At 44.0% G+C, this 142,909-nt stretch overlaps 8 protein-coding genes and 1 long non-coding RNA gene across 24 annotated transcripts in view; 7 read left to right on the forward strand and 2 right to left on the reverse strand.

The window, feature by feature from the left end:
* Positions 1-14,144: 14,144 nt before the first annotated feature.
* LOC112266808 (smoothelin-like protein 2) lies at positions 14,145-35,404 on the forward strand. 5 transcript variants are annotated; one of them, XM_024444638.2, is made up of 10 exons: positions 14,145-14,296; positions 15,049-15,829; positions 30,685-30,766; positions 30,882-31,124; positions 31,205-31,267; positions 31,379-31,445; positions 31,575-31,718; positions 32,070-32,190; positions 33,300-33,451; positions 34,393-35,404. In XM_024444638.2, the coding sequence occupies exons 2-10, from the start codon at positions 15,305-15,307 to the stop codon at positions 34,517-34,519; spliced, it is 1,524 nt and encodes a 507-aa protein (XP_024300406.2). In that variant the 5' UTR covers positions 14,145-14,296; positions 15,049-15,304; the 3' UTR covers positions 34,520-35,404. The 5 variants fall into 5 exon arrangements, with proteins under 5 accessions (XP_024300406.2, XP_042153110.1, XP_042153111.1 ...); XM_042297176.1 differs by having other exon boundaries at positions 14,146-14,296; positions 32,067-32,190; XM_042297177.1 differs by having other exon boundaries at positions 14,167-14,306; positions 32,067-32,190.
* Positions 35,405-36,944: 1,540 nt separating this feature from the next.
* Positions 36,945-38,553, forward strand: LOC112267368 (homeobox protein SEBOX-like). Its single transcript, XM_024445649.1, has 3 exons — positions 36,945-36,975; positions 37,445-37,647; positions 37,755-38,553. The coding sequence occupies exons 1-3, from the start codon at positions 36,945-36,947 to the stop codon at positions 38,379-38,381; spliced, it is 861 nt and encodes a 286-aa protein (XP_024301417.1). The 3' UTR covers positions 38,382-38,553.
* Positions 38,554-42,115: 3,562 nt separating this feature from the next.
* On the reverse strand, positions 42,116-44,503 carry LOC112266809 (transmembrane protein 199). The gene is made up of 6 exons (XM_024444639.2): positions 43,921-44,503; positions 43,754-43,827; positions 43,587-43,676; positions 43,409-43,451; positions 43,168-43,280; positions 42,116-42,923 (listed from the first exon to the last, which is right to left on the reverse strand). Exons 1-6 carry the CDS (start codon positions 44,102-44,104, stop codon positions 42,828-42,830), a joined length of 600 nt encoding a protein of 199 aa, XP_024300407.2. The 5' UTR covers positions 44,105-44,503; the 3' UTR covers positions 42,116-42,827.
* Positions 44,504-50,632: 6,129 nt separating this feature from the next.
* On the reverse strand, positions 50,633-52,715 carry LOC112267556. 2 transcript variants are annotated; one of them, XR_006078804.1, is made up of 4 exons: positions 52,390-52,715; positions 51,984-52,065; positions 51,477-51,541; positions 50,633-51,232 (listed from the first exon to the last, which is right to left on the reverse strand). It is a non-coding gene; the product is annotated as an uncharacterized LOC112267556 (long non-coding RNA). The 2 variants fall into 2 exon arrangements; XR_002956106.2 differs by lacking the exon at positions 52,390-52,715 and having other exon boundaries at positions 51,984-52,317.
* A 259-nt stretch (positions 52,716-52,974) lies between these two features.
* Positions 52,975-65,674, forward strand: poldip2 (polymerase (DNA-directed), delta interacting protein 2). 2 transcript variants are annotated; one of them, XM_024444640.2, is made up of 11 exons: positions 52,975-53,158; positions 60,412-60,493; positions 60,630-60,727; positions 60,978-61,077; positions 61,193-61,268; positions 61,532-61,639; positions 62,395-62,540; positions 63,367-63,393; positions 63,556-63,681; positions 63,911-63,990; positions 64,359-65,674. In XM_024444640.2, exons 1-11 carry the CDS (start codon positions 52,977-52,979, stop codon positions 64,471-64,473), a joined length of 1,140 nt encoding a protein of 379 aa, XP_024300408.1. In that variant the 5' UTR covers positions 52,975-52,976; the 3' UTR covers positions 64,474-65,674. The 2 variants fall into 2 exon arrangements, with proteins under 2 accessions (XP_024300408.1, XP_024300409.1); XM_024444641.2 differs by having other exon boundaries at positions 60,418-60,493.
* A 1,138-nt stretch (positions 65,675-66,812) lies between these two features.
* On the forward strand, positions 66,813-98,616 carry LOC112266811 (leucine-rich repeat-containing protein 75A). Of its 3 annotated transcripts, none has more exons than XM_042297180.1 (5): positions 66,813-67,187; positions 67,285-68,443; positions 75,126-75,263; positions 85,029-85,141; positions 97,387-98,616. In XM_042297180.1, exons 2-5 carry the CDS (start codon positions 68,189-68,191, stop codon positions 98,216-98,218), a joined length of 1,338 nt encoding a protein of 445 aa, XP_042153114.1. In that variant the 5' UTR covers positions 66,813-67,187; positions 67,285-68,188; the 3' UTR covers positions 98,219-98,616. The 3 variants fall into 3 exon arrangements, with proteins under 3 accessions (XP_042153114.1, XP_024300410.1, XP_024300411.1); XM_024444643.2 differs by having other exon boundaries at positions 66,815-67,187; positions 68,204-68,443; XM_024444642.2 differs by having other exon boundaries at positions 66,813-68,443.
* Positions 98,617-106,593: 7,977 nt separating this feature from the next.
* LOC112266812 (adapter molecule crk) lies at positions 106,594-112,843 on the forward strand. The gene is made up of 3 exons (XM_024444644.2): positions 106,594-107,125; positions 107,454-108,016; positions 109,533-112,843. Exons 1-3 carry the CDS (start codon positions 106,906-106,908, stop codon positions 109,668-109,670), a joined length of 921 nt encoding a protein of 306 aa, XP_024300412.1. The 5' UTR covers positions 106,594-106,905; the 3' UTR covers positions 109,671-112,843.
* Positions 112,844-115,364: 2,521 nt separating this feature from the next.
* LOC112266813 (14-3-3 protein epsilon) lies at positions 115,365-122,305 on the forward strand. 4 transcript variants are annotated; one of them, XM_042297183.1, is made up of 7 exons: positions 115,366-115,584; positions 116,752-116,951; positions 117,213-117,319; positions 117,605-117,811; positions 117,956-118,092; positions 118,565-118,612; positions 121,297-122,305. In XM_042297183.1, the coding sequence occupies exons 1-6, from the start codon at positions 115,521-115,523 to the stop codon at positions 118,570-118,572; spliced, it is 723 nt and encodes a 240-aa protein (XP_042153117.1). In that variant the 5' UTR covers positions 115,366-115,520; the 3' UTR covers positions 118,573-118,612; positions 121,297-122,305. The 4 variants fall into 4 exon arrangements, with proteins under 4 accessions (XP_042153116.1, XP_042153117.1, XP_042153118.1 ...); XM_042297184.1 differs by having other exon boundaries at positions 121,300-122,305; XM_042297182.1 differs by lacking the exon at positions 118,565-118,612 and having other exon boundaries at positions 115,365-115,584; positions 121,300-122,305.
* Positions 122,306-133,232: 10,927 nt separating this feature from the next.
* LOC112266817 (unconventional myosin-Ic-like) overlaps positions 133,233-142,909 on the forward strand; it is a 74,731-nt gene continuing 65,054 nt past the window's right edge. Inside the window, exon 1 of one of the 5 annotated variants that reach the window (XM_042297190.1) lies at positions 133,233-133,660. In XM_042297190.1, coding sequence (XP_042153124.1) covers positions 133,571-133,660 — 90 coding nt within the window. In that variant the 5' untranslated portion in view covers positions 133,233-133,570. Of the gene's footprint in view, positions 133,661-136,674; positions 137,119-141,067; positions 141,095-142,909 lie in introns of those variants that run through there. The other 4 variants (XM_042297186.1, XM_042297185.1, XM_042297189.1 and 1 more) reach the window with 4 other exon arrangements.

Raw genomic sequence — 142,909 nt, forward strand, 5'->3', positions numbered from 1 at the left:
ACAGAGGCTGAACCAGAGGCTGGTTCAGGCTGCTCGGAGGCTGGCTGGGTTTCTTCCCCATCCCAAAGCCGGTATAGCTCCACTATTGTTGCCCGTTTCTATTGACACTTTCTAGCACAATCAGAACCAAAATCCTGCTCAATCCACTAAAAAGTAGTCACATTTTAACAGCTTGGTCTGTGAGCTGGGTGGGCTGGGTTTGTTTTATTGCATCCCATTTTTTTTTGGGGGTTTAAAAACAAGCCAATCTGGCAACACTGAGCTCTACCTCCAGGACCACCAGTGGTAGTGAGGGTCTGGGGGAGGGGATAGTAGGATAGTAGAGAGGGGCCAGAGGTGGACATGGAGGGGAGGAAGCAGAGGTCGTTGTGGTTACTGGTGCTTCTTCATTTGAACAGAGGTGTGGTGTCCTTGATGGCTTTCTCACACTCCTCTCTCTGGACTGTTGAAGCACATTAGGCCCTGATCTCTCCCCCTGCCTTTCTTTTCACTCCTCCTCTCAGACCAACAGCCCTTCACGTCTGTGTTGGTCTTCAGCTGTGGCAGACACACAGAAGGGTGTCTCCCCTCTTCTAAAAGCTCAGACACACCGGTAGGATTGCCAAACGTTTGGCTGCCAACAGTACTTAGCACCTCTAAACGGAATGTAGGCAGTCAATCTCTTATGTTTCCACACAGCAAAGACCTTGGAAGTTGTCAGCCACTCAGCCTTGTTAAAATACTCCCAACCAGAAGGTGGCAGTAGCGTTGTTTAGAAATGCATATATGTACATATTGCTTATGGTCTAGATTCCAAGCTATCTGCACTTAATGTTGCTATTTTGTAGAAAGCCCTTGTTGATAGTAGCCAGATGGCCACAACTAGATGACTACCAAGCAAGATGACGAAGAAACAATATAATTCACTCTCCATAATCCCATATTGCCAGTGCCAGCCCATAGCCAAATGTTTAGCTAGCTAGTTAATGTTAGCATATTCACTAGCTAGCACAACATAGCTAGCTAGCTATGGACACTGCACTGCACAACTCGGCAGCTAACACAGGCAGCTGTTTCATGGAAACTAGCTAATCCATTGTGATTTAATTATAATGTCAATACTAACTACAGTGGTTAGCAGGCTTGAAGGAAGTATTTAGTGTTGTGTGCATTGCATCTGTCCACTTAGCGAGCTGCCATCCCTTAGCCTACATTGGATATGAAGTGTGACAGGCTCATCTGTGGATGTATGCAGAAAATGCTCTCTTTTGAAAAATACCAAATTAATTGTTAGCTCCCCCACATGGGGGTGTGTGCTCTCAAGTTGTTGGCCACTGACAAGCGTTGCTATTCTACAAGTAGAATCAGTAAGTTTGTTGCTACTGGGTTGGCACGAAGCAGGTACCGTTTTTGTTCTAGCAAGAGATGGAACGGCCTCCCACTGTCATGGCCCAGTCCTAAATGACTTTGTAGAGAGGTGTGATGAATCACACTTGGTCCTCAATACCAACAAGACCAAAGAGATGTGCACAGACTTCAGGAAGCAAACAACACCCACCTCTGCAACAGCTATCAGAGGTCAGAACATTGTAGAGGAATACAAATGTTGTAGAGGAATACAAATATCTGAGTGTCCTCTTGTATGTACAGACCAGATCTACAAAAATAGTCAGCAGGGACTGTACTTTCTCAAAAAGATGGGACCTTTTGATGTTGACTGTACTATACTGACTCTGTTTTACTCTGTTTTCATTGAGAGTATTACAACTTTTTGCGTTGTTTGTTGGTTTGGCAATGCCACTGTCAGCCAGAACAATATGCTGAGAAGGATTATCACCACAGCAAACAAGGTGATGAGATCTTTAAAGTCAGAGCCCTCAGCAAGACTCACAAAATAATTTTAGACCAAAGCCACCCCCTGTACCTGAACTTTGAACTACTCCCCTCTGGGTGCAGGTAGGAAAGCTGCCGTCAGGAAAGCTGCCGTTACCGTCAATATTACTCGCCAACGTGCAATCATTGGACAATAAACTAGACGAGGTAAGATCACGAACATCCTACCAACGGGACATCAAAAACTGTAATATCCTATGCTTCACGCAATCGTGGCTGAATGACGACATGGATATTCAGCTAGCAGGATACACTCTGCACCGGCAGGATAGAACAGCACACTCCGATAAGACGAGGGGGGGTGGTCTGTGCATATTTGTAAACAACAGCTGGTGCACAAAATCTAAGGAAGTCTCTAGATTTTGCTCGCCTGAAGTTGAGTATATTGTGATAAACTGCAGGCCACACTACTTGCCTAGAGAGTTCTCAGCTATACTTTTCGTGGCTGTTTATTTACCACCACAGACAGATGCTGGCAATAAGACCACACTCAGTCAGCTGTATAAGGAAATAAGCAAACAGGAAACCACTCACCCAGAGGCGGTGCTCCTAGTGGCCAGAGACTTTAATGCAGGGAAACTTAAATCAGTTCTACCAAATCTCTATCAACATGTTAAATGTGCAACCAGAGGGTAAAAAATTCTAGATCACCTGTACTCCACACACAGAGACGTGTACTAAGCTCTCCCTTGCCCTCCATTTGGTAAATCCGACCACAACTCTATCCTCCTGCTTACAAGCAAAAATTAAAGCAGGAAGCACCAGTGACTGGGTCTATTAAAAAAATGGTCAGATGAAGCAGATGCTAAACTACAGGACTGCTTTGCTATCACAGACTGGAACATGTTCTGGGATTCTTCCAATGACATTGAGGAATACACCACATCAGTCACTGACTTTATCAATAAGTGCATTGAGGACGTCGTCCTCACAGTGACTGTACGTACATACCCCAACCAGAAGCCATGGATTACAGGCAACATTCTCACTGAGCTAAAGGGTATAGCTGCCGCTTTCAAGGTGCGGGACTCTAACCCGGAAGCTTACAAGAAATCCCGCTATGCCCTGTGACGAACCAAACAGGCAAAGCGTCAATACGGGGCTAAGATTGAATCATACTACACCGGCTCCGACGCTCATCGGATGTGGCAGGGCTTGCAAACTATTACAGACTACAAAGGGAAGCACAGCCGTGAGCTGCCCAGTGACACGAGCCTACCAGACGAGCTAAATCACTTCTATGCTCGCTTCGAGGCAAGCAATCCTGAGGCATGCATGAGAGCATCAGCTGTTCCAGATGACTGTGTGATCACGCGCTCCATAGCCGACGTGAGTAAGACCTTTAAGGTCAACATACACAAGGCTGCGGGGCCAGACAGATTACCAGAACGTATGCTCCAAGCATGTGCTGACCAACTGGCAGGTGTCTTCACTGACATTTTCAACATGTCCCTGATTGAGTCTGTAATACCAACATGTTTCAAGCAGACCACCATAGTCCCTGTGCTCAAGATCACTAAGGCAACCCACCTAAATGTCTACAGACCTGTAGCACTCACGTCCATAGCCATGAAGTGCTTTGAAAGGCTGGTCATGGCTCACATCAACACCATTATCCCAGAAACCCTAGACCCATTCCAATTTGCATAATGCCCAAACAGATGCACAGATGATGCAATCTCTATTGCCCTCCACACTGCCCTTTTTCACCAGAACAAAAGGAACACCTACGTGAGAATGCTATTCATTGACTACAGCTCAGCGTTCAACACCATAGTACCCTCTAAGGTCATCACTAAGCTGAGGATCGTGGGACTAAACACCTCCCTCTGCAACTGGATCCTGGACTTCCTGACAGGCCGCCCCCAGGTGGCGAGGATAGGTAGCAACACATCTGCCACGCCGATCCTCAACACTGGAGCTCCCCAGGGGTGCGTGCTCAGTCCCCTCCTGTACTCCCTGTTCACCACTACTGCATGGCCAGGCACGACTCCAACACCATCATTAAGTTTGCTGACGACACAACAGTGGTAGGCCTGATCACCGACAACGACGAGACAGCCTAAAGGGAGGAGGTCAGAGACCTGGCCGGGTGGTGCCAGAATAACAACTTATCCCTCAATGTCACCAAGACTAAGGAGATGATTGTGGACTACAGGAAAAGGAGCACTAAGCACGTCCCCATTCTCATCGACGGGGCTGTAGTGGAGCAGGTTGAGAGCTTCAAATTCCTTGGTGTCCACATCAACAACAAACTAGAATGCTCCAAACACACCAAGACTGTCGTGAAGAGGGCACGACAAAGCCTTTTCCCCCTCAGGAAACTAAAAAGATTTGTCATGTGTCCTGAGATCCTCAAAAGGTTCTACAGCTGCAACATCGAGAGCATCCTGACAGGTTGCATCACTGCCTGGTACGCAATTGCTCGGCCTCCGACCGCAAGGCACTTCAGAGGGTAGTGCGTTCGGCCCAGTACATCACTGGGACAAAGCTGCCTGCCACCCAGGACCTCTACACCAGGCAGTGTCAGAGGAAGGCCGTAAAAATTGTCAAAGACCCCAGGCACAGACTGTTCTCTCTACTACCGCATGGCAAGCGGTATCGGAGTGCCAAATCTGGGTCAAAAAGGCTTCTCAACAGTTTTTACCCCCAAGCCATAAGACTCCTGAACAGGTAACCAAATGGTTACCCGGACAATTTGCAATGTGTGCCCAATGTGTGCCACCCCCCAACCCCTCTTTTACGCTGCTGCTACTCTCTGTTTATCTTATATGCATAGTCACTAACTATACATTCATGTACATACTACCTAAATTAGCCCGACCAACCAGTGCTCCCGCACATTGGCTAACCGGGCTATCTGCATTGTGTCCCACCACCCGCCAACCCCTCTTTTACGCTTCTGCTACTCACTGTTCATCATATATGCACAGTCACATTAACGATACCTACATGTACATACTACCTCTATAAGCCTGACTAACAGGTGTCTGTATATAGCATTGCTACTCTTTTTTTCAAATGTCTTTCTACTGTTGTTTTATTTCTTTACTTACCTACACACACGCACACACACATACCTTTTTTGGCACCATTGGTTAGAGTCTGTAAGTAAGCATTTCACATTTCACATAAAAAAATCTATACAAACGGACCAAATAAACTCACACTGAGTTTTGTTCCATGATTGGTTAAGAGATATACATAAAACATGACATACACACACAATCAAATTGTGTGGTTTACACCTAAACTTTGATTTGATTTGAGGTATAGAACACTCCCTGGCAGGTAAAACAGAATTAGATAATCATTTCTGCCCGGTGTGATATCCCTCCTAAACAGTTCGGGCTAATATTCCTATCCACCAGTAACGCCAGCAGGCTAGTCTCTTTCATTGGTATATACTGTATGTAACATTATCAATTTTGTATTGTCCATTTTTCTGTCTTTAAAAATGTACGATGGGCCCCCCGAGAGGCGCAGCGGTCTATGGCACTGCATCGCGGAGCTTGAGGCGTCACAACAGACCCAGGTTCGATCCCAGGCTGTGCCGCGACCAGGAGACCCGTAAGGCGGCACACAATTGGCCCAGCGTCATCCGGGTTAGAGGAGGGTTTGGCTGGCCCGGGTGTCCTAGTCCCATCTCGCTTTAGCGACTCCTTGTGGCGGACCGGGCACATGCATGCTGACTTCGGGCGCCAGTTGTACGGTGTTTCCTCAGACACATTGGTGGGTTAAGCAAACAGTGTTTCAAGAAGCAGTGCGGCTTGGCATGGTCGTGTTTCGGAGGACGCACGTACGGGAGTTGCAGCGATGGGACAAAGCTGTAACTACCAATTTGGATATCACGAAAGGGGTAAAAAGTACCAAAAAATGTAATGATAATGGGGACAATAAAGACAGTGAGATTCTCAGTGTGTTTCATGCTTAACAGACCCACCATAGACACAGTGTCAACACCGCTGTCTGACCACTCAGCTTCATCTCTGTAGAAACATCTCATTCAGACCTAAGACATGGGCTGTGTTCATATACTCATACTAACCGTACTACTTGTGACGTAAATTGAGTATATAGTATGCTTATTGGTCATAGTATGGATATAGTTAGTATGCCAACAGTTCCCGGATATCTCCCCACATTCGACTAAATATGAAGTATACAAACAGTGGACATTATTTTCGTGGTTTTAGGGCCCATCATGCAATACTTCAGAAAATTGCCGTTGCTTCACATTTTCAGATTTGAAGAAAATGGCGGAAAATATGCAGCCGAAGTCCAACGAGAGCGGATACAAATTCATTGCTTTAACTAATTATGACTAATGTTAAGAAAATGTTGAGCAATGTAATAAAGTAATTACTTTTCAAATAACTTGCCTTACACATTATGCTGGCTGACAATTTGTTAGCTATGCTAATCCTTACAAACCACACAGCATATCATTACAGCAGTTTGTACAGGTTTGTTAGCTAACTATCTAACGTTAGTTGGCTACTAATACATCAAACTTGCCAGTATATTAGCTATATGCTATCTAACTAACCCCCCAACGTTTATTGACTTGATTATTCCTGTCATTCTTAGCTAAGTGGTATAGTTGTTGTGCGTTCTCAATGGGCATTGTTTATTCTGGCTATCTACTCCGATTTCAGAGCACTCTGGTCTCGTCTGTCTGCCGGAGCGCAGAATAACTGATACATTTATGCTCAAAACCAACAAAATATCTGCGTAATTAAATTGTTGCGCACTCCAGATTGAAATTATGAACCCACCCAAAATCGTAAAATGTCTAGCTAGTCATTTGTTATGCTAACAAACTAGCGAGAGGTTGCATATAGCAACAGCATCAACTGTAGACAGGTGAAGCGCTAGTATGCTCAACTGAAATGTTCATTTACAGTATACTAAAATGAACTAATAGTATGTAGATTGTGGTATATACTCATTAAGTATGTCGTATACAGTATGTTAGTATGGTTATTCAAACAAACACAGCTATGTAGAAAGCTCAGTGATGTGGCAGTAACCGGTTAAAAACACATTCCTGTATGTCATTACAAACTGTAGTTTATTGTAAAATTTCAGCAGGAGCTCTCACCTGTGCCACAGACATATGTCATATGTTCACCATACCCCCTCCCCCACCACACACACACAAGCACACAGGTAAGCTGAGGCACATCTGTCTTACAGTAATCAATCTCCTCCTCAGCAACACTCATTAGGAGTTGGCAGAGGCAGTCTGCCTCATGTGCGAACACACACACACACACACACACACACAAACCGCTGGATTCACAGCAAATCAAAAGCCTTTTTTGGGGGTGTGAGTGAGGAGGGATCTTTGGGTTCTTTGCCTCTCCTAGCAGCCTGTCATTCATCACTCAAGCTGTTTCCTGACTCTGCCTCATGCATTGCCAAAAGAAGTAGCTATGTTTGTGCTCAGACAATCCTACATTACACACACACACACACACACACACACACACACACACACACACACACACACACACACACACACACACACACACACACCATTCACCTGCACTGCACAGGCCCCAGAAGCACTGAGAATACTGAGCCTCAATGGGCTCTGAGTCACTGCAGCAAATAGCTAACGCCATAATGAAAGGTTTTTAATTTGAGTAGCTGTTTCCCCCTGATGTAGCTTTGTCAAACTGTGGAAGTTTATTTAGTGGTGAAAGTCGCACTCAATCATTTTAAGGTTCAACTGCCTCGGTAACGAACCAGCTTCGCTACGGTGAAGGGGTGTTTTGGAATGACACCATCCGTTATACGGTGTGCAAGGACTGAACGCACATTGGTGCACTTCAGAAATGGACCGAGATAAAAAAGAGAGATTGTGGGTGTCTTTATGCCAACAAGGGTGTGATTCCAGAGTTTCTACAGGGGTAAGTAGCCTTAGATGCGTTCTTTTAAGGACCTATCTTGTGCATCCTTGCCACAGCGCTACTGTGTCCTCAAGCAACTCCGAGAGAGGGAGAAGCCAAAGGGTTTTTAAAGTGGACAACTTCAACGAAAAACCATTCTCCTTTTTTTCCCCCCGTGAATGCTCCAGTAGACAGACCTTCATTGCCAGGACAAATAGTGATGTTGTTTCCAAACCTCACTTCAGGGTCTTTAAGTGAAAAAAGTTAGTCTTTGACAAACGGACAACCTTTATTGTCCTGCTCATCTTCTCTCTATGTCCGTGTGTGTGTGTATATGTGTGTGTTCTTAAGGGCCCTGTGGGCACAGAAAGGAGAGGGTGATGTCATGCTGAATCAGGGCCTGTCTGGCTGCCAGAGAGAGGCCTGGGAGAAGGTTGTGAGGTTTCGATATAGGAGAGGAGATTGTGGGGAACAATTGATGGATATGACAGAGATGTGTTTTGGCTCGGCCTGGGAGTATGACATCAGCACTGCTCACTTCCTTGACAATCCATCATCACTGAAGTATCCGTTTTTGTTGAAGCTGCACACAGACTGATAGCGTTTCAGCATGTGTGTTCCTGTGCGTGTGTTCCCTTGTGTGTATCATGGTCTCTCATATGCACTCCAGCTCTCACAATTGCATCCAGCCTCGTGGAGACAGTACACTGTGTGTTGATAGTAGGGTTTAGTCTGTTTCCCCTTGTGCAGGCCCAAGGAGGTGACATTCATGATTTTCCACTGAGCCTGTGTGTCTGGTCATTGTCTTTTCCTGTCTCTGAGGATGTCTTAAACGTTATGTGTATTTGTATTAATTGTGCGTATGACAGAGCGACGTGTGTGTGTGTGTGTGTGTGTGTGTGTGTGTGTGTGTGTGTGTGTGTGTGTAATGGACGTCGCGCTGACTGCTTAGCGAGTACCACTTCCTCCTGATTCAGCTCACATCAAGGCTTGAACTCCCAGACCTCTGCCTTGCAATCCGGAAGCATTTTACCAGTCAGCCCCACCGAAAACGTAACAATTCAGCTGTGCAAGTGGCGACACTTCAAGCTGAGGAGTACGTTTTACACATCCCCATGCGCTACACGTGCATGTGTGCAATCTTGTGTTTTTGCTAGCATGTCAAATCAAATGAAATTTGTATTTGTCACCTGTGCCGAATACAAGTGTAGACATTTTCTTGCGTGTGTGTTTGCGAGCATGTGTTTGCGTCAATGTGTGTGTCTGCATGTGTGTGGATACGGGCTCAGTCCATCCTGACTCTGGGAGCAGGGGGGGGGGGCTGTAATTATCCGGAGTCAGTGATCTCAGGAGGTTGGCTGGGGTTTGTGCCCCCCCCACTTCTTTCTCTCCTCCACACCTCCTCCACTTCTCATAGCATTTCTCTATGCTCAAGTTCTCCCAGACCACCGGTATCTCTCTGCTAGCATATAAGACAGTGCTTGCCCACTTATCTGTAGGCTATGTATGGTGGATATGTGACAATATTAGCTATTTCAGATTAAGTTAAACTCCCCTATAGGGATCTGATTCTATTTGTCACCTTCTCATGCATTGCATAGGGGCATGTTCAGTGTAGAGGTGTTTCCAAGGTTGGAGTTATGCATCCCCTGCCGTATAATGGTAATCAGCCAACCTCTCAATCCAACTCATCACGGGATGTCTCTGCACCTAGCTCAGAAACCGTGCAAAAAACATTCAACGCTGGTAACATGAAATACATTTTATTAGCATACTTCTCCCTCTCTCTTTCTCACTCTTTCTATCTCTTTCTCTCTCTCTTAGAAAAAAGGGTTCCAAATGTGTTTTTTTTTTGCTGTCCCCATAGGAGAACCCTTTTTGGTTCCTGGTAGAACTACATGGTACCCAAAAGAGTTCTACCTGGAATCAAAAAGGGTTATTCAAAGGGTTATCCTATGGGAACAGCAAAATAACCCTTTAAGGTTCTAGATAGCACCTTTTTCTGAGTGCATCTTTCTCTCTCTCTTTCTCTCTCTCGCTCTCTGTCTTGGCTCCATGTGCACTTAATTACATTTACTTTGATGTGACGATGACATCATCAGCTGCCTGTTATTCTTTTTGGGCTGCAGGGTTCCCATGGAAACTCTGATGTCATCACATCCATGCAGGCTTGTTTTCGGGGAAACCACAGCACAGCCGACATGGTAAAGAGAGAGGGCTTTTGTTTTGGAAGGATCAGCAGGATCAACGGGGCCGTCTCTGTGGTCAAAATGCCAGCAGGTATTTTATCTTTTCCCAGGAGACAGGAGAGGCAGCCGGGACATTCCTTCAGTCTCTTCCTCCCTACCTAGTGAGATTGCTCTGTCCATCCCTCAGTCAGACGTCTGGGGCACGTTCAGTAGGCAAATGTTATGGAACATTGCCGATGTAGAAATATCATGAATAGAGCTGACGTGATCCCTTACGTATCAGAGAGGCATGTTTGTTCATATACAGTATTTCGGTCCGAATGTTCCACAATGTTGTGCCGTGCTGAGTGCATGCACCTCTGGGCCTGTATTCACAAAGCATCTCAGAGTAGGAATGCTGATCTAGCATCTGTTTTGCTTTGTAAATCATAATGAATAAAGGCTCTTGAGTGGCGCAGCGGTTTAAGGCACTGCATCTCAGTGCTAGAGGTCACTACAGACACCCTGGTTCGAATCCAGGCTGTATCACAACCGGCTGTGATTGGGAGTCCCATAGGGAGGCGCACAATTGGCCCGGGTTTGGCCGGGGTGGGCCGTCATTGTAAATAAGAACTGACTTGCATAGTTAAATAAAGGTTACATTTATTTTTTTTAAATAAGAGGGGGACCTGATTCTAGATCAGCACTCCTACCCTGCGACACTTCGTAAATACATGAAGACAAAGGGGTGCTTGCATGGCATTTTCTCTGGCTGAGGAGGGCTTGTCTAGTTCAGAGACTAGTGCTAGCCTCCATGTGGGCACTGGGAGTTTTAACGGGAGGTTGAGTGGAGGAAGAAGGAGAGAGAGAGTGGACAGACATGTTTGTGTACAGTTTTAATAGCGTAGTGACGTAGCCCTGCTCTGTGGGCAAGCTTCAGCGGTCCTCGTTAATGTTTACAGCTCAAAACCATCACTTAGAGGGGTGGGGGGAGGAGAAGGGAGGAGAAGTTACAGGGGACATAGGAATGGGGTTTAGCCTGGCACCCTGTGAAGAGATTAATAATGTTGACACTACACGCCAATTACTATACTTACTAACCTCATCTTAATGGTCAGACTACGTAATCATAAATGGTGCTGTAGATCTATCTTTATACTATGGCCACTGATAGCTAACGAGCAGCAATAGTTCCGGTGCTTGGGTTTTTCTGTCACTGGTTATTTGATTTCGCTGGTGCTAACTTCTTTCGAATTTCAGAAGGGGAGGGGACAGTCGGCCCATAGACTTTCCCGCAAAGAGAGAGGGTGGAGATCCTCGTTCCGCTCCTCGTTCTAGCATCTCTTCATCTCTTCTTTTAACACGACTGGATCCAGGACTTAATTGATCAGCTGCCGAATCACCTGAGACTTTAGTTATGGGTTAACCCGAGGTTATTACTAACTTAATGAATCGACCGTTGTGATATGTTGACTGATACATTGACGTGGTGATGTCAAGAATGAATAGAATAAACAAAGGTACTGTAGAAACTGACCTGCTTCCAGTACTCTGAGGTCAGAGATCATCATACTTTACCCCTCAAAACTCACAACATCTTTCCTCTGTCCTCTCTCACGGATCCCCAGACTGACATGGAAATCGAAATCTTGACTGTTTCCGCTCATGCTACTGAATCCATGTTACGTTTCACTATTGTTACCTTAATAGTGTGGACTCGGTTAGGATTCCAAGGCTAACAGAAACTCTGTATAAGACAGCGTGCAGCACAGACACTATCTCTGGATCCCACTGTCTGGATAGCATCACCAGGAGTTGGTCATGAATGACACACGTTATACAGCAAGTGTCATCATGTCATATGGGGCCCAACACGATTCCCTGAAATGAAGCCAGTGCAGACTGTAGGAACAGGCGTGTGACTATGCATGCGTCACATTTTTTTTTTTGTCTCTCTGACTTCCTGCTTTTGTCTCACTACTACTGGATTGCGCAGTACTGCTGGTTATCGCTATCGGGGATCTCGGTTTTACATCAAAGAGCCCTTTCTTCAGCAGCCCGGTGAGGTCCAGAGCTGAACCACAAACATCCGTGAGTTCATTTCGTCAAGCGCCATGCACCACTCGCAATGACTTCATTGGGCCCCTCTCTCTCCATACTACACTGATATGGCTGAAAGCAAGCAGAAGCACAGCAGACTAGAGGGTTAGGGGGATTCAGGTACGATAACAAACACTTGTCGTGGATAAGCAGAGCACAACAAAGTTTGGGAACTCACCTGGTTCGTCCCACTAGTCCCGTCTGACATTTACGACCTGAGCAGAGCCGAGCGGCGCTGCAACAGGGCTGACGTCCCCCCCAGGAGCTCAATCATATTTAGTAATGATGAAAACACCGTAAGAAACAGCTGCTCTTGGCCCAGCGACTCAGGGAATGAGACACATTGTTTGGAGAATGGCAAGTGGATTTTGCTCATTAAATCAAATCAAATGTTATTTGTCAAATGCGTCAAATACAACAGGTTTGTACCTTAAAGTGAAATGCTTACTTTACAAGCCCTTAACCAACAGTGCTTTAAGAAGTTAAGAAAAATAATAATAAGTGTTAAGTTAAAAATAGATAAGAAGAAAATAGAAAATAAAAGTAACAAATAATTAAACAGCAGCAGTAAAATAATAAGTGAGGCAATATACAGTGGGTACCAGTACACATTCAATGTGGGGGGGGCACTGGTTGGTCGAGGTAATTGAGGTAATATGTACATGTAGGTAGAGTTAAAGTGACTATGCATAAATTATAAACAGAGAGTAGCAGCAGTGTAAAAGAGGGGTCTGGGTAGCCCTTTGATTAGCTGTTCAGGAGTCTTATGGCAGGAAGCTGTTAAGAAGCCTTTTTCGACCTCGACTTGGCGCTCTGGTAACGCTTGCCGTGCAAAGCAGCCCACTAATTCATTTTAAAGGATCGGTGAAGTAAATGTATTTGCCATGATTTATCCAGATATTCAATTAACACACATTGACAGAACAGGAGTTGTTGGGAGTTCTCTTCTTTCTCACCCCTGCAGATCTGGCCTGGTTAAAGCACCCTGAATGTTTCATTTGAGTGCTGCAATGGTGAGCACCGCATTTAGTCGTCTGGTTTAACCAGGCTACAGTAGACTGTGGTCCCTGTGGTGGCTGGCTGTTGTGTCTCAGCCAAGCAGACTTACATACGACTTTGGGTATGAAGGAGGGATGGAATTAGGGATGGAGGGATGTCCAGGGTGGACAGTCAGTCTGCCATCGTAAATCACCCCCCTCCCAAGCCACCTCTCCAACCCCCCTGTGTTTACGGTAAACAGTGGGGTGGAATGTAAAGTTATTTGTCTCTGTTCGTCTGTTCTCTTTATGATGGTGGTGCAGGGCAGTGTTCGTCCCAGCCACCCATCCAGCCAGACCCCCACTCACTCACTCACTCACTCACTCACTCACTCACTCACTCACTCACTCTCCAATCTGATATGGAATGTTTGCTCTGCTAGGGTCCTGTTACGTGGGGGAGGGGAAGAATGAGGGGTGCAGCCCTTCACCCTTCACTCACCAGGCTCAAACCCAGTTACCCACTGTGACAATACAATTTTAGCAATAATTGTTCTACACCACAATACAACTATACAATGGAATACTGACAGAGACAGGCATTTTCCACTACTTGGATGTTCTGTTTCACAGATTACCTGAAGTCAATCATTATCTTGCCCGTCAATCTCTCTCTCATTAAAGGTAATCTCACAAGTTTACTTGTCCTGTCTTATCTCTCTTATTTTGTCCACCCACCTATAATGATACAATTAGAGAGAGAGAGAGAGAGAGGAAGGGAAGACAGAGGCATGGGGGGGGGGGTCAGTTTCCCCCCTGATGTATGACAGCACTGCTAAAAGGGGGAGACAGCCGGCGTGATTGACAAGACTTGGAACCGAAAGAAATCAGGACAGAGAGAAAGATTGCTGCTTGAACGTCCTGCTGTTAAAAGTTCACTCGGTGAGAGAATGACACAAATACACTAGGAGGAGGAGGAGGAGGAGGAGAGGTGGGAAAGGCAACATCAACACAGATGATTCCTTCCAACAGTTCACCGAGTGCTGGGAGGGATAAAGAGGAATTCTAGCCCGCCTCCGTCTCGCTCTCTCCCTCCCTCCCTCTCACTTTCCCTCCCTCCTCTCTCCTCTGTGTGCCTGCTCCCTCCCCCTGACCAGTGGAGAAGAGGGAGATTAACCTGAGTGAGTGTGTGAGAGAGAGGAGTGTTTAAAGCCGGGCAGAGCAGAGCAGACACTCATAGTTGGCCAGCGCTGAGGGGGAATACTATATTGGAGCTCGAGAGGTGAACTTACGTATGGGTTACTACTATCTCTGTCTCTGTCTGTCTCTGTCTGTCTGTCTCTCTCTCTGTCTCTGTTTCTCTGTTTCTCTGTCTCTGTCTGTCTCTGTCTCTGTCTCTCTCTCTGTTTCTCTGTGTCTCTGTTTCTCTGTCTCTGTTTCTCTGTCTGTCTCTCTCTCTGTCTCTGTTTCTCTGTCTGTCTCTCTCTCTGTCTCTCTCTGTCTGTCTGTCTGTCTGTCTGTCTGTCTGTCTGTCTGTCTGTCTGTCTGTCTGTCTGTCTGTCTGTCTGTCTGTCTGTCTGTCTGTCTGTCTGTCTGTCTGTCTGTCTGTCTGTCTGTCTGTCTGTCTGTCTGTCTGTCTGTCTGTCTGTCTGTCTGTCTGTGTCTACTGTCTCTCTTACTACTATCTCTCTCTGTCTGTCTCTGCCTGTCTCTGTGTCTGTCTCTCTCTCTGTCTCTCTGTCTCTCTGTGTCTCTCGCTCTCTGTGTCTCTCGCTCTCAGACACACACACACACACACACACACACACACTGTACACTCACGGAAACTATGTTACAATTACCTCACTGGTTTAATTCTCAACAGCCTTGTCACATGCCTGGCTTCAATACAGATTGTGTCTTTTTACTTTTCTACTGATTCACTTCACATCTTTCAGTCTGTCATGTTTGAGTAGTGTTTGCTTTTCGAGAGACCTCCGTATGGTCATCCAGTGTGTCGGAGCAGGCTGATGAATGTGAGCTTTGACTCGGCAGGATAGAGGACACCCTGAGGGACCTCCTGGTGCGCATGGGACCTGACGGTTCAACTGCAGCTCACAAGACTGACTCCTCCCCAATCGCCATTCAAAGTGCGTGTGTCTGGGACACTCAGACAGGAGGAGGGAGCAGCCCCAGAGAGAGCAGAGAAGACCCAGTGAGAGCAGAGAAGACCCAGTGAGAGCAGAGAAGACCCAGTGAGAGCAGAGAAGACCCAGTGAGGAACACAGGGACTGGAGGCAGTGGAGCAGAGATGGACGCAGGTCCTCTGACAGCCGAGGGAGAGGGCTCCTCTCCGGAGGGCGAGACGGTGTGCTCCGCGCTCGCCCGCTACGAGGCCACACTGAGGGATGCCGTGCGTGAGATCCATGTGGACGTAAGCGCCTTCAAGCAGGGCATGGAGCGCCGTCTGGTGGAGGCGACGGCCCACGCCAGCGAGGGCCCCCTAGGCCTGGCTGTGGCCCAGCTGCAGCAGGAGAACCGACAGCTCCGGAGCCAGCTGGAGGCCCTTAAACATCAGGTGGAGCTCCTCACTGGGATAGTGTGCGACAGAGGCGCCCTGAGGACCAACAACAACCAGCACCAGCCAGCGTCCTTCCAGACACACAGCAGCAGCCAGGAGAGGGTGAGCCCCCAGTCCCCCTCCACATCCCCCACCTGCCCTGCTGGTGGCCCCAGTATGGGAGCCCTGACTGGGTCAGCCTTGGGCTCGGCCTCCAGCCCCACTGCCACCCGCTTCTCCAGCCGAGCTACCTTCGCTGTGTCCAGCAAGACTAACGTGAGTTTTTTTTTAATGATTTTTTATTTCACCTTTATTTAACCAGGTAGGCCAGTTGAGAACAAGTTCTCATTTACAACTGTGACCTGGCCAAGATAAAGCAAAGCAGTGTGACAAATACAACACAGTTGCACATGGGCTCAACAAACGTACAGTCAATAACACAATATAAAAACCTGTATACAGTGTGGGCAAATGAAGTAAGGAGGTAAGGCAATAAATAGGCCAATAATGGTGAAGTAATTACCATTTAGTAATTTACACTGGAGTGATATGTGCAGATGAGGATGTGCAAGTAGAAATACTGGTGTGCAAAAGAGCAGACAAACAAAAACAAATATGGGGATGAGGTAGGTAGGTAGTTGGTTGGATGGGCTATTTACAGATGGGCTGTGTACAGCTGCAGCGATCAGTAAACTGATCTGACAGCTGACGCTTAAAGTTAGTGAGGGAGATTTAAATCTCCAACTTCAGTGATTTTTACAATTCGTTCCAGTCATTGGCAGCAGAGAGCTGGAAGGAAAGGCGGCCAAAGAGGTGTTGGCTTTGGGGATGACCAGTGAAATATACCTGTTGGAGCGCATGCTACGGGTGGGTGCTGCTATGGTGAACAGTGAGGCGGAGCTTTACCTAGCAAAGGCTTATAGATGACCTGGAGCCAGTGGGTTTGGCGATGAATATGTAGCGAGGACGAGCCAACAAGAGCATATAGGTCGCAGTGTTGTGTAGTATATGGGGTAGTATATGTAGACTGTATCCAATTGGCTGAGTAGTGTTGGAGGGTATTTTGTAAATGACATCGCCGAAAGTCAAGGATCGGTAGGATAGTCAGTTTATGAGGGTATGTTTGGCAGCATGAGTGAAGGAGGCTTTGTTGCGAAATAGGAAGCTGATTCTAGATGTAACTTTTGGATTGGAGGTGTTTAATATGAGTCTGGAAGGTGAGTTTACAGTCTAGCCAGACAGCTAGGTACTTACAGTTGTCCATATATTCTAAGTCAGAATCGTCCAGTGTAGTGATGCTAGTCGGGCGGGCGGGTACGGGCAGCGATCGGTTGAAGACCGTGCATTTAGTTTTACGATCATTTAAGAGCAGTTGCAGGCAACGGAAGGAGTGTTGTATGTTGTTGAAGCTCGTTTGGAGGTTTGCTAACACAGTGTCCAAAGAAGGGCCAGAAGTATACAGAATGGTGTCGTCTGCGTAGAGGTGGATCAGAGACTCACCAGCAGCAAGAGCGACATCATTGATATATACAGAGAAGAGAGTCGGCCCGAGAATTGAACCCTGTGGCACCAGCATAGAGACTGCCAGAGGTCCGGAAACAACAGGCCCTCCGATTTGACACACTGAACTCTCTCTGAAAAGTGGTCATTCAGCTTTATACACTGGGGAGACTGGGTTGGGGTTATGGCGAACATAGAGATACATTAGAGCAGTAGATTATGTTGTGAACCTCCAGAAATCTAGCATGGGCTGATAATGGCAGCCATCTTGGCAGGGATAAATGAAAGGGTTGTATTTAATTATGTGGTGGTGACAGTATGTGGTTCTGAGAGACTGTCAAGATTGTGCAATGATTCATCCAGACTCCAGAGTGTGTTTATACTAAATCATGATATTGGGGGTTGAACAGACTTTTTTGGCCACTTCACTGAGATGATGTCAGAGCTTTGACAGCAGTGGGGAAACTCGGGTCATATTCAACTTAATATTTAAACACGCAAGCGGAGTAGATACCAGATGAAAGCAATCAGGATCATTTCCCATCGCTGAACATTTTTGGTAGAAGTAATTGCTTATTTTAATGTCCGTCCAGCCTCTGCAGTCTGAGAAAGAAGCTGTTCTTGTAGCGTTAGATCTTCTCTTTCCTGGGAGTGATAGATCATCGGAAGAATCTCTCTTTCCCTTTCTTTCTCTCTCTCTCTCTCTCTCTCTCTCTCTCTCTCTCTCTCTCTCTCTGTGATGAATGGTTCTTTTGCGCTCATATACTGCTATCATGCTGCTGACAACATGTCGCTGGAGAATCTTCTCCGGCTATTCTCTTTGTTGAGCTTGCGCAACCTTTTTGAATGGACTCCATGGTGTCCTTCAGCTTTATGAGCAACAATAAACACAGTACATTGTTTCTCACTTACACGTATCCAGACGTTCATTGGGACATTTGAGGGATTGAAAGAAAAAACAGGTGTACTTTGGTACAGTTGATGAAAAGCTAACGCTGTGGTAGTTGGTCAGTTCTAAGGTCCAGTACAGTTTGACACTTGTTGATGAGGTTTGGGTGGGAACTCAGTGATAAGTCTGGGAAAGTTACCGTCTTAGTCCTTGGTGTATTGTAAACCACAGTAGTGTCTGTTTGAAAAGTTTGAGGTTTCTCTTGACTGTATCCCAACACAAGGCCCTAAGGCTATGCTGCTTTGGAAACTACAAAGGTAACATTCACCCTTTTATAAGGTCAATATTCAGATTTTCTCTTTTATTTGATTCCAAATCTTTCCTCTTGGCTCAGAGGTTCTTTGTTGTCTCTTGGTTGTAAACTCACAGCTGCTTTCTGCAAACTAACCCTTGACTGTCTGGCACGGAGGTTGACTGCTAACTGTGACTGCTCACCCACGCAACAAACACACACAAGTACACAGCGTGTATGCAAATGACTGATGTCATGCACCTCATCTTAACAAAGCATGTTGTAAAGCATCGGAGGATTCTTATCTGATGTAAATATGTCGGTTAGTATGAAACAGAGGTTCTTTGTTTCTCATAACAGATTGTTGGAGATCCCCCTTTTTGTGGCCAAAACCTTTTTCTTCAAATTTCCAAACAACCAGACAGAGATTGGATCATAACACTGTAGAAAACTAATGTGAGTTCCTCATCTATTGATCCAATTCATTCATTCTAGTGAATATTTACATGCACCCGGAACTCAACAGGGAAACACTATCCTGTTCAGATTTCCCCTACAGCCCCATCAACACCTTTCAGCCTTAATGTCCATGTCTACACTTGACACTTGCATGCGCCTTCTGCTATCAGAGTACGAAGATTGCATTGAAAAGACAGGTCTAGGCGGAGAAAAGTCGCATTAGGTCTCCCTAACCACCTCAGGAGGTGGTCAGGGAAGCATTGTGTGCGCAAATCCTCGGTCTGGACGCAATCAGGCTACTGAAAGCGCATACAGTGGGCGACGTCATCAGCTCTCCACCCACAAGTCTCCAGAAAAGAGGACACTTTTTCATTAAACGTTGGAGGAAATACATTCCTAGCATGTGAGGAACGTGTTTGCGGAACTCATAAATGCTAGCCAGAAAAAACTATGTTTTTGTTTGCTAGAGTTATGCTAACGTGTTTGCCATCTCTTTAGCTTTGCTAGTTAGCATGCTGGCTAGCTTGAGGTTAGCTGGCAAGTTAGCTTCAGTAGTTGGCTACTGCCATCCCAGTTGTTGTTGTTGTTGTGTAATCAGATTTAGCCTGTTCCGCCGTTTGCAAAATCCAAACTGCATTTGAATATAGTGTGGGAAAAGGGAATCCGGTCACAATGTGGACACAGTAGACACATTTAAATGTAGGTGTAGACGTGTTTGGAATTCCATGACCAGAACTCCATTGATCAGAATACAAAAGCTGCATGAACTGTCAAGTCTAGACACAGCCAATGAGAGTAGAGAAAGACTGTACAGTATGTTGACTTCGTAAAGTCCGATGGGGCTGTTTCAGCAGGTCTGAGGGAGGGAGCTGATTGCGCTGGGGACCTCCGGGCACATCTGAAGATGGTTTTGCAGCCCTGGAGTTGAGCGTAGCCCCACTGAGAGAGCACAGCCAATTGGGATGTGTGCGGGCCTGCACTTTCACTCTAGGATTGGTTACAGTACATCTCCCCCTGTGCTTGACTGTGCCTTGGACACCTGACACTGATGCAGATAGATATTAATCTCTCTCTCTCTCTCTCTCTCTCTCTCTCTCTCTGTCTCTCTCTCTCTTTCTGTGTTTTTATGCAGTCTTACGTGGCTGAACACAGTTCATCAGAAGTTCCCCTCAGTCCCTTTGAGCACACACCAGCTCCCCCAGAGTCTGAGGAGGACAGGCAGTGGGTTTCACTGGGATCATTTGATACTCCTCTCAATAGAGAAACTATGAGCCTCTACCACTGTGCTGGTCAAGGCTGCTGCTCTGACAATACTAGACAGGAATCCTCCTCCTCCTGCTCATCCTCCACGGCCACCTACATCAGTCTGTCCGGTCTCTGCCGAGGAGTCACACAATGCTGCCTGTCGCCAATTACTCCACCATAGCTGCTGTCTGAAAGGGCTATTGTGTCGACATTCTGCCTCATTTGAAGTACATTGACCGAGGAGGGGATTTAGAGGAGAGGGTCACCCAGGACCCAGCCACCCCCAGACACACTCTAGGCTTCAGGAATGAGTCAGTGCCCCCTCCAACACTCCCCCATTCCCTCCTCCCTTCCTCCCCTTCTCTCACAGACCTCTTCACCTCTGCTCCACTTGCAGCAGGCATCAGAATTCACTCAAGTACTCAGACACAGGCATGCTTTCACAGACAGACCACACCTGCACACCTCCAACCTCACATTCGCTACATTCCTCAGTGTACTCCCTTTGAGGGGAGAGCTCCTGTTCCCTAATAGGTCACAAAATCAAATCAAATCAAATCAAATTTTATTTGTCACATACACATGGTTAGCAGATGTTAATGCGAGTGTAGCGAAATGCTTGTGCTTCTAGTTCCGACAATGCAGTAATAACGAGCAAGTAATCTAACTAACAATTCCAAAAAACTACTGTCTTATACACAGTGTAAGGGGATAAAGAATATGTACATAAGGATATATGAATGAGTGATGGTACAGAGCAGCATAGGCAAGATACAGTAGATGATATCGAGTACAGTATATACATATGAGATAAGTATGTAAACCAAGTGGCATAGTTAAAGTGGCTAGTGATACATGTATTACATAAGGATGCAGTCGATGATATAGAGTACAGTATCAACGTATGCATATGAGATGAACAATGTAGGGTAAGTAACATTATATAAGGTAGCATTGTTTAAAGTGGCTAGTGATATATTTACATAATTTCCCATCAATTCCCATGATTAAAGTGGCTGGAGTAGAGTCAGTGTCATTGACAGTGTGTTGGCAGTAGCCACTCAATGTTGGTGGTGGCTGTTTAACAGTCTGATGGCCTTGAGATAGAAGCTGTTTTTCAGTCTCTCGGTCCCAGCTTTGATGCACCTGTACTGACCTCGCCTTCTGGATGACAGCGGGGTGAACAGGCAGTGGCTCGGGTGGTTGATGTCCTTGATGATCTTTATGGCCTTCCTGTAGCATCGGGTTGTGTAGGTGTCCTGGAGGGCAGGTAGTTTGCCCCCGGTGATGCGTTGTGCAGACCTCACTACCCTCTGGAGAGCCTTACGGTTGAGGGCGGTGCAGTTGCCATACCAGGCGGTGATACAGCCCGCCAGGATGCTCTCGATTGTGCATCTGTAGAAGTTTGTGAGTGCTTTTGGTGACAAGCCGAATTTCTTCAGCCTCCTGAGGTTGAAGAGGCGCTGCTGCGCCTTCCTCACGATGCTGTCTGTGTGAGTGGACCAATTCAGTTTGTCTGTGATGTGTATGCCGAGGAACTTAAAACTTGCTACCCTCTCCACTACTGTTCCATCGATGTGGATGGGGGGTGTTCCCTCTGCTGTTTCCTGAAGTCCACAATCATCTCCTTAGTTTTGTTGACGTTGAGTGTGAGGTTATTTTCCTGACACCACACTCCGAGGGCCCTCACCTCCTCCCTGTAGGCCGTCTCGTCGTTGTTGGTAATCAAGCCTACCACTGTTGTGTCGTCCGCAAACTTGATGATTGAGTTGGAGGCGTGCATGGCCACGCAGTCGTGGGTGAACAGGGAGTACAGGAGGGGGCTCAGAACGCACCCTTGTGGGGCCCCAGTGTTGAGGATCAGCGGGGAGGAGATGTTGTTGCCTACCCTCACCACCTGGGGGCGGCCCGTCAGGAAGTCCAGTACCCAGTTGCACAGGGCGGGGTCGAGACCCAGGGTCTCGAGCTTGATGACGAGCTTGGAGGGTACTATGGTGTTGAATGCCGAGCTGTAGTCGATGAACAGCATTCTCACATAGGTATTCCTCTTGTCCAGATGGGTTAGGGCAGTGTGCAGTGTGCAGTGTGGTTGAGATTGCATCGTCTGTGGACCTATTTGGGCGGTAAGCAAATTGGAGTGGGTCAAGGGTGTCAGGTAGGGTGGAGGTGATATGGTCCTTGACTAGTCTCTCAAAGCACTTCATGATGACGGATGTGAGTGCTACGGGCGGTAGTCGTTTAGCTCAGTTACCTTAGCTTTCTTGGGAACAGGAACAATGGTGGCCCTCTTGAAGCATGTGGGAACAGCAGACTGGTATAGGGATTGGTTGAATATGTCCGTAAACACACCGGCCAGCTGGTCTGCGCATGCTCTGAGGGCGCGGCTGGGGATGCCGTCTGGGCCTGCAGCCTTGCGAGGGTTAACACGTTTAAATGTCTTACTCACTTCGGCTGCAGTGAAGGAGAGACCGCATGATTCCGTTGCAGGCCGTGTCAGTGGCACTGTATTGTCCTCAAAGCGGGCAAAAAAGTTATTTAGTCTGCCTGGGAGCAAGACATCCTGGTCCGTGACTGGGCTGGGTTTCTTCCTGTAGTCCGTGATTGACTGTAGACCCTGCCACATACCTCTTGTGTCTGAGCCGTTGAATTGAGATTCTACTTTGTCTCTGTACTGGCGCTTAGCTTGTTTGATAGCCTTGCGGAGGGAATAGCTGCACTGTTTGTATTCAGCCATGTTACCAGACACCTTGCCCTGATTAAAAGCAGTGGTTCGTGCCTTCAGTTTCACACGAATGCTGCCATCAATCCACGGTTTCTGGTTAGGGAATGTTATCTTTGACAGTTAACGTAACTACATAACACAGGACCACAGTGTGAATCCTTAGGTCCTCACTGTCCTGTGCTGGGCTGTGCTGGGCTGTGCTGGGCTGTGTGTGTGTGTGTGCCTGGTTGCATGCATGTGTGTGTCTTCTCTCAGACTGAGGCATCTTCAGGGCATGTGAACCGACGGGGGGGTGGTGTGAGACAGTGGAAACTCCGTCAGAGCACGCTCACACTGTCACCGTGAGCAGACACACACCGCGCACGTACTGTACAAACAACCCACACAGCGTCCTGCCCTCAACACACCTCCAACGGTAGGATCCCATTGCATACACTAAACACACTCATACTATTATACAGCACACATGGAGAGGACTTCTAAAGAGGAGCAGAGCACAGGTTGTATTATCAAAACGCCTCAAATCAGCTGAAAGCCAACGCTCCCTGTCACTGCTACACACACACACACACACACACACACACACACACACACACACACACACACACACGCAATACACCAACATCATATACTCTCTCCGCTCCTTACAATTCAGGACCCCCGCTATTAACATTACTCAACCACCGTCTTCTGCACTGCTGCTCAAACATGCAATTACTAATGGACTGCTTGGTTTACCTTGCAGTGCCATAGGTGCGTGTGTTCGTCACAGTCTAGTATAGTCTGATGGATAGATTGTATGAATGGGGGGGGGGGGAGCATTCATCCTGCTCCATACCAAATTACTGTTTGTGATGGTTGGCTCACGATGTGCACCTATGCACACAGCAGTGAAGACTGCTGAGGGGAAGAAGGCTCATAATAATGGAATGGCATCAAACATATGGTAACCATGTGTTTCATGTATTTGATACCATTCCTCTCCACCTCACATCTCACACTCCTCACATTGATTTGGTGCTTGTTGTTCTCCTGATGAAGATCTGTGGACAATCGCAGGAGGTTGGTGGCACCTTAATTGGGGAGGACGGGCCCGTGGTAATGGCTGGAGTGGAATGGTATCAAACACGTGGTTTCCATGGTTTCTATGTGTTTGATGCCATTCCATTCGCTCCATTCCAGCCATTATTATGAGCCGTCCTCCCCTCAGCTACACTTCAACTATGACAGACAAAATGAGAGAAAAAAATCCAGAAAATCACATTGTAGGATTTTTTATGAATTTATTAGCAAATTATGGTGGAAAATAAGTATTTGGTCACCTACAAACAAGCAAGATTTCTGGCTCTCACAGACCTGTAACTTCTTCTTTAAGAGGCACCTCTGTCCTCCACTCGTTACCTGTATTAATGGCACCTGTTTGAACTTGTTATCAGTATAAAAGACACCTGTCCACAACCTCAAACAGTCACACTCCAAACTCCACTATGGCCAAGACCAAAGAGCTGTCAAAGGACACCAGAAACAGAATTGTAGACCTGCACCAGGCTGGGAAGACTGAATCTGCAATAGGTAAGCAGCTTGGTTTGAAGAAATCAACTGTGGGAGCAATTATTAGGAAATGGAAGACATACAAGACCACTGATAATCTCCCTCGATCTGGGGCTCCACGCAAGATCTCACCCCGTGGGGTCAAAATGATCACAAGAACGGTGAGCAAAAATCCCAGAACCACACGGGGGGACCTAGTGAATGACCTGCAGAGAGCTGGGACCAAAGTAACAAAGCCTACCATCAGTAACACACTACGCCGCCAGGGACTCAAATCCTGCAGTGCCAGACGTGTCCCCCTGCTTAAGCCAGTACATGTCCAGGCCCGTCTGAAGTTTGCTAGAGAGCATTTGGATGATCCAGAAGAAGATTGGGAGAATGTCATATGGTCAGGTGAAACCAAAATTTTTGGTAAAAACTCAACTCATCGTGTTTGGACGACAAAGAATGCTGAGTTGCATCCAAAGAACACCATACCTACTGTGAAGCATGGGGGTGGAAACATCATGCTTGGGGGCTGTTTTTCTGCAAAGGGACCAGGACGGCTGATCCGTGTAAAGGAAAGAATGAATGGGGCCATGTATCGTGAGATTTTGAGTGAAAACCTCCTTCCATCAGCAAGGGCATAGAAGATGAAACGTGGCTGGGTCTTTCAGCATGACAATGATCCCAAACACACCGCCCGGGCAACGAAGGAGTGGCTTCGTAAGAAGCATTTCAAGGTCCTGGAGTGGCCTAGCCAGTCTCCAGATCTCAACCCCATAGAAAATCTTTGGAGGGAGTTGAAAGTCCGTGTTGCCCAACAACAGCCCCAAAACATCACTGCTCTAGAGGAGATCTGCATGGAGGAATGGGCCAAAATACCAGCAACAGTGTGTGAAAACCTTGTGAAGACTTACAGAAAACGTTTGACCTCTGTCATTGCCAACAAAGGGTATATAACAAAGTATTGAGATAAACTGTTGTTATTGACCAAATACTTATTTTCCACCATAATATGCAAATAAATTTATAAAAATCCGTCAATGTGATTTTCAGGATTTTTTTTTCTCCTTTTGTCTGTCATAGTTGAAGTGTACCTATGAGGAAAATTACAGGCCTCTCTCATCTTTTTAAGTGGGAGAACTAGCACAATTGGTGGCTGACTAAATACTTTTTTGCCCCACTGTATATAGCAACGAATTGGCGAGGGCACTAGCACAGTCTGGAGCACTCGGCCTCAGCCTACTAGAATCTGAAGTCAAATGTCTACTGTTTGCTGATGATCTGGTGCTTCTGTCCCCAACCAAGGAGGGCCTACAGCAGCACCTAGATCTTCTGCACTGTCAAAACTTGGGCCCTGGCAGTAAATCTCAGTAAGACAAAAATAATGGTGTTCCAAAAAAAGGTCCAGTTGCCAGGACCACAAATACAAATTCCATCTAGACACCGTTGCCCTAGAGCACACAAACTATTCATACCTCGGCCTAAACATCAGCACCACAGGTAACTTCCACAAAGCTATGAACACCACAGGTAACTTCCACAAAGCTATGAACGATCTGAGAGACAAGGCAAGAAGGGCCTTCTATGCCATCAAAAGGAACATAACATTTGACATACCAATTAAGATCTGGCTAAAAAATACTTGAATCAGTTATAGAACCCATTGCCCTTTATGGTTGTGAGGTCTGGGGTCCGCTCACCAACCAAGAATTCCCAAAATGGGACAAACACCAAATTGAGACTGCATGCAGGATTCTGCAAAAATATAAAATGTAAAACACCAAATAATGCATGCAGAGCAGAATTAGGCCGATACCCGTTAATGATCAAAATCCAGAAAAGAGACATTAAATTCCACATAAAAGGAAGCGATTCCCAAACCTTCCATAACAAAGCCATCACCTACAGAGAGATGAACCTGTAGAAGAGTCCCCTAAGCAAGCTGGTCCTGGGGCTCTGTTCACAAACAGACCCCACACAGCAACACCATTAGACCCAACCAAATCATGAGAAAACAAAAAGATAATTACTTGACACAATGGAAAGAATTAATAACAGAACTGAGCAAACTAGAATGCTATTTGGCTCTAAACAGAGAGTACACAGTAGCAGAATACCTGACCACTGTGACTGACCCAAACTTAAGGAAAGCTTTGACTATGTACAGACTGAGAGCATAGCCTTGCTCTTGAGAAAGGCCGTCGTTGGCAGACCTGGCTCTCAAGAGAAGACAGGCTATGTGTACACTGCCCACAAAATGAGGTAGAAACTGAGCTGCACTTCCTAACCACTTGCCAAATGTATGACCATATTAGAGACACATATTCCCTCCGATTACACAGATACGCAAAGATATCGAAAACAAACCAAATTTTGATCAACTCACATATATATATATATATATCCTCTCCCCCAATAGAGATATATATATATATATATATATATGGGGGGGGGAGAGAAAGAGATACACAGAGAGAGAAAGAGACACAGAGAGAGACAGAGAGAGAGGTCAGGGGTGAAGGGGGCTTGAGAGAGGCATGCGAGCAGGGCTGGGCTGGCTTGACTGGCCGGCCGCTCCCCTCCCAGGCTGCCCCTGGCTCTCCTAATTACTTCCAGACAATGCCCTGTATTTCCCATCGCCGTGGTTACAGGTTCCACCGCCCTCTACATTCATTGTTGGCCGTGGGTCCCGTGGGGAGAGGGAGGGAGAGGGAGGGAGAAAGAGGAAGGACTCGGAGGGGGAGGGAGGGAGCGAGCGAGGGAGGGGGAGGCCTAGGAAAGAGAGAGGGAGAGAGAGGGAGGGAGTACTCTGAGGGAGAAAGAGGAAGGACTCGGAGGGAGGGAGGGAGGGAGGGAGGGCTCGGAAAGAGAGAGGGAGAGAGAGGGAGAGAGAGGGAGGGGAGGGAGGGAGTAGGGAGGGAGTACTCGGAGGGAGGACTCGGGGAGGGAGGACTCGGGGAGGGAGGACTCGGAGGCAGGGAGAGGGAGGGAGGACTCAGCGAGAGGGAGGGAGGGAAAGGGAGGACTCGGAAAGAAGGAGGGAGGGAGAATGAGGTAGGATTCAGAGAGAGAGGGAGGGAGGACTCGGAGGGAGGGAGGGAGAGGACTCTGGAGGGAGGGAGAGAGAGGGAGGACTCGGAGAGAGGGAGGGAGCGAGGGAGAGAGAGGGAGGACTCGGAGGGAGGGAGAGGGAGGGAGGACTCGGAGGGAGGGAGATGGAGGGAGGATTCGGAGGGAAGGGAGAGGGAGGGAGAGAGAGGGAGGACTCGGGGAGAGGGAGGCCTCGGAGAGAGGGAGGGAGGGAGAGGGAGGACTTGGCGAGAGAGAGAGGAAAATAGTGTTTGTTTTGTTATTATTTATTATATATATATATTATATTTTTTTCATTTTCAAACAGACAGACAACAACAGCAAAAGTTTAGTGGGAATTAGTGTTTGTATTAGACTTGTTTGCACTGGTTTGACTCAACACTTTTCATGCAGCCATACTGTACGGACTAGAGGGTGTGCTGTTTTTCGGAGCACGTGTCCTCGCACCTCCTAACTTAGCTGATTGAATCATCAGACAGTCATGTCATATCACCAGGTTTTATCGATTTGTTTTGGTGTCGGGAGGCTGGGACACCGATGTCTTGCACAGCTGGTGCCTTGTAACCCGAGAGCGGACTACTAAACCTCTTGGATCTTGGAGATGTCGAAGTTATTGGGTGCCAACTGCTGTCCTGGGGAGTCGGTCCCATCTCCCTTCCCTCCCCTTATGCTCTCTCAATCTTACATGACCTTCCGCATCACACACACACACATCCTACATGTCTTTCTGCGGCACGCACGCACAATCTTACATTGCCGCATGCGTCACACTCTCAACGGTACATGGTCTTCCGGGACATCCAGCCCCTGACCGGAACATAAGGTTATCTTATTTGTACGCCGGTGACATTGGGGTATATCTATTCTAAACCTTTGACAGTGTTTTATGGACCCTGCCTTGTGACTGAAACCCTGGAAAATCCCAGTGAAAGAGGAGAGATCCTGAAGCAGGTTCATAGGGGGATTAGAGGTGGGAGGCTCTCTGAAGCCCTTGAGAAGGGTATGCGTGCCCAGTTAGTTTAATACAAGGGCCTGTGTGGGTGTGTGTGTGTGTGTGTGTGCTCGGCCTAACAGCCTCGCTCCCACTAACACCCATCAGATAAGGCAGGGGCCCCTGTAGTCAGGTGATGTAAAGAAAGTGTTCAAAGGGCCCCCCTCGTTTCTGTAGGACCAAGGCGCCGACCTGGGTCCCCCTGTTAAATTGCAGGCTTTGTGGGTCTTTTGAAAGAACAGGTGGTTTTGTGTGTCTCTCCCTCCGTGAGGACTTCCCTGTTCTACAAGGAAATTACAGAGCAAAGACCCCTTTTATAGACCTGTGATGAGAGGCCCACTATAACTGTACTGTCTGCTTGCTCTGAACAGCTCTGGTGTGTGTGTGTGTGTGTGTGTGTGTGTGTGTGTGTGTGTGTGTGTGTGTGTGTGTGTGTGTGTGTGTGTGTGTGTGTGTGTGTGTGTGTGTGTGTGTGTGTGTGTGTGTGTGTGTGTGTGTGCCCCCAATTGTCTTCATGTTCCATTCCGCACCCCTCATTGAAACGTCATCGAAACTGCAAGACTCGCAATATAACAATCCACTTAGATTATCTTGTGTTTGCACATCAACATTTCTATGGCATGTTGCCAGGAGGGACATGGGACAGCTGTGATATTTACACCCACATGAAAGTGCCATGTGCCTGGGAGAACCCACTGTCCCACTCTACTACCACCACCACCTGTTACCATCTGTATTCAGCCTCATACCCTTGAATGCTGTGTTGGCCCTGATGCTTTTTGTCCATACGCTGCTGAACCAGGTCGGAGAGAGGGAGAGGGGGAGGGGGAGAGGGAGAGAGAGGGGGGGGGGGGCGTTTAGGAGTGGGGTTACAGTCCTGCTGAATGGGGAGATTCTAATGTAGTTATCCACTCTCAGGTCAGGTGTGCCTCCGCAGGGAGAAGAGAGAGTGGAGGCTCCTAGAAAGGCTACATTGTTGATCCAGTGTGCCCACTAGCTCTGCTTCTAAGGCAATAAGGACATAGAGACTGAGAAACTGAACACACAGGACAGGGGGTGTCATCTTTGATCCTGCCCTGCAGGCTAAGACTGACCCCCCCCCCCCATTTCTCTCGTGAGTCTGTGTAGCAGGCTGAGGGCTTTTCCACATTCCCTACATCATTTCACGATTTCCTCCAAATATTTTATAGTTCCCCACTGATAATTCAATGACGCACTCCCAGGGACCGGGGGATTTGTTGTTCCAGTGTGGCGGAGAGAGGGGCTGTTGTGTGCTCCTGCCTGTGTTGTGTGGAGAATTGGTGTGCGTGTGTTGCTCTGTGGGGTGTCCCTTGATTCCTGGTCATCCTCTTAAATGTAGATTTGAAAAGGGCCTTCCTACTATTTGACATTAACTTTGGTCCGAGATCAGATCAAACCGAGGGTACCCCCTACGTTCGATCGCTACTATCCTAAAAGATTTGCCTACTTTTATCTTCAGGCCCAGAGCACCACAGTCTCACACACACATGTCTGGTGGCCCATTCAGACAGGAGGAGAAGCGTGGCTTAGTACAGAACGTTTCCAGGGCTGGGACACACCAAGACAGGAGGAGCTTGGGTTTTAGCCAGAGCATCAGGGTTGATCAGGGCTCATGGGCTTCCATGGTTGACTGGGGGAAATTTGTCTCCCCCCCATCACCTTCTCCCAGTGGGACAGTCAGCTGTTCCCAGCTCACTTCGGCCCTTCTTAATGCAGTCTCTCTCTCTCTCACTCTCACTCTCACTCTCACTCTCACTCTCACACACACACACAACCCAGCAGCAGCAGCATTCCTCTCTGCTGAGGTCACCTGGCTCCTTTCTCTCCTACAGCTCAATTACTGACTTCATTTTCACTGGGAGGAATGTACCCTTTCTTTGATAATAACTGTATACAATAACTTGTATTGTATGTGTGTGTGCGCATGTGCATACATGCATGTGTGAGAGCAAGAAAGAGCAAGTCAGAAACATTACACTTCCTCCACAGACAAATCACACAGCCCTCAGTCACTTCCTGGTTGTCTTCCTGAAAGGCTCCTCTGTGGATTGGCTGGTTAGTCAGGCACACAGTGTACTGAGCCCCAGTCACGTACTAATGAAAGTAGTAGATGTGGTGCGGTAGCAACGTTGTGGGGGGTGGAGGATTTAACAAGATAAAAATGGAACAATAATGTTCCTTGGCCATGGATGCCATGAATGGGAACTTGAAACATGTCAGCACTCTGAAATGACTTGATCTGACCATGTATCGGATAACATGCTTATTTTGGCATCTAAAAGTTGTTCACGTGTTTTAAAGGGCCTGTCATCAAAATAGAAGACACTGTGACACCTGAGTAGTCTGGGGAGGGGTGTTCATGTGATTCTATCTCTGTGTCCTGTAGAGTATTGAACGTGAGGAGCCAATAGAGGTGGATCCAACCCCTGTATCCCCTGCACTGGAGAATGGACACTCTACTACCCCAGGTAATGACTGTTCTATTCTCTACCATCTCAGCTACAGTAGAAATACAGCCATACTTACCATCCCATGTACTGTATGAGGGGATGTACTGCATTTTCTCAATGCTTGTCCAATCAGAAAACTCGACTGTGTCACATGGAAAAAGCTCGCCAGCCAATAACAACGTCCCGTATGAAAGCACGGCCCCTGTTGCCATGCGGATGCCCCACCTACCCATCACCGCCACAACCAAAACGGCTGAGCCCTCAGTTATGAAGAGCGAATCTCCCACCAGTCCCGTACGTTCTCTGCCCTCGCCTGTATCAGAGCCTACTGACAACAACCAGCCTCAAACCATCCCAGAATCCTCCATTCAACCAGGTAAGAGGCACCAGACATCAGCTAAAAGCTCCATAAGCCATAATATCCTTTGAAACACCCTTTGTCTTTTTGCGGTTTAGTGTCTTCTATGAAGACATGGACCCCCAGTCTCAGCCGAGGTCTGGGCTCTCCTCGACTGTCAGGTAAGAGGGATCTATCAAGTCAGGCCTGTTACTAGAACTGGAACTAACCAGACTCACACAATGTTTTATTCCCACAGTTTCCTTATCTGTTCTTTGATTTGTCATTTGCAGAAAAGTCCTTGTCCGCTCCCCCGAAGTCAGTGACTTACTCTGGCCTCATTCAACACAACACAGACGGGTGAGTGAACTATTCTTTACTCAGTCCTAGAGAAGTGAGATAGTCCATGCTTTAACCCACTTGCCATTTCGAATGGCCTCATTGTGGCCCAAGTTGATGTGTGACACTCCTCTGTCCTCCGACCCGCAGGGTGGAAGATGTGGGCGGGGTCCTGCCCTTTGGGAGGGGAGTTGAGCGGAGGCGGGAGCTGGTGAGGTCACAGACGTTGCCACGCAACATTGGCGCTCAGGCCCGCTGGTCCATCTTTGAAAAGCTGGATTCTGAAGCCAGCAGGTACCACCCTCTCTCCTCCCACCATCATCTCTCTTTCTATGCCATCTGTCCCTAAACTGATAGGTCCTCTCCTTTTCCCTTGTATTATCCCTCCTTTCTCCTGGGTAATTCTTAACTCATACTTCGGTTGCATCCCAATTCTCTACACACTCTCATTCTCTCTCTCTCTCTCTCTCTCTCTCTCTCTCTCTCTCTCTCTCTCTCTCTCTCTCTCTCATTTAACAATGGTGGAAAAACATCACTCAACCACGGGAAGTGTGCAAGTGTACACTTCGGGAGAGAATAGGGACACGACCTCTGTCATGTTTGCTGGCTCATCGTGTTGACCCCTGTCCCCGTTCCTCTCAGTAGGTCCAAGCCCATGGACTCCAAGCCCAAGCTGAAGCGTTCTCAGAGCTTTGGTGTGTCCAGTGCCAGCAGCATCAAGCAGATTCTTCTGGAGTGGTGCCGCTCCAAAACCATAGGATACCAGGTGAGACCGTGGTGACAGAACACGGCTACACACCGGAACAGAGCCCTGGGCCGTATTCACAAAGCAAACTCAGAGTAGAGGCTGATCTAGGATCAGGTCCACCTGTTATGAATACACCTCTATAGTAGCCAGTAACAAAGATGATGAATATGGAACTGTCATCTGGTCACCTGAAATGGATCCACTACGCAGGAGCAGTCTTTTGTCATTTTTGCTAGCTCCTGAAGAGGGCATTAAAATAACTCTCCTGGATTCTCCATGGGTTAAACCATTAGCACATAGCGGAGCGTTGATGTGTTAATGAGAAGCAACTTGCCATGGTTATGCTGCATACTGAACTAAGCGTACTATTGTAGTATTGTGTGTGTGTGTGTGTGTGTGTGTGTGTGTGTGTGTGTGTGTGTGTGTGTGTGTGTGTGTGTGTGTGTGTGTGTGTGTGTGTGTGTGTGTGTGTGTGTGTGTGTGTGTGTGTGTGTAGAACATGCATATCCGTGTGTGTTTGAGTTACGGCTCATTGCTTGGGCTGTTGGCTTCACTCTGCCATGCACTCTGTAGCAGCTGTGCCAGTCTGTCCATGTGGCTCTGGTTAAACAGAGAGCTGTCACGGGCCAAGGCCGGCCCCGCAGAGCAAACAGCACCGGCCGATTCCCGCAGGCAGCTCCTCCTCACACTCAAATTAGAGACCTGACCGGCGCTCAACGAACATGACAAGTTGTATTTTCCCACTGACACGCTGAGGTTTTTATAGGCTAAAGGACACAAAAACCGTGAAATTACACAGTTCTGAAATCATGTCCAATTGGAGAGAAACTGAGCGAGACGCAGGTAGAGGAATTGAGGATAAAGAACCATTCAGGATTCCTCCTCTGTTTTCCACATTATGACAGAGAAACCTGGGAGAGGTAATTTCATAAAGTTAGAATAGGTAGCCAATAATTTTTCTAGTTTTTTTTTGTCTGTCTGGTTTATTCTTACGTCTCTTTTACGGTACCTCCGTATCCCCCCCTCCCGCTAAACACATGTGCAAATACACCACGCACACTCAGAGACATTTACAGTCCAGACACACACACAACCACACACTCCTAGCTCTGTCTCTCCGTCCCCAGAACATAGACATCCAGAACTTCTCGTCCAGTTGGAGTGACGGCATGGCCTTCTGTGCCCTGGTCCATTCCTTCTTCCCCACTGAGTTTGACTACAACGTGCTGACGCCTGCCGACCGCAAACACAACTTTGAGCTGGCCTTCGGGACAGCAGAGTACGTAACTTTTACATTGTATTACGCGTTATGTATACATTCTGTATTTCTGAGCATTGTACACACAACCCCATGAACCTCTGTCTTGAATCATGTTGGAACGATTTATCCATTCATTATGTCGCAACATTGTAAGATCATATCAGTGGGACAACGCTTTATGTATCGGGCCTATTCATGTGCATTTCCAATGTCGCTCTCCTCTTGGTTTGGTGAAGCTATGGACACTACAGTGCTGTGCTTGATATGAAGGCGATCCCAAGTTACCTGTGTAGATACATTTAGAGTCCCAGTGTCCCTGGCCACCACACAAGGAGAAATAACATGAATGGAATCACCTTCAGATTCCATTAATAGCGTTGATACGTGGAACCTTGCAGCACTGAGATGACCTTACAATGTTTCTGTTGCATCTTGGTAAATAGTGTCTCCAGCCCACACGTTAAGCCAGCGAAGCAGCCGCTGCCAGAGAATACCCTCTCCCCTCCCCGGGTCCCCGCAGTAACCTCCTCTTCCCTCTGCTCTGCTTCCATCCGCTCCTCTCACATTCCTCCAGCCTGACCTCCCCACTGAGAACACAGCTGCTGCAGCACAGCGTCTCGTAGTCCTGCTGACACATGGATGCATGCAGAACACTGACACAGTATAGATCAAAACCATGTGTGTCTCTAGCCACATACAGAGAGAGTTCTAAACACATGAGCTTCTGTACAATACCACAAATTAGTCAACATTGTTCCATGTGATCTATTTGCCTGGTCCCAGGTCTGTTTGTCTTGTCTTACCAACCACTCTGAATTATCATAAATATGAGTTGTGGAAAACAGTTGAAACAGATCTGGGACCAGGCTAATGAACGATCAGCCCCTTTATTAACTAAGGAATGACATAGATAGCCCTAGTCTCCTCCTTACTTGTGCCGTGCCCTCTGTCTGATTCAGGGAGAAGGCGGGCTGTGACCGGCTCATCGAGGTGGACGATATGATGGTGATGGGGCGCAAGCCGGACCCCATGTGTGTCTTTACCTACGTCCAGTCCATGTACAACCACCTGCGCAAGTTTGAGTGATGAACGATGACCTGGCAGCTACTCGACAACATCACTGCCCCACCACCACCACTCTCTTGCCTTCAGCGACAGCAGCAATGCACACTGAGAGACAACACTTCCCCCTGCTGTAACGGACAGAGTATTACATGTATTTCTCCAGTTTGAGAGATGTTTCACTCTGCCATGTTGAGTGCTCACAGCTATTCACAAGTACAAAAGGCTGTGTTATCTCTGTTTATGTATGAGTGGCTGGGTGATTATTCGCTGAAAGTTCTGTGTTATGTTTCAGAGAGAGGGGAAGGATCTTTTCCCCCCTTTTTTTGGTGACCGACCATGTTTAAGGCTTATATTGGCACAGTTGCTGTTTGAGAGAATGGGACAGGTTGCGGAATCAACTCTTCGCTGGGGAGAAAACCTAGTCCCGTTGAAGGAGCTGCAAGAGGACTTGAACAGTGGGCCTATAACACTGGACCAAGGACAAAGGACTGAGGATCCAGAGGATTGACCCTGTGGATCAGTCTACATCCGATGTTATCATCATTTGGTTCCTTCTAGAGTTGTATTTGTTCAGGCCTCATTTACTTTATTGTCCCACTGTGGTTTCTCAGACCTGAATGTGTCTACAAAAGGCCTTGCATTGCAGCACAATAGAGAAGCTATACCAAAGTGTGCCTTTACATCAGCCGAACAGAGGAACCAAAGTACACTCACTATAAAGTTGAAGGGTATGCCATTTAACGAGCTAGAACTGCAAAGATTAACTGCACATATGTACCCACTAGATGCAAATGTAAAATGGCCTATGTTCATAGTGTTATTGCTATGGTTGTGATTTTTATTTTATTTTCATAGACAAAAAAAAGGACAAAGAAATCCTGAATAAATTGTTACTTGTTTCACACACACCTTTGTTTTTTTTATGTCATCATTTTATAGTCGGGCTGTCAGTTAATTAATTAACTTGAGTTAACTTTTTGTAATTTTAGTGCACCAAAAAAATGTATCGTGATTATTCGTCTGAAAACATCCAAAATACAGCATCTATACAGGTTAAAGAAAGTGTGCTTTATCAATTTACCAGATTTTGAATACCATTACTTTGGAGAAAATCAAGACCTTAAAATTGTCAGCTAACGTGAATTCAACTTGAACTCAACAAAACATTTCACCATTCTTTGAATTTAGGTTAAAAGTTAGGTGGAAAAAAATATGAAATGCCCTTACATTGATGACTTTTTGCAAATCCAGTCAGTTTTGCACAATATCATCACAGATTTTTGGGGTTTGAAATGACTTGGTAACAACGTTGGTTCAACCACTTTTTGCCCAGTAGGTTGTAATGCTTTTTGTATGAATACAAATCTTAAATTAGAGCTCCAATTAAGAAAATTAGGCATTTGTGATTAATCTGATTAATCGACAAATCCTGCAATTAACTTCATTAAATGTTTTTATTGTTTGACAGCCCTATTTAATATATATATAAGGTTTTAGCAATACTTTAGCAATAAATGCACACATTTGAGGACCAAAATATGATTTGATTATTTTGCATGATCCCTTCACATAAAAGGGAAAAAGGAATGGGGTGGGCAAGTCATTTGAAATCATTACTAATTGGCTCATTAAAAAAGAAGATCTGGAGTTGGTTTTTGTACAATGTGTATTCCTCTAAACCCTTCCAGCTTCGTTCAGAAATGTACGTTTTAGGATGTGTGTACGTTGGTGTATTTCGAGCTTTTCTCAGAAGTTGTACGGCTGTTAATGGGAATGGAAAACGATCACTAGGCTAATTGACTTCAATACACAGGAAGAGAAAGTGTGAAACCAGCCTTTGAAGCTGCTAGGCTTTTTCCTGTATAAAAATAATAGTTAGGCTATAGTAAACTACTTACTTTTACTTTTCGTTCATCCTAACAGCAAATGGAGGGATAAATAACAAATATTACTCTCGCAGTGAACATGGTAGAACACATTATTAGGCCTATGCAGATTGACTCTGCTTGGTGCGTCCAACAAGGTCTGCCTGCCCTGCGCTCTAACCTCCACGGGGATCCTCTTTGCAGTCGATTGCCCTGGGATGAGATCTGACAGTCTGACACAGGGAGTGTCAGACAATAGCGACAGCGGAAACAGCGGGTTTATACACCATTGCTGCTTTCATCTGTTTCTTGTCAATTCGTGGCAACGTCACCATCTGCAATTCAGGATTAGAGAGGTGGGCACTAGGCTCCACTATAGGCCTATAACACCTGAACGTGCCCAGATTAATTTGGAGTGGACCGTGGGCGGTTTGTGATTGAGATGGGAGTTCCCGCTATAAGAGGGCACCGCTACCCAGCAGTGAGCGCATCATTTACGTATCAACAGACCGAGCTGTAGAATTATGTCTCTCTTCATCAATCATGAATTCACTGCACACAGACTGACTGACCAGAAAGAGATGGATTTTACAGCACATTTTGGAGACCAAGGTCAGTGTAAAGGTAGGCTATGTAAATAGTTTTCAAATGTTCAGGCTGTAGGCCTATGCGTAAAAGCTTACCATCAACGTAAAAAACATGTTACATTACAATAGTGACAGTTATATTTGTTTATTGACTTTTATAGTGTCCTTTAGGATTATTTTATTATGAATAGCATTTATTAATTAAATTGTCAAAATTCTGTCTAGATTTTGCCTAAAATAAATAGAGCACAAAGAAACAAACAAAAACAAAGTCATAATATATAGAAAGATATCCATTGACATAAACAGGAATGCAGATGAAAAGAAAACGAAAGCATACGGTACATTTATTTTAATAATTGTCTTGAATAGTTTTATAACGCTGTACCGGTATTTTGGACTACTTATTAAATAATCATCAATGAACCATATGTTTGGCCACATTTTAATTTCAATTTTCAATTTTCACATTTTTTGTTTTTGTTGTTGTTAAGACGTGAGGAATGACAATGGACTTTCATCACCTGAACCTGAGAGAAGCGGGTGTACAGAGGGCCAAAGGAAGCGCAAAAGAACCATCTTCAGCCACGCACAATTGTCTGAGTTGGAACAAGCTTTCGCGCTGACGCCGTACCCAGACATCACTCTCCGTGAACGCTTGGCCGCACATACGCATCTACCTGAAAGCAAGATACAGGTTTGTGCAGTGATTATAACTAAAAGTTAGTTATTGACCATTTCTGTATATATCTATGCATTTAGGCTAGAAGAACATATTTACCTGACTCTACTCATTGTTCATAGGTGTGGTTCCAAAACAGACGGGCAAGAAGTATCAAGAGTGGAAGACTCACCAAATCAACTAAGCCTACTTCTGGAAGAGGAGGTGTAACATGCCAACCTCTCCCAGTGGTTCCCTCCCCTGGTCCCTCCTTCACTCCAACCACAATGGGGGAGATGTTCCGACCAGACCAGATTCAGTGTGACGATGGTCAGCAGTTCTACTCCGACTGGATCCGTCTCTACAGCAACCCTGTCTCTCATCAGCCTACACCCGTCTCCCCAAACCTGGCAGAATCCCTACTGTGGGAGGAAGACCGTCGATCTCACCTGGGATCTCTTGCTACTACCACTGCACCCATTGGAAGGCAAGCACACGCCACACGGCCATACCGGGATGGGTTCAACCAGCCCTGTGTGGGCACCTCAGGGTATAGGAACTTTAATCTACAGACTCTAGCTGTCTCACAGGAAAGATATGGTCATCAAACCTCAGTGGACCAGGTTGTCACCTCCCATCCACAGCAGGTGTATTGGGATGTGACTCAAGGACAGGGTCATCATCCTCAGGTGGGCCCCCAGACCTCCATCGGATACATCTCAGACCTGATCTATAATGCTGCTATTGTCACCAACTTCCTGGAGTTCTGATGTCCTGTCCCTGCTTACCTATAGCCTGGTTGTCCCAGCTCTGGTGGTGCTGTCTTGCCATGAGGTGGCAAGACAACACAAACAGATGTGGGACCACTAGGCTATACCACTTGCCCAATACAGTACCTTCTGAAAGTATTCACACCCCTTGACTTTTTCCACATTTTGTGTTTCAGCCTGAATTCAAAATGGATCCAATATTATTTTTCTCATCCATCTACACACGATACCCCACAATGACAAAGTGAAAACATGTTTTTAGACATTTAAGCAATTTTATTGAAAATGAAATACAGAAATATAACATTTACATAAGTATTCACACCCCTGAGTCAAAATACTGTAAACTCACCTTCGGCAAGGATTACAGCTGTCTTTCTGGGTAAGTCTCTGAGTTTTGCACACCTGGATGGTACAATATTTGCACATTATTCTTTTAAAAAATCTTTAAACTCTGTTAAATTGGTTGTTGATCAATGCTAGACAGCCATTTTCAAGTCTTGCCATAGATTTTCAAGACAATTTAAGTCAAAACTGTAACTACGCCACTCAGGAACATTCAATGTCATCTTGATAAGCAACTTCAGTGTACATTTGGCCTTCTCCTGTGAATTTGTCTCCCGGGTCTGTTGGAAAGCAGACTGAACCAGGTTTCCCTTCAGGATTTTGCCTGTGCTTAACTCTATTTTGTTTTTAAAAAATCAAAATCAAACTCCCTAGTCCTTGCCGATGACAAGCATACCCATAACATGATGAAGCCATCACCATGCTTCAAAATATGAAGAGTGGGACTGAGTGATGTGTTGTGTTGGATTTGACCCAAACATAACGCTTTGTATTCAGGACATAAAGTACATTTCTTTGCCACATTATTTGTGATTTTACTTTAGTGCCTTATTGCAAACAAATTCATGTTTTGAAATATTTTTATTATGTAATGGCTTCCTTCTTTTCACTGTCATTTAGGTTAGTATTGAAGAGTACCTACAATGTTGTTGATCCATCATCAGTTTTCTCCTATCACAGCTATTAAACTCTGTAACTGTTTTAAAGTCACCATTGGCTTCATGGTGAAATCCCTGAGCAGTTTCTTTCCTCTCCAGTAACTCAGTTAGGAAGGACACCTGTATCTTTGTTGTGACTGGGTCTATTGATACACCATCCAAAGTGTAATTAATATCTTCACCATGCTCAAAGTGATATTCAATGGCCGCTTTTTTTTTACCCATCTACCAATAGGTGCCCTTCTTTTCGAGGCATTGGAAAACCTCCCTGGTCTTTGCGGTTAAATCTGTGTTTGAAATGCACTGCTCAACTGAGGGACCTTACAGATAATTGTATGTGTGGGGTACAGAGATGAGGTAGTCATTCAAAAATCATGTTAAACACTACTATTGCACACAGAGTGAATAAATGCAACTTATTATGTGACTGTTAAGCACATTTTTACTCCTGAACTTGAGGCTTGCCATACATAACAAAGGGGTTAAATGACTCAAGACATTTCAGCTTTTCATTTTTAATGAATTTGTACAAATTTCTAAAAACATAAATCCCACTTTGACATTATGGGGTATTGTGTGTTGGCTGCAACACAACAACATGTGGAAAAGATTAAGGGGTGTGAATGCTTTCTGAAGGCACTGTATGTGTGTTGTCTGTCTCTCCACATTGGCAGAATCTGTGACCACTTGACCAATTTTGTTTGTTTTTATTTTGTTGTTAAATGTGTGAATCTTATGTCTTTCTTTAGCTTGTGAATAATCGTGATAATCGTTTAATTCAACCAAAGAGGAATATATTGATGTATTTCACCATAGTAATGATTGATTAGAAGTTTAATATGACCTTTTTTTAAACAGTTAAATAATATAATATATGGTTACAGAGATAGGGTTATCTATAGAATAGCCCTCTCGTAGTTTTATTTTGTAGGGTCTTTGATGGACAAGCAGCTTTCTGTGGAGGACAAGAGGACCCATATGCATTACATACTGTAATGTTACATAGTTGTTTACGGAGGTATTTGTATTCTACCTGACATAGAATCAGGTCTCATAGATCCATTTGGTCTGTTATTCATTCTAGGCGGATTTGATTCAACATTTAATGTTTCCGTGAGTATTATCTTTCAAAATATCCTGATTAAAATGATTTCTTGTGTCAAGATACCATGACAGAAATAATTATTTTCCAAATAAAAACTTTTTTTTCTCCAATAATATGGGTTGGACAGAGAAAAAATGAATAATAAGAAATAAATTAAAACTGAAGCTCAGCGTCTATCAGCTTACCAGCTCTTTAATTCTAGCTGGGTTTAAGGTCTCCAGTGAAGTATTACATGCGAGTAATACAGTCAAGATAGGACAAGAGCACTATGACAGTTAACCCCGGCCTGCTGGACAGTGATCTCTCAATATCATAATCATCTTTAATACCAAATAATCTTTCAATAAACCCTTAATCTGGGTGTCAAATCTCAGATCTTTGAGATACTTTTTTGTATTCCAGATGTAGTTACATCCTTTAATCTTTCAACCGATAGGAAAGGAAATTGTCCAGAGATACAGTATAGGTGGGGGAAAAGTCCTAACACAAGCCAAAGTCAGATATCGTAGTAAAATGGTTTTGAATCATGAAAAGAGATAAGTGTTGTCATGGAACAGATTTAAGTACTACACAGCTCCCAGGGTAACTATAATTGGTTTGTTTGTTTGTGGCCTGTAAAATCCATCTTGCTCTCTAGTTCCCCTCGAAACAGATAAGTGCCGATCGGTAGTTGAAGACAATACTGTGCCACGTCTGGAAGCAGGATGCTAGAGCAGGGTTTCCCAAACTCGGTCCCGAGGCCTCCCCTGGGGGCACGTTTTGGTTTTTGCCCTAGTACTACACAGCTGATTCAAATAACAAACTCATCATCAAGCTTTGATTATTTGAATCAGCTTTATAGTGCTAGGGCAAAACCCAAAAAATTCACCCAGGGGGGCCCCGTGCTAGAGAGCTGGCTGGAATAATAACTTCACTAGTCATAAACAACCGTATTCTCTAAAGACACTGCCTGTGAGTTTTTCTAGCCCAATTATAGGCTACTACTGGCATGAATAGAAGTGATAAGCCTTTCATAGTGTGAATGTGGGGCGGCAGGGTAGCCTAGTGGTTAGAGCGTTGGACTAGTAACCGGAAGGTTGCAAGTTCAAACGCCCGAGCTGACAAGGTACAAATCTGTCGTTCTGCCCCTGAACAGGCAGTTAACCCACTGTTCCTAGGCCGTCATTGAAAATAAGAATCTGTTCTTAACTGACTTGCCTGGTTAAATAAAGGTTAAATAAAGGTTAAAAATAAATAAAAATGTGTTAACTGTACTCAGTCTGATGTGAGACAATTGTTACTCAAAGTTTACCACTTGCCTCAATTTACTGTAAATGGACAAAAACAACTATTTTATTTCTAATAGAACATGGAATATCCTTAATATTACCAGGGCTAATACAGTCAATGTAAGGGTAAAGTGGGACTTATCAAGAATTGTTATGAAGCAGCTCAAAACTTCAATCCTAACCATAGAGGGGGGTTTGTGTACACACACACACACACACGTTTTTCAGTCAAAATAAAGAAAAACCTTTGAATGAGTAGGTGTGTCTAAACTTTGGACTGGTACTGAATGTATATATATATATATATATATATATATATATTTTTTTTTTTACATTGAACCAAACTGATCTTAGAGGTTGTAATTACATGGCCGTTAACTTTATTGAGTAGACAAACAAACAATATTGACTACACAGAAACACACTGAAGGAGTGTAAAGTACAGTATGAATAAACTATTGTATGAAAAAATCCCCGATACATCCTAGTAGGAAATGATCCTACATTTTCTTTTAAATGGGGTTATTTTAACAGGCCCTATGAAAGCAAAATGGATGGAAATAAATAGCTAAATATCCCAACTTGTTTAGTGCACATTAGTAAATAAACGAGTTGGGAAACACTGAGTCAACGTCATCATGATAGAGAAGCGATGGTAAAACACAAGCAACTTTTACATCTGGGTCACATTCAAGATCTTCACACTGATCCGTTTTCAATTCATGAATAACGTGGGACAATTCTTATCACTAGTTTTGGGGTTAAGTCAAAGCTGTACATCGACTTCCACTCAGGTAGCATAGCGGTTATGAGGTTGGGCCAGCATCCGAAAGGTTGCTGGTTTCGAATCCCCGAGCTGACTAGGTGAAACATTTGTTGATGTGCCCTTGAGCAAGGCACTTAACCCTATTTGCTCCTGTAAGTCACTCTGGATAAGAGTGTCTGCTAAATGACTAAAATGTCATGTAAATTTAACCCGTTTGATTTCCGTCTTTGAAGTCCACTGGTCGGTCAGGTAAGAGCATAGTTCTCCAGCAATGAGTTTTGTTGATAAGAACACTGACTGGTGCTATGGTTCTCCTAGCTCTCCCTCCATGGTCCGTACCAGAACATACAGCTCTGCCAGGCCGACGACGGACGCAGCAATCACTGCAGATATCACCCTCTGAAACACACATCCAAACATATCAACAACGATACTGATTCTTAAACGGGGTTTTGAAATGTACATTTCTTCATGATTACCTTTTCAAACAAGATTTTTGGTCATTTACAACACAATGCAGTACTAGCTTAATCATCGCTTATCACACAATCAAGGTTTAAGTGACACTATTAATCTCGTCAGGCAATAGGGGTGAACGCTTGCCCAGCTTGTACGAGTCAGGGATCTTCGTATGAATTCTTACCGCCGTTGTCTCTGTGAAGAGGTATTGACTGCCGAGATAGGAGCAGGCGAACGTCGCCACCACTGTCACTAGGAAGTTTAAGACCGTCACAACAGCAGCTTTGGCTGAGCGCACTAGAGACAGACCACACACACACACACGTCAACATTAGAGGAGGGAGGGTTGAGGTATAGGTAGATGGAGACGATAGTGACAATCTTAAGAGACTGATTGCATGCAAACGTTTGAAACCCATAGTAACCTTCTTTCCCAAAGTCCGCCAATGTCTCACGACGATTCATTTGCTGGGGGGGGAGAAGTACTCGCATGAATCAACAACAACCAAAACACTAAGCGCTATCATATATTTAAGCTGGTGGCCATATGTCAATCCAATACGTACAGTAGGCTACATGCAGAGTGTGGACTGTGCAATTCACCTGAGTGTTTACATTCCGTGTGATCCTGTTGTATTCTTCATTGGCCAACTTGGCTCTGATTCGCTCCAGACGAGCCACGAGCACAGGGTTCTGTCACAAAGAGGGCGTAACGCTTTAGTGTAGTCCTCATGATGGGTGTCAAATTAAGGGGTCAAGATCTCACTTACTCTGGGGGGCGTTTCAACCTCAGGCAGGTGCAATGAGCTGTCCTCCAACAACTCATTAAGGTAGAAGGGTTGACCTGACAGGAAGGTAAAGTACACATAGGCTAGTACTTCATTCGTGAAATGTAAGACCTGTGCCACTATGCTTCTAGAACTATGTTCGTACATACCATTGTCGAGCAGACATTTATGAAGTTTCCTTGCAGTTCTGAAAGACAGAGTTGATGGCTGTTCCCGTTGAAGAATATCTTCCAATTCTTTCTGTAGTTCTGTTGGAACTGAAGCCTCATCCTTCTCCAGCAAGTCTCTTACCCTCTCTCGAAATGTGTTTCCAATCACAAATGACGACGCCATTCTCTTTAGCTAACGTTAACTGTCAGACTTATGTAGTTAGTTACAATGAAATGTGCTGACAAGTGGCTGGATTAGCTAGCTGTTGTTCGCCCGTAGCTGGCCGGGCAGAGTTAGCCAGCTGATCTAGCTAGCTACAAGAAGAGAATGCTCTGGCTTCATGTATAGCTAGCAAACCTACGACCAGGAGCAAACGTAGGCAGTTTATAAAGATGATCCATTCCCAATTCTTCCCAAATGGATACATTTAGTATTAATCTAATCATCGTATCAAGTACCCATTTTAAGTTGTTCCGATAACGATGAGAGTTTAGCTAATTTTACAAATCTAGAAATAAATACAACCAACAGAGAAAGCTGTCTTTGAAGCGTCTATGTTCACCTTGTGACAGGATCTGACGTACGTAGCTACTTCCACTAAAACATAATAAAAAATACTGTTACTAAACCTTAATACATCCAAAATATTCACTATCAACAGAAGTGTACGGATTTTTTTCCTTTTCGTAATGAAACGTGTATCTCTAGATATTCTGAATAATGTAAATCCACATGGCTTTTTAAAGACAAAAGACCAGGTCGTCCATGCCCTTAATGCTATAACTGCATTCTCTATTGCATCTGGATTAAAACGTTTCTAAATGTGAAATCGTAAAATGTTTATATGATTCTGATGATAAAGAAATATACAAATATTCCTGTACAGGACTGTGTTAAATATTTAGGAATACATTTGTCAAAAAAACACTTAGTCAGACAACGTATGAATTTCTCTCCTAAAATGAAGAAAACCAAAAATATATTTAATACTTGGCTACAAAGAGATGTTTCTATACTTGGGAAAGTACTTCTGTCCAAGGCAGAGGGACTGTCTCGCTTTGTGTACCCCTCATTATCTTTATTTGTAAATCCCTCTACCTGTAAAGAGATCAACAAGACCTTTGACTTCATCTGGAAAAATAAGTCAGTCCTCTCAAATAAAAGAGCTGAAGGAGGTCTGGAAGTGTTGGATTTTGTTGACAAGATCAATTGGTTGAAAATATGTTTGATCAATACAAAATCAATTTGGTATTTCATTCCAAACAATGTTTTTAATAAGTTGGGAGGTCTTCAATTTTTACTGAAACGTAGTTATATTCCTGAACCCGCTAAATTGGCTAGGTTCCACCAACAAGCTTTAATGTCCTAGAAAATATGTTTCCTGCACATTTTTTTCCCCATATAAAGCTTTTTTTGTGTAATAATTCAGATATAACTGTAAGGAATAAGTCATTGTTCTACCCCAGCAGGCATGAGAGGAATATTGACTTTGTTCTTGATGTTTTTGACAACGGGTAATATTCTTGCATATCAACATTTTATAACATTGAATGAGATTCCAATACCTTTCAGAGAGTTTATTTCTGTGATCAAAGCCATTCCCAGTCGTCTAACTACACTAATGAAAACTCATCTTAGCTTTGGTGATGATCATAGTTTGGAAGGCGTGGACTTACTTGAGAAATCTTGTTGTAATAAATACACAAGACAAATTTTCCATTCACGGAGCCATCTGACATTGTCTGGAAAAAAAGCTTGCTTGATGCCTTACAAATATTGTATACCAAGCAAATTTAAGGAAGTGCACTTTAAGATTCTACATAAGATATGTCCATGTAATTCTATGTTGTCCAAATTTGTGGCTACTGATGATATCTGCGTTTTCTGCGAAAAAGAAGGCGAAAATCTGACTCATTTGTTCTATGAATGTCAATCTGTGATAGATTTTGGGGAAAACCTTGCAGAACACTACCCATGTTTTTGACACGAAGGATATAATATATGTTACTATTGCAATGATAACAAGACCATTGAAATGATTGTGATTTTTTAAAATTCTTGTTGCCAAACACTTTATACACAAACAAAAATTCCAGAATTCTATACCAAAATTACAAATATTTTTGATTGAATTTAATCGTCTTGTTAAGACAATATCCTTAGTGAATAACAAAAATAATCACATCTTCCTGAATTATTTTTTCTGAGTGAATAAAATTGCACGAGAATTGTCGTTATTTTTACACTTATTTCTTATATATATTTTTGGGGTTATTTATATATTTTATTTTTGTATATGTATTTATTATTTTCTTGTTTATACCTGTGTTTTGTTGTGTTAGACATGTTTGATGTAGGAATGTCAGTTGTTGATCATTTCTAATTATGAATAAACAATCAAATTAAACAAATATATATATATATATATATATATAAAAATAACAAATAATAAAAAAATACTGCACTTTCAAACATAGTTAATAATATACAGTATTTGTATGCATGTAGGGGAAATTATTATTGTGTTGATTTTTGTGCAGGTATCGTTTTCAAATATAGTTATTATTTCAATTGATTTATTTATATTTCTTTAGCACTTTTCATTGTGGTTAATTTCAGGGGGAATAAAACAAGAATGAAGCTAGTTCAATGACCTAGCCTTGAAATTAATGATTAATAATTAAAGCCCCCACTTAGTTTTCCTTTCTTTAAATCATAATTTTATGTATAATAAGTCACACTGTGTGTGTTGTTTAAAAATATATATATAACTAATGTATTTCCCTGATCCTCCTTGGGCCACTGAAATGCTCAGTCCAACTGTGTGGGCATGGGGATACAAATGTTAATATATTTGCATATACAGCCCTGACTGGCTGATAGAATAATCTAGAGAACACCCTCTTACCCCTTCAAAAAACTGAAAACTAAAAAACAGGAGATCACTGGAACTAAGGAGCCTAGCCTGAACCATGAAAAGCAGCCCCAGACCATTATTCCTCCTCCACCAGACTTTACAGTTGGCACTAAGCATTCGGGCAAGTAGCGTTCTCCTTGTATCTGTCAAACCCAGATTTGCCCGTCGGACTGCCAGATGGTGAAGCATGAGTCATCAATCCAGAGAACGCATTTCCACTGCTCCAGAGTCCAGTGGTGGCGACCTTTACACCACTCCAGCTGACGCTGCTCTGCCATGGAAAGCCATTTCATGAAGCTCTCGACGAACAGTTATTGTGCTGACGTTGCAACCAGAGGCAGTTTGGAACTGGATAGTAAGTGTTGCAACCGAGAACAATTTTTATGCGCTATGCGTTTCAGCAGTCCTGTTCTGTAAGCTTATGTGGCCTACCACTTCGCTGCTGAGCCGTTGTTGCTCCTACAGTAGACATATCCACTTCACAATAACAGCAGTTGACCGGGCAAGCTCTAGCAGGGGATCAATTTGACAAGATGACTTGTTGGAAAGGTGGCATCCCATGACTGTGCTATGTTGAAAGACTGAGCTCTTCAGAGGCCATTCTATTGTCAATGCTTGTCTATGGAGATTGCATTGCTGTATGCTCCATTTTATACACCCGTCAGCAATGGGTGTGGCTGAAATAGCCGAATCCACTAATTGGAGGGGTGTTCCTACACCTTTGTATATATAGTGTATTTATATTCTGGATACTGGTCCGTAAGCTAACTTCCTGCAATTATTTTGCCATGGTGTTTGGTACTTTGCCATGGTGTTTGGTACTATGTGAATACTGTATTCTCGACATAGCTAATTTTATTACTATAGCTCATTTTATTATTTCTATTTGGAGATTATAACAGAACATGGCCAAGATGTTCAAATGTTCATAAATGACCAGCATGGTCGAATAATAATAAGGCAGAACAGTTGAAAACTGGAGCAGCAGCACAGTCAGGTGGAAGTTGAAACTGGAGCAGCAGCATGGCCAGGTGGACTGGGGACAGCAAGGAGTACTGGACTGGGGACAGCAAGGAGTCATCATGTCAGGTAGTCCTGGAGCTCAGGTCCTAGGGCTCAGGTCCTCCGAGAGAGAGAAAAAGAGAGAAGGAGAGAATTAGAGAACGCACACTTAGATTCACACAGGACACCGAATAGGACAGGAGAAGCTCAGATTTTACATAAACTACTGCAGCATTTGGAGGCTACACTGTGGCCCCATCCGAGGTCACTGTACATTGCATTTGATTTATTTAACCCTTATTTTGTGAGTGTTCGTAAATTCACCCTGGAGTGCCAGAGTGCACTCAGAGTGTGCTCTTGGTGTTCTTAAATTCATAGAGTTGTCAGATTGTCTGTTCATAAATTCAGAGTGTTTTGCTCTTGGAGTGTTCAAAACGCATACTGGACTCTCTGGCCAAGGAGTAGGGTTGATCTGAGCGTTCTGACCTCACAGCGGCAGTAAAGCACCCAAGCTAACAGGCTGAAGTTGGCAAGCTTGCTTGCTAGCTACTTCCAGACACAAATGAGAGAACACTACACTCTGACCATTTTACTCGCCCTAGCAGAGCTGTTTAGGCTTTTTTCATGTTATCTAAAGCGTTGGTGACTGTAACTGTGCTGCTGGCAACAATTTAATTATGTTTTTTTGCTGATGTTTACTGACACCGGTCATATTCAACAGGTGTTGCACGTTCGTAAATTCCTCAGTTATTCTGCGCTCTGGCACACTCAGACGGGACTGCTCTGAAATCGGAGTAGATAGCCAGAGTGAATTTATGAATGCACCCTTTACCAGGTAAGATAACTGAGAACACATTCTCATTTACAGCAACAACCAGTGGAATAGTTACAGGGGGATGAATGAGCAAATTGGAAGCTGGGGATGGTTAGGTGGCCATGATGGTATGAGGGGCCAGATTTGGAATTTAGCCAAGACACCATGGTTAACACCCCTAGAGTCCACAGAGACGAAGCTACTGTCCCCAATCACTGCCCTGGTGCATTGGGATATTTTTATTTTAGACCAGAGGAAAGAGTGCCTCGTACTGGCCCTCCAACACCACTTCAAGTATCATCTGGTCTCCCATTCAGGGACTGACCAGGACCAATTTAGCTTCAAAGGCAAGCCAGCACTGGGGTGGTACATTCTGTTCTGACTGTTAAGAAAACTTTCTATTAAAAAAAACACAAGAAAACTTTAGTTAAGTTCAGAGAACATTCTAAATAATGTTATTTAAAAACATATAGATTTTATTCTCAGCATAAACAAAACTTTCTCTAGCCTCTTTCTTGTTAAGTGTTTTCAGGTGTGCGTGCTGGCCTCGCCACTAATTGGCTACACCTCATCTTAATAAGTTATTGTTTCCTTTGAAAAGAGGTCTGTTGGACAGACTAAAATGAACAGCTTTGAATGAGTAAAGAAACAAGGCATGCTAGCTCCATCTTGGTGCCGCAGTGGACTAATTCCCAGTGGTGTAAGTTATTTAAGTCAACATACAGAAGTAGTTTTGGGGATATCTGTACTTGACTATTTATATTTTGGACAACTTTTACTTTACTACATTGCTAAAGACAATAATGTACTTTTCACTCCATACATTATCCCTGACACCCAAAAGTACTCGTTACATTTTGAATGCTAAGCAGGACAGGAAAATGGTCCAATTCACACACGTATCAAGAGAACATCCCTGGTCATCCCTATTGCCTTTGATCTGGCGGACTCACTAAACACAAATGCTTAGTTTTTAAATTATGTCTGAGTGTTAGAGTGTGCCCCCTGGCTATCAGTAAATAAAATGGTACTGTCTGGTTTTCTTAATATTGGGAATTTGAAATGATTTACACTTCTACTTTCAATACGAAGTATATTTTAGCAATAACATTTACTTTTCATACTTGAGTATATTTAAAACCAAATACTTTTACTCAAGCAATATTTTACTGGGTGACTCACTTTTACTTGAGTAAAAGTAAACATACCTTAATTGAAAATTACTCAAGTATGACAATTGGGTACTTTTTCCACAACTGCTAATTCCATGGATAGACAGAAGATTATAGGTTCAAATTTCACAGATGCTGTCAAAATAAACAAATGTATTTGTTTCCATGATTCATGTCTAAGGAAAATAATTTTACATGTGTCCTATCTGTGCTTGGAGAAGAAAAAAAAGAGAGTTTGCCCAGAAAAAGCTAGCAGTGTTATTAAAATACTTTTTGAAACATTTAGTGAAAGTTAAGTAAGTTATTCAAAAAACAAATAACCTATAAATTTGTCCTCAGAGCGTTAATAAAACCTCCCAGGAAAACTTTAATAGAACCAGAGTAAAACATTTTCAGAACCTACCTGCAACCTAAAAATAAATGTTCCCAGAACAGGCAAAATGTTAACTTCCGTTCTTAGAACGTTCGGTTTTACTGGTACGGAAACTTCTGGCTTTGTTCCCAGATCCAATGGGAAACCAAAAACGTACCTTCCCACAACTTCCAAGGAATGAAATTTGCTAGCTGGGTATCTTTTCAAGTTATTATTTTAGAACTCAAGCTCTGGAAGGTAGAACTTCTTCACATTAAAAGGTAGTTCTATTCTTATCCTTACAAAATATGGACTGATGTGACTGATGGCACTTAAAAAAAATTCTATGACATTTTCCATGATCAGACACTTTATCCAGATAGTAAATTAAACACATCTGCACCAAAAACAATTATCAATTACATATGATAAGGACAGATATACACAAGTAATATAATATTCATAAACAATAACTTTATTAAAATAATAAGGTTAGGGGAATATATTGTCTCATTCAAACCTGAAAACAAAGTGCATGTTAGGGCCTACATTACTATCATAACCATATCATACATAACCGCTTGCCCTCACATTCAGGTGACACACAAGCAAACCATGGCTTATTCTCCTTTCTATCTTGCAACAAAGCCAACAATTTCTAGAGTAGTCCTCAAGTACACTGAAGTTTCACCTTCGGTTCTGAAAATCAGCCAAATGTTAGTTTGGTCTATGATCTGTTTGTACTATATAGCCAACTCCTATGGAAACATGGCATGACAACTATCATACATTATGAGTTAGCAAGACCAGGCTAGAGGGATCTGGGACCAGGCTAGAGTATTTTTACAACCTGCACCACCAGTTTAGCAAATGCAGCAGGCACCTCTTTCAGCATCAAACTAGAAGGGCTAGGGGGGAACCAGTTCAGCTGCTTCTCTGCCAGTCGATGTTCACCTGCCTGTCCTGTGTATGTGTGTCTTTGTCTCAATCGCATACTCTTTGTCCTCAAGTATCCCCTCCTTGTCATTTTGCAGGCCTTTCATCAGCGATGACCCTTTAGCACATAAGAAATGGGATCATGAATGTAAGGGAAATGTGTAACTACAAGTTATCAATCTCCCCCCCCCCTCCCCCACACACACCACGAAAAAAATGTTACATTTAAATATCTGACAGTCCATAACTGAAATATTTATGCTCATGTATGCCTGTAAATAGTAAAGTCTCAAACCAACCAGCTAGACCAGGCAGTCATGTGATCTATTATCATAGGATTAGGCAGTACAAAGACAAAATACCTGAAGTGCTGCCTGATTCACTGGTGAAGAAGAGGCAGGATATTTTTATGCTGAAAGACAAATTCCTGAAAAATAGGTTAGAGTTAAATATGTATGCATTCATTCGTCTTCTGTAGCTAGTTATTGCCTGTTGACGGATGCAACAGAATTTCAATCAAATATATGCTTAACTGAACGAACAACAGAAACAGAATACAATATGGACATGTCTTAATGGGGTATAGCCACGTCTCCGATGAATGCTGATGACAGATGCTGGTAACCTTTTGCTGGGACACAGAGTAAAACGCTTAAGTTAAACGCTTAAGTTAAATGTGCTTTCAGACCAGCCTTCCTGATTGAACTTTCGTAAACTACATTAAAATTCACCAGCTAACAAAACAAGTCACAGAGGTTGCCTGCTCAAGACTTAACCTGCTTCCAGCCGAACTAAGCACTGGCAATGCAGACACAACAAGATAACTAGCTAGATGAAAATAAAATAAATACATATAACTTCATAATTACCAGTTAGCTGGATTTGAGTTGACTCACTGAGTGTTGTACATTGTGAATACAGAGTTAGCGTAACAATTGCGTTCAAACAGGGCTGCAATGAAAACGAATGGGCATACAATTAATTGTTAGCTTCAAGCTTTCAAGCAAGACATGGCAATGGACAAATAGTATCTGAGAAAAGCTGAAAGAACTGACCCCTTCTGGCGCAAATTTATTTTGTTCCGTGTTACAACATATCGTACGTAGTTTAATATAGAAAAACAGCGACCTAGCTATACTTACTGTGTAGCCAATGTAACGTTGGCTAGTTAACGTTACAGTAATAATAGCCAGTTTGCAGTGGTAGAAAAAGTACCCAATTTTAAATGTAAAAAATAAAAAATAAAAAGTAAAAGTCTCCTAGCAAAATACTTACTTGAGTAAAAGTCAAAAAGCACTTGGTTTTAAATATACTTAAGTTTCAAAGTACATGTAATTCTCAAAATGAGTACATTGAGGTCGAAATAACACTGGAATTTTGTGACTGCACTGGGCCTTTAAATGGAGATACTTTAAACACAACAGAGTACCTGATGCTAAGGTTAAACTCTTTAGACCCAGTGCAGCCAAAAACATGTATTAATATTTCCACACTGAGGTTGGCATATAATACTGTGAAAATTTTGATAGTGGTGGTATGGAGTTTTGGCCTGCCTGTTGACATCAATAGACCAATAAGAAAGATTTCCAAACCTCCGCCAAAAACAGCTAGTTTTCAAATTTTCCATCGCCACTCAGAACACTCCCAGACAACCCTAACTAAATTTTTGCTTGAGAAATTTCTCTTTGCTAGGAATATTTTTTGACCATTTTAATTGAAAATAATTACAGTAAGGTACTTTGTTACCCAGAAAGTATTTGATATTTAGATAAAAACGGCTACATTGGACCTTTAAATCAACTTTTTAATTCGCCCGCTTTTATACACGTCAGCCTCGGCGTGCTTGTGCAGAAGTAGAAAAGATGGCTGCTTGTGCAATACGACGAGGCTTTCTGACTACCGTCAGTAAATACAACAGGAAACACACACATCGAATATTGAGTATTATTGAAGGGAGTAGTGGACTTGAGGCGAAGAGACCCCGGTTGCCGTGTTTAGCATGTGGACTGCCCAACATTCAGCAGACGAGGTTTATGTCGTCACGGTAAGGGCTACCTTCTAAGCTAATGCGACCTAGCTAGCTAGCCAGTTCGCCCACTGTCTTGAATGCTGCCCAATGATGCATTAATAACAGCCACGTTGTATTCCTTCTCGCTTCCATGCGCTCTCCTCCTCTCACTTCTTTCCTTCGCTTGTGGAGTTCTATGCACAACACATCAGCTGTATGTGACCAGGCGGGGGGGAAAAAACAGCCTACATCGTTGTCACTATATTAGCTAAAGTAACGTCATAGTCAGCATAGCTAATCTAACTAACGCGTTAGTAAACCCGGTACAATCATACAGTAACGTTAGTGTACATTCAGTAAGTATTTACACCGGTGGGCCCCGGTGGAAATAGATTTGTAATACCAAAAGCTTACCTTGACTTGGAAGACATCCAGTGTTGTGTTGGAAAGTCGCAGCCAGCTAGCTAACATAACGTCCCCCTGTTTCTGTAGGCTAAACCAGCTAGCTGCATTTGCTAAGTATGTGATGCTTCTCCATCATTTTGGAAGTAATGTATTCGTTAAACTATTGTCTCTCTCTCTCTCTCTCTTTGAGTCAACTACTCAACATTTTATGCAGTGCTAGCTAGCTGTAGCTTATGCGTTTAGTACTAGGTTCATTCTCTGATCCTTTGTTTTGACGGACAACATGTCAGTTCAGGCAGCAAGAGTTCTGATGGGCTGTAGGATGTCCTCTGGAAGTTGTCATAATTATTGTGTAAGTCTATGGTAGGGGGTGAGAACCATGAGCCTCATATGTTTGGTATTGAAGTAAAACATTTTTTTATGAAATTCACTGAAGATTGTCCTCCCCATCCTCCTCTGAGGAGCCTCCACTGATATACACTACCATTCAAAAGTTTGTGGTCACTTAGAAATGTCCATGTTTTCCATGAAAACATACATGAAATGAGTTGCAAAATGAATAGGAAATATAGTCAAGATGTTGACAAAGTTATAAATGATTTTTAATTGAAATTATTGTCCTTCAAACTTTGCTTTCATTAAAGAATCCTCCATTTGTTGCAATTACAGCCTTGTAGAACTTTGGCATTGTAGTTGTCAATTAGTTGAGGTAATCTGAAGAGATGTCACCCCATGCTTCCTGAAGCACCTCCCACAAATTGGATTGGCTTGATGGGCACTTCTTACGTACCATACGGTCAAGCTGCTCCCACAACCGCTCAAAAAGGTTGAGATCCGGTGACTGTGCTGGCCTCTCCATTATAGACAGAATACCAGCTGACTGCTTCTTCCCTAAATAGTTATTGCATAGTTTGGAGCTGTGCTTTGGGTCATTGTCTTGTTGTAGGAGGAAATTGGCTCCAATTAAGCGGCGTCCACAAGGTATGGCGTGGTGTTGCAAAATTAAGTAATAGCCTTTCTTCTTCAAGATCCCTTTTACCCTGTACAAATCTACCACTTTACCACCACCAAAGCACCCCCAGACCATCAGATTGCCGACACCATACTTGACAGATGGCATCAAGCACTCCTCCAGCATCTTTTAATTTTTTCTGAGTCTAATGAATGTTGTTCTTTGTGATCCGAACACCTCAAACTTAGATTTGTCTGTCCATAACACCTTTTTCCAATCTTCCTCTGTCCAGTGTCTGTGTTCTTTAGCCCATCTTAATCTTCTTTTGTTGTATTGTATTGGCTAGTCTGAGATATGGCTTTTTCTTTGCAACTCTGCCTAGAAGACCAGCATCCCGGAGTCACCTCTTCACTGTTGATGTTGAGACTGGTGTTTCGCGGGCACTATTTAATGAAGCTGCCAGTTGAGGACTTGTGAAGCGTCTGTCTCAAACTAGACACTAATGTACTTGTCCTCTTGCTCAGTTGTGCACCGGGGCCTCCCACTCCTTTCTATTCTGGTTAGAGACAGTTTGCACTATTCTGTGAAGAGGGTAGTACACAGCGTTATACGAGATCTTCAGTTTTTTTGGCAATTTCTGGCATGGAATAGCCTTCATTTCTCAGAACAAGAATAGACTGACGAGTTTCAGAAGAACGGTCTTTATTTCTGGCCATTTTGAGCCTGTAATCAAATCCACAAATGCTGTTGCTCCAGATACTCAACTAGTCTAAGGAAGGCCAGTTTTATTGCTTCTTTAAATCACAAAGCCCTGACCTCAATCCTATAGAAAATTTGTGGGCAGAACTGAAAAGGCGTGTGCGAGCAAGGAGGCCTACAAACATGACTCCGTTACACCAGCTCTGCCAGAAGGAATGGGCCAAAATTCACCCAACTTATTGTGGGAAGCTTGTGGAAGGCTACACAAAACGTTTGACCCACAAGTTAAACAATTTATAGGCAATGCTACCAAATAGTAATTGAGTGTACGTAAACTTCTGACCCACTGGGAATCTGATTTAAAGAAATAAAATCTGAAAGAATTCTCTATTCTGACATTTCACATTCTTAAAATAAAGTGGTGATCCTTAAACAGGGAATTTTTACTTGGATTAAATGTCAGGAATTGTGAAACTGAGTTTAAATATATTTGGCTACGGTGTATGTAAACTTCTGACTTTAACCATACTCACATACAGTCCCAGTCAAAAGTTTGGGCACCTCATTCAAGGGTTTTTCTTTATTTTTACTATTTTTCTACATTGTAGAATAATAGAGAAAACAAACTGAAATAATGCCATGTAGTAACCAAAAAAATGTTAAACAAATAAAAAATATATTTTAGATTCTTCAAAGTAGCCCACTCTTGCCTTGCCAAGAGTGTACAAAGCTGTCATTCTCTCAACCAGCTTCACCTGGAATGCTTTTCCAACATTCTTGAAGGAGTTCCCACACATGCTGAGCACTTTTTGTCTTCAATTCCCTCACTGCTTTCCAACTCATCCCAAATCATCTCAATTGGTATGAGGTTGACTGAATTGTGGAGGCCAGTTCATCTGATGCAGCTCGCCATCACTCTCCTTGGTCAAATAGCTCTTACACAGCCTGAAGGTGTGTTGGGTCATTGTCCTGTTGAAAAAACAAATGATAGTCCCAATAATCGCAAACCAGATGGGATGGTGTATTGCTGCAGAATGCTGTGGTAGCCATGTTGGTTAAGTGTGCCTTGAATTCTAAATAAATCACAGACAGTGTCACCAGCAAAGCACCATCACACCACCACGCTTCACGGTGGGAACCACACATGCAGCGATCATCTGTTCACCTACTGTGTCTCACAAAGACATGGCGGTTGGAACTAAAAATCTCAACTTTGGACTCATTGGACCAAAGGACAGATTTCCACCGGTCTAATGTCCATTGCTTGTGTTTCTTGGCCCAAGCAAGTTTCTTCTTGTTGGTCTCCTTTTTGGTAGTGGTTTCTTTACAGCAGTTTGACCATGAAGGCCTGGTTCACACAGTCTCCTCTGAACTCGAGGTCGACCGATCAATCGGACCGGCCGATATCAAGTTTTCATAACAATCGGAAATCGGTATTTCTGGACACCGATTTGGCAGATATATATTTTTTACACCTTTATTTAACTAGGCAAGTCTGTTAACCCACCGTTCCTAGGCCGTCATTGAAAATAAGAATGTGTTAACAGACTTGTTCAGGGGCAGAACGACAGAGTTTCTCCTTGTCAGCTCGGGGTATTCAGTCTTGCAACAGTAGTTAACTAGTCCAACGCAAGTGTAGCATTAAACTTACCTTGTAAAAAAACAATCATAATCACCAGTTAACTACACATGGTTGATATTACTAGATATTATCTAGTGTGTGTCCTGTGTTGAATATAATCTGACTTGAGCATACAAGTATCGAAGTATCTGACTGAGCAGTGGTAGGCAGAAGCAGGCGCGTATACATTCATTCAAACAGCATATTCGTGCGTTTTCCCAGCAGCTCTTCGTTCATTATCTATGATTGGCAGATATTTTGCGAAGAGCTACAATGATTGGCACATTGCACAAGCTCCTGTTGTCAGACAAGTCAAGTTGTTTTTTAGTATATCCCAACTTACAAATCAAACAGTGCCATATGTTGGCACTTTGTTGCATTTGGTAACACACAGCTTATAGATGGAACTTAACTTGCAGGCAAATCTGTGCATATTTTCAGTATTCATAACTAGACAGACATTCTCTAGTTACAAGCCATCAGACTGCTGAACACTTGAACTGGACTGACCCCCTGCTCTGACTCTGCACCTTAGCACACACAAACACATACTGTACATTCATGCTACACTCACATTGTGACTGTTCCTACCAGACTCTTATTATACTACTCAATTTATATACTTGCCCCCCCTTCCCCAATACAAGTGTAAATATTGGATTCAAAATTGTGCCTTCCTGTATTATACGTATGCAACAATGTTTATTTTATTTCTCGTTCCATTGTCTTAGGACCCTGCAAGTAAGAATTTCGTTGGACGACGTATACCATGCGTATCCCCTACATACAACTAATAAAACTTAAAACAAGTGTTGTTTTCAATATCCAGGCAAGACATGGAAACTAGCCAAAGAAAATAACAAAGGTTGTGGAATGTTACTATGTGCTGCAAGTAGGGCTGTCCCTGACAAAAAAACAAATCTTAGTTGACCCGAGAGTCATCTGTAGATTGGTCTAAATTTGTAAAGATATATTTCCATATAGACACATCCTATGTGTGTAAATCAAATAAACGATATGTACTGAGCTTCTCTGGTGCTTTCTTAAGCACAGTTTGAACTTAAGACACAAATGACTAGAGGGAGTCTGACCGCAATTGATTTGATTGTGCCAGGCCGGGTTCAGACTGCGCTGTGTAAAATGACAGTGGTTGACTGCGTGACTATCGCCCGTTGGTCTCTCCTCCATGCTGCAGGGATCACCACACACCACTGCAACATAATTACAGCCATTTCTGACAAAGTGTTACCGAAATCCCTTGTTTGTTTAGGAAAAACATTCCATATTCCCTCGCAAGCAAAGATTAAATACTGCTGAATTTGAAATTGTTTATCTGACTTGTGAGGCTTGGTGCTCACTGACTCAGTAGGCTATTAAACACTCACAGGCAACAGAAGCAGGATCTGTCTTATTTCTGTAGATGTATATGGATGATTTATAAAGCCAGGCACATTTTAACGTTAGACTATTGGTTATAGATCTAATTTAAGTTGGCGTTTCCTCTCCTCACCTTAGACAATGAAGGCAAGGGCTGTTTTCTTGTCTCTAACTCTGCTCCTGCCTCCACCGCATTGTTCTCAACACCAATATGCTGGTGAACTTTGCATCTATGGACATGGCAACATGGTCTAGGAAAAGGTGCCAATTCAACAGCGCACTGATGGGTTTCAGAACCACGGACAGCAACCGCTATCCAATGTGGGAGAAAGTGCATTTGTTAAATATTATTTGCACCATTTGTTCATATAACCATATACAATTTCAAGAGCACGACTTAGCTTAATGGACCGTGCCATCCTCACGGCACCAACAATGGATCAGTCCACTCAGACCGATGTCTTGTATACCATTATTTATTTTTTGTTATTGCTCGCCTAAAGAAATCTCGGTCAACCAACAGCCTATCGACCAATTTACTAAATGGGGTCAGCCCTAGCTGCAAGCCTGGTTGTTTTCAGACCGGTCAAAGTGGGAGTGTAGTAGAGGTCTTCTCATGTCCTAAAAGTTGGCCCTGGGACCCGAGAGCAATCGCACCCAAACTTGAATGCACCCGATCCGTACCCTAATGGGTCCGAGCCTAGACCAGACCCAATTGGACCCGAGTGACAATTACATTTATCAGCCCTGTTGCTTTTCTGGTTAACGAATAGATATTTTATGTTGGCTAGGCTTTCTATAAGTCAATAAATTAACTTTATTAGTGTGAAATACATATGCTATAGACCCGATGACAGCGCTGTATCAGCTGTAGATCCATAGACCTAATGACAATCAAACAGGACCTGACCAGGACCCGAGGGAGAAATTAGACATTTGGACCCGGGTCTCCGGTGTTCGGGTGAACCTGTGAAGACCTCTAGAGTGTCGACTTACATAGACACTAAGCGTTGGCAACATATTAGTTCACTTTTTGTCTGAGTGGAAGAACGTAGAGCGCTTTGGACCCATCTACAAAGCCTGATCTGCTGTTGATTACATAAGAGTGCAGGTTTGCTTGAGCCAGCACAGAGTAATGAGTCCTATTTATTTGCTTCCCTCGTGCCAAGGGAATAAATGTAGAGGGGGTGGAGGGCTTGGGTTGACATGGAGCCCACGATGTTAGCAATTGGAAGACCGATCCAGCACCAGCTTGTAATTCTGTCTATACTTTATGTAAATCTTGTAATGTATTGTTGTCCTGTTCTTTCTCTCTCAATGATAACCTCCATGAAATGAGGAAATATTGTTGCTGATCTGACTCTCCGTTTTTAACGATGTATTTGATCTGGTATTTCACCAGCCTGGTTGTTGTTTTTCTTGTCAGTGACCATATTATAATCAACCTCTGCCAGTAATCCCCAACATAGCTGATGAACACGCAAGCCTTTGGTCAGATCTCTTCCATATCATCTGCCAATAATATGTATATTTCGAGGCGCCACGCAAAACTAAATCCCCCATCAATATCACCCCCAATGTTTTGAAAAATAAAATAGATCTGTCCAAGTATGAGTGACTTGAACACAGCCAGCTGTTGTTCACAATACCTTGTTGATATAATACTGCAAAGGGAATGACAAAGATTAGACTTGGAATTTGTTTGTTGAACTTTGATAAATCTAGCTGTTTTATTCAATTTGTCTGATTTGAGATGAAGCTTTACTCCAAGGGGGATGACTATGAGATGACATGTCATCTCAGTGCTCATGTTGCGTATTGTGTGCACTAGGTTCCATTTCCAAGCTGCTACAACAGTTGGCTAGGTGAGACTAATGTAGTTCTACAGTGTGATGTAGAGGTCTTCTTGGCTCCAAAGTTCGACCCGAAGACCATTTGACCCGGACCCGTTCATAATAAAAAAATATTTAAAATAGGGGGACCCGAGAACGATCGGACCCGACTACAACCATACCTAGACCCAACCCATACACCAACAGGTGTCGGGTCCACGTTTACACCAAACCCAATTGGACCCGAGTGAGAAAATGATGTTTGTCAGCCAAGTTGCTGTTCTGGTTTACAAATAGGATCTGGGTCGGATCTCAGGTATTCAGGTTCGGGTGGACCCGTGAAGACCTCTAGTGTGACGTGATTTTGTTCCTGGTTGTCATAGTGTGGCCTGTGTTTTGGCAGGAACAGGCCAGAGGGGAAGGTTCTGGAGACGGTGGGAGTGTTTGAGGCACTGAAGCAGCATGGCAAATATGAAACAGGCCAGGTAAGATGGGCAGCGCCCTGCGGTTTACCCATCCAGACCAGAACTATTGGTCCAGCCCCCTAGCCTATACTGTAGTTGCCCTTGTCACAAAGGGTGTTTCCAACCTCAAGTCTGTTTCGCCATGTTCTCTCCTCAGCTCTTCCTTCATAGTGTGTTTGGCTACAGAGGGATCGTGTTGTTCCCCTGGCACGCCCGTATCTATGACCGAGACGTCATTCCTCCCATGTCTGACAGGTGCATATTACATCTTAGTGTGTTTTTAATGGTTGTGTGTATGTGTGTGTGTGTGTGTGTATATATATGTATATATGTATATATGTATATATGTATATGTATATGTATATGTATATATGTATATATGTATGTATGTATGTATATATGTATGTATATATATGTATATATGTATGTATATATGTATGTGTTTGTTTTAAATAAAAATTACACATTGTTTTAAATAAAAATTACACCCATGTCCCGTCCTCAGCAAGCCAGAGCCTCCTGGTTCACACGGGTCAAAAGAGGTGAAGGGGAAAACTCATACCTATTACCAGGTCCTCATCGACACGCGGGATTGCCCTCACATAGTACGTAACCTCTGAACACAACCAATGCTATGCCATTGTTCTTACTGACTAGGCCTAAATGATGACATATACCAGACTGCCAGTCTTCTAGTTGTTTCTCCTGTTGTGTTGACAGTCTCAGAGGTCTCAGACAGAAGCAGTGACGTTCCTGGCGAACCATGACGACAGCAGAGCCCTCTATGCCATCCCAGGTAAACAACACATGATCCGCTGCTCCCTGTGTAGTAAATGGCTACGTGCTTTGATTTCTTTTCAAACGGGGACCATTTGAATTTTCCCACCACCCACAAAAATGCATTGAGTTCTTATCAGGAAATGGTACTGTCCGTGCACGAATAATCTTGGCTGCCACGTGATTTTGTACTAACCTAGTTACTTCCTTGTACTATTTCTGTCCCTGTCATCCTCCTGACTGACTGGGCATTTTGCCTGGCTGTCAATGTGTGTGTTTCAGGTCTGGACTATGTGAGTCATGAAGACATCCTGCCCTACAACTCCACAGAGCAGGTCCCCATCCAGCACGAGCTGTTTGAGCGCTTCCTCATGTTCAACCCTGACAAAAGTAAGCGCCAGCCACTCGCTGCTTTCCGCTTTCCACGTGTCATTTCATTGTACAGCATAGTACACACTGAGTGTACAAAACATTAAGGACACCTTCCTTATATTGAGTTGCACCCCCCTTTGCCCTCAGAACAGCCCCTGTTGTTCGTGGCATGGAGTCTACAAGGTGTTGAAAGCGTTCCACATGGATGCTGGCCCATGTTGACTCCAATGATTCCCACAGTTGTCAAGTTGGCTGGATGTCCTTTGGGTGGTGCACCATTCTTGATACACAAGGGAAACGGTTGAGCGTGAAAAATCCAGTAGCGTTGCAGTTCTTGACACAAACCGGTGCGCCTGGCACCTACTGCAATACCCTGTTGAAATGCACTTAAATCTTTTGTCATGCCTATTCACCCTCTGAATGGCACACATACACAACAAAAATCATTCTTTAACCTGTCTCCTCCCCTTCATATACATGGATTGATGTGGATTTAAGAAGTGACATCAATAAGGGATCATAGCTTTCACCTGGTCAGTCTGTCATGGATAAGAGCCGGTGTCCTTTGTTTTCTACACTCTGTACATTTCCAGTCATTTTTTGGAACATTCACAAATTCCAACTTCTTCCAACTTAAACATTCAGTAGTACTATAAAGTGTTCAAAGATTTTTTTTAAATTCACAGGTACTGTGAGGTATACAATATATCCAGTTACTTTGTGGGCATTCACGTGTGTTACAACTGTGTAAACTGAGTATCCTGTGTGTCCAGCCACTCAAGTTCCCCCGTTCAGTGCGAGGGACACTCTGAAGGCATGGCAGGAGAAGAACCATCCCTGGCTGGAGCTGTCCGACGTGCACAGAGAGACGACTGAGAACATCAGGGTCACCGTCATCCCCTTCTACATGGGCATGAGGGTAAGGATGATGTCGCTGTTTGGACTATGAGGCTCTTTCTCAAATCTGCCCTCCTTGTAGCTTCTTCTTTGTTATTTTGTGATATCCAATTGGTAGTTAGTCTTGTCCCATCGCTGCAAATCCCGTACGGACTCAGGAGAGGCGAAGGTCAAGATCCATGTGTCCTCCGAAACATGACCCCGACAAGCCGCACTTGACCTTCACAAACTGCCCACTTAACCCGGAAGCCACCAGCACCAATGAGTTGGAGGAAACACCGTACAACTGGCGAGTGAGGTCAGCTTGCAGGAGCCCGGCCCACCACAAGGAGTCGCTAGAACGTGATGGGACAAGGACATCCCAGACGGCCAAACCCTGTCCTAACCCGGACAACGCTGGGCCAATTGTGCGCCACCTCATGGGTCTCCTGGTCGCGGCCGGCTGCGACACAGCCCGGGATTCAACCCGGGTCTGTAGTGACGCTTTTAGCGCTGCAGTGCCTTAGACTGCTGCGCCACTCGGGAGCCCCCCTTGCAGCTTCTTTTTAGTGCTCTGATCTGAAAGAACTGACCAGGTTCTTCCACCATATTGTTTTCACCTCAAGTCTTTTTCAATCAGTGCAGATGAAGGGGAGGACAGGTTAAGACATTGAGAGGGAGCCTCTGTTTTTAATTATGTCAGTTGCTATCAAATAAATATTATACAAGGTACTATGAGCTCTTTCCATAACTCAACCCTTTTTAATAATGTTCTGCTCGTCCCAGAGTCCTCCCACTCTGTCATGATTCTTATGATGATCTTGAATCTGCCCGAGCACACACAATAAATACAGTATTTTCTTTCTCAGGATGCTCAAAATTCTCATGTCTACTGGGTAAGTAGCATTTACTTTTTACAATTCCCTGAAAAAGGACAAATAATTTGCGCTTTTACCAATATATGATGTAGGCCTCGTCTATCCAGTCAAGGGTACGAATGTAGACTGTAAGAAGGGCAACATAATGTGTACCCGATGCTTATATGGTGTGTGTGTCAGTGGCGGTACTGCATCCGCCTGGAGAACATGGGCAGTGAGGTGGTGCAACTGAGGGAGAGACACTGGAGGATCTTCAGCCTGTCAGGCACCCTGGAGACGGTCCGAGGCCGGGGGGTCGTAGGTCGGGTCAGTAGTACAACCGCCACCACACAATGGAATTACAAACTCAATACCTGTGTCTGAATCTTACTAAATGCCAAAACACTTCCTCTGTCCTTATTTCCTCAATTCCTCTCTGAGCTCATTGGCTGAGAGGATCTATGGTCAGAGGAAGCATGTATTTGACACAGCCACTCATACAGTATGTTACTTCCACGACTGAGTAGAGGCTATAACCTATGGTTTTTGTCTCCAGGAGCCAGTCTTGTCCAAAGAGCAGCCAGCCTTCCAGTACAGCAGCCATGTTTCCCTTCAAGCACCCAGTGGACACATGTGGTAACTACTTCAACACAGAGTAACATGTTGGAGCTGCGTTATTAACATGAGTTAAGAGTATTGCAGCAGACACTGCAGTGCCTGAAATGCAGGTTTATAGATGTTCTGGTCTGAGAATTACTTAATAAACTTTTTTGTTTTGAACCTGGTCCTTGCCCGTAAACATGAGCTGGGGAAATATTAAAATATTAATTGACGTTTGAGTGAATCTTGCACAGATTTACAGGCAAGTAATCAAACGATCTAAAACAGACGGAAACGCAAGAGTAACTCTAGCTTTCCAATATCAAAAAAATAACATCAACCTTTCTCCCATTTTAGTACAGAGGTGTGATGGTCAAGATTGTAATGATGCTCTCTCTGTGCAGGGGGACGTTCCGCATTGAGAGGACAGACGGCTCCCACTTTGATGTTCGCATCCCCCCGTTCTCCCTGGAGAGCAACAAGGACGACAAGGCTCCCCCTGCTGGCTACACCTCCTGAAGCAACGCAGCAGCAGGGCCACGTCCCTCAGCGCAGTCGAACAGCCAAGCCATCCTTAGGAACGGATCAAAACCCTTCCTCTGCTACTTTTCCTCATTTGAGATTAAGAAACGTATTTAATCGAGCACATTGAAGTTAGATTTTCAATGAAAGGGGACAAAACATGTCCTCCCAACACTGTTGTAGCTAATGAAAACTTCACCTTTTTAGTGGAAAGGAGAAGGACAAGCGATCTGTCACAGAGGTTGTTGATTGAGATCGTTCTGTGTAGGCAGAATGGCTCGGTGAGCACTGATGGTATTCGCTTGTATTGTTATGGGAATAAAATATGCCAATTGTTTCTCTCAGCTGTAGTTGCTTGACCCAGAGGTAGACGTCTGAAGCCAGTCTCCCTTGTATTTTATTGGTGTTTTTAAGTAGCTCAAATTAGCGGACCCGGTGGGAAACCATTTGGAAGGACTTTACTAAATCCAAATAGAACGTGTCCAATAGTAGCCCTACTCTTTAAGAGTCCTCAGTCAAGTCTAGACCTCATGTTGCTCTCTGATCTATAGTGTTCTGCAAATTCCTCTGAGTGTTTGGCTTGTCTGTCACTTCTGTGAGCCTCCATGATGGGGCCTGTGGTGGAACTTAGAAAAGGGAAAGAACCTGTGGCCGTGTCTCAAATGGCACCCTATTCCCTATAAAGTGCACGGGCCCTGGTCAAAGTGGTGCACTGTATAGGGAATAGGTTGCGGTTTGGGATGAAGCCTTTGAATGTAATAATAAAGTGAATACAGGAGAAATAGTGACCCACGTTGATGTTACCAACTGTAGGTTTGGCTGATGTGAGGGCCAGGTTCAGAAGGGTGCAAATGTTCTGTTTCAGATAAATGTCATGCATAGAGCAGACTTGGTTCCTCCTTCGACATGAGAGAATCATGTCTGTTCCACACAATGCATTTATCGGAACATTTCATGTTGCGCCCTACAGAATTTCACCATGGTGAGGGAGGTGTCTGGGAGACTGACTGGCTGCGACGCTGTCCTAGTCTGTAGTATCCATCCCTTGAGTCAGTTCTGTGGGTTGAAGTCTCAAACTTAGATTTTGCCTTGTTAAAGGAGGAAACTAACTTTTGGATGGGTGTTGTGAAATTACTGTCCAATGATTTGAATGATCTGTAAAATAAAGTTGTAAAGAAAAATAAACATCAATTTCAGAGATTGTCCATTTGCTGATTGAGACCGTGACTGTTAGTCTACCCCAGATTTTGTATTTTTTACTTGGTGCACGTTTTGTTTTTTTGCCCTAGCACTACACAGCTGATTCAAATAATCAACTAATCATCAAGCTTTGAAAAGTTGAATAAGCTGAATAGTGTTAAGGCAAAAACCAAAACGTGAACCCCTTTGGGTCCCAAGGACAGAGGGAAATGCTGGTCTATCCTTGCAGGAGAGAGGGGCATTCGGCTGACGCTGCAGCTGAGACAGCTGTGCGCACTCAGCGTGTTAGGATAGCACAAGGTCATACGTTCCTCCCACCCACCCCTCTTGCTGTTCATCTAGAAACCTCATGTCAGAAAGAAATCTAGTTCCATAGTAACCAGTGGCAATCACTCGGATTTGAGTTTGAAGTCATCATGGGTCGACACGATGAAAGTTAATTTAATAGTTTCTAATGCATTTGAGTAGGGCAATCAGCTCAGCTGACGTATCACACATACTGTTGCTATACTTGTAGTTGCTTTCAAGGGAAGGTTCGTGTATACTCTGGTGAATATTATTAGATTATGCTGAACGGAGCGCACACTGCTAGACCAAACCCCCACAAACATGCACCTATCTTTCCTGTTGTATCTGACCTGTAATTGTGTTCTTGCGCATCTTGAAATCATTGCGAGATCCGTTTTAATGACTGAACATGAAATGACAATGTAATTTGATAGTATATTGAATATAATTTTTACTCTCATTTCAAATCTAACTGATGACAGTGAGTATATTCTTTTTAAATCTGAGAAATAGTCTACTTATTTGCATAAATACTATACTATTCTATAGTTTAATATTACACTATAATGCTATAAAACAACACTATGGCCCTACAATAAAACAAGTATGTCAATCCACGCCGCCAACACCAGAGGTCAATATAATGCAATTCAATGATTTGCACTTCCCGTGAACAGTCCAATGCAGCAGATTTATGTCATTTGAAATACTGCAATTACGAGACTAAAAGTTGCTGTTGAACTCGTTTTTGCAATGTGGTTAGCGTACAAGCCAAGGTCATAATATTATCTAAATATTTGCATGTCATAGTACTGCGTTATTGTAGACTGCCTCTAAATTAGCCTACCCAATCCCCATTCACCGTTCAGAAGAAACGGCAAAGGATGTTGACCTAGCTATAGTCCTTGCGATATCCTCTTAGCAGGACGTATTTGTAGTGGGTTGAGCAGCCTGCCCAACCCATTCTCAGTGCGAGGACTTGAGGAGAGAAGCGCTGTACACACCGCGCCTGCTCTGGTCGGCTCCTCCGACAGTGCGCAGCCTATATTCAGTCCCAACAAGAGACACCTTCAACCAGGTCGCGGACTCTACCTTGGCCACCGCCGAGACCGTTCAAACAGGACATGCCTCGAAGAGCGAATCATAGAATATAGGAACAACGAAGCCAACATCTTGCAAAGGAAAAGGTTGACATCACGTGTGAATGATTTGGAGAAGCAGAGGTGAATAAACGTAGCAGATAAAGATGTAAACATTACCATGTCCTGTCTCCATCGCCACCACCACATACGTTTAGCTTCCCCTTCTTTTTCTGCACAGACGCAGAATGCGTGGAATTATTGATTAAAAGGGAAGAGGAAGAGGAATCCAATGTGGACGGGAGGAGAGGAGGCACTCGCAACACTGACAGTCACATCAATTTAGTAGCGGCCCTTCAGAGGATAACTGTTCATATTTGAAGGACAGAAATGAAGTCGTCTCCAGGATAGTGCTGTGAGCGAGTGCATCTGACCAGGAGTTTGCTGGCGATCTGCGGGACTGCTGCTCCCCGTATTTGCGGCCATGCTGCGGGAATCATCCCCCGAGCTCTTCCCGACTTGAGGGGCTTTTACCAGCCGATTGTTAAAACAGTGCAGTCGTTAAAATGATTTCGTTGTCTAGAAGACGGATAACCCCGAGGCTTTTTTTACAACGTTTGTTTCATATTTTGCTAAAGAACCCTGCGCAGAGATAGCTGATCATATTTCACTTAGCTCTTTAGCTCTGACAATTTTATCCTAACAAAATTCTGTGGAAAACATTTAATTATTTATAGGCTATGTTCCGCGAATTGCATAACAAAAGTTTTGGGTTGTGTCCCGGGTTGAGTGCGTGTCTGTTTGTGTTTATAGTAGCACACGTAGCAGCCAATTCGCTCAAGCTTATTGTGCGAATTAGACATTGTATTCAAATCTGAACGCATGTGTTGGAGGTTGTTTCCCCAACTGGTATTGTACTCTTAACAGCTGGACAGTGCACCATTCACTAGAGGACAGGTGTGTTGTCCAACTGGTCAGGTGGGGAACGAACCCAGAGGTCCTACCCACTTTAAGGCCTCTTGACTTCGTGTACAAGGTTTTAATGTTTAGTTAAAAAGACAAATATTTTTATGCAAGTCAGCCTTGCATGACTGCCTGGGGGGAGGGAGCAATTCATTTTTTACAGCAGATTCTAACATCCAAACATGGGCACCAAACAGACCAAAGGTGTTGGGGGCCAAGAGGCTGGGCCCAGCCCACAGCACGGGTGGAAACGGACCCCTACCAAGGAGAGGGGTGACCTCTTCACCTCCTTCATGTTGAGGTCAGGGGACCGGCTGAGTCGTGGAGGGTCCCCTCCGCCCTACCAGCGCCGGATAGGCATGATCCAGGAGATGATGCTGATGGCCAAGCAAGGCAAACAGGACAAGGCCACAGAGATGCTGCAGACACTCCGGCAGGTATGTGTGTGTGTGTTTATATGTAAGTGTGTGTGTGTGTGTGTGTGTGTGTGTGTGTGTGTGCGTGTGTGTGTGTGTGTTTGTTTGTGTACCTGTGTGCTCGTGTTCATGTGTGTGTTTGCCTGTGTGTGCGTGTATTTGTGTGTGTGCATGTGCATGCACAGGTGTGTTTAATCTACTATAACCCCAAATCCCATGTCAGTTCACTGCAAATCCTAGTCTGAGTCTAGATTACATCAACTCTGATAGAAGTCCTTCACTAGGCCAGGAAGACACAGCTGGGAGGGAGGTGAGCTTCAGAGGACAGGGGAGGTGAGCTTCAGAGGACAGGGGAGGTGAGCTTCAGAGGACAGAGGAGGTGAGCTTCAGAGGACAGGGGAGGGCAGACAAGATGGACTGATGCAGAGACAGACAGATGGACTGATGCAGAGACAGACAGATGGACTGAGGCAGAGACAGACAGATGGACTGATGCAGAGACAGACAGATGGACTGATGCAGAGACAGACAGATGGACTGATGCAGAGACAGACAGATGGACTGATGCAGAGACAGACAGATGGACTGATGCAGAGACAGACAGATGGACTGATGCAGAGACAGACAGATGGACCGATGCAGAGACAGACAGATGGACCGATGCAGAGATAGACAGATGGACCGATGCAGAGACAGACAGATGGACCGATGCAGAGACAGACAGATGGACCGATGCAGAGACAGACAGATGGACTGATGCAGAGACAGACAGATGGACTGATGCAGAGACAGACAGATGGACTGATGCAGAGACAGACAGATGGACTGATGCAGAGATAGACAGATGGACCGATGCAGAGACAGACAGATGGACTGATGCAGAGACGGGTAGAGAGGTATGGTCATCAGAAAGCTGGTTGTGCTTTCTCTCAATTAGGTTGTGATTAGCTCGACCACGGACACACTGACACTGTCTGCCCCAGCACACCTCACTTTAAGGGACATACCTAACTCGAGGGACTGGCTGTCTGAGTGAGGATAGGATGTGAATACTAAGGAAGACCAACTCATTCTACACCTCCATTCTATGTCACTCCAGGGTTGTGTTCACTAGGCACGAAAATGAAGAAAATAGGAAGAAACGGGGAGGTGTGACCTGAACTTGTCCAATATGAAACGGTCCAATATTAAGTGTTTTTCTACGGTGTGCCCTGATGAATAGAACCCAGCATTCGAATACATTCAAATGACCAGAGGATGTTAGATCAACTTAGATAGACAGATAGACATTTACACCAGCAGCTATCTACAGTATCTGCTGTTGTTGTAATACCATAACAAGCCGATGAGATGCATCCTGCAACTCTCCCGTGTCCCTCCTGTCCCGCACCTCCTTTGCCCCTCTGTCCATGGTTTTTGTGAGAAAGTATAACTCATCCTGGGCTGTGTCATGTTGTTGAAACAGATGCCCAGAGGCTCTGCTTGCCTTCACTGCTGCTGTAATTAGAGGAGTGGCAACAATTTATGGCTCCTCCGTGATGCCATTCAGCCTGGCTCGATCGGCCTGTGGGAGGATGGAGAGAGAGGAGGAAAGAGAGGTGAGGAAAGGAGGGGAAGAGAGGAGAAAGGAGAGAGATGAGGAAAGGAAGGAAAGAGAGAGAGGGAAATGGGGTAGAGTGGAGTAAAGATTAGATAGAGAGGAGAAAAGAGGGAGGGAGAGAGTTTGGAACAAGAGCTACTCCAACTAATGTACTTTTACCTCATAACATTTATCTCCAGACTCAATTGAGAACGAGAACTTAACTATGCATGCAACTTTGCGATGCAGGCCCACATGAAACTATATCCACCAGACCTATACACTTTATATTGAATATCGGACATGATTTCATCGATTGGTTCATTCCTTTTGTTGATATCACTCTCAAGGGTTAGCGATTTTCATTACTAGGTATAATTTGTTACGATCAAATTAGTCTGTCATATTGTCACATTCCCTGTATACATTTTGCGCTTAGCCAAAATAGAAGCCTGAACATAGAGCCTATGTTCCAATCAATCCATGTCATATCCAGTCTTAATGGATGGAGGTTCCAGGCGCCGGCTGTGGAAGCTTAAACCTTAAAGGTTATCCTGTGGGTCATAGTGGTGAGGTCAGACAATCCTCATCCTTTAATTTTTTCCATTATTTTACCCAGTAAGTTGACTGAGAACACATTCTCATTTACAGCAATGACCTGGGGAATAGTTACAGGGGAGAGGAGGGGGGATGAATAGAGGAAATGTCGTTCCACTTCATGATTGTGTCCCACTTGTTGTTGATTCTTAACAAAAAAATACAGTTTTATATCTTTATGTTTGAAGCCTGAAATGTGGCAAAAGGTCGCAAAGTTCAAGGGGGCCGAATACTTTCGCAAGGCACTGTACCTTACCCCATTGTTAACCTTCAGACGTATAAGTTACCAGACCCAGACTCAGGGATGGCTAACCCGGAGATCCCTTCCTTCTCTAACGAGTTAAGTAAATCTGTTTGAGTTTTTTTGTGCCTCATGTGGAATGATACCCCCATTTCCTTAAATATGTATAGTGTAATTGATGTGTATATAGATACGTATAGTGTAATTGATGTGTATATAAATATGTATAGTGTAATTGATGTTTTTATAGATATGTATATTGTAATTGTTGTTTATTGATGTGTTCTGCGAAAGAGACTGGTCTCAGCATGACTCCCTGCTTAAATGTTTTTAAAAATCCCTGTTGGTTGTTGTTCTGAGATCAGAGCCTCTGTTTACAAAGCATCTCATAGTAGGAGTACTGATCTAGAATCAGTTTTGTATTTTCGACCAGACTGAATTAGATTATATGGACAGGGGGGACCTGATTCTAGATCAGCACTCCTACTCTGAGACACTTTGTAAGTTTAGGCACTGGCTGAGCTTAGCTGAGATGAGGCCAGGGAGGGACAAACAGTGTATTATCATGTCATTATCAATCTTCTAGCTCTGGCTCTGCACTCTCAGAGAAAAATTGTTCCAAAACGGTTCCTCGGCTGTCCCCATAGGAGAACCCTTTTTGGTTCTCGATAGAACTCTTTTGGGTGCCTTTTTTTTCTCAGAGTGCAGAGGGTTCTCCTAAGGGGACAGCCGAAAAACCTATTTAGGTTCTAGATATCACCTTTTTTCTAAGAGTTTGACCCTCAGTTTCAACACACACCTGCACCACTTAGGTGATAATTCCCTCGAACCCGGAGTTTGGAGGATATATTGGCACGGGTGTTGTTAGGCCCGAGACAAAGTCCAACCGTGCCAATATATCCTGCAAACGCCGGCTTCGGGGGCATTATCACTTTTACACAACGGGTTATCAACATATTCAAATAATGATTGACATTTTTGCTAAAAAAACACTTTTTATGAATTTATTCATACTGTTTCATCCTTCCATGAGATATAGTCCCGACATAAATCTAGGGTTGCTACCCAAGCCGGCTAGTCGTTCGTTCTATTGGTTCGGTTGCCAGGGATGCGTCCCTATCGTTAAGTATTTTTGTTCTGTATCTATGGATGCGACCAAGTTGTTTGTTCTAAGTTGTCTACTGCCATACTGGCTGGCAACATTCTTATCCCTTGCTTGCTAGCTAGTCAACTACTGCTAACTTACAGTCACGTCAAACAGTGCAGACAGAATAACAGCAAAGTAGCTGCATTTGCGTTTGTTTAAGCTGTTTTCTAGTGACATTTATTTGGATACATCCATGACAAGGAGCTCATGAGGGACGATTTCGCCTGGCATAGAAAATGTGCTCACTCATCAGGACACTGTTGTTCAGAGGAGATAGCCAACAACACAGCTAACACAATCACTTCAAACTGAAGCTGAAAAGACTGCAAACTAGCTACATTTCATTTAGTTTGACCTATATTCTATTGACATTCCTTGCTATATATATCCATAAAAATGATGCCAGCTGATTCATGATTTCGAATGGCTGAGAAAAGCTCTCTGCCTTTCTGTCTCCTTCAGACACGTTCATTACTATGGGACAGCTGGAGATCTAATTTCTACATTGAAACAATGTTGCAAAATGTCGGTGAAAATGTCAGAAAGGTTTATACAAATCTCTGAGTATACAAATCATGCCCTGAGTCCACACAGCAACAGGTTGATTAGAAACTAAACTTTTAGTTCTGATACTGTTTGTCCTGCTAGTTGATTTGGGGGTACAAGATGGAATGAGAGAAAGAGATGTGGAGGGTAGACAGAGCGAGTGCCTGTTCTTCGAAAAAGACGGACAGACTGAGAGAAGCATCTCAGTTCTCTGGCAACCAGGTGCACCCCGTTGTTGCCCGGATAACATGAAAATTCACATTAAATGGGAATTGATGAATGAATGGGCAGCTCTATTAACACCTAATGTATCCAAAAAACTCTTCATTTCTCCTCCTGAGTCCATATTCAGTTTTTTTTTTACATGGAGTACACTGCTTTGATGTTGAATGTGGCTGATTTATGTGGGAGGAATACTCCCAGATAAATTGAAAGACTTATTGTCCTCACAACCCTCCCACTCACGCCGCCATCATCACCAGCACTTCACAGTTTAAATAATTTTGGGACTTTAGTTGTCATAGTCATTCATTTTTAATAACAGACTACTGACATAAATAAATGCATGGCCTTTTCTTTACTAGAGGGTATTGCTCCTCAAGTCATTTATTTTTCTGTCCTTTCTCTCTCTCCACCTCAAAGTGTCGTTCTGCCTTTACTATGTTGTTTTTTACCTTGGCTAGAACCACCGCCCCTATCCCCCGCCAATTAGTGACCAATCTGGAACTGCTGTGCCGAAGATAACACACAGAGATGGCAGATACATTTCCATTGAGGGGTTATCTATTTGCATAGCGGCTTGATTTATCAAAGCTCGCTCGCCGGGCACGGGGAGAATTGGATCCCTCATGTCCTGTGACTCATCCAGCTGTCACGGACGCACACACATGTTAGGGAACCTATAAGCAAATTCAAGGTCTTTGCATGAGTTGACAAAGACTTCCTGTGTCTGATGGAAAAGCTTCAGGCTTCTGACATACAGCAAGCACAGTCTCTTTCCAGGTGCCGAAATCTACTAGCTGTTAGTATTTGAGTCAACGCTACTGGATAAGCAGATTTAAGTGTTAAGTTTGCTTTAGCAGTGGTGCATTTGTGAGTGTTGACACTTCTGCTCATCCCACCTCTGAGTACAAGTCAATAAGGATGTGTGTTAGTGTCCTGTATGTCTGTCAGTCACTGTCACATAAACTAATGCAATGTTGATATATTATGCAGGAGATGAATTATGTGTATTATGTAGAGTTTGCCCTGACAACGTGATATAACCTGTGAAAAACCCAGCGCCTGAGTTATAGGCGATAAGTAGGAGGCAGAGTTTTTCCTGGTCCGGGTCACATGGTTGGTGAAAACTGCTGGCTCTAATCATGTAACCCGGTTCCACATCTCTCCTGTCTCTCTCTCTGTGTGTGTGTGTGTGTGTAGGACTTGGGGATGGAGTCCACATCTCTCTCTGTGTAGGACTTGGGGATGTGTGTGTAGGACTTGGGGATGTGTGTGTGTGTGTGTGTGTAGGACTTGGGGATGGAGTCCACATCTCTCTCTGTGTAGGACTTGGGGATGGAGTCCACATCTCTCTCTGTGTGTGTAGGACTCCACATCTCTCTCTGTGTGTGTAGGACTTGGGGATGGAGTCCACTCTCTCTCTGTGTGTGTGTGTGTAGGACTTGGGGATGGAGTCCACATCTCTCTCTGTGTGTGTGTAGGACTTGGGGATGGAGTCCACCTCTCTCTCTCTCTCTGTGTGTGTGTGTAGGACTTGGGGATGGAGTCCACATCTCTCTGTGTGTGTGTGTAGGACTTGGGGATGGAGTCTCTCTCTCTCTCTCTCTGTGTGTGTGTGTGTAGGACTTGGGGATGGAGTCCACATCTCTCTCTAGGACTTGGGGATGGAGTCCACATCTCTCTCTCTCTCTCTCTGTGTGTGTGTGTAGGACTTGGGGATGGAGTCCACATCTCTCTCTCTCTCTCTGTGTGTGTGTGTGTGTAGGACTTGGGGATGGAGTCCACATCTCTCTCTCTCTGTGTGTGTGTGTGTGTAGGACTTGGGGATGGAGTCCACATCTCTCTCTCTCTCTCTCTCTGTGTGTGTGTGTAGGACTTGGGGATGGAGTCCACATCTCTCTGTGTGTGTGTGTGTAGGACTTGGGGATGGAGTCTCTCTCTCTCTCTCTCTGTGTGTGTGTGTAGGACTTGGGGATGGAGTCCACCTCTCTCTCTCTGTGTGTGTGTGTGTAGGACTTGGGGATGGAGTCCACATCTCTCTCTCTCTCTCTCTCTGTCTCTGTCTCTGTGTGTGTGTAGGACTTGGGATGGAGTCCATATCTCTCTCTCTGTGTGTGTGTGTGTGTAGGACTTGGGGATGTGTGTGTGTGTGTTAGGACTTGGGGATGGAGTCCACCTCTCTCTCTCTCTCTAGGACTCTCTCTCTCTCTCTCTGTGTGTGTAGGACTTGGGGATGGAGTCAACACTCTCTCTCTCTCTCTCTCTCTCTAGGACTCTCTCTCTCTCTCTCTCTCTCTCTCGCTCTCTCTGTGTGTGTATGTAGGACTTGGGGATGGAGTCCACATCTCTCTCTCTCTCTCTCTGTGTGTAGGACTTGGGGATGGAGTCCACGTCTCTGGATGACGTGCTGTACCGCTACGCCAGCTTCAGGAACCTGGTGGACCCCATCACCCACGACCTCGTCATCAGCCTGGCCAGATACATCCAGTGCCCCCCCAAGACAGGCCCGGTAGGACACCGAAACACTCCATGCGCACATCAACGTGTCAACACAACACGTGCAAGTACACATGTGCACACGCGGACACACATGTGCACACGCGGACGTTGAGACCCAGCGCACGATCCATTATTACATGGGTTATCACAAAACTGCTCTGCCTGATTTACTTCAGTGTGTTGGTGAGACCAGATCCTATCCTCCAGTCTTTGGCAGGGAAATTAGGTTATAAATGTGCTCGAAGTGTGGTTGTGTATGTAATGGTGTGCATCTCGGTGTGTGTATATCATATTCGTGTGTGTGTGTCTGAGAGAGAGAGAGATACACTATATATACAAAGTATGTGGACACCCCTTCAAATTAGTGGATTTGGGAGCTTCGTGAAATGGGTTTCCATGGCCGAGCAGCCCCACACAAGCCTAAGATCACCAATGCCAAGCATTGGCTGGAGTAGTGTAAAGCTCACCTCCTTTGGACTCTGGAGCAGTGGAAATCTGGGTTTGGCAGATGCCAGGAGAACGCCACCTACCCCAATGCATATAGTGCCATCTCTAAAGTTTGGTGGAGTAGGAATAATGGTCTGGTGCTGTTTTTTGTGGTTCTTGGCCAATCTGTAACTGCAGGTACCTAAACCTGCTGTGTCCTGAAGATAACACACAGAGATGGCAGATACATTTCCATTGAGGGGTTATCTATTTGCATAGCTGCTTGAGTTCTTAAAGCTCGCTCACCGGGCACGGGGAGAATTGGATCCCTCATGTCCTGTGACTCACCCAGCTGGCACGAACACATACACATGTTATTCGATGATTACATTTCTCTAAAACAGGTTATAGGCTACATGTGCACCACCAAGTCAGAACAGTAGGTGAGATTAAGAGTTGAAAATAGACCAAATTATTAGGGTGAGGCACATGGGCTACTAACAGCTTACTATACAACATACACGTAGTATTACTTTCTTAGCTACAGTATACAGTGCCTTCGGAAACTATTCAGACACCTTGACTTTTTCCACATTTTGTTACGTTACAGCCTTATTCTAAAATGGATTAAATAAAATAAAAAATCCTATGTTTTTGCAAATTAAAACAAATAGCTGATTTACATAAGTATTCAGACCCTTTGCTATGAGACTCGAAATTGAGCTCTGGTGCATCCTGTTTCCATTGATCATCCTTGATGTTTTCACAACTTGATTGGAGTCCACCTGTGGTAAATTAAATTGATTGGACATGATTTGGAAAGACACACACCTGTCTATATAAGGTTCCACAGTTGACAGTACATGTCAGAGCACAAACCAAGCCATGGGGTCGAAGGAAATGTCCGTAGAGCTCCAAGACAGGATTGTGTCGAGTCACAGATCTGGGGATGGGTACCAAAAAATGTCTGCAGCATTGAAGGTCCCCAAGAACACAGTGACCTCCATCATTCCTAAATGGAAGATGTTTGGAACCATCAAAACTCTTCCTTGTGCTGGCCACCTGGCCAAACTGAGCAATCGGGGGAGAAGGGCCTTGATCAGGGAGGTGACAAAAAACCTGATGGTCACTCTGACAGAGCTCTAGTGTTCCTCTGTCGAGTTGGGAGAACCTTCCAGAAGGACAGCCATCTCTGCCGCACTCCACCAATCAGGTAGAGTGGCCAGACGGAAGCCACTCCTCAGTAAAAGGCACATGCCAGCCCGTTTGGAGTTTGCCAAAAGGCACCTAAAGGATTCTCAGACCATGAGAAACAAGATTCTCTGGTCTGATGAAACCAACATGGAACTCTTTGTCCTGAATGCCAAGTGTCACGTATGGAGGAAACCTGGCACCATCCCTACGGTGAAGCATGGTGTTTGCAGCATCATGCTGTGGGGATGTTTTTCAGCGACAGGGACTGGGAGACTAGTCAGGATCGAGGCAAAGATGAACGGAGCAAAGTACAGAGAGATCCTTGATGAAAACCTGCTCCAGAGCGCTCAGGGCCTCAGACCGGGGCGAAGGTTCCCCTTCCAACAGGACCACTCCCCTAAGCACACAGCCAAGACAATGCAGGCGTGGCTTCGGGACAAGTCTGTGAATGTCCTTGAATGGCCCAGCCAGAGCCCGGACTTGAACCCGATCGAACATCTCAGGAGAGACCTGAAAATAACTGTGCAGCAACGCTCCCCATCCAACCTGACAGAGCTTGAGAGGAAGTGCACAGAAGAATGGGAGATATTCCCCAAATACAGGTATGCCAAGCTTGTAACATCATCATACCCAAGAAGACTCGATGCTGTAGTCGCTGCCAAAGGTGCTTCAACCAAGCACTGAGTAAAGGGTCTGAATACTTATGTTAATGTGATATTTCAGTTTCAACATTTTTATAAATTAGCAATAATGACTAAAAACCTATTTTTGCTTTGTCATTATGAGGTATTGTGTGTAGGTTGATGAGGTAAAAACAATTGAATACATTTTTAGAAGGCTGTAACGTAAACATAAAGTCAAGGGGTCTGAATGCTTTCCGAAGGCACTGTACATATTTCCCTGGCATATTAAATCATTTATACAGAAGCATACAATTCATTTTTGGACTCACCTTGTTGTGTTTGTTGTCACGGCCGTTGAGAGAACTGGACCAAGGTGCAGCGTGGTGAGCATACATATTCCCTTTTATTTATATGACGCCGACAAAAACAATAAACAATCCGAAAACCAACCGTGAACATAGAATGCCCACCCAAATCACACCCTGACCAAACCAAAATAGAGACATAAAAAGCTCTCTGCAGTCAGGGCGTGACAGTTGTGCTCTCTTGAACAGGAAGGTGGCGCGGCGGTCCTCCCTTGACATCAAACTTTGTCATCAAAGTCTGACATTCTCTGTATTTATGGTGCTTTCAAGACAACTGGGAACTCGTAAAAAAAACAAGGTTGAATCACGATGATGTCATTGATCTTCTGGTGGTAGTGTGTAGTGTTTTTTTTTCCAGAGTTCCCAGTTATCTTGAACTCAAGTCAGATTTCCCAGTTCTGAGTTTCCAGTTATTTTGAGTGAGGCAGAAATCATGCTGGATTGACAGCATGGCCAATGTTGAATGTTTATCATTTTAAGCTTGGAAAAGAGAACCTTAAACCCAGACTTGGACCACACACCCATTCCACTGAATAGCAGGCTAATGATTGCGTTGCAATGCTTGCAGTTAGCCACTGATTCCTTCCAAACCACTCATTGTTTATAATGTTTATGTCCAATGGCCGATGAGCACCGATACATTTTTATCTATAATTTCTCTTCAATGTTTCTCTCCATATGACAAGGATTAAAAAGGATTTGCCAGTAGATTGTCGACTTGATTCATGACAATGACTGCTAGCTAAGATTTTGAAAATTGTGATGTTGACATGATCAGTCCAATCAAAGTTACTGTAGATATGTGATTTGACGTTGTTTTATCTGTGGCCAATGACCTGGAGCCATTACCAAACCCTACGCTCCTTATTTTCCGCTGGCTGCCCCACCATCACAGAAAGCACTGAGCTGGGTTGCATTTTGGAGCTGCCTTTCTCAAGAAAGAAAAAGAGACCATGTTTGTATGGAGGCTTTATTAAACTCAATTATTATTATTTTTCTTACATTGTTTGCAAACTGATGTGTGACACATATTAATGCCAAAATAACATGCAAAACAGGCTACCCCATTTTTTGGAAAAAATGTGAGCCTCAAAACAGGTGGGGCTCTGCCCCACCAGCCCTGACTGACGGGTCGCCACTGAGTACAGTGTATTGATGATCAGCTGGTGAGATGCTGTGACTGAAATCTAAATGCACTCACATGAATGCCCATGGGGATGTGAGGAGGGTCTCTCTCTCTCTCTCTCTCTCTCATCCACCTGTTCCTCAGTGAGTCTCATTAACAGCCTAAGTCAGAGATTGAATTAGACCGACTCAAAACTCCACATGGCATGAATAACATACCATCTCTGCATTTACCCACATACTGTATGTGATTAATAACAACACAATCGTGCCCAGAAGGATTAAAATGACCCACCGTTGAAAACAGCCTCCCATAAGGGTTTCAATCTGTTTTAGTTGAATCTACATATTATTATATTGAGATAGTTATGATGGATAAAGAAGGATTAGACCTTTTGATTACACACATGCCTAATCCTAAGCTTTTTCTAACAATCATGCTTCGGTCTTGTTCACTGAGCGAGATGATGAAAGAAGTTAGCGGTGGATAGATGGATGTGGCAACTAGGAAAGAGAGACAGATTTCACTAGTCATTATGGAAGGAGAGACGCATGTCTTGCAGGGAGTGATAGAGGGAAAGACGGTGGGAGGAACAACAGACAGACAGGCAGGCAGACAGACAGCAGGGGGAACGGCAGACATACAGGCAGACAGACAGACAGCAGGGGGAACGGCAGACAAACAGCGGGGGGCAACGACGGACAGACAGACAGACAGCGGGGGAACGACGGACAGACAGACAGACCGCGGGGGGAACGACAGACAGACAGACAGCGGGGGGAACGACGGAAGGACAGACAGACAGAGGGGAAAACGAAAGACAGACAGACCAGCGGTGCCTTGTTCTCCTGTATGAGTCACACACTGAAAATACTGGCAGCCTTCCAAGCCTCAGTGCTGCTGCTACTGCTCACAATGGAGCGAGTCCAGCAGAATATTACCACACACACACACAGACGGTAAACATCTCTATTTGTGTCGTAACCAGTGGTCTTTATTTTTCTATATAGTACTACTGATATTGATTACTGCCTTGTTGGGAAAGAGCTTGGAAGAAAGTCCTTTCACTGTAATTGTGCGCTTGATAATAAAACTTGAAAGTTGTAGAAAATGTGTCTGAAAGACTGATTCAGCCCACATTCCTCCTATTGCTGCTCTGCTTGGCCACAATTTGAACCCAAACCTTTAAAAAAATAATAGCTTGGCAGATTGTGAACCCAGGTGTTTATTGTCAACTTCTCTTCTTCTTTCCCAGACTGCTGCCGTTTTCAGCCCTGTAACAATTGACCAAATTCAATTCAAAGAACTGTGTTTGTACTGTGAGGGAACTGCTTGTGCTGAGTGGTTCATGCAAGAAAACACAGTTAGGCTTTGTGGAGAACAGTAAGGATGAGCGATGGAAGGTTGTTATTGATAACACCATGACGACGCGTAACACCATGGGGAAACTAGTAGTCCACCTGCACTACAAAGAGACCATTTTGTTTCTGAGTACAGATGAGAGAAACAGATTTATGTGTTTGTGTAGTAGAGAGAGAGAGAGAGAGAGAGAGGGAGAGGGGGAAGAAAAGCAAGAAAGCACAGAAGGTAGGAAAACGGAGGGAGAGTAGCTGAGAGATCAATCCTGTGGAGGGGTGGTGTGGGAGGAGGGAGGGAGAAGAGGGAGAGGGAGTGTGTCTTAGTGTACACTGTAAAAATAGAAAGTCTCAAAACGCCATGATTGTGTAATGAAACCATGAAAAGTAGTGCACCTAAGCTGAGATCTGGTGTTTGGAGGGTGTTTGAATGTAAACCCAATGGAAGTGTTCTGATACACTGATTGGGTTTTAAAACAGAGCTGTCTCAATAAAGTGTCAAAATACTCCCAAATATCTTTTAAAAAATAAATAAAAATAAATGTGTGCAAGTCGTTTCAATGATTTGTTAATTTCATTTGACCAAAATAATATGTTTCTCAAAATGTAAGTATATTTCATGAGGATAACAAAAGAGAGAGACAAGGGAGTGATTGAAGTCCCTGGAAAACGTTGGTTTTAATTAACATGCATTTCCTATCTTGCCACATCACTCTGTTTTTAGAGGATTGTGGCCCCCAATTTTTTGGAGGACTTTATGATTCTTCTACACAATGTTGTATTCATGTTTGAAGAAAGAAAAGTATATTTCTACATTCGTATTAAGCTTGTTGTGCCATGAGGTGTAATGGATCAGAGCTGTCAAAGTCGTCAGGCAAACTGAGGTTCAGTGAGGACAGCACCCAGTCCCACATTCAAGATTGTCAATGGAAGAGGCAAGTGCAGAATCCTCAGTTCTTGCAGTTCAACCTCCAGTTACTGCTGGTGGTTTGAATACTGTGCTTGACAATGCCTGCCGAAAGGTATGTTAATGGCAAATGATCAAATATATAAAACGATATTAAATATTAAAACACTTCAGAAAAAGTATGTCCTTCTCCACTAAACGGGATTTAAAACATCATAATGATGTTGAGAAGCATTAGAGAAAGGAAACGGCACCAAAAGAGAAGGTGTCTAATTCTGCACAAAACACGGAACACCAAAATACTGTTTTCTACCTTTTCTGTTGGTGCTCCCAGTCCCTGGCAAGGTGTTGCACAAAACTTGATGAAGTGGTCTATGTAATGTACTGTAATGTTTCTAAACATCTCAGGATGATGTGTTTCAATACTCCAGCAGAGTTGGTGGCAGCTCAGTTGCCACAGTGTAGAGAGGAGAGGAGTGGAGAGAGGAGAGGAGAGAGGAGAGGAGAGGAGAGGTGGAGAGAGGAGAGGAGTGGAGAGGAGTGGAGAGAGGAGAGGAGTGGAGAGGAGTGGAGAGAGGGAGAGGAGAGAGGAGGGAGAGAGAGGAGAGGAGTGGAGAGAGGAGAGGAGTGGAGGAGAGAGGAGAGGAGTGGAGAGAGTGGAGAGAGGAGTGGAGAGAGGAGAGGAGAGGAGAGGAGAGAGGAGTGGAGAGAGAGAGGAGAGGAGTGGAGAGAGGAGAGGAGTGGAGAGAGGAGAGGAGAGGGAGGAGAGGAGAGGAGAGGAGAGGAGTGGGGAGTGGAGAGGAGTGGGGAGAGAGGAGTGGAGAGAGGAGAGGAGAGGAGAGGAGAGGAGTGGAGAGGAGAGGGAGTGTGGAGAGGAGTGGAGAGGAGTGGGAGAGGAGAGAGAGAGGAGAGGAGTGGAGAGTGGAGAGGAGTGTAGAGAGGAGAGGGAGAGAGGAGAGGAGTGGAGAGTGGAGAGGAGAGGAGGAGAGGAGAGGAGTGTAGAGAGGAGAGGAGAGGAGAGAGGAGAGGAGTGTAGAGAGGGAGAGGAGTGGAGAGGAGTGAGAGAGGAGAGGAGAGAGGAGAGGCGTGGAGAGGAGAGGAGTGTAGAGAGGAGAGGAGAGTAGAGAGGAGGAGGAGAGGAGAGGAGAGGAGAGTAGAGAGGAGAGGGTGGGAGAGGAGAGGTGTGGAGAGAGAGGAGAGGAGTGTAGAGAGGAGAGGAGTGTAGAGAGGAGAGGAGTGTAGAGAGGAGAGGAGTGTAGAGAGGAGAGGAGTGGAGAGTGCTGTGAGGCCCAACGGTGAGGTGCTGAGTTTCTGATGCCTCTGTCAGTAGGGGACTGCAGCCTGTCTGCAGGGACAGAGAGCAGAGCAGCTCTGCCCTGTGTCACAGTGACACTCACTCACACACACACACACACACACACACACACACACACACACACACAGCTATATATATACACTCACACAGCCAGCCATACCACACAGGGGAATGCATACTGACCTTACTGCACTTCCTTTGAGATGGTTTTGATTGGGTCTTAGGAGAGGAGACAGTGGGGAGTCGGTAGGTATTGAATTCATTATCTGTCCTTGTCATGTTTATTGTGAAGGTCAGGTAGTCAAATAGAACAGAACCGGGAGAGAGGTTTACAGTGCAGATTGCATCCCAAGGTGTGTGTGTGTGTGTGTGCTAATGTGTGTGTGCGACGTTTCATTTTGATAGAGTGCTATACAGCTGAAAGATAGCAACATGACTGAAGGAAAACCAGAGTCCCATATACATGTAAATAGATGTCTCTGAGGAAAAGCATAGCCTCTCACTTCCCTACTACCAGAACAGTGTTGTTCTACAGTACAGTGTCATCCTGTACATGTCTATCTGTCTGTCCTGTCCTGTCCTGCCTGTGTGCCAGTCTGAGACAGAGTCTGCTGGTTGCTGTAGACATATCTAGGCCAGTGGACACAGCATGGAGAGGAATCCCTCGGTAGCCCAGCATATGCTGCTAGCCTGCTGCTGCCTGTATCAGATCAGTGGGGAGAGGCCGCATCCCAAATGGCATCCGGTTCCCTAAGTAGTGCACTACTTTGGACCAGATCCCTATGGGCCCAGGTCAAAAGGAGTGCACTATGTAGGGAATAGGTTGCCATTTGGGACATGGTGAGTTAGTGCAGAGTATTGATGATCAGTAACAGACTGGTCGATACCTCCTGTTCCCCTTCTCCCACAGACTACTGTTCAGACAGAGAGACACCACAAACAGGTTTATCACACATCCAAATTGAGATAGATACTTCGAACGGCTACTAACGAATGACCGTAAATATCTCATATTTGATCGATATGTCTAACCATATTGTTACAGCTAGCACTTGTGGGACCACATCTGCTCAAAGGAAATTGCAAGAGCTATAAAATCCTGTGTTACTGTACTACAGGCATCCACACACAATCATATAATCCACAAGATGCGTATTTGGCGGTACACATGCTTGGTATAGTTACCACGTCAGTAGGGCTCGCTGAACTAGTGGAGGAGAAAGTGGAGACATTAATAATGTAATATGTCTTACCTCCAGAGGACACAGGCAGGGAGCTGGAAACAATAAACATGCACACACACACACACACACACACACACACACACACACACACACACACACGCTGGGAACAAAGCAGCAACAGGGCAGACCCTTGAACCTCTTACCAATCTCTCCCTGAATAAGAAACCTAAGTGGCCTCATATAATGGCTTCGTTTTCATTCCTAGGGATCTTACCACCAACAGCACGTACTGGCCTTCTGGGACGATGACCTAGGTGCAGAATAGCAGAGATTAACCAATAGCGCGTCGATATGACCTCACAGACAATAATGACCTGTATAATATCTTTGCATACCCGTGCCACCCTTCACTCCTCTGACAGCCCTGGTAAGAGCATTCCATGTTCTCCGTAAAATGTGTTATATGTCCCTGTGGGTTGTGTTTGCCTGTGTAGTTGTTGTGAAAACCTGGCGGCGATACGTAGTGCTTCTGAAGAGAGGGAGGGAGAGAGAACATGGTATAACCCAGGGCCTGAGCTGTAAATCAAATCAAATCAAATGTATTTATAAAGCCCTTCTTACATCAGCTGATATCTCAAAGTGCTGTACAAAAACCCAGCCTAAAACCCCAAACAGCAAGCAATGCAGGTGTTGAAGCACGTTGGCTAGGAAAAACTCCCTAGAAAGGCCAAAACCTAGGAAGAAACCTAGAGAGGAACCAGGCTATGAGGGGTGGCCAGTCCTCTTTTGGCTGTGCCGGGTGGAGATTATAACAGAACATGACCAAGATGTTCAAATGTTCATAAATGACCAGCATGGTCTAATAATAGGTCTGGGACAGGTAGCACGTCCGGTGAACAGGTCAGGATTCCATAACCGCAGGCAGAACAGTTGAAACTGGAGCAGCAGCACGGCCAGGTGGACTGGGGACAGCAAGGAGTCATCATTCCAGGTCTCCGCCACGGCACAACCCAAGGGGGGGCGCCAACCCAGACAGGAAGATCACATCAGTGACTCAACCCACTCAAGTGACACACCCCTCCTAGGGACGGCATGAAAGATATAACCCAGATATAACCCAGTCCCTCAACTCCTCTCCTGTCATCACAGATGAAGGAAGAAGTGTTTGTGTGCTACAACTCAGCTTCTCTGCTCCCCTGTCAGCCAATATTAACCTATGCTGTCTGTTTTTCTCTCTTTCCCTCTTACATTCTTTCTTTCCTTCTCTCTCTCTCTGTCAGGGGGAGGATTCTCTGGGTGCCATGGAGAAGGTGTGTCGCCAGCTGACCTATCACCTGAGCCCACACTCACAGTGGAGACGGCAGGGCATACTGAAGAGGAAGCCGCAGGCATGGTGAGGAGACAGGGGACACATTGTGCGTGCGCGCCTACGTGTGTGTGTGTGTATCACATGGGCATTTGGTACCCTCTGATGGGTCACTAGAGCTAGAGAGAAAGTTTGGCCAAAGGCAGCATGCACACACAGAAGAAGCTATGATTATTTATTTACAGTGGGGCAAAAAAGTATTTAGTCAGCCACCAATTGTGCAAGTTCTCCCACTTAAAAAGATGAGAGAGGCCTGTAATTTTCATCATAGGTACACTTCAACTACGACAGACTAAATGAGAAAAGAAATCCAGAAAATCACATTGTAGGATTTTTAATGAATTTATTTGCAAATTATGGTGGAAAATAAGTATTTGGTCACCTACAAACAAGCAAGATTTATGGCTCTCACAGACCTGTAACTTAACTTTAAAAGGCTCCTCTGTCCTCCACTCGTTACCTGTATTAATAATGGCACCTGTTTGAACTTGTTATCAGTATAAAAGACAGTCACACTCCAAACTCCACTATGGCCAAGACCAAAGAGCTGTCAAAGGACACCAGAAACAAAATTGTAGACCTGCACCAGGCTGGGAAGACTGAATCTGCAATAGGTAAGCAGCTTGGTTTGAAGAAATCAACTGTGGGAGCAATTATTAGGAAATGGAAGACATACAAGACCACTGATAATCTCCCTCGATCTTTTTGCTCCACGCAAGATCTTACCCCGTGGGGTCAAAATGATCGCAAGAACGGTGAGCAAAAATCCCAGAACCACACGGGGGGACCTAGTGAATGACCTGCAGAGATCTGGGACCAAAGTAACAAAGCCTACCATCAGTAACACACTACGCCGCCAGGGACTCAAATCTTGCAGTGCCAGATGTGTCCCCCTGCTTAAGCCAGTACATGTTCAGGCCCGTCTGAAGTTTGCTAGAGAGCATTTGGATGATCCAGAAGAAGATTGAGAGAATGTTATATGGTCAGATGAAACCAAAATAGAACTTTTTGGTAAAAACTCAACTCGTCGTGTTTGGAGGACAAAGAATGCTGAGTTGCATCCAAAGAACACCATACCTACTGTGAAGCATGGGGGTGGAAACATCATGCTTTGGGTCTGTTTTTCTGCAAAGGGACCAGGATGGCTGATCCGTGTAAAGGAACGAATGAATGGGGCCATGTATCGTGAGATTTTGAGTGAAAACCTCCTTCCATCAGCAAGGGCATTGAAGATGAAACGTGGCTGGGTCTTTCAGCATGACAATGATCCCAAACACGCCGCCCGGGCAACGAAGGTGTGGCTTCGTAAGAAGCATTTCAAGGTCCTGGAGTGGCCTAGCCAGTCTCCAGATCTCAACCCCATAGAAAATCTTTGGAGGGAGTTGAAAGTCTGTGTTGCCCAGCAACAGCCCCAAAACATCACTGCTCTAGAGCAGATCTGCATGGAGGAATGGGCCAAAATACCAGCAACAGTGTGTGAAAACCTTGTGAAGACTTACAGAAAACGTTTGACCTCTGTCATTGCCAACAAAGGGTATATAACAAAGTATTGAGATAAACTTTTGTTATTGACCAAATACTTATTTTCCACCATAATTTGCAAATAAATTCATAAAAAAATCCTACAATGTGATTTTCTGGATTTTTTTTTCTAATTTTGTCTGTCATAGTTAGTGTACCTATGATAAATTACAGGCCTCTCTCATCTTTTTAAGTGGGAGAACTTGCACAATTGGTGGCTGACTAAATACTTTTTTGCCCCACTGTATATGTGCGAAGGTTTGTCAAATGTACGTTTCTCATTTCCTAATGTAATTCTGGGTCAGTGTGGACTGGCACACTCTTTGGCCTACATGCAAGAACTGCAGGCTTGCACGGGGCAGGCCTTTTTTGTTGTTAATCAATGTGATTAGTTTGTGCAAATAAAAGGCTTGACGTGGCGTCTTGGGCCGACGGATCGGACTGAATCATCATTTCACCTGGCATCCTCCCTGATTTCCCAGTTCCTTCCTCAGTGGTCAATGCAGAGGAAGTCACGAAAATGCCATATAATCTAGTGTATGTGTCTGGCTTGGTCCAGTCTAACTCGACTAAAACAAGACATCCTATGTGTCTTGCTTGGTCCAGTCTAACTCGACTAAAACAAGACATCCTATGTGTGTGTGTGTTTCTGTATAAATCTAATCTAGAGCAAATCTGTGTACACGCGCGCCTTATCTCGTCTTTTCATTCATCATCTACTCCCAGAAGCCTTCACTCTGCCCCTAGCTCTAACTGTTCTACCCGTGAGTACATTGATGAATGGGAGTCATATTTACTCAGCTAAGTGAGTCAGTGAATGACAGCGCCACAGATGGGTGTGTGTGTATGCTGCGCCCTCTCCATCAGTGCTGCAGATCTTCTAACTCTCATAGCTGTGCTGTATACGGCGCAGCTGCTGCACAGTATACAACTGATGATGTAGTGTGCGTGTGTGTGTGCGTGTGTGTGTGCGCGTGTGTGTGTGTATATTCCTGTGTAACAACTTCCAAAGTGTGTTATGGTGTAACTGTTTCCATAAAGCGTGTAATGGGTCCGTTGACCCCGGAGGTGGTTATTACAGGGGCCCAGCGGTGGTGTTTATATCCCCAGAGGTCTTGCCTGAGCCTGTTCTCTCAGTGCCACACCACACTCACCACACACACCACACTCACCACACACCACACACACTGGCGTACAGATGTTCCTCAGCTCTCTCTCAGTCTCCAGTCTCTCTTACCTTTACAGCTCTGAGCTCTACTATCGCCTGCTATCGTTCCACAGCGTAATCACCATAGAAATAGGATCCGTAGAAGGGACAATACTACGCCTACGCAGTAGCCCAGACAACAGGGTTCTAATCACGTTAGCACTGTCCACGGCTCTGACCATAGAAATATAATTATATTTATATGGCTCTGACAGGACAGTGCAATTACCATATCATTAAAATTATGACTGTTCTGGTCATTGTACTTCTACGGTAATCACAATGGACTTTGGAGATTTATGTACAGTGCTGTGATTAACACCCCTGCTTCTACCTCGTGGGCGTCCTTCCTCTGTACGGTGTCTGTGTGTCTCTCTCTCTCAGGAGAGATGTGTTCTATTTGTCCGTTCTACTGTTTGTCAGATCGAGTCTGATGTCGTTGATTATGGACTGGGTTTTGGACTGGGTGCATAGACCACTAAGGCCAGTTTACTGTCACCCACCAGTATGTCATTTGAGAAGGTTATTGTGACACGGTTTGCTAGTGATGAAAACTCCTTCTTGTCACGTTGTCTGAAGTGCCTGGGTCCTATTGTAGAGTAACACTGCATGTCAGTGCCTGGGTTCTATTGTAGAGTAACACTGTGCATGTCAGTGCCTGGGTTCTATTGTAGAGTAACACTGTGCATGTCAGTGTAACACTGCATGTCAGTGCCTGGGTTCTATTGGGTTCATGTATTGTAGAGTAACACTGTGCATGTCAGTGCCTGGGTTCTATTGTAGAGTAACACTGTGCATGTCAGTGCCTGGGTTCTATTGTAGAGTAACACTGTGCATGTCAGTGCCTGGGTCCTATTGTAGAGTAACACTGTGCATGTCAGTGCCTGGGTTCTATTGTAGAGTAACACTGTGCATGTCAGTGCCTGGGTTCTATTGTAGAGTAACACTGTGCATGTCAGTGCTTGCCGGGTCCTCATTGACTCCACCATTCCATCCGTAATTACAGAGGTAACTAGAGGAAACCTCTTTCATATCTCCACCTCACTGCATATAATCAGACCTAGGCTTTAAAAACTTTGACTGTTTGCTTTAGTCTGCCTGGACTGACAGGTGGCGGGCTTTTGGGACAATTGGGACTATTCCATTGGCTCTATTGCGCAAGGCAAACTCAAAGCGAGCCTAGCTAAAATATTTGAAATGATTGCAAATAGTATTTGAACCCAGGTCTGCATATAATGTGTTCTGTGGATCACTTTAGCTTTATCTCCGTGACCCTGTCTCCGTGACCCTGTCTCCGTGACCCTGTCTCCGTGACCCTGTCTGTCTCTGTGGTGGAGGAGCCGGGGCCATTAATGCCTTTTGCCATGGGTTACATTAGCCGCTAGCTAATTAGCATGGGGGACAGGAGCACTGGAGGAGAGGGCTCATCTCCTCCTCCTCTGCCGTTGCTGTCTCATACACTCTGCCTCAGCTCTGGACTGGTCATGACCTCCGCACCCACCGCGCACACACAAACACACGAAAGGACACACACACGTTTAGATGGACACGCACGTATGGAGACACGCATGTACACAGACACACTGCTTCTTGCAGGGGGAACTACTTGACTGAGTTGTGCCAGCCCCTAAGCCCCATTTCCAGTTCAAGTGGTTATTGTTTAAAAAAAGTACTAGGAAACCTAATGAGTGAACTTCCCCTAGTTAGATACTGAACCATAGTCTTGATAAATGTTGAGGATGGCTTTGTAATTGGGCAGTGGCTGACTCAGCCTTAAACAGGAAATATAATTTGTCCTAGGGGCCTCCCGAGTGGTGCAGCGGCCTAAGGCGTTACTACAGACCCGGGTTCATTCCAGGGCTGTGGAACACAACCGGCCTTGGCCGGGAGTCCCATAGGACGGCACACAATTGGCCTCAGTTGCAGCAATGAGACAAGATCGAAAATTGAGGAGATTTAAAAAAAATATATATATTGGAATGGATAAAGAATGTCAAGGTATGAAATGTTGAAGAGGACTCTAATAAATAGAAACGAGATGTGGTTGTGCGTGTACATTACCCTCCTTAAGGTCCCGTGTGACTTAGTTGGTAGAGCATGGAGCTTGCAACGCCAGGGTTGTGGGTTCAATTCCCACAGGGGACCAGTACCCAACGGTACAATATGATATGCTCTCACTACTGTAAGTCCCTGTAGTCCCTTACAGTAGTATGCTAATTGATAATGTTCTTATATGAAGAAAAAAAGGATACTAGCTGTTGTTCTTTAGAATTTAAAGGCTTTAAGCAGTCTATGCATTGGAGTGAGGATCAGCTAACTAGAAATAACAGCGCTGTTCCCTGCAGCAAGACTGTGTGAACTGACAGTGATGAGAGAACAGATGCTTAGCCACCAAGTAAGCAACTGTCAAATTAAGACTAGTGTGTGTGTGTGTGTGTGTGTGTGTGTGTGTGTGTGTCAGGCCTACACAAAACAATGAGTGGCCACTGTAATGATCTGAGAAGTAGAGTTGAATGTGGTGATAGAGATAATGAAGCAGTAATGGGGGCCAACCGTAGCTCTGCCCGTCTCCCATAGAGACAGATGACCAGGATATGGTGAGACACACACACACACACACACACACAGGGGTAAAGTGATATCATCTTTGCTGCCAATGGACTAGCTGACACCTAAAGTGTAATTTAATACCACACTCATTATATTGCAATGGCACTGTGCTGTCACTAGGGTTGCGTTATGTAACTGAACAATGGTGTCACCAGGTCACCAAGGGTCAGTGATTTGTGTGAAGCTCACTCGACAGGGATTTTATGGTGGATCTGCAGACTGGAGCTACTATACAAGGGATCATCTTTAATAATGAAACACTAGTCACTGAAATAATGTTTACGTAATGTTTACATACTGCTTTACTCAACTCATATGTATATACTGTATTCTGCTCAATTTATATATTAATTCAATTTTTTTACTTCTAGATTTGGGTGTGTTGTTGTGAATCGTTTTTAGATACTACTACACTGTTAGATACTACTACCCTGTTAGATACTACTGCTCTGTTAGATACTACTACACTGTTAGATACTACTACACTGTTAGATACTACTGCTCTGTTAGATACTACTGCTCTGTTAGATACTACTACACTGTTAGATACTACTACACTGTTAGATATTACTACACTGTTAGATACTACTACACTGTTAGATACTACTACACTGTTAGATACTACTACACTGTTAGATACTACTGCTCTGTTAGATACTACTACACTGTTAGATACTACTACACTGTTAGATACTACTACACTGTTAGATACTACTACACTGTTAGATACTACTGCACTGTTAGATACTGTTAGATACTACTACACTGTTAGATACTACTACACTGTTAGATACTACTACACTGTTAGATACTACTACACTGTTAGATACTACTGCACTGTTAGATACTACTGCTCTGTTAGATACTACTGCTCTGTTAGATACTACTACACTGTTAGATACTACTGCTCTGTTAGATACTACTACACTGTTAGATACTACTGCTCTGTTAGATACTACTACACTGTTAGATACTACTACACTGTTAGATACTACTGCGCTGTTAGATACTACTACACTGTTAGATACTACTACACTGTTAGATACTACTACACTGTTAGATACTACTACACTGTTAGATACTACTACACTGTTAGATACTACTACACTGTTAGATACTACTGCACTGTTAGATACTACTGCTCTGTTAGATACTACTGCTCTGTTAGATACTACTACACTGTTAGATACTACTACACTGTTAGATACTACTACACTGTTAGATACTACTGCTATGTTAGATACTACTACACTGTTAGATACTACTACACTGTTAGATACTACTGCACTGTTAGATACTACTACACTGTTAGATACGACTACACTGTTAGATACTACTACACTGTTAGATACTACTGCTCTGTTAGATACTACTGCTCTGTTAGATACTACTGCTCTGTTAGATACTACTACACTGTTAGATACTACTACACTGTTAGATACTACTGCTCTGTTAGATACTACTGCACTGTTAGATACTACTGCTCTGTTAGATACTACTGCTCTGTTAGATACTACTACACTGTTAGATACTACTACACTGTTAGATACTACTACACTGTTAGATACTACTACACTCTGTTAGATACTACTACACTGTTAGATACTACTACACTGTTAGATACTACTACACTGTTAGATACTACTGCACTGTTAGATACTACTACACTGTTAGATACTACTACACTGTTAGATACTACTACACTGTTAGATACTACTACACTGTTAGATACTACTACACTGTTAGATACTACTACACTGTTAGATACTACTGCTCTGTTAGATACTACTACACTGTTACACTGTTAGATACTACTACTACTGTTAGATACTACTACACTGTTAGATACTACTGCACTGTTAGATACTACTACACTGTTAGATACTACTACACTGTTAGATACTACTACACTGTTAGATACTACTACACTGTTAGATACTACTGCACTGTTAGATACTACTACACTGTTAGATACTACTACACTGTTAGATACTACTGCACTGTTAGATACTACTACACTGTTAGATACTACTACACTGTTAGATACTACTACACTGTTAGATACTACTACACTGTTAGATACTACTACACTGTTAGATACTACTACACTGTTAGATACTACTGCTCTGTTAGATACTACTACACTGTTAGATACTACTACACTGTTAGATACTACTACACTGTTAGATACTACTACACTGTTAGATACTACTACACTGTTAGATACTACTACACTGTTAGATACTACTACACTGTTAGATACTACTACACTGTTAGATACTACTACACTGTTAGATACTACACTGTTAGATACTACTACACTGTTAGATACTACTACACTGTTAGATACTACTGCTCTGTTAGATACTACTACACTGTTAGATACTACTACACTGTTAGATACTACTACACTGTTAGATACTACACTGTTAGATACTACTACACTGTTAGATACTACTACACTGTTAGATACTACTACACTGTTAGATACTACTACACTGTTAGATACTACTACACTGTTAGATACTACTGCTCTGTTAGATACTACTACACTGTTAGATACTACTACACTGTTAGATACTACTACACTGTTAGATACTACTACACTGTTAGATACTACTGCACTGTTAGATACTACTACACTGTTAGAGACTACACTGTTAGATACTACTACACTGTTAGATACTACTACACTGTTAGATACTACTGCTCTGTTAGATACTACTACACTGTTAGATACTACTACACTGTTAGATACTACTGCGCTGTTAGATACTACTACACTGTTAGATACTACTACACTGTTAGATACTACTACACTGTTAGATACTACTACACTGTTAGATACTACTACACTGTTAGATACTACTGCACTGTTAGATACTACTACACTGTTAGATACTACTGCTCTGTTAGATACTACTACACTGTTAGATACTACTACACTGTTAGATACTACTACTGTTAGATACTACTACACTGTTAGATACTACTACACTGTTAGATACTACTACACTGTTAGATACTACTACACTGTTAGATACTACTGCTCTGTTAGATACTACTACACTGTTAGATACTACTGCTCTGTTAGATACTACTACACTGTTAGATACTACTACACTGTTAGATACTACTACACTGTTAGATACTATTGCTCTGTTAGATACTACTGCTCTGTTAGATACTACTACACTGTTAGATACTACTACACTGTTAGATACTACTACACTGTTAGATACTACTACACTGTTAGATACTACTACACTGTTAGATACTACTACACTGTTAGATACTACTACACTGTTAGATACTACTGCTCTGTTAGATACTACTACACTGTTAGATACTACTACACTGTTAGATACTACTGCTCTGTTAGATACTACTACACTGTTAGATACTACTACACTGTTGGAGTTAGGAACACAAGCATTTTGATACGCCCGCAATGACATCTGCTAAATATGTCTATCTGACCAATAAAATGTGATTTGATTTGATTTGAGATATAATCTATTGTCTCTCCTTGAGGGGTAAACAGTGATTTACTCTTATTATCATAAACACACATTCATGTGATATGGTTTGTTTGTTATTGGGGTTAAACAGATGAAGTGTGTTTTACATTTTGAAAACTAGGTTCAAATGAAAAGAAAGGATAAAACTGTGAGCAAAATGTCTTGGTTTGCTAGATCGGTCCCCGTTGTGGTATGTAGTATGTGGTACAAGCATTTCGCTACACCCGCAATAATACCTGCTACATGTGTGTATGTGACCAATAACATTTGATTTGATCTAAGCCCTAAGGACTCCTGTGTCTGAGAGGAAGAGATCTCAACTCAGCGTTGCTCTAGCATAAAGCGTGGGATTTAATGTGTGTTGTGAGTCGGATCTTCTCGAGAAAGGTCCCCATATGTAGTATCTGAGCCCTGAAGTCCTGACTCCCGTGTCTGAGAGGGAGAGAACTCGGCTCAGCGTTGCTCCAGTCTAAAGCGTGGGATTCTGGTCGGGAGCCAGGCTGATAGTGTGGGATTTGATGTCCCGTACACCGGTTTCATCTGTTTCTATTTACGTTCTGCTCTGCTTTAAAAAAAAAAAGAGATTTGTTAGTTAAAACTATCAGGGGAGAAGTCACAGGGAGAATGCTGAAAGGGAGCCAGAGATTCATCATGAGGTCATAACCCAGGGACCATTGACTTCGACTCATAGACAAATAATAAATGGAATGGATATTTCAGTCAACTCTCCGTGTTGGGTGGGCCGTCAGACATATTGAGAGTAGACATGACTGTACTGTCAATTGTACACTGTATGAAAGATTTTCCCATTCTAGTAAATCCATTTGTTTGCTACGACCCAATTCCCATAAAAATCCATTAGCTTGAGAGAAGTTATAAAACTTTGTGTTTTTAAGTAATTAATACCAAAACAAGATCTGGACTGATTTAGCAGCATAAGTGGGACTACACCATGTCTCAATGTTGTTGACGGATTTGAGCAGAGTGCTTGACCCCATGGAATTAGAATTATAACGGATATTCACGTTCAAGTCAATGTTCTGTGATTAGTCCCTTCTTGTAATTCTATGCCTGGACCAACTAATAAATGGGTTTCTTTGGCTCAAATCCTAGCACTACACAGCCATTGGGAGGGAGATTTACTATTGTTACGGTAAATTCCTAATTAAGCAAAGAAAATGGGGAGGGGGGGGTTGAGTAATAATTGGGGTCCAGACCTAATCCTGCCTCACATGCATTGTATTGTTTTCATTTGTACCTGGAAGACGTTCAAGTCTGATCTCACTTTTGCCTTTTTATGGCATAAAATGCAGAGCAGGCCTTTGTTCAGTTTAGTTTATTCACTGCCAAGCACAAGACGTCTGCTGTGCTGTGAGTGTATTTTCACTTTGGAACATGTTGTTTTTCCTTCTTCTGTCCCCCCGAGGTCTGGATTATCTGGACTCACTCCTTTCTTTCTATTTGTCTCCACTTTCTTTCTATTTGTCTCCACTTTCTTTCTATTTGTCTCCACTTTCTTTCTATTTGCCTCCACTTTCTTTCTATTTACCTCCACTTTCTTTCTATTTACCTCCACTTTCTTTCTATTTATCTTCACTTTCTTTCTATTTATCTCCACTTTCTTTCTATTTATCTCCACTTTCTTTCTATTTACCTCCACTTTCTCTCTATTATATCCACTTTCTTTCTATTTATCTTCACTTTCTTTCTATTTATCTCCACTTTCTTTCTATTTATCTCCACTTTCTTTCTATTTACCTCCACTTTCTCTCTATTATATCCACTTTCTTTCTATTTACCTTCACTTTCTTTCTATTTACCTCCACTTTCTCTCTATTATATCCACTTTCTTTCTATTTACCTTCACTTTCTTTCTATTTACCTCCACTTTCTTTCTATTTACCTCCACTTTCTCTCTATTATATCCACTTTCTTTCTATTTACCTCCACTTTCTTTCTATTTATCTTCACTTTCTTTCTATTTATCTTCACTTTCTTTCTATTTACCTCCACTTTCTTTCTATTTACCTCCACTTTCTGTCTATTTATCTCCACTTTCTTTCTATTTACCTCCACTTTCTTTCTAATTACCCTTCACTTTCTTTCTGTTTACCTCCACTTTCTTTCTATTTATCTCCACCTACTTTCTATGACCTCCACTTTCTTTCTATTTATCTCCACTTTCTTTCTATTTATCTCCACCTACTTTCTATGACCTCCACTTTCTTTCTATTTATCTCCACTTTCTTTCTATTTATCTCCACTTTCTTTCTAGTTTTCATTTCATTATGTGGTAATTTTTAGGTTGAGAGTCTCCAAACTGAGCAAACAACATTGCCAATCAGCGTTTTACTTCTTGTTGTAAAGTAAGTCGCCTTGGCTTGTGCAAGCTGGAACAGCTCATAGGAGTGGCGTCTCCTGTTTCTATAGCATGAGGCGGCTTGATGTACAAGTACACCCCCCTGGGCAGCGAACTAGTCTATCGCAGGGCCTTACCCCCAATCTATTTCCCTAATGCTGAGTGCCAAGCAGAGATGCATCAGGTTCCATTTTTACAGTCTTTGGTATGACTTGGCATTGAACTCCCAAATGTCCAATCTCTGGGCAAATACTCTAACCACAAGGCCACTGCATTGTCTACTGCTTGTTGACTGGTGTCAAAAAAGACCCCTCTGTATCTCCTCTGAAATCATCCAAACTCACATCATAGTGACCAAATTGAAAGACACTCCACACCTGAGTGTCAACCACAGTATTAAGACACAAGCTTATGCCAAAACGCGTGAACACTAGCTGTGCCACAGAGAGCCACTTCTTTGTTTCGGTGAGGTTGGCAGAAAATCTCCCTCAGTTCACATCTCATCGCATTTGTTTGCTTGGATCATATGGACAGATTTGCAAACTGAAACGCAACACGGACGGGCAGACTACTAATTATGCAGAAACTTAAACATCTTTCTCTCTCCCCATCTCTCCTCCTCTTATCATCTCTCTGCTAACCTTCCCATGTAAGTGGGTGAACCCATTTCTCACCCCTCACCCCTCCCCTCAGCACATGAAGTGTCAGGAAATGGTGAAAACAACCGTATTACAGATAGTAATGTAATTAATCTACCTACCTGTCGCTATGCCTGGGGCTCCATGCTCCTGCTGTCCTTGTCTCATCACAGGCTCTTCTAACAGTCTAGTAATGTAATATCCTTCCTGTCAGGGGGATGTTGCTCTCGGAGATAGCTCACCCTGATAGTTTTATTGACTGTATGATATGTGGACCTTTACCATGTTTTGTGCTTGGGAAAATTACAATTTGCATACACATTTTGCATTGGAGATATTAAATAGATTTACCTACAGTTTGGTCAACACGCATCGTGACATGTAACTGATTACTCCCCCCCCCCTTTCCCTCCCAGTCTCAAGGTGATGCTGTCGACACCTCCCCCTAACGGGGCGCTGGACCTTTCGGGCATCCCCCTGACGGTGCGTGACATGGAGCGCCTGTGTGCCTACCTGCAGCGCCACGCGCCCATCATCTGCAGCCTGGAGCTGGGCTTCACCGAGCTCACAGACGACGCCTTCCTCCTCCTCCTGCCCACGCTGGGTGCGCTGCCCCGGCTGGAGACCCTGGCCCTCAACGGCAACCGGCTGACCCGTGCCGTCCTCAAGGAGCTGACGGACAGCCTGAAGGACCCGGCCAGCTTCCCCAGTGTCACGTGGATCGACCTGGGCAACAACGTGGACATCTTCTCCCTGCCCCAGCCTTTCCTGGTAAGTCTGAGGAAGCGCTGCCCCAAGCAGGGCAACCTGCCCACCATCCTGGAGTTTGGTGAGAGCCAGGCCAGCGAGCCCGAGGGGAGGGTGGGAGATGATGACGATGACAGAGATGACATCAACAGGACAGAGAGCATGGATGAGCTGAGGTCGGAGGTGGAGGGGGAGATGGACGGAGAGACGGAGATTGAGGAGATGATGGAAGAGTTGTTGGACTTTGACCTGGAGGTGCAGGGGAAGGAGGACGAGATCGAGGACAGCATGTGGACAATGGAGGAGCAGAGGAGGGAGGAGACACGGGGACAGGGAATTAAGAAGATGGTGGAGAGGGCGGAGCTAGAGGAGGAAGACACACAGAGTCAGTCTTCCCACTTGTCGTGCTCCAGCCAATCGCAGCATTCTTCTGGAGTGGTTGAACTGATGAAGGAGGAAGAAGGAGAGGAGGGAACTGATCAGTTAGACCCCCTGACCTGAGCAAGAACCCCGGTCCACTCTGCTTGGAACTTCCCCTCCCACGTTTTGTCTAGAATGAGAAGAGAGCAGTACCAGCAAGCAGTGAACGTTCGTATAACGTTAGGTAACGTTCGTGGAATGCATAGGTATCCGGAAATTGTTTCCTGGGTTGGACATCTGGGGGAGGGGCTCTGTCATCTCAACCGACTGGAATGGTTCCGGAATAACCAACCGATCTGGGTGGACTGTTCGTCCACGGATGCACAGTTTAGGGAGATGACAATCCAGGTTGAAAGCGGACTTTTGTGATAACTCTTATTGTTGTTTCATTATGAATTAGGATTATAATCCTCTGTAGTAAAGAGTAATAGATATATTATATATCAAATGTAGAAAACAAATAAACATATTCTAATGTACATGTGGCTATGTCATATCTGGCACGTATGAGATGTTTCGTTCAGGTTTTACTCCCTGCTCACCCTGTCCTATAGATGGATGAATGCCTATGTGCCTGTCACTTGTTCCCCTCTTGGTGGAGAGACTGTATGTCAGAGAGAGAGACAGACAGATGGCTGATGGATGGATGGATAGACAAACAGACTGGTAGAAAGACAGAAGAAGAGCGGTAATTCCCTCTGATACTACAGTACGTCTGTCTCTATCTCTCTGACCAGCACTCTCTTCACCAATCCTACCTACCCAGTATTTTTTTCATGCATATGCATGCTCCAGTGTGTCGATTTCCGATGTGATCTGAGTGCAGCGAGAGTACCTTTTAAACAAGTGCTATTGGCGGAAAGAATTGATGGAAACCAAAAAAAAAGATTGGTTGTAAGGCGGGTTAAAAGATGCTGACTATAAGGCTCATGATTGTAAAGCATGTGAGGGAGGAGTCTGTTACTGTGACGAAAAGCACTGTTTAGGCTAAGGAAAAGGGCATAGGTGCTACGGTGACAGGCGCTACGGCGACAGGAGCTATAACAACCCATCTTTAGCAGCCTCACTTGTTCCCTTTGTCCCTGCCAGTCATGTCGAGTGCACGTATCACTTATAACCGTTGTATCAACACGTTTAATGGGATTTTGTTGTGTGGTTACGACAATGCCATCTAACATGGACTGTCTCTAGGCTACGGCTATAGAACATTCCCTCATTCTCAGTCAATATGTAGCTCTCGCTACATGTTTCCCCATCTGTAACAACGGTCTAATAAAATGCTTTAAGAATTAGGATTATGCGCTTCATCTCCTTTGTTAATTGTGTATGTGAGGTACCTTATGCCTTTAAGGGTTATGTGTCAGCCGAGGTGAATGCAATTGGGTCCAGATATTCAATGTCAATTCTGGGAAGTGTAATTCCTCAAAACTATTATCATCCCCCAAAACAGATAGACATTTGTGCTGATAATGTGGTTACTATACTGTAAATGAGAAGAGCGTGTATTCTGTTCACCCGGGCTACTCCGATCTGAGACATGTCTTATTCATTCAAGTCTTTCTTATTTCAGGGAGAATCCAGTTGAACACAACGTTGTGTGTATGTGGGCCTGTAGGAGATGTCATAGACGAGTTCACTGTCTGTGTTCCACTGTGTCTCCGATGAATTTTTCTGTGCGAATTCTTTGTCTGTCGGGGTGCCGTCTCTTGTGTCTCGGTGGCTGGTTTTGGGAGTACAGACTCAACTGCTTCCTTTAGGTCCCCCAGACGGTGTGTAACAGTCACCAGAGACACTGCTAACAGTGATGAGAATTGGAAGACGTTTCTCTGGAACTCAGTACATATTATCTGTCATACTGAGGAGATGTGATAATGCAGTTTCTTTGTATACTACCGGTAAAAACTTTTAGAACACCTACTCATTCAGGTTTTTTTTTTGTGACTATTTTCTACATTGCAGAATAATAGTGAAGGCATCACACCTATGAAATAACACACATGGAATCATGTAGTAACCAAAAAAAGTGCTAAACAAATCCAAATATATTTTAGATTTGAGATTCTTTAAATAGTCACCCTTTGCCATGATTACATATTTGCACACTCTTGGCATTCTCTCAACCAGGTTCACTTGGAATGCTCTTCCAACAGTCTTGAAGGAGTTCCCACATATGCTGAGCACTTGTTGGCTGCTTTTCCTTCCCTCTGCGGTCCGACTCATCCCAAACCATCTCAATTTGGTTGAAGTCGGGGGATTGTGGAGGCCAGGTCATCTGATGCAGCACTCCATCACTCTCCTTCTTGGTAAAATAGCCCTTACACAGCCTGGAGGTGTGTTGGTTATTGTCCTGTTGAAAAACAAATGATAGTCCCACTAAGCCCAAACCAGATGGGATGGCGTATCGCTGGAAAATGCTGTGGTAGCCATGCTGGTAAAGTGTGCCTTGAATTCTAAATAGATCGATTCTTGGCCCAAGCAAACCTCTTCTTATTATTGGTGTCCTTTAGTAGTGGTTTCTTTGCAGCCTTTTGACCATGAAGGCCGGATTCACACAGCCCCCTTTGAACAGTTGATGTTGAGATGTGTCTGTTACTTGAACTCTGTGAAGCATTTATTTGGGCTGCAATTTCTGAGGCTGGTAACTCAAATGAACTTATCCTCTGCAGCAGAGGTCACTCTGGGGCAAACTACTTGCCCTCCAGGACACCTATAGCACCCGATGTCACAGGAAGGCCGAAAAGAGATCATCAAGGACAACAAACACCCGAGCCACTGCCTGTTCACCCTGCTATCATCCAGAAGGCGAGGTCAGTACAGGTGCATCAAAGCTGGGACCGAGAGACTGAAAAACAGCTTCTATCTCAAGGCCATCAGACTGTTAAACAGCCATCACTAACATATAGAGGCTGCTGCCAACACACACACTCAAATCTCTGGCCACTTTAATAAAGGTATAAAGGTATCACTAGTCACATTAAATAACGGCACTTTAATAATGTCTACATACCCTACATTACTCATCTCATATGTATATACTGTTCTATACCATCTACTGCATCTTGCCTATGCCGCACGGCCATCGCGCATTCATATATGTATACATACATATTCTTATTCATCCCTTTACACTTGTGTGTGTAAGGTAGTCGTTGTGAATTTGTTAGATTACTTGTTAGATATTACTGCACTGTCGGAACTAGAAGCACAAGCATTTAGCGACGCTCACATTAACATCTGCTAACCATGTGTATGTGACCAATCAAATTTGATTTGATTTTGGGTCTTCCGTTCCTGTGGCGGTCCTCATGAGAGCTAGTTTCATCATAGCGCTTGATGGTTTTTGCGACTGCACTCGAAGAAACCTCCACATTTCTTGACATTTTCCGTATCGACTGACTTTCATGTCTTAAAGTAATGATGGACTGTAGTTTCTCTTTGCTTTTTTGAGCTGTTCCTGCCATAATATGGAATTGGTCAATTACCAAAAAGTCTATCTTCTGTATACCACCCCTACTTTGTCACAACACAACTGATTGGCTCAAATGCAATAAGAAGGAAAGGAAATTCCACAAATTGTTTAGCACTTTTTTGGTTACTATATGATTCCATATGTGTTATTTCATAGTTGTGATGTCTTCACTATTATTCTACAATGTAGAAAACAGTAAAAACCCTTAAATGAGTAGGCGTTCTAAAACTTTTGACCGGTAGTGTATACTTTTTTGTTTGGGAATCTTTGTTTGTTTGTTTGGGAATCTCTGGCAACTCTCTCCTAACTGTCCACAGTTACTGCCCACAGGACTGCAATTTCCCCTCCCAAACCAGTGGATGATTATTAGTGGAATATTAAATCAAAACAAGCTAAATGTGCCAGGGGTTTAAAAAAAAATCTAAAATACAAATAAACCAAAGGTGTGTACTTGAATTTCGCTATTATGATATTGAGTGTATCATCTCTCTCTCTCTCTGTCTCTATGTTCCTTGCTCTCTCAGTTTAGGTGATGAATTGGAAAGGAAACTTCTGTGTATTTCCATGAAATCCAAGTGACTTGCTGTCTTGCCAATGCTATGAAATAAAAACCTTAAATACTGTATTCTGGTAAACATATCTGTTTCTTCTTTTTCTGCATGTTTTCTTTATTATACTATCAGTCTTTCCCCTCTGCTTGGTCTCATTATATTGTAACAGATTATGAATAAAATGCCTGAGCAGTGAGCTGCAGTAAATAATCCCTAATTCTCTGCCTGAAAATATTTTGGAATGTTGCCTTGGACTTCAGCTCCAAATTTCCTCCCAAAGCACTTTTTTTTCCAGAATAACTTTGCATTTTTTCCCATATATGGAGTTCCAGTGCTATTTCTTGGATCAATAACTAGAGCAGTCTGTCTCTCCCACTCGCACAGACAATGAACAAACAAAGACTTAGACGCATTGAGTTGGTAACAGAGTTGGAGGTGGACACACAGATGGGGCGTGGGTGCTGCTCTGCTGACCCCCTAGCAGACCAGTTGTTCTGTGATTCTCTGCACGATCCATCCAGAGTCCAGAAGATGTAACACAGTGTTCCAGAGTCAGGGTTTTGCCAGGCAATCTGGGTCGTCTCACACTAGGCGGCCACAATAAATGTAGCTAGTTTCCATCGCATCAGTCCAGATATGCAAATTCAGGAAAACCCCAGATGCCTAAGACATATATTCAGGAAAACCACAAATGCCTTCTTAATCTTTTTTTAGTGAGGAATGAGGAAGAAAAGGTGGTTGGAAAGGTTTTTTGTTAACTTAAAGAAGGTACTTCAAGGGAAATTTGTGAGTGCCACTTCCTAGGGAGCTATTGCTCCAACTGAACTACACCAGATCCAGTTTTGATTTTTCTAATGATACCATTGGAATGATGCCCAGAAAATTATATTGAAAACACATTTTTTTTGGCACTCTTTTGGGTCTCTGGTATTAGACTGACATCTGGTGGTCACTTTTGGAAACATCATAAAAGTGAAAACAAAGAGCGACTGCCTCTGGAAAGCAGCATCTTGTTTTGAAAATGTCCTGTGTGGCATTGACATGAGCCAGAAACATGCTTTCTAGTGTAATTTATTATAGCTCTGCATGCGACCAAATCGTAATGCACATGGTCAACTTGGTTTGACATTTGATGACATCCCTATGGGGCAAGTTAAGGATTATCAGTCAATTATTTTAAAATGCCAACACCTCCAAATTTCAATGACAGAAAACCTCAAACCTACCATAAATTGTATAATATAATATAATAATTCATAAACAAATATTGAATGCATTTAATGAAACAACTAAAAGATGGGCAACTTGAAAATATTGTCCCATTTACACTTTGTAATATATTGACGTTGCCTAATTAGCCTCAGAGATAGGCTATCCAACGTCAAACCAACCTTACCATGGTTGCACACCAGCTGGTTGAATCTAATTGGCGAAAGAAGTTGGCTAGGCGACTTCAGGACACAAGACCTGGTGAGACTATTTCAAGTTATCTAGAAGGGTGACTGTGTACTGTTTTGGGAGAGTGAATGTGCAAACCATAGGCTGCTTGCCACGTGCAGACACACACAAGAGACACGCACATTAAACCTCCCCCCAAGACAACTCTCGTTTCTTTACCATGACTGCTGCATTTCAGCTCCCTTTCAAGTGAAACAAAGTCAATTGAGACCAAGGGGCCAGAGTTCCGGTCTAGAAGCACAGTTTCGACTTCTACAGACTTGCTTCGGTATTACAGTTAAACTGACGCCCGGCCCAGAAAGACCATTTCCATAGACGGCCACATAGGGAAGTCAGATTATAAAATTCCTTAAGACACAGGAGCTGGTTGAAAAACAGTGGTGGGAGTGGCGAGCTGTGGCTCCATGGCAGGAGCCGGTATAGTAGGCCCCACTACTAACTTGAGTACCATGGACTGAGCAGGCTGGATCTGAACGGCTGGAGCACAGTGGTGGGGTGCTCCATCAGCACAGTGGAGGGGTGCTCCATCAGCACAGTGGAGGGGTGCTCCATCACCGGTCCAAGTCATCAACTTCTTGGGCAGCTTGGTGGCACAGCTCCTCGTTCTCCCCCTCGGAGACATCTTTCAGTTGTAAGAGGAGACAACTGTTGAAGGACTGTCTGTGACAGTCAGGTGACAACTGGCAGTGTCCATCAATTAAGTACTGGCGATGGTTGTCAGGTGGTCTGTAGGAACCTTCCGTTTTCCTTACTGCTTCAATTAGCTCCTCAGTCTCGTCATTCTGGTTGTGTAAACGCAGTGAGCCTTCCAGTCGTCACTAGCGGTCCACGCTCAGGTCGATTCTGATCCCGGTGATCTCTGGTCGAGATTCGATGCTGATCTTGCCAATCTCTGGTTGAGGTTAGCCTAAGGTGGGAACCTGGTGAATTAGCCGCCGGTAAAGCGTCTGAGTCTCTGTCCTCTATTCTGCTGGTCAGCCTGGGTGATGACTCGGACCGGTGATGAGTCGTTGAAGGGGACTGCAGGATGTATTCCATCTCAAGTGCTCAAGAAAGCCCTCCAGCTGTTCCCCCTAGTAGGAGTGGTGTGATGTTGTGTGTGGTGGTCTGTGCCTTGACTCGTAGCCATCTTCGTAATTATCAAGATATTGTGGCAGGTGAGCTGGTCGTCGTGGACAGACCACATCTTGTGGAGGATTGTGTATGTTAACTGGCATCCTTGGGTTGTAGGAGTTACTGGATTCGGCTCCAAGGACCATGAAAAATATGTGTAGGTTGTCAAATCTAAGTACCATTCAAATAGGAGGGAAACCGTAGGTGCTGGGTTTAGGCCGGTAGTAACCACTACTGTCAGGTTAGAACAACAAGGAGGCAGTACTCCAGTTTAAGGGGTTTTAATGGACAGAAAATATCCACACACACACACACAGGTCTGAGCACTCTTGAAACTGACAGATTATGGATGTTTAGCTGCACGCACAATAAAACATCAGAACAGCAAAGGTATGTGACCTCATGCAGGAGGATGAGTAGCAGGAGGGAAAATGCAGTGCTTGTCAGGATAGGGAAAGAACATGTCTGACATCTGCCCTGTCAGTGCTGGGGTCTTGCACTGAATGTCCCGGGAATCTAGGTTGCTGATAGGCTAACATAATAATAATTGGCGTGACCTTGACCAATAAGAACTAAAATACATTTCGGACCTTCTGAAAGGGGGCTGAGCTGCCTGACAACAAAAAAAAACACCAGTATAATGTGCTAAAACAGATTACTGAAGCTGGCCGTTTGAACAAAACCCATCACTGTGATGTATTAATCCATTGACTGGCCATCCCTACATGTACGATGTCAAACCCACTGCCTCACAATCATATACAAATCCCCCCTCGGCAAGACTCCCCTTTATATCAGCTCACAACTAAGACTCCCCACCACCAACAGCAACCTGAAATCCAGCAATTATATAAACCTGGCAATCCTCAAGTCCCTCGTATCTTTGTTGAAACTGATTTTCAATTCTCCGCAGCTAGAGTCTGGACCATCCTTCAAAAAACACTGAAACTAAGCTATTTTGTGTTCATTGGTACTTTTAAAAACAAACTGTCTGAAATTTTAAAGGTGCACTATGCAGAAATCGCTCTGCCTTTCCTGGTTGCTAAAATTCTAATAGTTTGCCAAATTTCAGTTAATGTGACAAAACAACCAAGTATTGTGTAGAGAATCATTGTACCATCTAAACCGCTGTGAAATATGTATTCTATAACCAAAAATATTGTATATTCAGCTGTTTAAAGCTGGTGTACAAAACCAAAAGTAAAAGATGCAAAAATGAAACCTCAGAACATGAAGCATAGAAACAGCCACATAGAACATATCTACTGCTTCTTAGACTTTCTTTCAACTCGATTGCCAGATCTATAACTCGTATTTCTATGTGAATTTGGTTTGGTCGCCCAAAAAGTTACATATTGCAGCTTTAACTGATAACTGCATGTGTTTCCCCCCTGCCTCTTAAATGCTGCCTATTGCTGAATGTTTTACTGACTGTTTTACTGACTGTGCATTATGGTTATTTTGACTGTTGTTTGTATGATATTGTTTTACCTACTTGTGTTATATGTATGTATGTATATGTATATATGTATGTATATATACGCTCCCTGACAGGTCGTCATTATAAATAAGAATTTGTTCTTAATTGACAAACCTGTAACAAATAAATGTAGTCGGGCATAATTGCCGAAATCAGTGGCCTTCAGGCCTTAAGGCACATCATATTTTGGATTTATGGGCCATCAAATAGACCACAAGTTAGATAATCCATGGGTTGGATTAATTAATATAAACGGTTATTATTATTATCTCATATCCTATCAGAAATAAAGTAATGTTTGACCTTATCAACATGGACACCCTCATCTGACACGTTGCTACGTAATTTATATAAACGTCATATCCGGCTAATGGGGTCAGTTTTGTTTCCCCGGATCCGCCATTTCATTTTTTGAAGTTACTTGTGGCAAGTTACAAGGTTTTATTCAAAATTGTATTGTTTTACAACTGGGTTGGGTAAGTTATAATCGACATATCATTTCAATCAGGCGATCAGACACGTTTTGTACGAGGACCGGCTTGTGGATTTTAAATTGATGGGCATAAGCAAGTTGCGAATGTCGCCTATTTTCCAAACGTGTTCTCCGCGCTAAAGTTTTTGTATGAGTTGAATGCTGTTTGAGGATAAGGGGAGGCAAAGGGAAGGCCCGTGAAGCCTCGACTTTGGAGTGGGAGTCATGGCCGGAAATTTTGACGCAGAGGACCGTGCAAGTTGGTACTGGGGTAGATTAAGTAGACAGGAGGCAGTTTCACTTTTACAAGGACAGAGACACGGAGTGTTTTTGGTGAGAGACTCAATTACAAGTCCAGGCGACTACGTGCTGTCAGTTTCAGAGAATTCCAAAGTCTCGCATTACATAATCAACAGCATCAGCAACAACCGGCAGTCTGGCGCAGGTAAGAGAGCCATGTTTTGGGGCTGCAGAATAAAGAAGCCCAGGGTATCCGCATGCAACCCAATGATAAAAGATGAATCCAGCAAGAACACTCTACGTTGATTTGGCTTTATTTGGAACATAACTTTAGATTAACTTCCTACACGTGAATCAACCAAACAGTGAGGTTTGGATTAACCAGATGTCAAATATCTAGTCGACTGCCTTTTATGGGCCATAAATGTGGTAATTCACATGGCAATGAATAAGGCCTAATACCTTTGGCCGGTGAAATTGTTTCTGTTCTTTCCTTTTCTACTCATCCCTCTTTCCCCACCCTCCTCTCCCAGGCCAGGCGCCTCCGCAGTTCCGCATAGGGGACCAGGAGTTTGACGCCCTCCACTCGCTGCTGGAGTTCTACAAGATCCACTACTTGGACACCACCACTCTGATAGAGCCCATCAACAAGGCCAAACACTCTTTCTTGGTCAGCGCAGGTGCTGGCGGCCCGCCGCAGCGGCTGGAGAACGAGTATGTCCGTGCCGTCTTTGATTTCCCAGGCAACGACGATGAGGACCTTCCTTTCAGAAAGGGCGACATCCTGCGGGTTCTGGAGAAGCCTGAGGAGCAGTGGTGGAATGCTCAGAATTTAGAGGGGCGTGCCGGGATGATCCCTGTGCCCTACGTGGAGAAGTACCGACCGGCCTCTCCCACCTCGGGGGGCCCTGGAGCAGGGGGTCCCGGTGGGGTGGGCTCTGTAGATGGCTCCAGTGTTCAGGGCCCTCCTCTGCTAGACCCGAGCCAGTACGCCCAGCCCACACCTCTGCCCAACCTGCAGAACGGACCCGTCTTTGCCAGGGCCATCCAGAAGAGGGTGCCCAATGCCTACGACAAGACCGCCCTTGCCTTAGAGGTACCTACCTAGCTGTGCTCTCTCATTCTCTCATCTCCTCTTTCCCTTTATTCATCATCCCTCTGTCAGATTCTTTGATCCTCTTCATTTTGTCATGGATTTTCCTTGGTCCACAGCCTTCAGTGCAATGAGGCTAATCATTATTGGTATTGTAAAACATAGATTTCCTTTGGCATTATGTCAAGATTGAGGCCAGGGAATCAAATCACTCTTTTTTTTTTATTATGCCTTCTGTAAAGTCATAATCTAGAGAAGTCCCTAGGTTCCCTCCCAGTAGGTCATTCCAAGTTATGTCTTCCATTTCCGTTCACTGCTGGAAGGAATGAAGGCGTTGGTATGTGGCCTCTGTGACTCGTTGCCTGTGACTTCCTCCTCAGCTTCTTAACCAGTTGCATGCCCCTCTGTTTCCCAGTCGCTAGGCTTGTTAAAACAAGCTAGTCTGGTTCATGTCCATTAGTCACCAAACAGAAGAAGACAGACTAAAATCGGGAGGGACTTTCAAATGCTTGTTTTATCTTTCCATTGTAAAACGTTTTGCTACGGGCGTGCCCTAATGAATACAAACCAGTCTATGGGGAGTGGTGGTCAGTCAGTGAAATCAATAGCCAACTGCTCTGAAGTTCATTAGAGAAAGCTGCCAGAGGCTCCCTCCCTGGCTGTCTTAACGAACTGTCCGGAAGGGGAAAGAGGGCTTCCAAAGTGAAGATCGTTGTGGGAAGGAAATACTTTGTGTAGAGGAACATTTCCTTTCTCTAATGACATTACTCTGAGCCAGAGCGGCCTCTGGGCGACAAGCCAGCAGTCTCAGCTGCTCCCGTCTCTCCTCTTTTTTTTACCTGCTTGGAGAGAGGGAAGAAGGGACAGTGAAACAGATGCATGATGTTCACTTTCTGTCTTGACGGAATCAGCTACCGGGTGGAAGTAGTCTGTTTTGCCTCTTGTCTTTTGAAATACAAAAAGTAATGTCAAAGACTTTTTGCCGAACTTTTATATACTTTTGGGTCCCAGAGAGTTTAGATTTTCTATTTACCCGAGAGTCCGTCAGCACTGTGCTCCGATAATCACCAACAGGATATTTACCCTCCATGAAGGTGTTTGCCAGTGGTATGACTCAGGAGGTATATAGGTTTAATGATTAGCCCCCCGCACACACTTCCTGGTCACATCTTAGTCGATGAGAGTACTTCACTCTCTTTAGAAGAATGTAATGAAGAGGCCGACAGGGTGAACCAGCAAATGGACCTCTGCAGTACTGGTTTGTGTTTGTGAGGCAAAATGAACTGCTGCGATACAAAGTTTCACAAATGGCTATCTTGCTGCAACTACTGCAACAAGGTCATTATAGGGTGAACACGGTGTTCGTTGGGCACCAAGCGGACTGAAACGGCGAGCGTCTCCCTGGACTCGTCGCTCATTTTGTGTTCCGTTGAAAATCGTTTTGAAGTGTTTTCCTGTTGCGTGCCGTAATGAACATGACCCAGGTCTGTCTGTTTGACGAGTCCTTCTCCTCCAACAGGTGGGCGACATGGTGAAGGTGACAAAGATCAACGTGAACGGCCAGTGGGAGGGCGAGTGTAAGGGCAAGCGTGGCCACTTCCCCTTCACCCACGTTAAGCTGCTGGACCATAATAACCCAGAGGACGAGGTGAGCTGAGAGTGGACACTGGGCTCCTTGGGCTCCTCCCATCCCTTACCCTGCCCTTAAATACACACACTCACTCCCTCTCCTGCCACCATCGCCCCTGTGCCAATCAGCAGCCTCCTCATGGCCACTTCCTGTTCCTCAGTTGGTCCCGTTAAGATAATCATTACGCTGTGTCATCTTCACTCACAACACCAGTATTTAGACCACTTCAGCACCATGGCCAGCTCTATCAAAACACCCACATATACCCCTTCTAAAGAAAGACTCAGGCCTTGTCTGATGGGGATGAGGACAGTGACTATGTGTTACCAAGAGGAAGAGGGGGAGTGTGTGGACAGCTATTCAGGGAGAGGGAAAGCAAGGTAGAAATGCTCTCTTGGACTGGAATCGTACAAACAGAGACCCACGGAGAAACACTTTCTCTGACTGTCAAGGAGAGCCGTTAGGTTAACACTACATTGTACCCAAAACTATCATCCTCGCTACAAATCCACGACCAAGTAACTAGTAGTCTTTTGTAAGAAAGAAAAAAAGAACATATCATTATGAAATTGTTGATGACCATTACATGCTAAAATCGTGTTTTTTTGTTGTGTTTTTTTCTGCGTTTTTCTGAGAAGTAACATTGCCAGTCCACCACTATTGCAGAGATCTCATCAAATGTGTCAGCTATGTTGTCTGCGCTAAATCTCTTGTTATTTGTTTCTGTCCTACAGTGCTTGTCTGTTTTTTTTAAAGTCTTTGTCTGCTCCACTCCCACTCCGAATCACTGAAACCTATTTTTTTTTTATACATATATTTTTTACACTTAACTTTTCACCTTGTTCTTGACAGTGGAGATGCCTATTTGTGTATGATCAGCCAGGGTCGCGCATATGTTCTGCCATACCATATAATACCATAGCCAAAGATAGACTGTTAAAACAACATTTTCATATGTGTTAATGCTCAATATTAGTATGACTTGGCTTTCTCCTTGCAAGATTCATAACTGATTACGGTAGCATCTACTTGTCCTCCTGTACACGTTGGTTACGAGGTCAAGGCAGGTCATTGACACGGACTGTTCTCACTTTTCTGTTCTAGATTCCAGTCATCCACTATATTTTGAGAATTAATGTCTGTCCGTATTAATTAGTGTAAGAGAGTGACCAAAAAAACACTACATTTGCGTGTATCCACAAACCACCATACTATTGTTAAGATTGTCAACTTTTGAGTAGGTGTTCTCTGTTGATAAGAGATCACAGTTAATTCCACCTGTTGACACATGACAATCTTTCCGTCTCTATTATGTAGAAATAGGACAATGTTTGCACCCTGGCACAGCATCACAAATGTTAGATGTAAAGGAGTTTACTGTGCACAGCAGATGAGTATCTCTGGTCCACTATGAATTAAACCTATATCTGACCGTTCTTACACTTTGCACCCCACTGAATGTGCCCCTGACATTCACTTGGATAACTTCACCTCCTAGAGTGCTTTCCCACAGATTTAGGAGGTGGTGAATTGAGAAGGGGATGACCTTGTCCTCTGTAGAACTGGCCACTAGGGTGCACTACAACAGCATTAGGCAGAGAGGTTCTGGAAGAACCTAAGTGCTAGGCTGCCTCTGAGCCTTAGCCTGTGTTGATCAATACAGTAGTCTGGGTTGAGGTTGCTATCGGTGAAATGTGTTTTGGTTTTTTTCAGAATGCACTTCAAGCTATCTTTAAAAAAAATAATAATTACAATTACTTATCAAGTCTGACCCCTCCCTTTTATTGCCTTTATTGTGCCAATATGTAATTTCTGCTGTGTTCATTGTCTGTGTCTTTTAAAAATATATAATGAAGGTAATTTAGCCCCCCAAAAAGAAGCTGTGAAAAATCTAAAAGCATTATCAGGGTGTGAAGTGTACAGAAATGATTATGGTAATACGAGTTAAACTCCAATGATGTAGTACCTCATCAAAAATACACTGGGTGCTGGCCTTAGATGTAGGTTCTGGGTAGTTGATGTTGCATAGTCCAGATGAATAGAATATATAACCTTTTAACGATTGGATTGTCCGCAAACAAAAGGGATTTTCCCATTGCCCAAAAACTTGCACCATTTCTCTATGGAATTGTTGTTTTGCCAATTTAATGCCACAATCTATGTTTATGGGCAGGGTTGGGTAGGTTACTTTCTAGATGTTACTAGTTACCTGTCAAATTGTAGTCAGTAATATCTTTTGGATGACTCAAACTCAGTAACATGATCTGATTACTTTCAGTTACTTTTTGAGTACTTTCCCATTTATAAGCATTTGAAGCAGATAAAAAGGAACCATCGAATGCATTTGGTGTGTCGTTATAATGGTCTCTGACTTGTGGTCAAACTCACTCAGGTGGAACAACCGTAAACTTGCACCTTTTTTCAATGCTGATTTTAATGTCATTGAGAAAACAGAAAGGTGTCATGTTTTTTTTTTTTCTTTTTTTTCGCCAACACCCTTTCTGAATTCCAAAGTAATCCAAGAAGCAATCTAGTTTTTCAAGACTATTTGTAAGATGGTTACAATATTTTTGCTGGTAATGTAAGTGATTACAGTTAGTTCCTTTTGTAATCAGCTACTCCAGTAACATTTGTTCAATCATGTCTGCGTTTTCCATTCATTTTCTCAGTGCATGCCTGTTGCTTATGTATTCTGCTCTTATTTTAATGCCTATAAATATTCTAAAGTATTGTATTTGTGTAACCCTGTGCAAGTCATTACCTTTCATAATGGGGCTTGGTTGGCAACCGCGAATGGAAATTGTGATATCAAAATGTGCCATTGTATTATAACATTATATATTCTTAAGACAATTGAAATTACCTTTTTTATTTTCTGTAGCATGTAATGTGTTAAGATATACATAGTAAATAAAGTCAAAGGATTGGCAAATGAAAATACTGTACCCTAGCAATCTGATGAGATCAAACTGCACTGCCTTTTTTTCATAATTTGGCTCACTTGTCATGCATAACATAGACTTACAAAAAGCCAGTTGCCCTACTCTTGTGTTTATTTGTATTTAAATATCCAGACTGCTGATTATTATTACAGGCCCTTTCTACTAAAACTTGGTCCCAGACTTGTTAAAGATGTCACAGCCAGCCTGTTTCACGTGTTTTATTTAAGTCGGTTAAGAATAAAATCTTATTTACAATGACGACCTACCAAAAGGCCTCCTGTGGGGACAGGGGCCTGGGATTAAGAAATATAGGACAAAACGCATCACAACGAGTCAACAAACACTACATAAAGAGAGACCTAAGGCGACAACAAAGCAAGGCAGCAACACATGACGACAGCATGGTAGCAACACAACATAACATGGTAGCAGCACAAAGCATGGTACAAACATTATTGGGCACAATCAACAGCACAAAGGTCAAGAAGGTAGAGACAATATATCACACAAAGCAGCCACAACTGTCAGTAAGTGTCCATGATTGAGTCTGAATGAAGAGATTGAGAAACTGTCCAGTTTGAGTGTTTTTGTTGCAGCGAACTGAAAAAAGGAGCGAACCAGGGATGTGTGTGCTTTGGGGACCTTTAACAGAATGTGACTGGCAGGACGGGTGTTTGTTGAGGATGAGGGCTGCAGTAGGCATCTCAGATAGGGGGGGAGTGAGCCCTACTAAGACAGTTTGATAAATAAGCATCAACCAGTGTCTTGCAACGGGTATACAGAGATGACCAGTTTACAGAGGAGAATAGAGTGCAGTGATGTGTCCTATAAGGAGCAATGGTGGCAAATCTGATGACCGAATGGTAAAGAACATCTAGCCGCTCGAGAGCACCCTTACCTGCCAATCTATAAATTATGATTCCGTAATATAGCATGGGTAGGATGGTCATCTGAATCAGGGTTAGTTTGGCAGCTGGGGTGAAAGAGGAGAGATTACAATAGAGGAAGCCAAGTCTAGATTTAACCTTAGCCTGCAGCTTTGATATGTGCTGAGAGAAGGACAGTGTACCTTCTAGCCATACTCCCAAGTACTTGTATGAGGTGACTACCTCAGGCTCTAAACCCTCAGAGGTAGTAAAGAGGGGCATTCTTCTTACCAAACCACATGACCTTTGTTTTGGAGGTGTTCAGAACCAGGTTAAGGGTAGAGAAAGCTTTTTGGACACTAAGAAAGGTTTGTAGAGCATTTAACTTGAAATCCAGGGAGGGATCAGCTGAGTATAAGACTATCATCTGCATATAAATGGATGAGTGAGTTCCTGCTGCCTGAGCTATGTTGATATAAATTGAGAAGAGCTTGGGGTCTAGGATTGAGCCTAGGTGTATTCCCTTGGTGACAGGCAGTGGCTGAGGCAGCAGATTTTCTGACTTTATTTATACACTGCACTCTTTAAGAGAGGTAGTTAGCAAACCTGGCCAAAGACCCCTCAGAGACACCAATACTCCTTAGCTGGCCCACAAGAGTGGAATGGTCTACCGTATCAAAAGCTTTGGCCAAGTCAATAAAAATAGCAGCACAATATTGCTTAGAATCCAGGGCAATGGTGACATCATTGAGGACCTTTAAGGTTTCAGTGACACATCCATAACCTGAGCAGAAACCAGATTGCATACCCGAGAGAATACTATAGACATCAAGAAAGTCAGTCAGTTGATTATTGACATGTTTTTCCAACACTTTTGATTAACGGGGCAAAATAGAAATAGCCATATAACAGTTAGGATCAGCTTGATCTCCCCTTTTAAATAAAGGAAGAACTGTGGCTGCCTCCCAAGCAATGGGAACCTCCACAGAAAGGAGCGACAGGTTAAAAAGGTTGGAGATAAGCTTGGGGATGATAGGGGCAGCAACCTTAAAGAAGCAAGGGTCTAAACTATCTGACCCAGATGTTTTTTTTGGGGTCAAGTTTAAGGAGCTCCTTTAGCGCTTCGGACTCAGTGCCTGCCTGCAGGGAGTAACTTTGTAGCGGGGCAGGGGAAAAGGAGAAGCATCGGGGATAGTCGCATTAGAAGGGGTGGAAGATGAGGAAATGTTGGACGGGCAAAGAGGCAGAGTCAAATAGGAATCCTGACTTAATGCATTGGTGATTAAAGAGCTCAGCCATGTACTTCTGGTCAGTAACAACCACATCATCAACATTAAGGGACATGGGCAGCTGTGAGGAGGAGAGTTTATTCTCTGGGTCTTTAACTGTTTTCCAGAACTTCTTGGGGTTAGACCCACAGAGAGAGAGAGAGAGAGACCTGCACCTTAAAGTAACTAACTTTGGCCTTCCGGATAGCCTGAGTGCACTTATTTCTCATTTGCCTGAACGATAGCCAGTCAGCTTGAGTATGTGTGTGCCGAGCCTTTCGCCAAATGCAATTCTTGAGGTGGAGTAAGATCACTGTCAAACCAGGGGCTGAACCTGTTTTTAATTCTAATTTTCTTCATGGGGGTGTGTTTGTTAACAATACCACTGCAAATACCAAAAAAGAATCAAGCTGATTCCATACCATTTTACAGATGTTCTTGATAAGAAGATTGTGAAAGCCTTATCAGCTTACATTTTGTGTGTGTGATAATGCTCACCATGATGATAATAATAATGTGGGTGTAAATGTTTGGAATCCCGAGACATTGGTTGCCATGCCCTGCAAGAATGGGAGGGGGTTTTATGAGGAAGGGGTGATCCTCAGTGGGGGGGGTGATAGGTTCCCGGATTGAGATTTTCGCCATTTTTTTTTTTACTCCAGTACAACCGGTGGGGTGGAAACGCCACTGATCTATCCGTTGATTTCACAGGACCCGCCGACAGATTGACCTAGTAGCAGCAACTGTCGAGCATTTTTATCAATTTGTCAGTTTAAACTAAACTTCGCCACTCGCAACAAAATGGGCGACCGGGACGATTTAGTATATCAGGCAAAACTCGCCGAGCAGGCGGAAAGATATGACGGTAAGATATACAATTGTATTATTCGATGGAGGGACATGTTTGCCGTTGTCTCCCCCCAGCTAGCTAACGGTAGTAGCTTCCAACATAGCTAACACTTGCACTCACCCTCCTCCCTCTTGCAGGGGCGAGGATGGTGATGTCAGTGCGCTAACGTTAGCTAGCTAGTTAGCCTGAGCCAACTCATTGGCTTAACTAGGGAGCCGTGTTACTAGCATTAATTAGTCAATACGATAGCTACTCAACTGTCCAGATTTGTTCAAAGATATGGATAATTTAAAGAGAATACAAAATGGCGGATTATCGATGGTGCGAGAGCTAGGTAGCTAGTAAGCAAGTGGGGGGGGTAGCTAGCGCGTTAGCAAACTAACGTTAGCTGTGCTACAGGACCTATGTGGGGATTACTTTTCCCGAACAATGTCAGCCAATTTAAGTTTATGCTACATTACTAGCTATAATATAACATGAGATCGCTATGTACATCTGTTGGCCAGCCAAATACCCACGTTTGCGAACATTCTCGTGGTCCAGCCTGCTATCTGGGTGTGACGTATCGACGGCTGACCTTAAATAAAACCGACGCCCCAATGATAAGCAATTTTGACGTAGTTCAGTTAGTGAGAGAACATGTCTGTCAATTGGCATGAAGCTGTTTTTAGATGTGTGATTACAAGGCATGATCATGTCGGTCAGATTACGGAACCCTGGCCACATGCAACTTTGATTAGCCCCGAAATAAAAACCAGCTTCATTTCACCCCCAAATCAAACGCGATTCTTCAGACGTGCGGCTTTCATTCTTGACATTGACGTAACTACCGGTTTCTTAAAGGTATGAATAATGTACCCTGTCACTGGGTGTATGTTCATGCAGATGCTACCTCCCAAGATTGTATTATCCAGAACCTGTGTTCATAAAGCACATCAGAGTAGGCATGCCGAGCTAGGATCAGGTCTCACCTGTCCTTATAATCATATTAATTATGGTCGATTAGGCCAAATTGATTAGCACACCTACTCTGAGATGCTTTGTGAATACAGAAATTATAATCTGTAACTTCAGCATAAGAAAGGTCTGTAATGTGAAGTCATCAAATGTTGTCCCCTAGTTTTACATTGGATCTGATCTTTCAGCACCAATTACTTATGACTTCCTCTCTGCTCCCCACAGAAATGGTGGAGTCCATGAAGAGAGTGGCCGGGTTGGATGTGGAACTAACAGTCGAGGAGCGAAACCTACTATCAGTGGCCTACAAAAATGTCATTGGGGCGAGGAGAGCATCATGGAGGATAATCAGCAGTATTGAACAAAGGGAAGAAAACAAGGGCGGAGAAGACAAATTGAAAATGATCCGGGAATACAGGCAAACGGTGAGTAAGCCCAGAAGGATGAGTCATTCTGAGTGCATTAGTGTAGTGCGAGAGAGATCTGACATGATGAGAGAGGCATTTGAGCTGCAGCCCTCTTAAAGCAATATGGTAGCATTTCCACTGGAGAAAATGTTGAACATTTATAAAATAATTTAGGCTAATTCACCTGAATGATACCATTTGTGTATTGCTGTGTGTTGTGCCTAACATTGTGTCAGTGGCTGGTCATTCATTGAGTTATTTTTTTTCTCTCTCCTGCAGGTTGAGAACGAGCTGAAGTCGATCTGTAATGACATTCTTGATGTACTGGACAAGCACCTTATTCCAGCTGCTAACACGGGAGAGTCCAAGGTCTTCTACTACAAAATGTACGAGCCTCTGCTTTTGTTGTCGATTTGTTGTTTGGGAATAGATGCTTAATAGATGGTTATTGCAGTTTTTTAAACAACCAGCTAAATCAGGAATTCCTGCTTTTCTAACATTTACTCCATTCGTTGATCATTGAATCGGACCTATCCCCTAGATTCTTTAGGTTGTCACGGCCCTGAGTTGGGAACATAGTTGTTTTTCACATGGACCCATGTTTTCATGGAGCCTTTGTCTTTTACACCATGTTGGCCCACTGATTCTTCTCTGTCTTTCTCTTCCCTCAGGAAAGGCGATTACCACAGGTATCTGGCTGAGTTTGCCACCGGGAACGACCGGAAGGAGGCTGCGGAGAACAGTTTGGTCGCCTACAAAGCTGCTAGCGACATCGCCATGATCGAACTGCCACCGACACATCCCATTCGCCTAGGCCTCGCTCTTAACTTCTCCGTATTTTACTATGAAATCCTCAATTCACCCGACCGCGCGTGCAGGCAAGTACCTCGCACCGCTCTCCTCGATAGACTTCTAATTTAGAGCTCTAATTAGGCTGTTGATCATGTGTGCTCAAACGATTCAGTAAGGTGATTTATTTCCTTGACACGAGTGCGACATAAGACCAGTGTTTTGTACTGCAGGTTGGCGAAGGCTGCGTTCGATGACGCCATCGCAGAGCTGGACACGCTGAGCGAAGAAAGCTACAAGGACTCCACACTAATCATGCAGTTGTTACGTGACAACCTGACACTATGGACTTCAGACATGCAGGGAGATGGTAAGCGTGAGTGAGAGCTCACCCACCTGGATTTTTCCAATGCATGGAGGAAGTTGGTAATGTTATTAATGGGGAAATTGCTGTTTGAGGGGACATGCTCAATTCCTTCATTTCTTCCAGTCTGAGGTACAATATTACATTAGTTTGCCTCTGCTATTTTTTTTGTATGCCCATTACAAAATGGGCATACAAAAATCCGTTTGTGAACGGATGCTATCCTACCAGAAAAGAGTAGCACTGTTTCCTATAGGTGTGTGCTGTTGGTAATTTGTCTCTTTTCAGAGCTGCTGACGTGGATCATTACACACACTCTTAACGTCTCCATCCGTCTCTAACCCAACCTTGTGCCTTTCAACCTTTCACTTCATTCTGCATTGCTTAGTGGTCCCCTCTCTGCCCTCTAGAGCTGTAGCTTCTTTAACCTTCATCTTAACGTCCAACTCATCTCTCCTCTCTCCTTCTATCTGTGTAGAGTCCTAAAGGAGCAAAACAGCTGTTCATTTCCCATAATCTGTACTTTGTAAGTGTTTTCTGCCCTTCCCTTGGTTTGAATCGTTTGTTCTGGCCCCCTTCACTACTAACTCACTGCAATGCCGCTCACCCATTTGGTTTGTGTCCCCGGGAAAGTTGTATGTTCACACACTGCGTGTCTTATGAATCTGTCTTTCTACATACAGTGCCTTGCGAAAGTATTCGGCCCCCTTGAACTTTGCGACCTTTTGCCACATTTCAGGCTTCAAACATAAAGATATAAAACTGTATTTTTTTGTGAAGAATCAACAAGTGGGACACAATCATGAAATGGAACGACATTTATTGGATATTTCAAACTTTTTGAACAAATCAAAAACTGAAAAATTGGGCGTGCAAAATTATTCCGCCCCTTACTTTCAGTGCAGCAAACTCTCTCCAGAAGTTCAGTGAGGATCTCTGAATGATCCAATGTTGACCTAAATGACTAATGATGATAAATACAATCCACCTGTGTGTAATCAAGTCTCCGTATAAATGCACCTGCACTGTGATAGTCTCAGAGGTCCGTTAAAAGCGCAGAGAGCATCATGAAGAACAAGGAACACACCAGGCAGGTCCGAGATACTGTTGTGAAGAAGTTTAAAGCCGGATTTGGATACAAAAATATTTCCCAAGCTTTAAACATCCCAAGGAGCACTGTGCAAGCGATAATATTGAAATGGAAGCAGTATCAGACCACTGCAAATCTACCAAGACCTGGCCGTCCCTCTAAACTTTCAGCTCATACAAGGAGACACACCACCTGGGAGACACACCAAGCATGTGGAAGAAGGTGCTCTGGTCAGATGAAACCAAAATTGAACTTTTTGGCAACAATGCAAAACGTTATGTTTGGTGTAAAAGCAACACAGCTCATCACCCTGAACACACCATCCCCACTGTCAAACATGGTGGTGGCAGCATCATGGTTTGGGCCTGCTTTTCTTCAGCAGGGACAGGGAAGATGGTTAAAATTGATGGGAAGATGGATGGAGCCAAATACAGGACCATTATGGAAGAGAACCTGATGGAGTCTGCAAAAGACCTGAGACTGGGACGGAGATTTGTCTTCCAACAAGACAATGATCCAAAACATAAAGCAAAATCTACAATGGAATGGTTAAAAAATAAACATATCCAGGTGTTAGAATGGCCAAGTCAGTCCAGACCTGAATCCAATCGAGAATCTATGGAAAGAACTGAAAACTGCTGTTCACAAATGCTCTCCATCCAACCTCACTGAGCTCGAGCTGTTTTGCAAGGAGGAATGGGGAAAAAATTCAGTCTCTCGATGTGCAAAACTGATAGAGACATACCCCAAGCGACTTACAGCTGTAATTGCAGCAAAAGGTGGCGCTACAAAGTATTAACTTAAGGGGGCTGAATAATTTTGCACGCCCAATTTTTCAGTTTTTGATTTGTTAAAAAAGTTTGAAATATCCAATAAATGTCGTTCCACTTCATGATTGTGTCCCACTTGTTGTTGATTCTTCACAAAAAAATAGTTTTATATCTTTGTTTGAAGCCTGAAATGTGGCAAAGGGTCGCAAAGTTCAAGGGGGCCGAATACTTTCGCAAGGCACTGTAGTGATTTTTTTTTTAGCCCCGGTGTATCAGTAATGCATTTAGTTTGAAGGTAACCTGGAGCGAATGTCTTTTTCTTATGATTTCCACATGTCTTGGACAGCTGACCGATTTATTGTTTTGTTTTTTATACTGGTAAGCGAGTATTGTCTGTCAGCTGGAACCATTTTAGGTCCAGTAAAGGACAGCTCTGTAGGTAACACGGTAACTATCTTTCTCTGTGGGGCTGCGAGGTGTCTCACCAAGTTAGAACATGGGTTTGTGTGTAGAGTCTGGCGCTCTGTAGTCGCCTGCCTGATCCGTTGACGTACAGTGCTTGATCTCCGTAGCTATTGTCAGAGCCGTGTATTGTGGAGACTGGAGGACTTAACAGCATGGCACCAATTGTTGAGGCTGTGTGGGATATCCTGTCTGTCTTTGACTGGGTGACATACATCTACATCCAGTCCCATAATCGCTCTGCTCTGTCATTCTGTCTGCCTGGCGTCCTGTAGCATGACACAACTAGACAACTGTCTCACTAACGACGGAATGCCAGTACAATAGAGTGGCTTGTGTTGGAATAGAATACCGGGGTGCAGGTGAGTCTTGGGCAGATCTGTCGAGGGATTTAAAGATTGGATGTCACGGTGTTCACTAGATGGCTTATAAATCATGGAATGAGTAGGCTATGGGGAAATTGACAAATCAAACGCTTCTCAATTGGAAACAGAAGTCATCTGTCAGGTTGTCGTCAAGTAGGGCCTATATAGGACGTTTCATTTTATAGCTATTTAATTACTAGAAGAGTTGTCTTTATTTGATTGAAGCGCTGCAGTAGTTCTTTTGATATGGCCTACAAGGTTGTAAATGGTGGTTGACGTTTCACTGCATGTGCTAAGATGTTTGACACACTGAATGAAACCACTGCTGGGCTCACTTCAGCCTGTCCACCTGTAACTTTGGAGATTGTAGGTTAAAACTTGCACAGGAGTAATGCAATACTTCCACAGCATCTCAATATGTTTGATGTTTGGCCACTGAGTCTGATCACCTAGACTGAGGATTGTCTCTGGTGTACATAACCTGAAAGCCCAGCCCTCACCGTCCATTTCTCTCGTTTTCAAGCAGGTGAAGAACAGAACAAAGAGGCGCTGCAAGATGTGGAGGATGAGCCCCAGTGAGACATTACAGCCAACCTGAGACCCCCCCACCCCACCCCCACACACAAAAACTGTGGCCGCCACGCCCAAGTGACCGCGGCTCTCAGCAGCTCTCTGGCCACATGGTCTTAGAAATAATCAGTCATTGTTATTATTTTTTTTGTTTTAGTTTTTTTGCCCTTTAATTCAATTCAAATATAAATACCACTTAATTGAGACAATAAATACCATTTTGGAAAGGCAAAGAGTCCCTGGTTTATTTTATTTTTCTTGGTACACGCGGTTCTGAAAAAGATCTTTGTTTTCATTATTGTATTGTTTTAATTTAGTTTTGTTTTTGCTCTTTCCTCAATATTTTATCAGTTGCTGGATGTATTTTGAGTTTTTTTTTTTCTTAATGTAATTACAGAAATTAACTTTTATTACTGATATGTCTATTAGTTGTGGGAGCTGTAATATTTCTGTTAGTGAGAGATGCAAATCATTAATCCTTTTTAAGGACAAGTCTAAACAAAGTCCTCTTTCGTGAACCTAGTTTATCAGAGGAAGTTGGCAAAATTCTTGATATCCACGTGGAGCAAAATGCTTAACTTTTACACCATAGTGATTCTATTGTGATGTTTTGGATTGTATGTTGTGCTAAAATACTGTATTGCGAATACTTGCTGATTTCAGATGAGGACTGGTAGCCGTAAAAATCCGAGGAAGCGTTGCGTTAACAGACAGTTCTCGACTGGCTTCTGTTGCAAGATGACAGGGTTCTAAATAGATGATTTCAAGCCTGCATGAGTTCATTAATTTTCTGCCTCTTTCCCCTCCTTTTATATAGCTCAATGTTTTCCTTTTCTTTTAGCTTCATTATGTGTAACTTACAGCTAATTTGTACTACTGGATATCTGACTGGAGCCACAATCTGTATTGTTCTTACTGAAACACAGCATGGAATTAACATTAAACAATCTAAATTAAACATACTGAAATGTCTGTTGGTGTTGATTACATCAAATGATGAATTCATGCTTCTTGATTTTTTTGGGGGCTTTTCAAAAAGCATCGGAGTAAAGCCATGGTATTGAGTGTTTTTTAATTTTTTTTAACGCAGTGTCTATAAATGACTCACAAAATGGAAGCTTGCCTGTTGGCTGTATGCCTATTTATTTACGGTGGGCCATGTTAAGTCCCTGTCATTTGAGAAACACTGGTGGAAGGTTGGAGATAAAGCCCTAGTCTACTCACCACCCACAGGGCTCATGGTTGGTTGGCCCCCTACACCAAATCTCTCATCAGAGCTTTCTATTGAAAGGTAAAACATTTTGTAATGATGGATTGCATTGATTTGCTAGCAGTTGTCATATACATCGTATTATACTTGTATACCAGTTAAGCAGGTATGGCAGGTTAATGCAGTGCATTTGTATTTAGACCCCTTGATTCTTTTCCACATTTTGTTACCTTACAGCCTTATTCTGAAATTGATTAAATACATTGTTTTCCTCATCAATCTACACACAATACCCCATAATGACAAAGAAAACAGGGTTTAAGACATTTTTGCAAATGAATAAAAATTAAAAAAACAACCAGAAATAGCTTAATTACACCTGTGGTAAACTGAATTGATTGGACATGATTTGGAAAGGCACACACCCGTCTATATAAGGTCCCACAGTTGACAGTGCATGTCGGAGTAAAAACCAAGCCACGAGGTCAAAGGAATTGTCTGTAGAGCTCTGAGACAGGATTGTGTCGAGGCCTTTATGGTAGAGTGGCCAGACGGAAGGCACCTAAAGACTCAGACCATGAGAACAAGATTGAACCCATTGACTGAATTTTTTTACATTTAATTTTTCTACCTTTAGGTAGGCCAGTTGAGAACAAGTCATTTACAACTGCAACCTGACCAAGATAAAGCAAAGCAGTGTGACACAGAGTTACATTGATGAATGCCAAGCATCATGTCTGGAGGAAACCTTGCACCATCCCTACAGTGAAGCATGGTGGTGGCAGCATCATGATGTGGGGATGTTTTTCAGCAACAGGGATGAACGGAGCAAAGTGTAGACAGATCCTTAATGAAAACCTGCTCAGGACCTCCGACTGGGGCGAAGGTTCATCTTCCAACAGGACAACAACCCTAAGCACACATCCAAGACAACACAGAAGTAGCTTCAGGACAAGTCTCTGAATGTCCTTGAGTGGCCCAGCCAGAGCCCAGACTTGAATCCGATCTAACATCTCTGGAGAGACCTGAAAATAGCTGTGCAGCGATGCACCCCATCCAACCTGACAGAGCTTGAGAGGATCTACAGTGAAGAATGAGAGAAACTCCCCAAATGCAGGTGTGCCAAGCTTGTAGCATCATACCCAAGAAGACTCAAGGCTGTAGTCTCTGCCAAAGGTGCTTCAACAAAGTACTGAGTAATGGGTCTGAATGCTTAAGTAAATGTGATATTTCAGTTTTGTATTTTTAATAAATGTGAAGAATTTCTTAAATTGTGTTTGCTTTGTTATTATGGGGTATTGTGTGTAGATAGATTAAGGGGGGGGGACTATTTAATCCATTTTAGAATAAGGCTGTAACGTAACAAAATGTGGAAAGTCAAGGGGTCTGAATACTTTCCGAACACACTGTACTGTATGTGGGCCCACACTACAAGAATGTTGGCTTTGACACGTTTATTAAAATGAAAGGGGACAAATAAGCCTAAAAACACATGAATTGTCACCGTGACACCGATGACAGGTGACTGTAAGACCCTAACTAGGTTACAGGGCCCCCAGTATGAACAGCCACAGTGTCTATAAAGAAAGCCCTATCAAGTCTGGTACGTGAGATTGCTGGGCCCAGTACATCCCTTTGAGGTGCTGGTCTCGGTTTTGTTCGAACACATGTACGTCTTGAAATCATTAACAACAGTCTAGTCGTTGGAGGTGAAATGTCTGCCTCTTCTAAACGGTCCTTTTCACAATATTCCTCCATGTCGTCTTTCCGAACAAACTTTCAGTTGTATCTCCAGTGTTGATAATTCAAGCGTTCATTTAAACAGTGTTCATTTGAAGTGTTGATTTAAATCTGTTAATAGTGTAGAACTTTCAAAAATATAAGTATAGTTGCTTGTCTTTTCTTGATTGTTTCTTTTATGTGAAAGTGTTTATTTTTGTCATCTGACAGTTGGTTATCATGTGTCAAACACAAGACTGACTTAAACTAACGCTGAGGGAAATAATCTTTCAGACGGGGGCACATGTTGCGCAGAATGACACACAGTCAACGTGTGATTTTGCATCTGCTTTCAATCAATACCATCAGCTGCTGGAGGTGACATCTGCCATGTACAGGTCACATATGCCACGTTCCATTCCCTGCAATACAGAGACACAGCCCATTGTACGTGGTCTGTAAAATGTGATTCAATATAGAATTGTCCACAACTATTTTGTAACAGGATTATACATTTTAAAAGGATTTATATTCTCACATTTCATCCTTAAACTAGTCAGTCTAACAATTGTTTCTGCTGGGTCGGTGACTGCTGGTGAGGGCTCCTCTCAGGCCATCCACTGTGGTGGGGGGAGCCACGTTACATGATGCCATTTGATTTGGATTTACCTTGAGAGAAAGCAGTCCATCCCTGTCCTTATCAAACTTCTCAAAGAGTCTCCTGTAGAGGTTGCTTTTTCGCTTACACACTCGACAGAAACCTGCGGTGATAGCCCTGTGGAGAGAGGCCTGGCTGGGACACACAGAAAGGCACAAGAGAATGACCTCCGAAGTCCTCGCACTTCCACCAAATGAATGAAAGATAGATCTCACATTCTGAATTGATCTGGGGCATATCCATCCAACCCATTCTCCAGCTGTCTGAAGTCCATTGGCAGGTCAAAGCGACATATCTTCTTGGATGGACACACCCTTGCCTCCATTGGTTGGTGTTTACCTCTCTGTTATTGGATGAATATTACTGTCAGGATTGTTGAAGACAGTGCCAACCCTTCAGTTAGGATTCAACGTATAATAAAGCAGTCAAACAGCTCAGACAACTGTGTGCTTATGCTGTCCAGACTCTCCTGTTCTCTCCTCACCGGTTACAGGGTGACGCAAGAGCAGCTCCTTTAGCGCCCCCTGGAGGACAAGACGTGTGCATACAGAGGCTGCTTCCACTGAAACTCAGATGAAACTACATTAGATATTTGAGATAGGAGATCATAGCTGATCCGTTGACTGTATGTATATTGCATTGTGAGAAAAAGAAAACAGGTAAGACATTTGTATCATGATGATCCCAAACTGGGAATATGTCTGACCTCACCTGAGTGTCAAATATTAATGGACTGACTGACGGGCAGGAGTTCTGCTGGGAATATATCTGACCTCACTTGAGGGTCACATATTAATGGACTGACGGGCAGGAGTTCTGCTGGGAATATATCTGACCTCACCTGAGGGTCACATATTAATGGACTGACGGGCAGGAGTTCTGCTGGGAATATATCTGACCTCACCTGAGGGTCACATATTAATGGACTGACGGGCAGGAGTTCTGCTGGGAATATATCTAACCTCACCTGAGGGTCACATATTAATGGACTGACAGGCAGGAGTTCTGCTGGGAATATATCTGACCTCACCTTAGGGTCACATATTAATGGACTGACGGGCAGGAGTTCTGCTGGGAATATATCTGACCTCACCTGAGGGTCACATATTAATGGACTGACGGGCAGGAGTTCTGCTGGGAATACTTTCCTTCTCCTCACACTCTGTTTTCCTCTTCACTTTCTCATCCCCCCTCCACCTGAGATCTGTTCATCAGACCTAGGACGGCTGTAGATTATAGTTGACATGTAAAATAGGAGACTGATTTTATCATTAAGCATGTTGTAAACGGAGTGTACAAGACATTATGAACACCTGCTCTTTCCATGAGACTGACCAGGTGAAAGCTATGATCCCTTATTGATGTCACTTCTTAAATCCACTTTAATCGGTGTAAATGAAGGAGAGGAGACATTTTAAAGAAGGACTTTTAAGCCTTGAGACAATTGAGACATGGATTGTGTGTGTGCCATTCAGAGGGTGAATGGGCAATACAAAAGGTTTAAGTGCCTTTGAACGGGGTATGGTAGTAGGTGCCTGGCACATCAAGAATGGTCCACCATCCAAAGGACATCCAGCCAACTTGACACATCTGTGGGAAGCATTGGAGTCAACATGGGCCAGCAGCCCTGTGGAATGCTTTCGATACCTTATAGCGTCCATGCCCGACTAATTGAGGCTGTTCTGAGAGCAAAAGGGGTTGCAACTCAGTATTAGGAAGGTGTGTCTAATGTTTTGTACACTCAGTCGATGTATCTGATGTGCACAGTCAATACTTGAGTGATTACTATAATGTCCAGTCTATTTGGCTAACAGAAAACACATTTGAACGGAGCCTGATTAAAAGAGGCACTTCATTCAGCTTTTTGCACTTGTTCTCTTTAATCTGCCTTTCATAACGCAGAGGAACACTCAAAGACTAGGCTCATCAGTGCTGGCAACACTTCTGCATTGGGACAAAAAATATATGCTGTTCTTTCATACAATCATTATCTGGTATACTGCAGCACTAAAACATGCCTTTTCAAAAAGTTTGTTGAGTTCTTAAAAATTGATTTGACTATTCTTGATCTCTCAGCTTTCGTACTTCAGTCCTTCTCAAAACACTGTTTTTCCTTGTGTGTGTAATGTGTTGTTTACCTAGTGTGTATGGAGACTACTCACCTACAGTGGTGTGTGAAAGTATTCACCCCCCTTGGCATTTTTACTATTTTGTTGCCTTACCATCTGGAATTAAAATGTATTTTCGGGGGGCTTGTATCATTTGATTAACAGAACATGCCTACCACTTTGAAGAAGCAAAATATGTTTTATTGTGAAACAAACAAGAAATATTACAAAAAAACTGAAAACTTGAGCGTGCATAACTATTCCCCCCCCCCCAGTCAATACTTTGTAGAGTCACCTTTTGCAGCAATTACAGCTGCACGTCTCTTGGAGTATGTCTTTACAAGCTTGGCACATCTAGCCACTGGGATTTTTCAAGGCAAAACTGCTCCAGCTCCTTCAAGTTGGATGGGTTCCGCTGGTGTACAGCAATCTTTAAGTCATACCACAGATTCTCAATTGGATTGAGGTCTGGCCTTTAACTAGGCCATTCCAATACATTTAAATGTTTCCCCCTTAAACCACTCGAGTGGATTTCATAGCGCTCTGTGGGATGTTCAAAGTTTCTGATATTTTTTTATAACCCAACCCTGATCTGTACTTCTCTACAACTTTGTCCCTGACCTGTTTGGCACGCTAATTGGTCTTCATGGGGTCGCTTGCTTGGTGGTGTTGCAGACTCTGGGGCCTTTCAGAACAGGTGTATATATACTGAGATCATGTGACAGATCATGTGACACTTAGGTTGCACACAGGTGGACTTTATTTAACTGATTATGTGACTTCTGAAGGTAATTGGTTGCACCAGATCTTAGTTAGGGGCTACATGTGCACACACCACCTTTCCTTTTTTTTTAAAGAAGTTTTTTTTTTCATTTCACTTCACCAATTTGGACTATTTGTGTATGTCCATTACATTAAATCCAATTAAAAATCTATTTAAAGTACTGGTTGTAAATACAACAAAATAGGAAAATAGTTGCTTCGTTGCTTGTAGTCTTCTTGAGCTGTAGATTGGTGGATTCTGGTTTTAATTGTTGGTGTGTGCTTTCAATCTCCTAACTTCAGTGGAGGCTTTAGATGTGTGTGTACAGTAGATATACCATGACGACATCATTCATTTCCCATTCATTTTAAGACTCATTTGAGTGAATAAAGCTGTGTTTTTATCTGAAACCACCAGAGGGCAGCAATTGCTAGCGCAAGATAAAATAGATTAGCTCTAATTGGCACGAGTTTGGCCCCATTCAAAGTTAAGGCACAAATAACCTACCGTAGGGGAAATGTAAGAAAGATTTTTTTAAATACAGCACCAAAATACAGTGTCATCTAATTAAAATACACATTTTATTAAGTACGTTCTGAATATTTCTAGGGAAATGTAGTGTGAGGACAGTTCTTTGGGCTGGTGCTTGAGTGGTAGCCTATTTGGCGTCATGTGCTTTCCTGTGGAAACGGCGCTGCTGAATCCTGCGTTGTCGGAGGCTGATAACTGCTTTTGAACAGACTGAAGGAACAAACGGCATGGAAATATTAGGGATTTCCTTTTTAGTGTTAAAAATAGGAATGGCTATTTCCAGTAATCCCTGGGAGATAGCGCTAGCTTATTCCTGTTAGTTACTTCAGTAACTAGGAGGGGTGTCCCTAGGAGGGGTGCGTCACTTGAGTGGGTTGAGTCACTGATGTGATCTTCCTGTCTGGGTTGGCGCCCCCCCTTAGGTTGTGCCGTGGTGGAGATCTTTGTGGGCTATACTAGGCCTTGTCTCAGGATGGTAAGTTGGTGGTTGAAGATATCCCTCTAGTGGTGTGGGGGCTGTGCTTTGGCAAAGTGGGTGGGGTTATATCCTTCCTGTTTGGCCCTGTCCGGGGGTGTCATCGGATGGGGCCACAGTGTCTCCTGACCCCTGCTGTCTCAGCCTCCAGTATTTATGCTGCAGTAGTTTATGTGTCGGGGGGCTAGGGTCAGTTTGTTATATCTGGAGTACTTCTCCTGTCCTATCCGGTGTCCTGTGTGAATTTAAGTATGCTCTCTCTAATTCTCTCTTTCTCTTTTTCTTTCTCTCTCTCAGAGGACCTGAGCCCTAGGACCATGCCTCAGGAATACCGGGCATGATGACTCCTTGTTGTCCCCAGTCCACCTGGCTGTGCTGCTGCTCCAGTTTCAACTGTTCTGCCTGTGATTATTATTATTTGACCATGCTGGTCATTTATGAACATTTGAACATCTTGGCCATGTTCTGTTATAATCTCCACCCGGCACAGCCAGAAGAGGACTGGCCACCCCACATAGCCTGGTTTCTTCCTAGGTTTTGGCCTTTCTAGGGAGTTTTTCCTAGCCACCGTGCTTGTACACCTGCATTGCTTGCTGTTTGGGGTTTTAGGCTGGGTTTCTGTACAGCACTTTGAGATATCAGCTGATGTACGAAGGGCTATAATAATACATTTGATTTGATTTAGTACAGAGTATATTTTTGAACCTCTGCCATATCCCTCCTTGCCCTTTCTCGTTGCCATGCCCACGTGCCCTTTACTCACAGATTGGCCCCTGACTCTCACTCTCACACAAACAGGATGCGATTCCCTCTCTACTTCCTTTAAAGACTTCTCTGTCAGTGACAAGTTGTGTCCACGCCTAGTTCAGGAACACTGGCCCGTCGTGTAGGAGTTCTCCCACTGCGCCTGGCTCACCTTGACACACACTACTGTAACAGCTGCAGGTTCTGACACACACACCTCATATCACCCTGACAGTGTGAGCGGATAGGACATGAAAGATAGTTTAGACCAGCATAGAGAGAAAGAGAGAGAGAGAGAGAGAGAGTTGGGCCTCCTTCGCCTTGTGTGTTGAAGGATGGACAGCATTGAGAAAGAGGAAGTGTGTGTAGAAACCTTCAGCCAGGAAAGGACCTTGAGCCTGTCTTCTGTTAATTAATAACTATCTTCTGCATTGTTTTTGGAAACTCACAATATCTTATCCGTGATCAGTGTAAACAACAAACTATATCCTTGAGCTTGAAAAACGTCTCAGAAAAGTACACTATTAGCGATCACCCTTTCTACGAACCACAACGCATAAAGGCTTTATAGGGCATTCAATAAGTCTATATAAACAATACGTAAATACATAAGCAAGGTCACGCTACTTAGAGGGTAATTCAAAAGGTCATTACTTTTGGTGTTTTGCCAAATTAATATTTTTTCATGTCCATTTCTGGTTCTGGTTGCCTTCTGTTACAGTTCTTACTCTTCCCAGTATGTTTCAGGGACGTCAGTGTGTGTTCTCTTCTCTCTTCTCATCCACAACAGTCTGCTAGGCTGAGCCCGGGCTGAGGTCTTGCGTCAAGGCCACTGTTTCCTGTTGATGCCCAGATATCAGGAATACCTCGGGCGCATGTCACAGGTCAAAGGATGTGTGTCACTGTCACTTCCCATCTCAGCAGCCCCCAGACACTGTAGGAAGACATACACCAAGGGCCCACTACCACCACATGTACAGTGCTGCGGAAAGTATTCAGACCCCTTGACTTTTTTCCACATTTTGTTACGTTACAGCCTTATTCTAAAATGTATTAAATCATTTCCTCCCTCTCATCAATCTACACACACAATACCCCATAAATGACAAAGAAAAAAATGTTTTTTAGACATTTTGGCAAATGTATTAAAAATAAAAAAACTGAAATATCACATTTACATAAGTATTCAGACCCTTTACTCGGGAACTTTGTTGAAGCACCTTTGGCAGCAATTACAGCCTTGAGTCTTCTTGGGTATGACGCTACAAGCTTGGCACACCTGTATTTGGGGAGTTTCTCCCATTCTTCTCTGCAGATCCTCTCAAGCCTAGTCAGGTTGGATGGGGAGCGTTGCTGCACAGCTATTTTCAGGTCTCTCCAAAGATGATCGGGTTGAAGTCCGGGCTCTGGTTGGGCCACTCAAGGACATTCAGGGACTTGTCCCGAAGCCACTCCTGCGTTGTCTTGGCTGTGTGCTTAGCGCTGTTGTCCTGTTGGAAGGTGAACCTTAGCCCCAGTCTGAGGTCCTGAGAGCTTTGGAGCAGGTTTTCAAGGTTCTCTCTGTACTTTGCTCTATTCATCTTTCCCTCAATCCTGACTAGTCTCCCAGTTCCTGCCACTGAAAAACTTCCCCGCATCACAATGCTACCACCACCATGCTTCACCAAAAGAATGGTGCCAGGTTTCCTCCAGACGTGATGTTTGGCATTCAGGCCAAAGAGTTCAATCTTGGTTTCATCAGACGAGAGAATCTTGTTTCTCGTGGTCTGAGAGTCCTTTAGTTGCCTTTAGGCAAACTCCAAGTGGGCTGTCATGTGCCTTTTACTGAGGAGTGGCCTCTGTCTGGCAAATCTACCATAAGGCCTGATTAGTAGAGTGCTGCAGAGATGGTTGTCCTTCTGGAAGGTTCTCCCATCTCCACAGAGGAACTCTGTAGCTCTGTCAGAGTGACCACGGCCCTTCTCCCCCGATTGCTCAGTTTGGGCCAGCTCTAGGAAGTGTCTTGGTGGTTCCAAACTTCTTCTATTTAAGAATGATGGAGACCACTGTGTTCCTGGGGACCTTCAATGCTGCAGAAATGTTTTGGTACCCTTCCCCAGTTCTGTGCCTCAACACAATCCTGTCTCGGAGCTCTATGGACAATTCCTTCGACCTCATGGCTTGGTTTTTGCTCTGACATGTACTGCCAACTGTGGAACCTTATATAGACAGGTGTGTGTCTTTCCAAATCATGTCCAATCAATTGAATTTACCACAGGTGGACTCCAATGAAGTTGTAGAAACATCTCAAGGATGATCAATGGAAACAGGATGCACCGGAGCTCAAATTCGAGTCTCATAGCAAATGGTCTGAATACTTATGTAAATAGGGTATTTCTGTTGTTTATGTTAATTAATAAATGTACAAAGATTTCAAAAAACCTGTTTTTGCTTTTAAATCAATTTAGAATAAGGCTGTAACGCAACAACATGTGGAAAAGGGGAAGTGGTCTGTATAGTTTCCGAATGCACTGTACCAACAGCCATGCTCTCACACACATATCTGCATGTTCACAAGGCCGTACACAAATGGCGATGAACACACACATCTAGGGAACACTGTGATGGAGGATAAGAAGGAACAGAAACACAGAAGTTACAGAAGAGACACAGCCCACAGCCCACTACACCACAACACTTTCCCCAAAACACTATTCAACACAACCACAATCAGTTTCTATACATATTCTCAGTCACCCTCACCACAAATCCCACCACTGACTGACCATATTGACGACCCAAAACATACAGTAATATAGAGCCACGTTTCCTTCGCCACTCATACACCCAGACCCATGCTACAACTCCAGACTCAGCAAAACTCAATCTATCATTGATATTCAACCCATATCAGTGTTGATCATTCATTTTGAGCGGTGGCATTGCTGAGATCCCTGGACGTCAGTGGTCTAGGGAGGGCAGCTTTTAAAGGGTGTGACTGAGAGGATGCTGAGAAGATGGTGTACGAAGGAACAAACAGGAACCTTGGGAGGGGTCACAGGGCACTGAGGGCAGTCAGTGTCACAGCAAAGATCAATGGGTTCGTCTGTGTGTGTGTATATATATATATATAAATATATATACCATTCTGTCACCCCAGACAGAGATATGGTCACAATGTCTCTGCTTCCAGCCTCTGTCTGATGACCCTCTGACCATCTGCCTGTCTACATTCATTTGTGTACCACTTGGGAAACCGAAAACACTCGACACACAAGAGGCACAAGTCTCTTATTTGTTTTTGGAGAGGTGGGGGATGCATGTGGCGTTTACGCGTGTCTCCCAGTTGTACAAGGGGCTTTACAAGTAGGCCGTCATTGTAGAGAATAATTTGTGACTAAATTACTTGCCTAGTTAAATGTTTTTTAAAAAAGTAATACAAATAGCCGGGGGAAACGTGAGGAGAGAGAAGGTTCCTCTGGTGTTTACCCTGTGAAGGTTGGGAACGTCCGAGACAGGATGCATGGGTCCAGGAGGAAGCCCTGATACCCGGGCCAACACAGAGTGCATTGCGCCACAGCGATCTGGTGTGCAGGGACATCAATTATACTGCGGGGCCGGCTGTGGAAAGAGAGCCTGACACTGTGACCATCAACACATATCCTTTGCCTGCTAAGGGGAAATTCGCATTAGAGCACTCTGAACAGAAGCAGGAAACATCCTTGTGCTTTGACTGTCTTGGCCTCGTTAGATAACTGAGAAAAGAAGCACACATGTAAATCCCTGTATGTGCGGCCAGTAAAATCATATTTTTCTACTTTAGTTTTCATTTTCATTCTTTCTCTTGACAGTGTAACAGAAACTTCCCTATTACTCTCACCGACTTTAAGGGGAGGAATTTTTACAAACGTGCGAGGGGGGGGTTGAATTCATTGCTACGCCGTCAGAAGGACCCGAGTAAGTGGACGGAGGACAGAGAGAGGGAGAGAGCGAGGGATCGAGAAATAGAGAAGGAAAGCGAGAGAGAGAGAGCGACCACGATGGAGCTGAGGATCCAGTTGATCCCTACAGGTGAGATCATCCTGTCCCCTGGGAAGAATGGAGAGAGCTACTGCCACAGCTGCACCAAGGTGAGCCCATCCATTCAACCTGATCACTCCTCATACACTTGAAATAACTAGCTATCCTAGAGTGGGATTTCCCTAGCCTGGTCCTAGATCTGTTCGTGCTTTCTTGCTAACTTTGCCAACCTTGGCAAGACAGCACAAACATCTCTGGGACCAGGCTAGGATCTGCCTGTGTGGAAGTAGAGCTAATGTATCATTTTAGAGGTTCACTGTTCACGGGGAAAAAGTTGTTCACCTTGGCCGCTCACTCTGGTTTTCGCCTGACCACAGGAGGTTGGTGTTACCTTAATTGGGGTGAACAGGCTTGTGGTAATGGTTTCCATGGTTTCCATGTGTTTGATGCCATTCCATTCGCTCTGTTCCAGCCATTATTATGAGCCGTCCTCCCCTCAGCTGCCTCCAAGCGGCTCGACTATGTACGGTAAATTTGTTTGTGCCAAATAGTTGGCTTGACAGAGTGCAATTGATATCATCCTCATTTGATTTTTCCACTCAATGCCCGCAGTCAGAAAACACCTGCTAGGCCATTCATGTTGATTATGCATGCCGGTCCAGCAGAGTGCCAAGTGAAAAAGGTTTACACAGGGCTCATAATGTGCTGTCTACTTCAGTGTGTTTGGAGAGGCGTGAAAACGTCATCCAATGTAAATACAGATTCGGAAAAGTATACAGCAGAAAATGAATGGTGGGAAAGGCAATTTGAATAAACAAATGATAAACAATAAGAAAATCCAAACCAACTGAATGGCCAATTTTGCCACTTAAATAATGATATTAACATAGCACATTATCAATGTAAAGAAGGGTTACATGTTTCCCTATGGAATGGGGATTGCGCAAGTTCCCGGTGAATGTGAGAGAGTGGTGATCGAGCGGGTGGGACTGAGTCTCCAGTTCGGACAATCTAAGGAATGCAGGGTGTGGGGGCTTTAAATCAGACAGCATATGGTGAAACAACAAGGCTGTGCCACAGAAAGCAGTGGAGGTTAAGGGAATGTTGGACTCGTACATAAACCAACTTTGACCAACTTGGATCTTAAGGGATAGATTGAGATCTATAGCGTCCAACCGGTGAGACGTTATTAACGTCATCTGATAAATCTTAGTTTGATCAAGTTCAGTTTGAGCCTCGTGTTGGTTCGGTGAGCAGGAATGGCTAATGACGGGAATGGTACAGAATGTAGGTGAGGAAAAGACAGAACGTGCATCCCAACATTCCACCATGGTCACATCACCCTCTTGTGCCTCTGATTGTGTGTGTGTGAGATTGAACATGTGGACTTGTGAACTGAAGGCACAAGAGTAGTGTACGAGTTAATGAGTAGGCATATCATATACACCATTTTCTCATTCCTTATCGAGAAAGGAACAATGCCCTCTTCCAGTTTCACACAGATTCTGTGGCGAGAGACAGAGACACTCCCTGGAGTACAGTCTGTCTTTCCAATGAACAGGGCCTTGTCAACAGGATACAACCTTTCCTCCCAGCATAATTAAAGCAGAATGAGGAGGGCTAGCAAATCTGGGTGGTGTGTGTGAGAGAGAGAGAGAGAGAGAGTGAGAGAGGTGGGCTACAGTACTGAATCGATCACTACCCCTTCTGGCAGGGGTGCCATATTGCAGTCCATTATCACATAAAGGCAGGCAATTGAACTGCAAAGGTCACCTTCACATGGGAAGCGGTGGTGTAATATGGCACCATTTAAAAATGCTGACAATAATAAAGCAATGCTGACAGTGGACTTTCGTTAAAGTGTACAAGCCTCAGACCTGTAAGCCTACTATGACAGTAGAATGTGCATAATATACTAGAATAACATTAACATATCAATAGCAAATTGTTGAACTTGCTGCCACAGATCTGATTAAAAAGTTGCATGGCGGCCACACCCTTCCCAAGAACCAACCACGCAATGCATGGTAGGACGCGGACAGAAGGTGCAGTGACAGGTCTATTGACAGTAGAGGGGAGAAGAACACTACTAAAGTCAGCGAAGTGAGTTGAATGCCGTCGGCGGTTTTTCTTTTCTCGTTCAGGATTTTCAACGGCATATTCTCACCAGTACAACAATATTTACAGGCACTCTTAACCCATATGTTATTCTTAGGGTAGGAGCTATAGGCAAACATTGAATAGGCTAATCAAAGCAAGGACGTGTGCTCTCACAGTGCAAAATTAGGTTCACACAGGGCTATCCAATGCAAACATTGCATAGACTACTTCCCGTATAGCCTATTTAGTGTTACGCCTGTTGAAAACAGTTTGATGCAAAAACAAATGATACTACTCCTTAAGTCTGTGGGATGGGTCTCGAGAACTTCCTGGTATCTATGCTGCGTTCATAACCAAGTGTGAAGGTAGTATTTACCATATAAGACTGGGGAAAAATCCACTTGAATGCCACTCCAAGTCATACTTGCAAGTGGGAAAGTCGTCTATTGCCCCGTTAATGTGCTAGTCGGAACTAGGAAACTCCGAAATGTCTGACTTGCTAACTGATTGAACGCGGAACATGCATAACTATAACCAGTTAGCATGTGATTGCCGCATATAACTTCTGCGCTCCAACTTCTCCCACTTGCTGACCTCTGTCGTCACCTACTAAGGAAATTACCTTTTGAAAACAGAATTTTCAGTAGTTTACTGTAACAACAAAAAATATATTTTTAAAAGCAATCTATTATATGTTTTTGGAACACGATCATTTGTTTAACAACCATGACCTTTATACGAATATAACGCAATATACCAAATAACAGAGACAAACTTTATACACAGGGGTATACACATTTAAACTAAAATACATAGGCTAAGGTTTCACAGGCATTTAGAATTCACTTTGCTTTTACAAGCATGATAGCTGTTATTTTAGTTCATGGTTAATGCAGCTTGTTGATCATTAGCCACTTGGCGTTTTTTTCAACGAGTTCAAAGCACGTGAATGCATACAATTTATTATTTACGACTTCACAACTGGTAACTACCACGTTCCCAAAATGTTATGAACGCAGCATAAGGGCTGTTGCGTGTTTGAAAGAGGGAGAGGAAATTACTGACATGTTCCACGACTCAACAGGGGACTCAAATACTCAGAATAATATAATAATATTATTTTTTATGGCTTAAAATTACTGCTGTTGTATACTTGAAGTGCACTTGCTAGACAACGCTACTCTTAAAAAAAATAAAAAATAAAGTGTAAAATCATTTGAAATAGGTGAAAAGTGGTGGATAATCTAGGCTACTAAAGCGGTGGAGAAAAAAACCTTCAATAGAATTACAGGCGCCAGATTGTAGTTTCTTGTTGGATCAGTAACGAGGAACCGCTGAAAGGACTGGTCACATCGAGACGGGAGTTGAATCTGGGTTCAACGAGAGACGGAACAGACGGCTGTCTTTTTGTAGCCTACCGGCGAAGAGACATCAGGGCGAAGTAACCCACGACTTCGGCTAATTGAAAGTATGTATATCTTGAGGTACCTTGTTTCGCCCCCGTTTTCTAAACAGGCTGTTACGAAGTTATTTTGTAGCGGGAAGAAGTTTGCGTGCTTCATATTTGTGACAATGTAGCAAGTCGGCGACGAGGCCATCTGGTTTTAACTACTACGACAAGTATTTTAATTCGCCAATGTATGTGATCATGAGGCTATTAGGAGTGGCTGGCAGTCATGCCATGCGTGATGTAACAACTGCCAATTCATTCCCTGTCCTGACTGCCAGCCAGCCACTCCTAATAGCCTCACGATCTCTTATATTGGCGAATTAAAATACTTGTCGTAGTAGTTAAAACCAGATCGTTTGTGTAGTATCACTAAATGGGCTAACTAGACTAAGCTGCCTGGTGGTTTGTGGGTAGCTGTGTGAGTGTCTTGGGTGACCTGGGGTTATGTCAACAGGACTGTGAGTGTCCACCTGTCCAACCACGACTGTATCCAGGCTTGAGATGTGGCATTGCTCTCCACTCACATCTTATGGCTGTGTATATGTGTAGATACAGTACTAAAAACAAATAAACCTGCAGCTTCATCATGGCGATTTTTTTTGTTTGTTTGTTTGTTTGTTCAATTGTTGAGTTAGGCAAGCACTAAAACCAATCAGTGGTGTTGTCAGTACTTTTTTCCCACAACAGAACTTCTTGGGGATATTTTGTCTGCTGTTTAACTGTAGCCAAGACTTTCCATTGGACTAGCTCAGAGGGATGCTGTGATTTTTTAAATTTTCTTTCTTCTTCCCCCCTCCTCCCTAAAAAGAAGTCCTCCCAACAAGGATTCCAGTTTTAGCCCAAGGTAGAATAATTCCGGGGTTGAGCTTTTTCCCAGCTGTCTGCACTCTACGGATATTTAGGCACCTCCCAGCTCTGTCTCACAAAGCTTGAGATTCTGACAGCAGCGTTCACAGAGCCAAATATAACCCTCTGCTTGACCCCACCACATTGTTTGCATAATATCCTTTTTGCATGTATCGCTTTGCCATTGGGCAATTCTGTTTTATGTTATTTAAAGACCCAACCCCCCCACACACACCACCGCAACAGCAAATGCTTTTGTCATCAGCTGCTACATGTGACCAGCCAATATGTGTTGTGTGTGTGAACTCAATGGTGGTGACATGGGCGGCTCTGCGGACCTCGTCTTGTTGTCACAGAACCAGCTGTCGGTGCTGCAGAGCCTTACCCCAGGAGACTTATTGGCTCCACCTGCCTCAGTACCTCGGCCTCTTCCACCTCTAACGGGAAACCCTCAGGGCTTACTACTCGAACTTGGCCAACATGGCTGCCTGGCTGATTGCCCTAAACCATTTCATCATCAACCTCTGACCCCCCCCCCCCACGAAACACTCACCACCAAAGACACCAACACTGCAGTTTGTTGGATTACCTTGTTAGTTGGAACAGATGAACGTTTGTACTAGAGCCTAACGGACAAAGACTGAGACGGGATGAGGAGGGAGATGATGTATTAGAATAGGAAAGCTCTTGGTCAAATGATAAAAGGTCTCGAGAACATTCGCCCAGGCCTTGTGAATTAGTGGACCTAGGGACAGCTTGCATAAGTACTGTACTTTCTCAGTGAGCTATGGTGTCACAGGTGTGGCGTATCACACACATTCTGCCCGGAGTTTGAAAACCAAGCAACCGAGAGATGGGGCATGTCTGGGACACGCTGCCCTGAAAACAGCCACGTCGATGTACTTCTGTGTCATGTTTGATGTTCTGTGTGCACCGCAGGAAGAGTAGCTGCTGCTTTCGCAACAGCTAACGGGGATCCTAATAAACCACCAAATACTGTGGTAGACAGCGAGGCCACACTGATGTTTCACACACCCTGGTAGGAGTGGATCTGCCAACGTTCATGAGTTAGATGAGGAGGACATGGAGTCTGGGCCACAGCCTGTTTCTATTTAAATAGCAAAAGTACATGGTCGTCTAGGAAGGGGAGTGGGGAAGACCGACGGAGACCGTCTGACGGGGGAGATGGTGGGAGAAACCCACTACTTATTGATTTGGGAGCTCCTATGACAAGTCTGAGAGAGCGAGGAGAGCAGTGGGTGAAGAGTGAGGCGCACGGGAGAGAACGTGTTTTGTGTGCTTTTGCTTTTTAGTTTGTTTTTGAGTCTCGCCCGCGTCAACATACTATTGGTCAGACGTCTGAGGTAATGTGTATGAGTGCGGTTTTGGAGAACGAATAAGAGGTGGAGGCCATGCTTGACTTTGGCAGGAGTTCACCGGAGCTGAGTACCATCACCTCAAATGTTCTACTCCTCCAGCTCCTGTTCCTCTTCTAGAATATTAGCTCAAAAGTATTGTGGAGATTCTGCATCTAAATATCAACAGTACCGGAACCCAAAATGAGTTCCGGCACCTATATCAGTCCAAGTCTAGCGTTGGGTTGTTGAGTGTATTTATGGAATGAGTAAGTCTGGTAGAATGCGAGTCTGGTACTGAGTCAATGTAGAGTGCTGCATGAGTCATGAACTGTGCCGGTTGGACGATCTGGAGTTTGTCTACTTTTAGCTGTGGCTTTTCCACCAGAAATGTCCCGGCCTATAAGAAGAGTAGAGGGCCCCGCCCTGCTACCAAGTCTCGCTTCCTATCAGGAGCAAACTAATATCAGACTGGGGAACCCTTCTGGCTCAGTCAAACCTGGATTGTGTTTGTTGTGAGGCACACAGTAACACAGCTTTTCTAAATGATGTGTAACAGAAAAGGAACATGGGCTTTTTGTTATGGGACGGTTTCAGGTACTACCTCAAATCAAATCACATTTTATTTGTCACATACACATGGTTAGCAGATGTTAATGCGAGTGTAGCGAAATGCTTGTGCTTCTAGTTCTGACAATGCAGTAATAACCAACGAGTAATCTAACTAACAATTCCAAAACGACTGTCTTATACACAGTGTAAGGGGATAAAGAATATGTACATAAGGATATATGAATGAGTGATGGTACAGAGCAGCATAGGCAAGATACAGTAGATGATATCGAGTACAGTATATACATATGAGATGAGTATGTAAACAAAGTGGCATAGTTAAAGTGGCTAGTGATACATGTATTACATAAGGATGTAGTCGATGATATAGAGTACAGTATATACGTATACATATGAGATGAATAATGTAGGGTAAGTAACATTATATAAGGTAGCATTGTTTAAAGTGGCTAGTGATATATTTACACCATTTCCCATCTATTCCCATTATTAAAGTGGCTGGAGTTGAGTCAGTGTCAGTGTCAGTGTGTTGGAAACCTGTTTTGTCCAGGTTTCTTTCCGTTTTGTGCCTAGTGAGCATGACTGGTCGAGTATGATGTGTCTCAGAATTCGAGACCTACACTAGCCCCCCTCACACACACACACACACATTCACACTGATAAACCTGACGGACAGGGGTAGAGTGAAGGGCTGTGGGAAGAGAAAGGAAAGGGGTGTGGCTTAGAGATCTGCTTTCCATTGCTAATCCTTCACTTTGTGGTACTTCTGCTCCGTTAAACTAAACATAGGAATTGGTACCAGTTGACCTAGTAAGCCTGTAACATCCCTGGGTATGATGCCATGATTGAATTGTGGTATTATTGCGATATAGGAGTTTAAAAAGCCTTTTATGAATGAACATTTAGTTCATTGTTCACTTTGAGCTCACTGACTGGAGTGCAAAGTCCAACATTTTAGTGATGGTTTGTGCGTGTGTCCTTGTATCGCGATAATCACCACGTCTTCTCTAATAAATGGGCAACACTTGGACGCAATGCCTTCTGCCCAGACTGGAGACTCCTGTAGTTTCAGTGTTGCTTTCAGTCACACTTTACTCAAAGCCTGCACGAACAGGGCTTTATAACCTGCTATAAGCATGTCTGGGACTTCATAACTACTTTTTCTATTAACTTTGTGGCTCGTTGTATTCCAGCCCTCCTGCTCCGCTCAGATGAACGAGGTATGTGCTCACTAAGAAAACGGCCCCTTTCTGTGGTGGATAACCTGTAGCCTTATGGACCTATCACTGTGCACCTGTACCTCGTTGTTGGGCTGTGACGATACCAGTATCGCAATATTTTGTCCATGGCAAAAATGAAAACACGATGCAGACAACTCTTGGGTCCTTTTAAAAACCTGCTGCAGGTACTATATTGCGTGCTTTAACTTGGAAAATACGCGTGACTCTGGGTGACAGCAGAATGATGTTTGTTTCCAATATCAGGGCCGTTTTCCCAAAATGAGTTAAATCCACTTTGTGTTTTGTTTCCTTGCCGCGATACTGGTCTCCTCCCGGCTGTACTTCTTTACCCAATGACTGTACAACACTCATAGCCTGTAAATGGCCCGTGTGTTCCCTCTCTGCTGGCACACCTACCTGTTGTGTCCCACTGTGTCCGTTCCCACACTCTGTGTACCAGCTAGAGCTCTACCTGTCCACTTACCTGTTGTGTCCCACTGTGTTCATTCCCACACTCTGTGTACTAGCTAGAGCTCTAACTGTCCTCCTACCTGTTGTGTCCCACTGTGTCCGTTCCCACACTCTGTGTACCAGCTAGAGCTCTACCTGTTGTGTCCCACTGTGTCCGTTCCCACACTCTGTGTACTAGCTAGAGCTCTACCTGTCCACCTACCTGTTGTGTCCCACTGTGTCCGTTCCCACACTCTGTGTACCAGCTAGAGCTCTACCTGTCCACCTACCTGTTGTGTCCCACTGTGTCCGTTCCCACACTCTGTGTACCAGCTAGAGCCCTACCTGTCCACCTACCTGTTGTGTCCCACTGTGTCCGTTCCCACACTCTGTGTACCAGCTAGAGCCCTACCTGTCCACCTACCTGTTGTGTCCCACTGTGTTTCCCACACTCTGTGTACCAGCTAGAGCCACCTGTTGTGTCCCACCTCTGTGTACCAGTACCAGCTAGAGCCCTACCTGTCCACCTACCTGTTGTGTCCCACTGTGTTCGTTCCCACACTCTGTGTACCAGCTAGAGCTCTACCTGTCCACCTACCTGTTGTGTGTATTGTGGTACTCTGAGAAGCTAACCAGGCATGGATATACCCTGGTCCCAAATCTGTTTTGTGTTGATTTACCAACTCCTCATTGTCATTGTGTCGTCTCGACAAAGAGGTGGCAAACGGATCGGGGACCAGGCTAGCATGGAACGTTGGATACAGTGACTGTACATAAACTTAGTTCCTTTCAGTGTGGTTGCCAACGCTGGGACATTGGCCAGCACCCCCCAGCTCTTCCTGATTGGCCAGCCTGTCAGGCCGCCTGCATGTTAACCTTTGCCCAGGTACACTCCATGACTGCCTGGGCCGTAAGCCGACGGCAAACCCTACCAGGTGTGTCCTTGTGTTGTCCCAACCCTGTACTGTCAATCACTCAACGTGATGTGGGGGGAGGAGGGGTCATCGGAAAACAAATATTCAGGCCAGATGGATTTGTACAGGGCTGCGTTCAGCAGGACACGACGTTGTGGAATGTTTCAGATAAAGGTCACGAGTAAAGATGATGTGATTCCATATGCCAGCTGTCAGAGAGGCATGGTTGTAGCCCGGTCAAGAGGACCGACCGATTCGCTGTGCTCTCACGCGATCAGTCTCCTTCCACCAGTGTAGCATGTTTGTTCTACATCATATATCTGGGGGGGGGTAGTAGTTAAACGAGTAGAAAGTGTCTCCTCTGTCTGTCATGGTAATGGATTGATGAATGTCAACGCAATTACAGTAGAGCCCCTGGATTGGCGAACCCATTAGTCAAACGAGCACAATG

Source organism: Oncorhynchus tshawytscha, linkage group LG14 (genome assembly GCF_018296145.1).
Source record: "Oncorhynchus tshawytscha isolate Ot180627B linkage group LG14, Otsh_v2.0, whole genome shotgun sequence".
In the NCBI taxonomy this organism is placed as follows: Eukaryota; Metazoa; Chordata; class Actinopteri; order Salmoniformes; family Salmonidae; genus Oncorhynchus; species Oncorhynchus tshawytscha.

What these genes read in the sequence shown, in the direction of transcription:
- LOC112266813 (XM_042297181.1), top strand. Translation starts at nt 115,521, where the DNA reads ATGGGCGACCGGGACGATTTAGTATATCAGGCAAAACTCGCCGAGCAG. An exon ending in TCCGGGAATACAGGCAAACG is followed by an intron (nt 116,952 to 117,212) that starts GTGAGTAAGCCC and finishes TCTCTCCTGCAG; the next exon opens with GTTGAGAACGAGCTGAAGTC. An exon ending in TTCAGACATGCAGGGAGATG is followed by an intron (nt 118,093 to 121,296) that starts GTAAGCGTGAGT and finishes CTCGTTTTCAAG; the next exon opens with CAGGTGAAGAACAGAACAAA.
- poldip2 (XM_024444640.2), top strand. Translation starts at nt 52,977, where the DNA reads ATGGCTGCTTGTGCAATACGACGAGGCTTTCTGACTACCGTCAGTAAA. An exon ending in CGCGGGATTGCCCTCACATA is followed by an intron (nt 61,078 to 61,192) that starts GTACGTAACCTC and finishes TTGTGTTGACAG; the next exon opens with TCTCAGAGGTCTCAGACAGA. An exon ending in CATGTTCAACCCTGACAAAA is followed by an intron (nt 61,640 to 62,394) that starts GTAAGCGCCAGC and finishes CTGTGTGTCCAG; the next exon opens with CCACTCAAGTTCCCCCGTTC.
- LOC112266809 (XM_024444639.2), bottom strand. Translation starts at nt 44,104, where the DNA reads ATGGCGTCGTCATTTGTGATTGGAAACACATTTCGAGAGAGGGTAAGA. An exon ending in AGGTTGAAACGCCCCCCAGA is followed by an intron (nt 43,677 to 43,753) that starts GTAAGTGAGATC and finishes TCTTTGTGACAG; the next exon opens with AACCCTGTGCTCGTGGCTCG. An exon ending in GGCGGACTTTGGGAAAGAAG is followed by an intron (nt 43,281 to 43,408) that starts GTTACTATGGGT and finishes GTCTGTCTCTAG; the next exon opens with TGCGCTCAGCCAAAGCTGCT.
- LOC112267368 (XM_024445649.1), top strand. Translation starts at nt 36,945, where the DNA reads ATGGATTTTACAGCACATTTTGGAGACCAAG. An exon ending in AGCACATTTTGGAGACCAAG is followed by an intron (nt 36,976 to 37,444) that starts GTCAGTGTAAAG and finishes GTTGTTGTTAAG; the next exon opens with ACGTGAGGAATGACAATGGA. An exon ending in TACCTGAAAGCAAGATACAG is followed by an intron (nt 37,648 to 37,754) that starts GTTTGTGCAGTG and finishes CATTGTTCATAG; the next exon opens with GTGTGGTTCCAAAACAGACG.
- LOC112266812 (XM_024444644.2), top strand. Translation starts at nt 106,906, where the DNA reads ATGGCCGGAAATTTTGACGCAGAGGACCGTGCAAGTTGGTACTGGGGT. An exon ending in CAACCGGCAGTCTGGCGCAG is followed by an intron (nt 107,126 to 107,453) that starts GTAAGAGAGCCA and finishes CTCCTCTCCCAG; the next exon opens with GCCAGGCGCCTCCGCAGTTC. An exon ending in AGACCGCCCTTGCCTTAGAG is followed by an intron (nt 108,017 to 109,532) that starts GTACCTACCTAG and finishes CTCCTCCAACAG; the next exon opens with GTGGGCGACATGGTGAAGGT.
- LOC112266808 (XM_042297176.1), top strand. Translation starts at nt 15,305, where the DNA reads ATGGACGCAGGTCCTCTGACAGCCGAGGGAGAGGGCTCCTCTCCGGAG. An exon ending in TGGACACTCTACTACCCCAG is followed by an intron (nt 30,767 to 30,881) that starts GTAATGACTGTT and finishes TTGTCCAATCAG; the next exon opens with AAAACTCGACTGTGTCACAT. An exon ending in CTGGATTCTGAAGCCAGCAG is followed by an intron (nt 31,719 to 32,066) that starts GTACCACCCTCT and finishes CGTTCCTCTCAG; the next exon opens with TAGGTCCAAGCCCATGGACT.
- LOC112266811 (XM_024444642.2), top strand. Translation starts at nt 68,189, where the DNA reads ATGGGCACCAAACAGACCAAAGGTGTTGGGGGCCAAGAGGCTGGGCCC. An exon ending in TGCTGCAGACACTCCGGCAG is followed by an intron (nt 68,444 to 75,125) that starts GTATGTGTGTGT and finishes CTCTGTGTGTAG; the next exon opens with GACTTGGGGATGGAGTCCAC. An exon ending in GCCCCCCCAAGACAGGCCCG is followed by an intron (nt 75,264 to 85,028) that starts GTAGGACACCGA and finishes TCTCTCTGTCAG; the next exon opens with GGGGAGGATTCTCTGGGTGC.